The 144,179-nt window shown below is 42.2% G+C and overlaps 1 protein-coding gene across 6 annotated transcripts; it reads left to right on the top strand.

Moving 5' to 3' along the window:
• The first annotated feature begins 31,026 nt into the window (after positions 1–31,026).
• Positions 31,027–139,268, top strand: rbbp8 (RB binding protein 8, endonuclease). Of its 6 annotated transcripts, XM_033020041.1 has the most exons (23): positions 31,027–31,147; positions 37,860–37,993; positions 50,078–50,193; positions 93,040–93,233; positions 108,397–108,439; positions 111,644–111,739; positions 112,760–112,872; positions 112,969–113,044; positions 113,127–113,302; positions 113,710–113,817; positions 116,606–116,647; positions 117,737–117,837; positions 118,559–118,671; positions 121,486–121,573; positions 121,676–122,230; positions 125,191–125,287; positions 125,408–125,496; positions 128,909–129,014; positions 132,458–132,565; positions 133,211–133,280; positions 133,815–133,911; positions 137,074–137,215; positions 138,738–139,268. In XM_033020041.1, the coding sequence occupies exons 4-23, from the start codon at positions 93,113–93,115 to the stop codon at positions 138,836–138,838; spliced, it is 2,442 nt and encodes an 813-aa protein (XP_032875932.1). In that variant the 5' UTR covers positions 31,027–31,147; positions 37,860–37,993; positions 50,078–50,193; positions 93,040–93,112; the 3' UTR covers positions 138,839–139,268. The 6 variants fall into 6 exon arrangements, with proteins under 6 accessions (XP_032875932.1, XP_032875931.1, XP_032875935.1 ...); XM_033020040.1 differs by lacking the exon at positions 50,078–50,193; XM_033020042.1 differs by lacking the exons at positions 31,027–31,147; positions 37,860–37,993; positions 50,078–50,193 and adding an exon at positions 89,822–90,021 and having other exon boundaries at positions 132,461–132,565.
• The last annotated feature ends 4,911 nt before the right edge of the window (positions 139,269–144,179 follow it).

Here is a 144,179-nt window from a genome sequence, read left to right as displayed (position 1 = left end):
GTATTTAAAAGTGATATAGCTCTGTACGAGCCCGGATCTTCTAAATCTTTATCTTTTTTTGGAATAAGCGTAATAGTTGATTCTGTTAGTGTTTCAGGTAGTTTGTTTTCTTTAAAAGCATGGGAGTATAAATTAAATAAATAAGGGGTTGTTATCTCCTGAAATTTTTTATAAAATTCATTATTAAAACCATCTGGTCCCGGTGTCTTACCATTTTTCAGCGATTTTATTGTTTCACCTATTTCTTTGATTGTAATTTGAGCTCCCAATTCCTCTTGTTCCAAAAGGTCCAGTATTGGAAGATTACAATTATCTAGAATTTTTTTTATTTTACTATCTTCTATTTTAATTTTAGATGTATATAAGTTTTGGTAAAATTGGGCAAATCTATTATTAATATCTTTAGGTAGTATTAGTAATTCACCTTTCTCTGATTTAATTTTGGTTATAGTATTTTCCTTTTCTTGTTTTTTCAATTGGCGAGCTAAAAGCTTATGTGGTTTGTCACCAAACTCAAAATGTTCCTGTTTTGTAATTTGGAATAGTCTTATTACTTTTGCCGATAAAATTCGATTAAGTTTAAATTTCAGTAATATTATCTTATTGTGTTTATCTGTCGTGGAATCTTTGGCATTATCCAACTCTAACTGTCTGATTTCTTGTTCTAACAACAATTGTTCTGTCTTATTCTTTTTATTTTGAAAACTTTGATATGAAATTATAATTCCTCTCATAAATGCCTTAAAAGTTTCCCATAATAAAGAAGGCAAAGTAACATTTTTTAAACACTAATAACACTTTTATTTTTCATTGATGGGAAGAATCCTCTGCACCTGATGAGCGGAGGGGGACTGAGTAAGGTGGCCAAAAATCACAGCCGTAAGTGGTAGTGTTTTATCTAAAATCAATGCAGTGCAAACAGGAAGTTGTCAAGTTTAGCCAAACAACCATTTACACTGCCTTTTTAATTCAACCCAACACCTCCCCCCCAAACAACCATTTGCACTGCCTTTTTACTTCAACCCAGAAAACCCCCAAACAACCATTTGCACAGCCTTTTTACTTCAACCCAACCCACCCCCCCCCCCCAAAACAACCATTTGCACTGCCTTTTTACTTCAACCCAACCCACCCCCCCCCCCCCCCCCCAACAACCATTTGCACTGCCTTTTTACTTCAACCCAAACCCCCCAAACAACCATTTGCACTGCCTTTTTACTTCAACACATACCCCCCCCAAACAACCATTTGCACTGCCTTTTTACTTCAACCCAAAAAAAACCCAAACAACCATTTGCAGTTCCTTTTTACTTCAAACCAACCATATTTTCATTTTCAATCCACATTAAGGGCACTCACAGTTGAGTAGACATGTGTTCAGTGTTATTCAGAGCTCAGAGAGACGTGAACCTCTCGCTTCCTCCATCTTGCAGAGACTGAGTGAGGCACACCACTTCCGGGTTTTATAGTCCCTCCCCCCTCCCACCAGCAGGGGCAGCAGAGAGAATGGCAACATTTTTTAAAACTTAATATATCACTGATTTCTCATCGATGGGAAAAATCCTCCAGTCCAGGCAGGCGGAGGGGGGCTCTGAGCAAGATGGCCAAAAATGACGGCCGTAGGTGGCGGCGTTCTCTCGGAAATCACAGCACAGCGAGCCAAAAGCGGTCAAGATCTTACTTTTAGTAATATAGATTCATCTAGTGTGTCTGGCAACAAAGATTGATAGTCTTGTGTATATGATTTCAGATAGTCTCCTATTTAAAGGTATCTAAAATATTGACTACCTTGCAGATGATATTTCGACTGTGATTCTTGAAATAAGAGAAGAGTTCCCATCTCATAAAGATCTCCGAGTTTTTAAATTCCTAATCTTTCCCAATGTGTGAACGTTTTGTCTAAAATAGATGGCTTGAACAAAGGTTTGTTGGCAATTGGTGAGAGAAGAGATACATTTCTCAGTTTAAGGGTTGACTTCATTTGTTTCCAGATTCGTAGTGTACTGTGGATAATACTGTGGAAATTTTTTTCATATAGTGTTTTCTTCAAATTTATTGGAGAGAGAAGAATCGCGCCTATATTAAAAGGCAAGCAATCCTCTCTCTCCATTATTAACCATTTAACCTGTTGGCATGTGTTGTCCAACCAATAGATGATGTTTTTAATATTCGTTGCCCAATAATAGTAAACAAAATTGGGGAGAGCCAGTCCACCAATTTCTTTGGGTTTATATAATGTCATTTATGGATTCTATGTGTTTTATAATCCCAAATAAAGTTTGTGATCAGAGAGTCTAGTATTTTTTTTTAATTTTTAGGAAGATAAATCGGTGTTGATTGAAATAAGTACAGGATTTGTGGGAGAAAGATCATCTTTATTGCCTTTCTTCTGCGTATGAGTGACATCGGAAGCATTTTCCAAAATTGAGTGAGGGCATTTAGTTTGGTAATTAAAGGAGGAAAGTTTGCTTGAAATAGAGAAGTGTATTTTCTAGTTATGTGAACTCCAAGATATTTAAATTTTTCCGTAGCAATTCTGGAAGGGAATTTTAGAAGGTGTGTCAGTTCTTGAGGTTTTATTGACATCATTTCACTTTTGTTCCAATTTATTCTATGTCCTGAAAAGGAACCAAATTCCTCTATAGATTTAGTATATTTGGAATGCTAACTTGGTATTTGGTGATATAGAGTAATACATAATCTGCATATAATGATATTTTATTATTGGAATATTTAGTGTTGTAGCCGTGAATATTCAGATGTACTCTTATACTTTCAGCCACAGGTTCAATTGCGAGGGCAAATAACAGGGGTGATAATGCACATCCCTGTCTATTGCCACTGGATAACTGAAATTTAGGTGAGAGTACACGATTAGTCAGTATTCTGGCAGTTGGCTTGTCATATAGCAACTTTATCCATGAAATAAAATTTTCTTCGAACTGGAATTTTAGCAATACTGTAAAAAGATATTTCCATTCTACTTGGTCAAATGCTTTTTCTGCGTCTAATGAAATAATTGATACGTATTCTTTTATCATTCTATGTGAGTACATTATATTAAACAGGCGTCTCAAATTGTTAATCAAGTGTCTCTTGGGTATAAACCCAGTTTGATCAGAATGTATTAATTTATTAACGTATTTACTTAATCTTCTTGCCAGGGTATTAGCTAATATTTTCTGATCTGTATTTAACGAGGGCAATTGCTCTGTATGATCCCGGGTCTTCCAGATCTTTATCTTTTTTGGGTACAAGTGCGATAGTTGATTCGGTTAAGGTTTGTGGTAGCGTCTGTTCTTTAAATGCGTGTATATAAAGGTTATGTAAACGCGAGGAGATTACCTCGTAAAATCTTTTATAAAATTCATTACTAAACCCGTCTGGGCCTGGTGTTTTGCCATTCTTCAATGAATTGATAGTCTCTTCTATTTCTTTAATTGTAATCTGTGCTCCTAATTCCTCTCGTTCCGCTGAATTAAGTGTCAGAAGATTACAGTTATCAAGAAAGTTTGTAATTTTTCTAATTTCTGTTGATGATTTGGATGTATATCAATTTTGATAGAATTGGGAAAATCTTTCGTTAATATCTTTTGGAAGTGTGAACAGTTCACCTTTATCTGATCTGATTTTTTGAATAGTATGATCCTTTTCCGCTTTTCTCAACTGACGTGCTAGAAGTTTATGCGGTTTGTCGCCGAATTCAAAGTTTTCCTGTTTCGCAATTTGAAATAGCCTAATAACTCTTGCCGAGATAATTTGATTTAGCTTGAATTTTAATATTGCTATCTTATTATGTTTATCCATAGACGGATCTGTCGCATTTTCTGAGTCCAGCTGTCTGATCTGTTCTTCTAGTTGCAATTGTTCCATCCTATTCTTTTTGTTTTGATATGTTTGATAGAAGCTCTAATAAAAGCCTTAAAAGATTCCCATAATAGCGAGGGCGAAATACCTGGAGTATCATTGGTCTCAAAAAAGAATTCCACCTGTTGTTTTAAATATATACAGCAATCTGGGTTAGTTAGTATTTTGGGATTAAACCTCCAGAACGATTTTTTATTGTACATTCCTTCTAGTTTTACGGAGAAGGTTAGCAGGGAATGGTCGGAAATAATACTATTATGGTATTTGGGATTAGTTGTAAAAGGTATTAATTTTGTGTCCACCCGAAAATAGTCAATACGTGTATAAGTTTTATGTACAGATGAATAAAATAAGTATTCTCTTCGGGATGGATTTGCAATCCTCCATACGTCTGTTATATTTGTATTTTCTATATACGTATTTAGAAGTTCGCTGGATTTTGATTTTGTGTTATATCACTTTTGTTGTGAGGATTTATCCAAGTATTGATCCAAAACATAGTTGAAGTCTCCCCCGATTATCAGGTTTTGCTGGGTGGAATCTGAGATTATATTAAAAAATGTATTAAAAAATTGTGGGTTATCAAAGTTGGGAGCGTGGATGTTCACCATAGTAAGTGGGGTGGAATATATCTCCCCAGATACTATGACGTACCTACCATCTTTATCTGATATGGTGGTTTTATGTTTAAATGGTATACCCTTACGGATTATAATTGCAGTACCTCTGGTTTTGGAGAGAAAAGAGGAGTGATATATTTGATCAATTCACTTAGCCTTCAGCCTGATATGAGCTCGATCTTTGAGGTGCGTCTCCTGTAAAAATATTATATCAGCATTAATCGATTTTAATTGGGCAAGAACCTTACCCCTTTTAATTGGCTCATTAATGCCCCTAATATTCCAGCTACAAAATGTAATTCCTCCAGTTTTCTTCAGAGGGTTGTCTTGCATTATAGCATACATGGATTCCATTGTTTCAGATGGGGCAACACAATAAATCAACCTTCTGGATGTTGGGTGGGTGATTCCAATTTCAAAACCCTGCTGGTATATCACAAGAAAAAGTGCCATATAAAGAAAAAGCGAAAAAAGTGCTAAATAATGTAAATAATACAAAAAAACAGCATTTAAAGATACTGTACGTGCAGCTGGTGGGAAATTTTGAGTGAGCTTCCGTGGATGTTAATTGCAATTAGCTCCGCCCCTTACAAAGTAATATTGCAAAAAAAAAACGGACTAAACAGGACATTATGTAAACAGAAAAAACAGAACACAGACTGTAAATAATTTCCTCTAAGAGGGTTACATTTCTTCTTATAGCTTACCTCTAAATGGGTATTTATTATTTAAATACCCAATTTAAATTAAAAAGTCTTGCTTATTGATATTCGTATGTTAAATACATAACCGGTTAAAAACCGTCAGGCTTGAAGGGGTTAATTGGAATCACCAGCAGTCTCACCGGTAGAACGAGAACTCTCTCTCTCTCTCTCTCTCTCTCTCTCTCTCTCCCCTCTCAAACCGCCATCACATATTCCCTCACACTCTGACCTGGTAATTGCTGGAAATTCCAACCCCCCCATCGGATAAATATTAAACATATTTTAAATATAAACCAATACATTGACCGTTGCCTAGAATTCGTAAATCTCATAACTATTAGGTATTAGGTTAAAATAAATGGTTTAGTACGTTTGTTAGTATTTTATGTGATAATAATAGCTTTAGATATATAATTTGTTAGTGTATTATATTGTTACCATAGGTTTAAATTGTTTTCAATGCTGAGAAGTTCAAAGATCTTGAACATTCTCCTCGTAAACACTGGGACCTTACACAATCTACCCGCTTACATTCCAACAATCTCTGATGAGTATGTCTAGACTTAAACGCCTGTGATGCTGTTGGCCATCTTATTTGTAGGTTTTTATATATATTTTTATATTAAAAAACAGATTATATCGGTCTACCCCTTATAAATAAATATAAAAGGTGTACGTTAAACACATGATTTAACAAACAGGTTCAGTGAAAGTTCAGTAGGGCATAGCCCTGCTAATCAAACAGAGCTATGTCAATTATTTCTTATCTACTTATCTCTTAGGTCCTTTTTAAAATCTTGCGCATATTTAAATGCATCTTCTGGGTCGATAAAGAAATGCTCTGATCCTCCGTATGTGACCCTTAATTCGGCAGGATACGTTATTCCATATCTCAGGCTTGGGATGTCTCTGAGAATAACACGTGTCTTGGTGAAAAGAGCTCGCTTCTTGACAACCTCTGCTGGATAGTCTTTAAAGATTCTTATATTTTCTCCTTCAAACATCAGGGTTCCTGCGCTTGTCACTTTCTTCGTGATATCTTCAAGAACTGATAGGTCGTGTAGTTTAAGAATGATTTGTCTTGGTGGGGCTCCAGCACCTGATCGGGCTCTCTGGACTCAATGTGCCTGATAAATTTTAGGTTTCTCAGGCAGATTAAATACCTGTTGAAGTAAGTTGGCAGTGAAGACCCAAGAGTCTTTTCCACTTTCCTTCCCTTCCTTCACTCCAACAATTCTTAAGTTTTGGCATCTGGACCGGGCTTCAAGATCTAGGCATTTGTCGGTCATTCTGGCCAGTTGCCCAGAAACACGGTCTAGATCTTCCTTCAGTCTTTGCATTGTGTCAGAGATGTCCGTAATAGTAGCTTTGAGTTCTCTGATAGCGTTGTTTTGTTTTTTTGAAGTGAGAAGAATGGTCTCCAACTTTTTGCTAAGAACTTCTTCGACGTTTAATCTCTCCATTCAAAACGGTGTTTACCTCTTCGATGCGAACTTGTAGAATGTCAATTTTTCCGCAAATTTCTTTATTCCCGACATCGTCTTGTTTCTAGCTTTCCAAGCTTTTCAGTCAGAATATCTCCAAAGTCTTTTGCCATAGCCCGTCTTAAAGTTTGTTCTTGGGTTCTTGTATTTGTTCTTCCATGGTAGAAATAAGTCCTTCATCCTCAGATTCTCCCTCAGATTCTTCGGAAGTTACCTTCTCTTGCTCTCGAAGAACCTGCAGTCGGGTTCTTTGTCTAGTCTGAGGTGGAGTCGGCAGAAGCCGTTTACTCATTTAAAAATACCGGTATCCAGTCGGTATACAACGATTTCTGATGACGTCACTTACGCTACGTCGGGCATCTGCCGGTAAGTATTTTTCATTCGGTCCGTTTTTCTTTCCAGGTATTTTAATGCGTTTTAACGCATTTTTCGGAGCGGAGCTAAAAGGAGCGCCTCTTACTGCTCCTTTATTTACTGCTTGGCCTTTATTGAGCTCTTATAAAAATTGCTTCATCAACCAAGAGAGAATACTGGAGAATTCTTCTCAAATGTTGCTCTCATCAGAAATTCGTTGCTATTCTATGTTGCTATTCTATTAACTGCTCCATGGCGCCACCGAAAGTCACCGAAATTCTTTATTAAATAAAAGTAAATATTATTAAATTAACAAAGAAGAACTTCAGGCACAAATTCATGATCTGATTTCCCTCATCAGGAAATAAAAGATAATGCCCATGGACTGCAAATGTATTTAATTGTAAACATCTTCTTGAAAAGGTCACATCATATTTATGGAGTGATGTCCCAGTTGTATGCCTGGGTAAAGGTCATCATCAGGTTTTTTCTCAACACATCTTCCAGTGATTGTAGCCTTCTCCCAAAGTTGTAACTCTGTCCTTCAAGGACTACCATGGACATAATCCTCACCATGTGGCAAATCCAAAATGTTGTGAGCAGCAACAACCTCTGTGCTTGGCCTTTATTGAGCTCTTATAAAAATTGCTTCATCAACCAAGAGAGAATACTGGAGAATTCTTCTCAAATGTTGCTCTCATCAGAAATTCGTTGCTATTCTATGTCTGCTGAACAATAACATCTCATGATTCATAACCATAGCATGTCATGATTCGAACTACCCTTAACCTAGGCTGCGGTCCAACAAGGTTCCGTCATCACTCCAAACCTCTTCTCAATCTTCATCACTGCAATGTGCCGCCCAGTCTCCAATAAGATGCCAGCTGGTCAATCAAGAAACTGTTCAACCTTCACAGCCTGCAGTCCTGAGCAAAGTATCCCAGCTTCAGGTCGAGAGTATACAATTGACATGCACACGTGTAGTCACTGATCTTTAAATCATCAAAGTGTCCTTTACTGAAGCACATGAGAGGATGGGCCTCATACTAAACTGCTGGAGGACTAAGATCCTTCGCCAATCTGTTGCTGCAAGGAAATACTGCTCCTTGACAATCAAGATCCATGACAAGACTCTGGATCACGTGGATCACTTTCTGCACCTCTGCATGAGGTAAGATATCAATGGTGAAACTCCACCAGTACACCAAGTCCGTGTTTGGCCATGAGGAAAGGAACTCTCCCACGTAGGAAAAGAAAAATGAAGTTTGAAGGTCGAGACTTCAGATTTGCGCTAACATCATGGTTCATAAATGGCCGTGACCCATCCCCGTCCTGTATATTGTGAAGAAATGGATAATCACCCCACAACACTGGGGAAATACCAACAAAGTTTCCATAAATTCTCACAATTAGATTGTCAGAGTAGGTGAACTGAACCCAAGCCAACAACTCCAGCAACAAAACTCTGCTTGTGCTCAATAGGCCTAGTGATGGGCCACATCATCTCCACACCCAGCACCGGTGAAAGCATTTTGCTTTGAGCTCTGATTAAGGAAGAGAGTTCCAGGTACACCTCTACAAGTTGATCCCGAAAGATTCCTTGAAAAGAATATGATATAATCTACAGCGCCAGAAACCCGGGTTCGATCCTGACTACGGGTGCTGTCTGTACGGAGTTTGTGCGTTCTCCCTGTGCCATCATGGGTTTTCTCCGAGATCTTTGCAGTTTGTAGGTTAATTGGCTTGGTATAAATGTAAATGTCCCTAGTGTGTGTAGGATAGTGTTGATGTGTGGGGATCGCTGGTCGGTGCTAACTCGGTGGGCCGCAGGGCCTGTTTCCACGCTGTATCTCGAAATTAAACTAAAATAATCGTTGACTCATGTGAATCAAGATAGTGAAGAACCATCTGGAAAGGCATTAAACTCCTCATCCACTGGTAATAAACAACATATGCAAACAGCAGGACTATAACGGGATCACACCATGTCTCAAACTGCCCTCCTTGCCACCAATCACACACTACCTGTAACAGAGCCTCACACAATACACAATACAATTTATTTGTCACTTGAACCTCATAGAGGCTCAAATGAAATGTTGTTTCTGCAGTCATACACACATGGAAAAAAAAGACCCAAGACACAACACAATTTACACAGACATCCATCACAGCGCATCTCCTCCTCACTGTGATGGAAGGCAAAAAAACATCTCCTGGTTCCACATAGGATTCAATTCAGATTCAGATTCAGATTTGTTTATTGTCATATACACCAGGGCGCAATGACATTCTTCATTCTCATGAAGCTCACAAACAGTGATGATTATTAATTAGCAATAAATACAACAACAAATGCAAAACAGCAAAATGGTGCCAATGGTGACTCTTCAACCATCCCCGAGCTCACGGAGCTGCAAGTTATTCTCAGCCGCTGACCCTGAAAAATACAGCCTGTTGAATGCTTGGCATCGTTTCTGTGCACAGGGGACATGAAATGGACAACCAGAGCAATAGGACATTTAACCTACGGGGGAAAGCATGACGGCTGTTGCGGAATAAGTGACAAATGTGGGAACCACCTGGATTCAAATGACTCACTTTCTTTTGCAAGAACAAACCTGCAAAATATTTCTAAACTTCTTTTGAATATCACTCCACAGTCCACAAAAATACCTTTCAACTTTTTTCAGTTTATAATCTGCTGGACAATTGAAATTGAAAGTTGCATTCACAATTTACTTGTCTAATTACTGTCTATCAGTTATCTAATTACTGTTTTACATCCCAGTTTAACATTACTTTGCTTCAAAGTATAAGAACTAAAGCTAATTGTTTCTTCAAGAGCATGTGGAAGGTTGTTTGTTTTTGGCTTTCATTATTTGTTTATTCACATCTGTGAAGTAAATAGTAATGCTCACTTCCTGTTGATCACTTTTTAAACATTAACATTTCTATCTTTAAGGCAACAATTGTGGATTTAAGTCTCACAAGGGAAATATGAACAAAATATCCCGGCTAATATGTAGATTCGAATTAGCTCACTTGACCCCCAAACTATTAGGTCATACGTTTATAAGTGATAGGAGCAGAGTTAGGCCATTCAGCCCATCAAGTCTACTCTGCTATTCAATCATGGCTGATCTATCTCTCCCTCCTAACCCCATTCTCCTGCCTTCTCCCCATAACCCCTGACACCCGTACTAATCAATAATTTATCTATCTCTGCCTTAAAAATATCCATTGACTTGGCCTCCACAGCCTTCTGTGGCAAAGAATTCCACAGATTCACCACCCTCGCCCTAAATAAATCCCTCTTCATCTCCTTCCTAAAGGAATGTACTTTAATGCTGAGGCTATGACCTCTGGTCCTAGACTCTCCCACTAATGGAAACATCCTCTCCACATCCACTCAATCTAAGCATTTCACTATTCGGTAAGTTTCAATGAGGTCACCCCCTCATCCTTCCAAACTCCAGCGAGTACACTCCCAGTGCCGCTCATCATATGTTAACCCACTCATTGTTAGGGTAATTCTTGAAAACCTCCACTTAACCTTCTCCAGAACCAGCACATTCTTCCTCAGATATGTTGCCCAAAATTGCTTATAATACTCCAAATGATTCCACCATTCAAGAACATTCAAGTAACTTCCATTCCACATTTCTACCTATCTCCAATAATCCTCCACCTCCTTGCTTGTTCATGACTTTCCAAAAGAAAAAAAAAACTCGATCTCTGTCTAAAGTGGGCAACCTCTTATTTACAAACAATTACCCCAATTCTAGACGCTCCCACAAGAGGAAACACCTTCCCCACATCCACCCTGTGAAGATTCCTCAGTTGTGAGAGTTCACTTTAAGCAAATTGGTTCCTCATGATAACAAGGTGTTTTTAATAGGCTACAATGTGCTTTGGACTGACATGGGATTTTGAAGTACTCCATATAAATGTGATTATTTATTAATATTTATTTTCCTTCTATTTGATTTTTCTTAAATTGGAATGGAGAATATGATTGTCTCTCTGCCAGCCACCTTTTGTTCTGTGATTTTACTTTGTGAAGGACAATTCTCACATATGGTTATTAATCAGAGTACATATTTGAATTGAAAGAGAAAAGCAAATACATTTGTTGACGTGAATGAAAAGGCCAGGATCGGAGTTTTTACTATTTCTGCCAGGAGGTGGTGCTAAATGCATTTAACTAATGGTGTAGAACAGCAAACCTCACTTGAAAGCTCTGCTCTAAGATCTTTGCTTGAAAGGGCCCTGGCATTTAAATGTACCTTTGTTAGAAGTTAATCACTGAACTTGACTCAAATAAGATTGTGTGTACAGTCTTTTTTAAATATAGGCAAATCCTATACAATATTATCCTAATCTGTTAGAATATTGCAAACATACAATCTGACTATTTTCAATACTGTTCCTCAGTTAACCTTGATATGCCATATTAAATCTGTTGTCAACTGGCCTCATATTTTTACAACCTCTTTTAATCATAATAATCATAATAGTAATCGTAATTTATTAGCCAAGTATGTTTTACAGCTTACGAGGAATTTGGTTTATCATAGTCATACCAAAAAAGCATAACTACAAAAAATTTGACATAAACATCCACCACAGCGGCTCCTCCACATTCCCCACCGTGACGGAAGTCTTATCTTCTTTCCTCCTTTCCTCCCGCGGTCGGGGGAGTCGAACCACTCACAGCCGGCAATCGAGCACCCATGTCGGGCGGTCTAAGCTCCCACATCGGGGCGGTCTAAGCTCCCGCATTGGGACGGTTGCAACTCCTGTGGCTTGGAGTTCCCGAAATCGGTCCCTAACCAGGTACTGGGAGCTTCACGATGTCAAAGTCCGCAGCTCCCGGAGGTTGGAGCACCAGAGGACGACCCCTGGCAAAGGGATCACCCGCTCCGAGATGTTAAAGTCCGCAGGCTCCACGGTTTTGGAGCTCTAGAAGTCCCAAACAAGAGGCCGCCAACTCCACAATGTTAAGCCGCACAGCGGATGGAGATACAACACGGAAAAAGTCGCATCTCCGTCGAGGAAAGAGATAAAAAAAAGTTTCCCCCACCCCCCCCCTCCCCCCCAACAAATACAAAAACTAAAGATAAGCAAAAACATACATTTTACAACAAACTGAAAACACAAAGAATGAAAAAGATTGAAGACACATTGGTGAGGCAGCCATCGTGCGGCGCCCCCTGGTGGTCTCTATTTGACCCCATAACGTCAGAGGAAGGTTGACAATTTGCTGACAAGATCAAAGAATCTCTCAACAATTTCTGTTGAAACATTAAACTAGTTTTGCCATTGCTTAACAATGTGTTATTTACAGGGCCACGACAATTCACGGAAATTAGTCACTGATTTATGAAAATACAATAGTTGTTGACCAAAAAAAAATGGCAAGCTGTTTTTAAAAACAGCTTACATTTAACCATATAACCATATAACCATATAACAATTACAGCACGGAAACAGGCCATCTCGACCCTTCTAGTCCGTGCCGAACACGTATTCTCCCCTAGTCCCATATACCTGCGCTCAGACCATAACCCTCCATTCCTTTCCCGTCCATATAACTATCCAATTTATTTTTAAATGATAAAAATGAACCTGCCTCCACCACCTTCACTGGAAGCTCATTCCACACAGCCACCACTCTCTGAGTAAAGAAGTGCCCCCTCATGTTACCCCTAAACTTCAGTCCCTTAATTCTCAAGTCATGTCCCCTTGTTTGAATCTTCCCTACTCTCAGTGGGAAAAGCTTATCCACGTCAACTCTGTCTATCCCTCTCATCATTTTAAAGACCTCTATCAAGTCCCCCCTTAACCTTCTGCGCTCCAAAGAATAAAGCCCTAACTTGTTCAACCTTTCTCTGTAACTTAGTTGCTGAAACCCAGGCAACATTCTAGTAAATCTCCTCTGTACTCTCTCTATTTTGTTGACATCCTTCCTATAATTAGGCGACCAAAATTGTACACCATACTCCAGAATTGGCCTCACCAATGCCTTGTACAATTTTAACATTACATCCCAACTTCTATACTCAATGCTCTGATTTATAAAGGCCAGCACACCAAAAGCTTTCTTTACCACCCTATCTACATGAGATTCCACTTTCAGGGAACTGTGCACAGTTATTCCCAGATCCCTCTGTTAGATTAGATTAGATTAGATTAAACTTTATTAAAACCCTTATTCAGGGGAAATTCTGATGTCCTTGCAGCACACTAATAAAAATACAACATAGATTCAAAAAGAATGTTCACCTGCATTCTTCAATTCCCTACCATTTACCATGTACGTACTATTTTGATTTGTCCTGCCAAGATGTAGCACCTCACACTTATCAGCATTAAACTCCATCTGCCATCTTTCAGCCCACTCTTCCAACTGGCATAAATCTCTCTGTAGACTTTGAAAATCTACTTCATTATCCACAACCCCACCTATCTTAGTATCATCTGCATACTTACTAATCCAATTTACCACACCATCATCCAAATCATTGATGTACATGACAAACAACAGTGGACCCAACACAGATCCCTGTGGCACCCCACTAGTCACTGGCCTCCAACCTGACAAACAACCATCCACCATTACTCTCTGGCATCTCCCATTCAGCCACTGTTGAATCCATCTTGCTACTCCACCATTAATACCCAACCATTGAACCTTCTTAACCAACCTTCCATGAGGAACCTTGTCAAAGGCCTTACTGAAGTCCATATATACAACATCCACTGCTTTACCCTCATCAATTTCCCGAGTAACCTCTTCAAAAAATTCAAGAAGATTAGTCAAACATGACCTTCCAGGCACAAATCCATGTTGACTGTTCCTAATCAGGCCCTGTTTATCCAGATGCTTATATATATTATCTCTAAGTATCCTTTCCATTAATTTGCCCACCACTGACGTCAAACTAACAGGTCTATAAATGCTAGGTTTACTCTTAGACCCCTTTTTAAACAATGGAACAACATGCGCAGTACGCCAATCCTCCGGCACTATTCCCGTTTCTAATGACATTTGAAATATTTCTGTCATAGCCCCTGCTATTTCTACACTAACTTCCCTCAATGTCCTAGGGAATATCCTGTCCGGACCTGGAGACTTATCCACTTTTATATTTCTCAAAAGTGTCAGTACTTCCTCTTCTTTGAATCTCATAGTTTCCATAGCTACTCTACTTGTTTCCCTTACCTCACATAATTCAATATCGTTCTCCTTGGTGAATACCGAAGAAAAGAAATTGTTCAATATCTCCCCCATCTCTTTTGGCTCTGCAGATAGCTGTCCACTCTGACTCTCGAATGGACCAATTTTATCCCTCGTTATCCTTTTGCTATTAATATAGCTGTAGAAACCCTTTGGATTTACTTTCACCTTACTAAAAGCAACCTCATATCTTCTTTTAGCTTTTCTAATTTCTTTCTTAAGATTCTTTTTACATTCTTTATACTCCTCAAGCACCTCATTTACTCCATGCTGCCTATAATTATTGTAGATCTCCCTCTTTTTCCGAACCAAGTGTCCAATTTCCCTTGAAAACCATGGCTCTTTCCAATTTTTACTATTTCCTTTCAACCGAACAGGGACATAAAGATTCTGTACTCTTAAAATTTCACCTTTAAATGTACTCCATTTCTCTTCCACATCTTTCCCATAAAACAAAATGTCCCAATTTACTCCTTTTAAATCCTTTCGCATCTCCTCAAAGTTAGCCTTTCTCCAATCAAAAATCTCAACCCTAGGTCCAGTTCTGACCCTCTCCATAATTATATTGAAACTAATGGTATTGTGATCACTGGTCCCGAACTGTTCCCCAACGCATACCTCTGCCACCTGTCCCGTCTCATTTCCTAACAGGAGGTCCAGCACCGCCCCTTCTCTAGTAGGTACTTCTATGTATTGCTGCAAAAAACTATCCTGCACACATTTTACAAACTCCAACCCATCCAGCCCATTTACAGAATGTGTTTCCCAGTCTATGTGTGGAAAATTGAAATCTCCCACAATCACTACCTTGTGCTTACTACTAATATCTGCAATCTCCTTACATATTTGCTCTTCCAATTCTCGCTCCCCATTTGGCGGTCTATAATACACCCCTATAAGTGTTGCTACCCCTTTCCCATTTCTCAGTTCCACCCAAATAGCCTCCCTAGACGAGCCCTCTAATCTATCCTGCCAAAGCACTGCTGTAATATCTTCCCTGATAAGCAATGCAACACCTCCACCTCTTGCCCCTCCAATTCTATTACACCTGAAGCAACAAAATCCTGGAATATTTCGTTTCCAATCACAGCCCTCCTGCAACCATGTTTCACTGATCGCCACAACATCATACTTCCAGGTGTCAATCCAGGCTCTAAGTTCATCCACCTTTCTTACAATGCTCCTAGCATTAAAATATACACATTTAAGAAACCCACCCTCTCTTATTCTCTGTTTATTGTCTTTTTCTTCTCTCTCCCCTACATTTTGGGTCAGAGTGCTACCATTCTCTGCCTCCTGCCTCGCACACTGACTGCTAGCTTTCCCAATTTGAGTCCCTCCCCCCAACCATACTAGTTTAAAGTCTCCCCAGTAGCCTTTTCGTACACTTTTAACATTAAAAACAAAACATCCGAAAGCAATGGCAGGCTTTGAGAGACTGAAAGTGGGTTCTGGAGCTGATACCCCAGGACCTGCTCGTTAAAATTAAATTAAATTTATTTATTTATATAGCACATTTTTAGTCAACTTGCATTGACCCCAAAGTGCTTCACATAATTACATCCACACACACAAAGGTGGGTGAAGTGTCTTGCCCAAGGACACACACAGGCAAAGGTGGGTGAAGTGTCTTGCCCAAGGACACAACGACAGTATGCACTCCAAGCGGGATTCGAACCAGCTACCTTCCGGTTGCCAGCCGAACACTTAGCCCATTGTGCCATCTGTCGTCCCTCGTTACTCGCGGAACACCTTCGCTCAGTCCGCCTGAACCTACCTGATCACCCGGTTGCTAAACACTTTAATTCTCCTTCCCATTCCCACACAGACCTTTCTGTCCTAGGTCCCCTCCATTGTCAGAGTGAGGCTAAATGCAAATTGGAGGAACAGCATCTCATATTACGCTTGGGCAACTTGGTATGAATATTGATTTCTCTCACTTCAGGTAGCCCCGGGTTTCCTCTCTCTCTATCCCTCCCCCACCCAAGTCGCACTAACTTCTCGTTTTCACCCAACAGCTAACAATGGCCTGTTTCCTGTATCATCGTTACTTTTTTGTATTTATTCAATGTTCTTTATCTCTCTAAATCAGCGTCTATATCTCTCGTTTTCCTTATCCCTAACCAGTCTAAAGAAGGCTTTCGACTCGAAATGTTACCCATTCTCAAAATCAAATTAGATAAAGGTGAATTGTTAATGCTTCCCAAAGACATTAACGAAAGATTTGCCCAATTTTATCAAAATTTATACGCATCCAAAACATCAACAGAAAGCAGAAAAATTACAAACTTTCTGGACAACTGTAATCTTCCAACACTTAATCCGCTGGAACAAGAGGAATTAGGAGCACAGATTTCAATCAAAGAAATAGAAGAGACTATCAATTCACTGAAGAACAGTAAAATACCAGGACCAGACGGGTTCAGTAACAAATTTTAGAAAAGATTTCACAAGGTAATTTCACCACGTTTAGACAAGCTTTATACATATGCATTTAAAGAACAGACATTACCACAAACACTAGCTGAATCAACTATCACACTTATACCCAAAAAAGATAAAGATCTAGAAGACCCCAGTTCATACAGAGCAATCGCCCTGCTAAATACAGATCAGAAAATATTAGCGAAAACTTTGGCAAGAACATTACGTGAATACATTAATAAATTAATACATTCGGATCAAACGGGGTTCATACCCAAGAGACATTCATTAAATAATTTGAGACGTCTTTTTAACATAATGTACTCACACAGAATTAAAGAAGAAGACTTATCAATTATTTCATTAGATGCAGAAAAAGCATTTGATCAAGTAGAATGGAAATACCTTTTCACAGTACTGCAAAGATTTCAGATGGGAGAGAATTTTATTTAATGGATAAAATTACTATATGATAGGCCGAGTGCCAGAATACTGACCAACCACATACTTTCTCCAAAATTTCAACTATCCAGGGGCAATAGACAGGGTTGTGCATTATCACCCCTGTTATTTGCCCTTGCGATTGAACCCTTAGCGGAAAGTATAAGAGTACATCCGAACATTTATGGATATAATACTAAACATTCCAATAACAAAATATCATTATATGCAGATGATCTATATTACTAAATCTCTGATCTTGACCGCTTTTGGCCGACTGTGCTGCGATTTCCGAGAGAACGCCGCCACCTACGGCCCGTCATTTTTGGCCACCTCGCTCAGAGCCCCCCTCCGCCTTATGAGTGCGGAGGATTTTTTCCGTCGATGAAATATGAGAGAGATATTAATGTTTTTACAAAATTCCCCATTCTCTCTGCTGCCCCCGCTGGCGGCAGGGCGAGGGACTATAAAACCAGGAAGTGTCGTGCCTCATTCAGTCTCTGCCAGACCAGGAAGCGAGAAGGTCACGGCTCTCTGAGCTGCAAATAACACTGAACGCACGTCTACTCCATGGTGAGTCCCCTCGATGCGGCTGTGAAGTGGCTGCAGCCCTTTTTTTAACAAGTTTGTGTTCACAAAATGAATTTTGGTTGTCGGGTGTCTGCAGCCCAATTGTTTGCCTCGCCTTTTTTAACAAGTTTGTGTTCACAAAATGAATTTTGGTTGTCGGGTGTCTGCAGTCCAATTGTTTGCCTCGCCTTTTTTTTTAACAAGTTTGTGTTCACAAAATGTATTTTGGTTGTCGGGTGTCTGCAGCCCAATTGTTTGCCTCACCTTTTTTTAACAAGTTTGTGTTCACAAAATGAATTTTGGTTGTCGGCTGTCCTGTCTGCAGCCCAATTGTTTGCCTCACCTTTTTTTAACAAACTTGTGTTCACAAAATGAATTTTGGATGTCGGATGTCTGCAGCCCAATTGTTTGCCTCGCCTTTTTTTAACAAATTTGTGTTCTCAAAATGTATTTTGGTTGTCGGGTGTCTGCAGCCCAATTGTTTGCCTCACCTTTTTTTTAACACGTTTGTGTTCACAAAATGTATTTTGGTTGTCGGGTGCCTGCAGCCCAATTGTTTGCCTTGGCCTGGCTTTTAAAATCGTTGCAACAGTTGGATGCCTGCCCAAGCATCCATACGGCCCACAATGTCTATACTATCCCTCTGGAAACCAGTACCTTCAGCCCGAAACACCCATACTAGCACAGCAGAACCCCCCCCCCCCCCACTGGCGAGCAGTATTGGAATTGGTGGATAGGTGGAATATTGCGTTGGTGACCAGCCCTCCCGTGTGATGCTGGGACCCAACGGGTCCCACTTAGTCTAGTGTATTATTATATATCACCAATTCTCAAGTTAGTATTCCAAATATATTAAATCTTATAGAGGAATCCGGTTCCTTCTCAGGATATAGAATAAACTGGAACAAAAGTAAAATTATGGCAATAAAACCTCAAGAGCCGACACACCTTTTAAAATTCCCTTTCAGAATTGCTACAGAAAAATTTAAATATCTGGGTGTCCAAGTAACCAGAAAATATAATTCTTTATTCAATGTAAACTTCCCGCCTTTAGTTACTAAATTAAACACTCTTATTCAATTCTGGAAAACACTTCCGATGTCTCTAATAGGCAGAATAAATGCCATAAAAATGATTTTCCTCCCACAAATTCTCTATTTATTTCAATCAATACCGATATACCTACCTAAAATGTTTTTTTTAAATCTTGATTCCCGGATTACAAACTTTATCTGGGATTATAAATCACATAGAATTCATAAACGATATCTATGTAAACCCAAAGAAATGGGCGGCTTGGCGCTCCCCAACTTCTTATACTATTATTGGGCAACGAATATTAAAAATGCAATTTATTGGCTGGATAACGCATGCCAACAGGTAGACTGGTTAGTAATGGAGAGAGAGGATTGCTCGCCTTTTAATATAGGCGCGATTCTTCTCTCCCCAATAAAGTTGAAGAACACAATATATGAGAAAAATCCGATTATTCAGAGCACTTTACGAATCTGGAGACAAGTAAAATCAACTTTTAAACGAAGACATTTATCTCTTCTTTCACCAATAGCTAATAACCTGTCGTTTAAGCCATCTGTTATAGATAAAACGTTTATTTATTGGGAAAGACTAGGAATTAAAAAGCTTGGAGATCTGTACGAGATGGAAATCTGTCATTTCAGAAATTACAGTCGAAAGGTAATCAATCTTTTAGATATCTTCAAATTCGAGATATTTGAAAACATATACCCACGATTATCAAACTCTGCTGCCAGATATATTAGACGAAGGTATGAATAGAAACTCAGTCAAAAAATCTAACATCATACCTGTATAATATCTTTCTAACTATAGAAATTCCATCGTCAGATGCAATCAGAAGAGAATGGGAAGAGGAATTAGGCCTAAAAATTTCCAAAGACAGATGGGGAAAAATATCTTTTATATATACATAATTGTTCGATTAATGTTAGACACATTTTAATCTAATTCAAAATACTGCACAGACTCTACTACTCAAAGACTAAACTGAATAAGATTTTTTCAAATGTATCTTCTATTTGTGACAAATGTCTCCTTCAAGAAGCAACTATAACACACTCCTTTGCCTCTTGCATAAAACTACATAACTTTTGGAAAGGAATCTTTGAAATTTTCTCAAAATCATTAAAAACAAAACTGGACCTCCATACAGAACTGATTATGTTCGGAACAGCAGAAGCCTGCCCTGAGCTATCAATCTTTCAAAGACGTTTCCTTAACTATGGCCTAATAACGGCGAAAAAATTATACGTACATTTTGGAAAAATACATCTCCCCCAACTCTTAAGGGCCTGTCCCACGAGCATGCGACTCCATGCGGCAAGTGCGACCTAAGCGACTCCATGTGGCAAGCGCTACCTAACGTGGTCGCTTGAGCCGTACGGCCTCGCGGGGCTGGTCCCACTTCGATCGCCGGAGCCATATGGAGTTGTGTCCATAACTGGTCCCGACATCGCGCGGGGCTCTGAAAAACTGACCGTTTAAAAATTACGCGCGGCAACGGCCTGCCGGTCCGCAGCCGCCTCGATGCCGTACGTCACGCCCGAACTTCCCGCGGACTTCGCTCGCAGTTCATGTCACTCACTCGACCTCCGCGTGGCCCCCACTTCTGGTTAGGTCGCGCTTGCCGCATGGAGTCGCATGCTCGTGGAACAGGCCCTTTAAAATATGGATTACAAACATGTCTGAGATGCTACATCTCGAAGACATGAGACTTGTCTTAGCAGGAAAATCAGAGCAATTTTCAAAGATATGGATTCGGAGCATCGGAATTAAACCGATTTACAGACTGGGTGATGGGTGGGGAGAGAAACGAAGCAGATATATCAACACTTTTTTTCTTTTTTTTTCTTCCGTTTTTGTCTTTTTTTAAAAAGTTTTTATTTACTCACTCTTTGACTACACTCACTTGGTAGTTTAGGGGTTCTATTCTTACACATTCACTTTATCATTCACTTTCTTTCTTACTTGCTCTTTCTCTCTTTTTCTATTTCATCTTTGCTAAAATTAAAATGGAAGCTGTACAATAAATGTATTATGTCATATGCCAGGTTGTGGCGTTGTGGGTGGCGTGTTGTGGGGGGAAGAAGGGTGTGGGGGGAAGGGGTGTGTGTGGGAGAAGGGTTGTGTTGGCAGGGAGGGGTTGTGGGGGGGAGGGGTGTGTGGGGGTGGTTGTGGGGGAGCGGGGTGTGTTGGCGGGGGGGTTGTGGGGGGGGAGGGGTGTGTGTGTGCAGGGGAGGGTTGTGAGGGGTGTGTGGAAAGGAGGGGTGTGTGGGAGGGAGGGGTGTGGGGGCGGGGGGGTGGTGTGTGAGGGCAGGGGGGCGGGGGGGGGGAGAGAGCTCAGAGAAAAGATGGAGGAAGAGCCATGGGAGAGAGTGCAGTATCACGGGGGAGTGGGGAAGGAGCCTGCGAGGGGGACCAGAGGGGAAGGGGTTGGGGGTGCGATGGGGACTCACAGCGGGTGCTGGACACTGGTCGCTTCACTGTCGTTCTCCTCCGCCGGGATCAGAGTCTCTGCTTTCCGTTTTGCGACATCGGCGCCATCTCCGACTCCGCGCTGGCTGGGCTGGGTTGGGTCGGGCTGTTTCCGGTCCCTCCCTCTGAAAATTGTGTCCAGTTGGAGACCTCCGCCAGCCATCCAGAGCCTCCTGCAGCAGCAGTAAAGACGCGATGGTGCAGGAAGGGGCGGACCGTCCCGCGGACTAATCTGCGCGGCGCTGAATGGCAGGAGAGGCAATCAATCTGTGCACGCGCGGTTTTTAAGATATTTAAACCTTGATAACTCTTACCAGCTTCCACCGATCGGAACGAAACTTGGTGCAATCGCAGCATAGGAGAACGGCGAGTATGCTGGAGAAAATTCATAGCGCTATTGTAGCGTTGCGCTATTGCGCAAATAGAATGACCGCCAAACCAGAAGATAACAAGATCAGAGTTTTAGTTATGTATAGATAGATAGATTAGAGGAAATCAGGGTTGGAGAAAAGAAAAATGTCATTACAATGAAGATTTGCAGAGAGTGTAGGGTTGGATGCATTAGACAAGGATGAGAAGCCCAAATCTGAAGGGATTATGAAATAGTGGAGGTTCCTGAAGAGAGGAATAATGGATGCATGTTTTAAGAACTGAAATAGGAAATGTTATTTTTCTAAATTTATTTTTGTGACGCAAACATTGCTATTAAGAACAACATTTATTGCCATTGTTCATTTCCTAAAGAAGTGAGTGGTGAGCTATTTTTTAAAAATCTGGTGAAGGCAATCTCACAATGTTGTTAGATAAAAGAGTTCCATGATTTGAATCCTGGTGATGTAACGATGATTTGATTCCAAGCCAAGACACATGAGACATGGAGGGAACTTGTAGGTGGCAGATTATGTCAACTTCCATCCCTTGTGTATCGGGGGTAGAGATTGGAGATTCAGGAGTAGCCTTTGGGAGTAACTGCGGTACCTCTTTTAGTTAGTATGGACGACAGCCACGGTTGCCTTTTGTTAAGAAAATAATAATTAAAGTAGTGAATGGAATGTTCGTCAAGTTGACTGTCTTGTCCTGGATGGTGTGAAGGTTTTTTGAGATTTGGAGGTGCATTCATCCAGGCAGGCTGAGAGAATGATATCAAAGGTTCAAAGGTTCAAAGGGTTCAAAGGTCTGTTTAATGTCACGTGTACCAATTAAGGTACAGTGAAACTCAAATTACCATACAGCCATGCTAAAAAAAAGCAACGTCACACTACTTAAAAGTTAACATAAACATCCACCACAGCGGATTCCCCACATTCCCCACTGTGATAGAAGGCAATAAAGTCTGATCGTCTTCCCTCTTTATTCACCCGCGGTCAGGGCTGTCGAGCCATCCGCAGTCTGGGCGATCGAAGCTCCCGCAGTCTGGGCTATCGAAGCTCCCGCAGTCTAGGCGATCAAAGTTCCCTCGTCGGGGTGGTCGAAGCTCCTGCGGCTTGGACCTCCCGAAGTCGGTCCTTAACCGGAGACTGCGAGCTCCACGATGTTAAAGTCCGCTGGCGCGAAGGTCGATCCCCAACAGAGTGGCTCATGGCCTGTGGGTGGCTCATGGAGAGCATAAATATAAGCAATGACCAATGGTGCAAAGCGCCCTGTTTCTGTGATGTATGTAATAAACAAGCAATTTGTTTAGTTTAGAAAGACAGCGCAGAAACAGGCCCTTCGGCCACCGAGTCCACGCCAACCAGCGATCCCCGCTTATTCACACTATCCTGCACACACTAGGGACAATTTTTACATTTACCAAGCCAATTAACCTACAAACCTGTACGTCTTTGGAGTGTGGGAGGAAACCGAAGATCCTGGAGAAAAACCCACGTGATCACGGGGAGAACGTACAAACTCCATACAGACAGCACCCATAATCGGGATCAAAACCGGGTTTCCGGTGCTGCAAAAGCTGCAAGGCAGCAGCACTTTAAATTTTGAAATTATATCATAAATGAACTGTTGGCAAACACAGCCACATATAAACAATATTGAGCCAAATGGGCAGAAAGTGGAATTTAGTGATGTTGGCTGAGGGATACATTTACTCTGAGGTCCAGTGAAAACTCTCCAGCTTTTCAGCATGTACTCTCAAAATTTGTAATATCTAGCTGAAAGGGTCAACAAGTCCTGGGCTTCACACTTCCTTTAATGGACATTGTGAATGAAGCAGTACTAACCCTGGTCTAGGGTTGTACTTCAACCTTTAATTTTCAAGCAGTGAGCCTATCTCAAAACCAAGACAAATATGAGGTTTTGGACACGTATCCATGTAAATTCCATTAAATTTGGGCACGTATCCATGTAAATTCTAGCAAGTTTCAGAATTTGGTTGATGGTTATTCAAATGTGTATGTTCTATGCTTGCGGACATATTTGTGTCTGTGAACAAGAAACTTTACTCTCCTATTGTATTCTGCATGGAGACTACTGGAATTACAAGAAATACCAGCATTTCATTTGAAGGATCTGCACACAAAATCGAGTTCCAGCAGATGTCAATGAGAGTTGACAGTGATGAGAAAAGAAACGATAAGATCATGGCATGCTTGATGTTCTTAATTATTTGCATTTGCTGTGGTGTTTTAATTATTTAGGTGTACTTAAGCATTTTAGGTTATTTTAAAATTTTTATATAATTTTTATGTTTTAACTTTACCACTGTAGTGAGTTAAGAGTGTTTAATTGTCAAACAGTACGTCTGACAACAGAACAATGGAGTTCTTGTAGCAGCATTACAGGCCTGTAAACACAATACACCAAGATAATATATAATAAACTAAAATCCAGTACAATAATAACCCCAATTTCAGAGCAAAAAAAACGGAAGTCCTTAGTGCAACCAAAGACAGTCCATAGTACAATATTATTGAATTATGTTATTGAACTACACCAGGTGGCGCCGAACGATGGCTGCTTCGCCAACGGACTGTCTCGTCTTTCTCCTTCTTTGTTGTTTTTAGTCTGTAGTTAAATGTTGTTTTTGTGTACCTTTAGTTTTGTATTATGTGGGGGGTGGGGGAAACTTTTTTAATCTCCTTCCCCGACGGAGATGCAACTTTTTCCAGTATTGTATCTCAGTCCGTACTGTGGACTAACCAAGGAGCTGGTGGCCTCTTGCTGGGGATCGACCTCGGGAGCTCCAACTGCAGGAGCCTGCGAACTTAACATCGCGGAGCTGGAGGTCCCTTTGCCAGGGATCGACGTTAAGAGCTCCAACCATGGGAGCCTGCGGACTTAACATCGTGGAGCTCGTGGTCCCTGGTTAGGGACCGGCTTCGGGAGCTCCAAGCCACAGGAGCTTTGATCGCCCCGAGGCGGGAGCTTCGATCACCCCGACTGGGGATGGTTCAATTGCCCCGACCGCAGGAGCAAAGGTGGAAAGAAGATAAGACTTTATTGCCTTCCATCACAGGGGGGAAAGTGGTGGAGCCGCTGTGGTGGATGTTTATGTTAAATTTTATGTAGTTGTGTAACGTTGCCATTTTTGGTATGATTGTATGACTAATCAAATTCTTTGTATGTTGCAAAACATACTTGGCTAATAAAAGAGACATAATGTCATACTCCCAGGCCTACCAACGTGCCCCATCTACACTCGTCCCACCTGCCCGCATATGGCCCATATTACTCTATGGGTAGTTGAGGCATAAACTATAACAACATTTAAAAGACATTTGGACAGGCACATGGATAGGAAAGGTTCAGGGGGATATGGGCCATCATGAGTTATCATGGGTGACTTTAATCTAAATATAGATTGGATTAACCAAATTGGTAGCAGTGTTGAGGAGGAGGATTTCCTGGAATGTATACGGGATGGTATTTTAAGCCAATATGTAGAATAACCAACTAGAGGGCGGACCATTCCTAGACTGGGTATTGTGAAATGAGGAAGGATTAGTTAGCGATCTTGTTGTGCAAGGCCCATTGGGCAACAGAGACCATAATATGGTGGAATTCTGCATTAGGATGGAGAGTAACACGGAGACTAGGGTCCTGAACTGAAAGAAAGGAGACTTCAAAGTTATGAGATGGGAAATGGCTAGGATAGACTGGAAAATTATACTTAAAGGGTTAACTATGGCGATGCAATGGCAAAGATTTAAAGACTGCAGGGATGAACTCCAAAAATTGTTCATCCCTGTCTGGCGAAAAAATAAAACGGGAAAGGCGGCTCAACAGTGTCTAACGTGGGAAATCAAGGATAGTGTTAAATCCAAGGAAAAGGCACATCAATTGGCAAGAGGAAGCAACAAACCGGAGGCCTGGGAGGGGAGGGGGGGGGGGGGGGTGCTAAAAGAGCATGAAAGAAAGCTTGTGGGGAATATAAAAACTGACTCTAGTGGGAGGGGGGGAACTGAAGGGAATCCACATTAATCAGGAAAAGGTTTAAGAAAGAACTGCAGATGCTGGTAAAATCGAAGGTAGACACAAAATGCTGGAAAAACTCAGCAGGTGAGGCAGCATCTATGGAGAGAAGGAAAAGGTGTTAGGTAAACTGTTGGGACTGAAGGAAGATAAATCACCAGGGCCTGATTGTCTGCATCCCAGAGTACTCAAGGAAGTGGCCCTAGAAATCGTGGATGCATTGGTGATAATTTTCCAATGTTCTCTCGACTCTGAATCAGTTCCTGTGGACTGGAGGGTAGCCAATGAAACTCCACTTTTTAAGAAAGCAGGGAGAGAGAAATCAGAGAATTATAGACCAGTTAGCCTTACATCGGTAGTGGGGAAGATGGTTGAGTCGATTATTAAAGATGTTGTAGCAGCGCATTTGGAAAGCAGTGACAAAATTGGTCAAAGTCAGCATGGATTGGTGAAGGGGAAATCATGCTGGACTAATCTTCTGGAATTTTTTGAGGATATAACAGGTAGAATGGAGAGGGGAGAACCAGTGGATGTGGTGTATCTGGATTTTCAAGAAGCCTTTGACAAGGTCCCACACAAGAGATTAGTGTGCAAAATTAGAGAACATGGTATTTGCAATAGGGCATTGACATGGATAGAGAACTGGTTGGCAGATATGAAACAAAGAGTAGGCATTAACAGGTCCTTTTCAGAATGGCAGGCAGTGACGTTGGGTGCCGCAAGGCTCGGTGCTGGGACCCGTTATTTACAATATATATTAACAATTTAGATGAGGAAATTAAATGTGACATCTCCAAGTTTGTGGATGACACAAAGCTGGGTGGCAGTGTGAGCTGCGATGAGGATGCTATGAGGCTGCAGGGTGACTTGGATAGGTTGGGTGAATGGGCAGAAGCATGGCAGATACAATATAATGTGGATAAATGTGAGGTTATCCACTTTGGTGGCAAGAACAGGAAGGCAGATTATTATCTGAATGGTGTCAGATTAGGAAAAGGGGAGGTGCAACGAGACCTGGATGTGCTTGTACATCAATCACAGAAAGTAAGCATGCAGGAACAGCAGGCATGTTGGCCTTCATTGCGAGAGGATTTGAATTTAAGAGCAAGTAGGTCCTACTGCAGTTGTACAGGGCCCTGGTGAGACCGCACCTGGAGTATTGTGTGCCATTTTGGTCTCCTAATTTGAGGAAGGACATTATTGCCATTGATGGAGTGCAGCATAGGTTCACCAGGTTAATTCCCAGGATGGCGGGGCTGATGTATGATGAAAGAATGGGTCGACTAGGATTGTATTCACTGGAATTTAGAAGGATGAGAGGATGTCTTATAGAAACATATACAATTCTTAAAGGATTGGACAAACATGATGAAGGAAAAATGTTTCTGATTTTGGGGGAGTCCAGAACCAAAGGTCACAGTTTAATAATAAGGGTAGGCCATTTAGGACTAAGATGAGGAAAAACGTCTTCACCCAGAGTTGTGAATCTGTGGAATTCTCTGCCACAGAAGGCAGTGGAGGCCAATTCACTGGATGTTTTCAAGAGAGAGTTAGATTTAGCTCTTTAGGCTAAAGGAATCAAGGGATATGGGTGGAAAGCAGGAACGGGGTACTGATGTTAGATGATCTGCCATGATCATATTGAATGGCAGTGCTGGCTCGAAGGGCCAAATGGCCTACTCCTGCACCTATTTTTTCTATTTTTCTAAACACGGGCAGGTTGGACGGTAGTGTAGATGGGGTACCTTAGTTGGCATGGGCAAGCTGGGCCAAAGGACCTGTTTCCATGCTGTAATACTTTGTGACCTCTATAGGATCACTTCTCATTCTCCTACGCTCCAAGGAATACAGTTGTAGCCTGTCTAACCTCTCCCTATAGATCAGGCCCTCAAGTCCTGGCAAAACCTTATATATTTTCTATACACTCTTTCCAGCTTATTCTGGCACCATTTATTCAGATTGTCAATCTCCTTCCTACTCTGACTTATCATTACCTGTTATTCATTTTGCAATATCAGCTCCCCGGGGTGCAATCCCATTAATTCAAATTTGTTCTATTTTCCTACATTGCTGAAACTTATTCTCTCTCACACATGCCATCATCTCTCTTTTGATTTAATATATATATATTTTAAGTGACACAAGGGGGGTCTTGTCCTGAAGCCTACCAGCACATCTTTAGGATTTGGGAGAAAACTCAAACCTATACAGTAGTGCAAGTAATAGATCTACAGCCTCACAACTCCAGTGAAACAGATTTATTCCTTCTCTCTGATGCTGTTGTTGCAGTTTGTATGTTCTCCAAGTGATTGCATGGGTTTCCGCAAAGTGCTCCAGTTTCCAACCATGGTGCAATAATGGTGGTTTGGGAGGTTATTTACCACGGAAACGACGGTTGCCTCGTCAACGGTCTGTCTTCGTCTTTTCCTTCTTTGTGTTTTTAGTTTGTTGTAAAATGTATGTTTATCTTTAGTTTTATATTTGTTGGGGCGATGGGGGAAATTTTTCTTGTCTCTTTACTCACCGGAGATGCGACTTTTTCCATGTCGTATCTCCGTCTGCGCGGCGGCATAACATCGTGGAGCTGGCGGCATCTTGTTTGGGATTTCTCGAGCTCCAAAACCGTGGAGCCTGCGGACTTTAACATCTCAGAGCGGGCGATCCCTTTGCAGGGGTCATCCTTTGGAGCTCCATCCTGCGGGAGCTACGGACTTTAACATCATGAAGCTCGCAGTCCTTGGCTAGGGACCGATTTTGGGTTCTCCAAGCCGCAGCAGTTTCGACCATCCCAAGGCAGGAGGTTAGACTGCCCCAATGCGGGAGTTCGATCGCCGGCTGCGGATGGTTCGACTTGCCCGACCGCGGGAGGAAAGGAGGAAAGAAGATAAGATTTTATTGCCTTCCATCAAAGTGGGGAATGTGGAGGAGCCGGTGTGGTGGATGTTTATGTCAAATGTTTAAGTGGTTATGTGTCTTGTTGCTTTTTTGTTATGACTGTATGGCAAACCAAATTCTTCGTATGTTGCAAATTACATTTATGATTATTATGATTATGATTATTTGCCCACTATAAATTTGCCCCTCGTGTTCAGGAGAGTGGTAGTTGATGGGCACATGGGGAAGGGTAACATGTGTTTAATATAAGATTAGAGCAAATGGGTACTTGGCAGTTGATGTGGATTTGCTGAGCCAAAGTACCATGTTCTGAGCTGTATAACCCAGTGAGTCAATGATACCCACTTGCCCATGAAGGAAAAGTGCAAACTCTGGATAAACAGCAGCCAAGGTCAGAAGTCTAACCCGGTCCCAGGAGCTCTGCGGCAGCAGAACTAGTTAGCTGCACTACAAGGCCACCCTTAGTCACTTCATTTTAAACACTTTTTTGATTGTCAGGTCTATTGAAGAAACGACAACTTTGATTCATGGCAAAGCTGGGGTTGTGGCTTGGATGCCTGTCGAAGATTTCTTAGTAGTTTCTTGTCCTGGTAATGAACACCTCTTCTTGGGCACAGGTGCAGTGAAGACGGAGGAATTGGTTGGGGATAGAGTCTTTGCGGGAGGCAGGGTGGGAAGAAGTTTAGTCTAGATAGCTGTGGGAGTCAGTAGGTTCATAATAGATGTCAGTCGATAGTCTATCTCCTGTGATGGAGACAGTGAGATCAAGAAATGGAAGGAAGATGTCGGAGATGGTCCAAGTGCATCTGAGTGTAGGATGGAAATTGGTAGTGATTTGAGTGCAGGATGGATAAACTCTGGTAAACCTCTTCTTTACCTCTTGACATTTTCTACATCCTTCCTGTAATGGGGTGACAAGAGCTTCATGCAATACTCCAAATGTGGCCTGACCAAAGTCCTATAAAGCTGCATCATGACTTCCTAACTCTTGTACTCAATTACCCTAACCAATGAAGGCATATGCAAAATGATAGCAGGCAGTCTTGGAAGCCTTACCCCACTACTCAAACCTCATGTCAAAAACCTCGGCGTGATATTTGACTCAGCACTGAAATTTGACAAACAAGTCAATGCCGTGGTAAAAGCTAGCTTCTTTCAGCTTCGGACGATAGCTAAAATAAAACAATTCCTCCACTTTGATGACCTCGAAAAGATCATCCACACATTTATCTCCTCCCACCTAGATTACTGCAACTCTCTTTACACTGGCATCAGCCAATCTTCCCTGTCCCGCCTGCAACTGGTCCAAAACGCCGCAGCGAGACTCCTGACGGGCACCCGAAAAAGGGACCACATCACCCCGATCCTGGCCTCTCTCCACAGGCTCCCTGTGCAGTTCCGTATACATTTCAAGACCCTCCTCTATGTCTACAAAGCCCTCAATGGGCTTGCCCCCTCCTACATTAAAAGTCTTCTCACCCACCACTCCACCTCCAGGTCCCTCAGATCGGCCGACTTGGGGTTGCTGAATATCCCGCGGTCTAGGCATAAGCTTAGGGGCGACCGCGCCTTTGCGGTTGCAGCTCCTAGACTGTGGAACAGCATCCCCCTTCCCATCAGAACTGCACCCTCCATCGACTCCTTTAAGTCAAGACTAAAATCTTATCTATACTCCCAAGCCTTGCCTGACGTCCACTGAGCGAGGGCTATATGTATATATGTATGTAGTTTGTTTGTTTATTCTATTCTTATAACAAACGTAAAGCACTTTGGCCAACGAGTGTTGTTTTTTAAATGTGCTATATAAATAAATGTGACTTGACCTGACTTTACCACTGCCCAACTAAACAAAACGTGTTCATTTATTTTACAGCTGAAAGTTCCAATCTTCCTCTGTATCTATGTACCAGAGAAGTGGAAAATAATATTGAGATCAGCTTTTTTGTGAAGTCTGCAACATTAACTCTCCTGTCACTATGTTGTCCAATTTCCTGAATATCCACTGCAGCATATATCCAGAATCTACAGTATATTAGGGTGTCAGAGGTTATGGGGAGAAGGCAGGATAATGGGGTTAGGAGGGAGAGGTAGATCAGCTATGGTGGAGTAGACTTGATGGGCCGAATGGCCTAATTCTACTCCTTTCACTTACATTATAATTTCCCAGGTAGACAAAAATGCTGGAGGAACTCAGCGGGTGAGGCAGCAGCTGTGGAGAGAAGGAATAGGCGACGTTTCGGGTCGAGACCCCTCTTCAGTTATTTTTCTGTCTGTTTATTCTCTGCAATGGGGGGTTTGCGACAGTAGGCGCTGGTTAGCAAAGATCTTTGCTGGTCAGGAAGGATGAAGCCCAAAGGCAAAGATCTTATAGCAGAGCTTGCCCAAAGGTGCCAATGCTTCCCGGTACCCAGTCTTGCAGGACTTTTGCTGCTGGGGGAGGGTGTTGGCAGAATGTTGGTTGCTATTAGTCAAAGCTAGAGTCAATCATAGAACCGCGCCGCCCCTCTTCACTACGCGCCTTCCGGCAACCTTCCTTGCCGCTTCATTTCGAACTTGTTCCTGGACCTGGTCTGTTTTGCAACTTGGGAGCTTGTCAGAGGATTGATCGGCTGTTTGCCGGCAGAGGTAAGAGAGATCAGGAGAAGGGGGCAAGAGGCGCACCGGGAAAAGGGGAAGGAGCAAGTGGGTGAATGGAGGGCCGGGCCGGGCCGGGCCTGGAGCCACAGCGGCCGCCGCTGGAGCTCACTGGGTCGGGCAGCTCCTGTGGAGGAAGGTGGGCCACCCTGCATCGTCCCTCTGCCTCCATCGATGCTGCCAGCCAGGCCCGCTGAGCTACTTGAGCAGTTTGTTTTTTACTTTTTGTTTCAGGTACTGAGTGAAGCAGGGGATGAGGTGGGGGCAAGGAGACGGGTGGACAACGGGGGGGAATGGAAGACCAAACAAAGAGGGAATGGGGTCAGTGGGCCTGAACCCTGCACCTTGACAGTGGTCCAGGAGCAAATGTGGTCACGTAATTAGTAACTTGGCTGTGTGACATCTCTCACAGAACACTTAGAACAAAGTACCTTGGGCAGTACAGAACAGGAACTGGAGTCTATGATGTCTTTAAGAATAAGGACTAAGCCATTTAGAACGGAGACGAGAAAACACTTTTTCTCACAGAGAGTGGTGAGTCTGTGGAATTCTCTGCCTCAGAGGGCGGTGGAGGCAGGTTCTCTGAATGCTTTCAAGAGAGAGCTACAATACAATATACAATGCCATTTATTTGTCATTTGAACCTCACATGAGGTTCAAACGAAATTTGGTTTCTGCAGTCATACAAGAAAAGAACCAAGACACACACCAACACAATTTACACAAACATCCATCACAGTGAATCTCCTCCTCACTGTGATGGAAGGCAAAGTCTTGTCTCTCCCCTGCTCTCCATTCTTCTCCCGATGTCAAAGTCAAAGCCCCCGGCGGGCGCTAGCAAGTCCGCGGCCATTTAAAGCCGCGCCGGGCGATGTAAGGCCCTGCTCCGGGTCTTGATGTTGGAGCCCCCGGCGGGCGCTAGCAAGTCCCGCGGCTGTTTAAGCCGCGCCGGGCGATGTAAGGCCTTGCTCCAGGTCACTTTCAACCCCGCAATTCGGGCGGGTGAAGTCGCCGTTGCCAGTGCCCCACAAAGTAGTCTCCCACCGGGGACCCGCGAGCTCCCGGTGTCACCATCCACCGGAGTCGGGTCGCAGCAGCTCTCCACGCTCTGAAGCCGGCCAGCTCCACGATGGTAGGTCCGCAGCTCCGCCGGCTCCGTGACTTGAGCCCCCAGGTCGTTCCGGTTGGAGGCCGCCCCACGATGCTAGGCCTCAACGACAACGGAGACCCGGCAGTGAAAAGGTCGGGTCCCCGTGCAGGGAAGAGATTTAGAAGTTTCCCCCGCCCCCCACACATACACAATTAAAATCCCACTACAAACTATACCCTCAACGGGACAAAAAAAAAAAAAAAGACAGACAGAGGCTCTTAAAAATAGCGGAATCAGGGGATGTGGGGAGAAGGCAGGAACGCAGTACTTATTGTGGATGATCAGCCATGATCACATTGAATGGCGGTGCTGGCTCGAAGGGCCAAATGGCCTACTCCTGCACCTATTGTCTATTGTCTGTGCCAGTCATGATGGCAAGTGGAACTAATCATATCTGCCCTGACGGGCCTAGATCTCGCCATCCCTGGCCTGTTTGTGAGTCTGTCTAAATGCCTCTTAAAAGTTACTACTGTATCTGCTTCCACCACCTCCCCTGGCAGTATATTACAGGTATTTATCGCTGTTTAAAAAGAATGCCTCTCAAATCTCCTTTAAACTGCCCCCCTCCCTCCCCTCCTTAGTCATGGTTTCTAGTATTTGATATTTCCACCCTCGGAAAAGACATCAATAATCCAGGCAACATCCTAATGAATCTCTACCCTCTCCAAATTTTCTATATCCTTCCTGTAATGTGACCAGAACTTCGGACAGTACTCCCAAGTGTGGACTGACCAAATTTTATACAGCTGCAACATGACATGACATGTTTTATACTCATTGGCCTGACCGAAAATAGCCGTAGAACTTCTTTACCACTTTATCCACGTGTTGCAGCTCTTAAAGGACTCTGGCCTTACACCCACAATCTCTTCGTTAATCAATGCTCATCAGGGTCCTGCTATTTACTGCATGCTTTATTTTTGTGTTTGATCTCCCAAAGAGCAAGCTCATACCTGTCTGGATGAAGTGCCATCTGCCATTTTCTTGCCTACATTGCCAACTGATTTATGTTTTGTTTTATTCTGGATAATTATCATATTGTTACAATTGAAACTGGGTTGTAACATGCAAATTAAGTGCATGTCGTAGTTAAGTCTTGTGATGTGGATAGCGTGAACCGTTGCAAAATGAGATGGCTGTAGAAGCCCGTAGATGCCTTTAGAAGTGATTTTAATAGATGGAACTATTAAAAGAGCACTGTGACACAAAGTGCTGTCTCTGTTCTTTATCTTGAAGATAGACCTCGAGGCATCAGAAAATATAACACTCTTGGCAAAGGTGTATGGGGTAATGATTCTGAAGATGACCCGCAAGTGCTAAATATGCTTTAATCGGCTACCGAGACTCAAATCACTTTCTTTTGTTGCTAGATGAATAATCACACTGCAGATTTAAATATTTATAATTGATTGAATTGGTTATTAACGAGTCACGTACAAGTGGAATGGCAACGCTGTACATATCGCAATAGATATGGATGCAATAAATATGCCTGTTCCGGCGCAACTAATGGACTGGAAACCACCTGATATAATGAATGCCTTTGCCAGATTTAGACAAAAATGTAGCCTATTCAACATCGTGTTGAAGAATACTAGTGAGTGAAAAAGCTACCTGCTCTCTGGGCAGGAGAGGACAAGCTGAGTTGTACAACAGCTGGACATTTGAGCAAGAGGAATACAGAGGGAAGACAAAAGTTATTTTAGATAAGGCTGAAATACACCTCGAACCAACGGCCAACCATCGCATACATCATTACGCATAGGGCCCACGCAAGCTAGTGATGAATCTGGATTACTACCTCACAAAGCTGAAGAGCGTTGCATCGAAATCTAAGTTCAAAGATAAGCAAGAGATAAATGACTGGGCTTGACAAATTCATATAGGGAACATTCCACAAAGAGGTCCAGAAGTCTCTCATTGGAAGGGATGTGCAATTGACTCTCCAAGTTGCCGTTGACATAGCACGAGGAAATGAAGCTACAAACAGGCAAATGTCTAATGTCTCTTACAGATAGGAAGTGGATGCAGTAAAGGCCTTTACACAGTATAAACCTAAACATCCAAGATCTGAGATGTCTCAACCACCAAGCAATATTAAACTGCAAATATGTAGGGATGTTGGCAGATTGCATGTGTTCAGTGATAAAATCAACTGCCCAGCCTTTGGAACCACTTGTAGGAAGTGTGGAAAGCAGAACCACTGGTAGTCAGTCTGCAGAGCTGGAAACAAACCACAGCAAATGAAGAAGAACGGAAAAGATGTGCACTCACAAGAACAATATGATGAGCTAAACATAGGGGTCATTCAAATTCATAACTTGGAGGATAAGTATCATCATAAAGAGATTTTCACAAAAGTCTATATTCAGAGGAACAACATGATGACCAACCTGAGATGCAAGGTTGACACTGGTTCACAGAGCAACATCTTGTCTCTACATGTTCAGACAGATGTATCCTGATAAAAGTGAATAAGAGAGGGATGCTGGACCAGATACTATACAGCAGAACAAAACAATCCTTATTGAGGCAACAAAATAAGGCAGCTTACAGAAGATGAACACAAAAAGCTGGAGTAACTCAGCAGGGCAGGCAGTAACTCTGGAGCAGGCACGCGCCGTCAGGGTAGGCAGTGCCTACCCTAACTAAAATTATAAAATGGTAATTATTAAATATAAATAACAAAGGCACGGGAGAATTATTCCTACCTAAGAGATCGATCTCTGCTTCAACTCTGCTCTGCCGTCGATGCTGCCTCAAGCCTACCGGAGAGGAGAACAATCTGCGCATGTGCGGTTTTAAAGATTTTTAAAAGCCGACTGACTGCCTACCCTGAGTAATTACTCACGACACGTGCCTGCTCTGGAGAGAAGGAATGGTTGACGTTTCGGGTCAGGACCCTTCTTCAGACTGAAGAAGACCTGAAAACATCACCAATTCCTTCTCTTATGTGATGCTGCCTGTCCTGCTGAGTTACTCCAGCTTTTTGTGTCTATCTATGATCACTTATGTGTGATAAGAAGCAAGCGAACTGTACCTTCTTTGCGACTGATGCTGACGGACCAGCAATCCTGAGACTGCAAACCTGCCAGGACCTAATCTTCATATTCCTACCCTGTGAGATCACTCATACTTCATCTACACACCGAATTGAAGAGAGAACACACCTCTTAGTGAGCGATCTACAATCAGAAACAAGTATGATCTCATGGCAATGTATCCTGATTGCTTTTATGACACTATCGGCTGCTTTGAGAACTATGAGTACCACATTACTCTAGATCCAGCAGTGAAACCAGTTATCCATCCTGCATGCAGAATTCCACTAGAACTGAAGGATAAATGCAAAACTGAGTTGAAGACAATGGAAAAGAAAGGAATAATTGTCAAAGTTAACAAACCAACAGATTGGGTTAATTCCATCGTCGTGAGGGAAAAGGCTAATGGCAAACTGAAGATATGCCTTGATCCTCATGACCCTAACAGAGCCTTAAAGAGAAATCACTACCCTGCATCTACTCTTGAAAAAATAACTCCTTCATTAGCTGGAGCCAAGGTGTTCACCAAGTTGAATGCAAGGAACAGATATTGGAACCGCCTATTTCCTTCTTTCCTTCGCTCCATAGATGCTGCCGCACCTGCTGAGTTTCTCCAGCACTTTGTCTACCTTCGATTTTCCAGCATCTGCAGTTCCTTCTTAAACACTTCAAACTTAATTTTGTTAAAACGTCCTGTTAGGTATCTTTCCTTATTTTGTAAATTTAATCTTGTGGCGGCTCCCAAGGGTCGCGCCATCATAGCTGTCGAACCCCTCGGCACGGGAGTGGTTCAGTCCGGAGGCGGCCCTTAACCAGAGGGTTTAAAGGCAGCGGTTTGGGTGCCATCTTTCTCTTGTTTGGACCTCCCTACAACCGGGAGGAACATAATTAAAGGTGCCTCTCAAAATACTTGACTCCTCTCTTCCTTTTTGAGACCCACGCACCACAATCTATTTATATCTGAAATGACACATTCTCAAAATTCGCTAACTTTACTCATAATGGCTTCCTATATAATTTGTCTAAATAAAAACAATAATATTTCTTATATGTGATTAGATTAATTGGATTGTCCAATATTAATCATATATGTCTTTATCCAGAGAATACTGTGGCAGGCAGCAATTGAGGAAACATTTCTCTGATTTATATTGGGGACACAACAGTGGTGGGACTCATCAGCGGAGATGATGATCTCTGGAACTCTCGGCCACAGAAGGTAGTTGAGGCCAGTTCATTGGCTATATTTAAGAAGGAGTTAGATGTGGCCCTTGTGGCTAAAGGGATCAGGGGGTATGGAGAGAAGGCAGGTACAGGATACTGAGTTGGATGAACAGCCATGATCATATTGAATGGCGGTGCAGGGTCGAAGGGCCGAATGGCCTACTCCTGCACTTATTTTCTATGTTTCTATGTTGTGAAAACAATTGGTGGTACAGATAAAATGTTATAAATGGATGGAGGAACCTTGAAGGAACAGATCGTTGAAGGAACTGGGTCATCGAAATAAGGTGGCTTAGAAGGCGATACAAGAAACTAGAGGTGCTGGTTTTCAAAAAAGACACTAGTGTAGCAACTCAGCAGGTCAGGCAGCATCTCTGGAGAACATGGATAGGTGACGTTTCGGGTCAGGACCCTTCAGACTGTGTTGCGGGAGAGGGGGAGAAAGTAGGAAGAAAGGAGGGGCTGGTCAAGGCCTGGTGAGTGATCGGTGCATACAGATGGGGGAGGGGGGGGAGGGGTCATAGACAGATAGTTGGGCAAAGGCCAGAGATAAAAGGACAAATAGGTGTAAGATAAGGATAGAATAAGTGCAAATTATGAAGCCCGAGGAAGTAATAAAGGAGGTGGGGGAGGTGGAAAGGAAGAAATGGGTGTGCATCCAGGTGGCGTACAGGGAAGGGAGGAGGGTGTTTGTAGATAAAGTAGTTCATGTTAGAACTATAAAACACAATTAAGGCCTTAGCTATTGTATAATTCTGAATATAGTACTGCGTGAATTTTGATTGTGTGAGGAAGAGTACAGATGAAACTAATGAGAATATTTTCAGCAAAAAATTCTGGAGAATCATGGAAAAATTGGATAGACTGGGGTTTGCTTTGGAGCTGAATAAAGAGGGAAGAATTAACAAAGATTTATGCGAAGATAGACGCAAAATGCTGCGGGACAGGCATCATCTCTGGTGAGAAGGAATGGGTGACGTTTCGGGTCGAGGCTGAGGGTCTGAAGAAGAGTCTCGACCCGAAACATCGCCATTCCTTCTCGTCAGAGATTATGCCTGTCCCGCTGAGTTACTCCACCATTCTGTGTCTATCTTTGGTGTAAACCAGCATCTGCAGTTCCTTCCTTCAAGATGTTTTAAGTGGTTTGGGTTTAGGCATTAACGAGGTTGAGGTGGTGGACGCAAAACCCCTTTAAAAAAATAAATTTAAAAAATGCTCTTGCATATTCCTAGAAAGCTGTGAAACCATTATATTTAAGGCCATTTGATACATTGGATATATTTTCCAGGATCAATTGGATAAAGTGGATCCTTCTTGGCAGTTAATCTGGAAGACTCTGACACTCAATTTCTCGGAACCTAACTGGACCACCAGGTCATTTTCCCTGAGTTTATCCTGTACTGTTGAATCTAGATTGCACAGGTAAGTGCTTTTCAGGTATTGGCAAAATATTGATAGATTTGTTCCTGACCATGTGTGCTGTTTGCATGGAATTTGTATGTTTTGCATATTGGTATTAGTTTATTAATGTCACGTGTACCAACATACAATGAAAACATTTTGCATGCTGCTCGGGCAAATCTTACCATGCATGAGTACAATCAAATCCGTGACAAAGTAAGTAATGCAAGTAATGCATAGAAAGCTCATCAACGCTTCTATTTCCTCAGAAGAATGCTTTCTGTGGTGCATCTTTAGATGTTGTTAAGAGTCATGCCTAATTTGCCTAGTTTTCTGAGGAAGTAGAGACATGTAGTATGTTCGTGGTCTTCGTGTCAATGTGTTTTGACCATGATAATTGTTGATGATATTTAGTAACTTGAAGCCTTCGATCATTTCCACCAGTGATGCAAACTGGGGCATGTTCTTCACCCTGCTTCCTGAAGCTGACGACTAGCTTCTTCATCTTGCTGATGGATTTGATCGCGTTTTAAACCATATAACTCGTGCTTTTGAGTATTTTGCAAGGGTGTAGTGTTTCAAGTAGTTTGTGTGAAATCTGTGGCCATACTAAGATTGGAAATTATTTTGCTCTTTATCTAAGAAAAAGGGTCCTGACCCGAAACGTCGCCGAGTCTGAAGAAGGGTCTCGACCCGAAACGTCGTCTATTCCTTCTCTCCATAGATGCTGCCTAACCCACCGGGTTTCTCCAGCATTTTTTGTCTACCTTTGGTTGCCCTTTATCTAGATGTGTTCTGCAGATGTCAACACTTGAGGAATTAAGTGAAAGAAGTTGAGGAGAGGGCAATTCATATGTTTTCAGTTATTTATTTGAAATTACAATTTAAAAAGAAAACGTTTTCATGTTTTCAGTGCTTGTGCATCTTAGATAATTAAAATCCTAGCATTTTACCTAGTTCAAAATCGAAAGAAAAATGTTGAGTTGTATAAAATATGGGTGACCCCTAACATTACAGAGAACTTGCATTCCTGGTAAACTATCCATATTATGATTTTCCATAATAGATATTTCCCGTTTAATCTTATTATAAGTGGATATGCAATCTTATAAGATATTTTTTTCCTCTCTAATGTAATGATAGTATCGCAGATGCTAGTTCAAGGTGGGGGATGGGAGCACTTGAGGAAACAGACAAGGCAATTTCTTATTGTTTAAGAAGGAACTGCAGATGCTGGAAAATCGAAGGTAGACAAAAATGCTGGAGAAACTCAGTGGGTGCAGCAGCATCTATGGAGCGAAGGAAATAGGCAACGTTTCGGGCCAAAACAGAAGGGTTTCGGCCCGAAATGTTGCCCATTTCCTTCGCTCCATAGATGCTGCTGTACCCGCTGAGTTTCTCCAGCACTTTTATCTACCTAAGGCAATTTCTTAAGTGGACAGCCACTGCAGTTACAGGCACACGTGACTGTAGATGCTGCAATAAAACTCAGCTTTAATTATTACATAAGATTTTCTCAAACACTAAAGCTTTTGTAAAATTTCAAGTTTGACTCCCAATGAAATTCCTTTATGTGGGCAATTAGGTTTACAGGAGGTAGACACAAAATGCTGGAGTAACTCAGCGGGACAGGCAGCATCTCTGGAGAGAAGGAATGGGTGACCTTTTCGGGTCGAGACCCTTGTTCAGGCTGATGTCGGGAGTGGGCGGTACAGAGATAAAATGGAGTTAGAGACAGTAGGCGGAGGAAGGGGAGGGGATGGAGAGAGAGTGAAAGCAAGGGCTACTTGAGGTTGCTTGCTGGGCCTGCTTCAGGCATCTTGAGGGTAAATATTATGGGAAACGTAGGGAGTAGGAAAAACTGATACAGCAAAATGAACCTACTTAAAGCTGTGCATTTATATATGAATACAGAAATGTGAATTGAAAAAAATAGATGCAAATTGTTTTTTGTTGTTGTTTTTTTTAATAATATTTTTATTAGAAATAGACATATTATAAAGTATAGTTACATATTATAGTAAAAAAACTTCATATACATCAGTCATACATTATTAAAATTTTCAATTGTCGATTACTTCTGCTTCTAGTGTTTTTTTTATATAGAAAAAGAGAGAAAGAGAGAATAAAGAGTTACAAATATCAAAAAAACAAAAAAGGTGGAATGGATTACTTATAATACGTCATTGGAGATAGGTTCGTAGATTATAAAGTATGACTTTTCATCTAATCCTGAGTTCAAGTTTCAGTTGGGTTTTCGTGCTTGGCCAATCTATCCCGTCAGATAATTAATGAATGGAGCCCATGTTTTATCAAAAAGTTCTTGTTTGTCCATTAAGACAAGTCTAATTCTTTCTAGATATAGGGTCTCCGACATTTCCACAATCCACATTTTAATTGTGGGGGTTGTAGGGCCTTTCCAAAATGTTAATATTAATTTTTTCCTGGTTATTATACTGTAGTCGAGGAAATTTCTTTGGCTTGTTGTGAGTGTTAAACTTTGCTCTGATATTCCAAGTATTATTAATTTTGAGTTTGGATCCAGTTTTGTATTAATAACTTCTGAAATTATTTCAAAAATATCAGTCCAGAAATGTTTAATTTTAATATACAATTTGCAAACGTACGTGTTAAATTAGCATCTAGATGTAGACATTTATCACAAATAGAAGAGATTTGTGGGAAGATTCTATTTAGTTTTATTTTTGAGTAGTGTAATCTATGTAAGACTTTAAATTGTATTAAAGCATGTCTGGCATTTAACGAACATTGATGTATATGTTGTAAACTTTATAGGATGACCTAATTCATTTTCCCATGTGTGTCGTCTATATGGTACCGTCGGTGGTACCTCGTTGTTTAGGAGGGTGTTATAAATATAAGCTATTAATTTTTCAGTGTTAGGATCCTTGTTCAAACATTCATCAAGGATTTCTGGTTCCCTAGTCCTGTAGTATTTGAGTGTTAAATCTAGTGTGTTAGATTTAACATAATCTATTAACAAAAGCAAATTGTTTTCTTAATGAATGGGTTTCTGAAGAAGTCTGAATGGGTCTGAAGAAGGGTTTCGGCCCGAAACGTCACCTATTTCCTTCGCTCCATAGATGCTGCTGCACCCGCTGAGTTTCTCCAGCATTTTTGTGTACCTTTGTTTTCTTTAGCATTTGTTTTAGTTTTTGAACTTTTATTAATTTCCCCCACAAATTCCATAAGAGTGAACAGGGCTCTCACTTAACTTTTTTTCCCTGTTGCCAGCTGGGCAACCTAGGCAGCTTTTTAGGTTGCCAAATGCCAGTTTAGGTGGTCATTTAAGACGGTTTGTATGCGGGGCGCTAGTGTACAGCGGATGGAGTAAGGCGTGCTTTCAAGAGCTCCCCTCCGTTCGGTTTAAAATTGTTTAAAATTGCGGTCTTTCAGTCAAGTTTGCTCTCAGAACTTTTCACAGCCTGTTTATCCACCTCTGTGTGGTCCAGACCTGCATAAGGGAAGAGCTAGGCAAAAACTACTAGCAACCATGGCTAACAAAGGTGAAGACAGTGACTTTAATGGTGAAGCAAGTGATCATTCCGCACCAACAGGTGCAATGCTGAGAGAGATGTCAGATGCGATTTTAAAGGCCATCAACGACTGCTTTGACCAATTTGAAACTAAGTTTGCATCTCTTCAGTCCTCACAAAATGCCTTGACGGTCCGAATGGATTCCATGGATGAGATAGCTGGAGAGCATGACACCCGCCTGACGCTAATGGAGACAAACATAAAACAAAAACAAAGGGAAAACACCCTCCTGCGAGCAAAAATCAACGACCTAGAGGGCTGCTCGTGTCGAAATAACATTAAAATCGTGGGTATTCCAGAAGGAGAAGAGAAGGGGAAACCAACAGAGTTTATCAGCGCCTTCATCCCATCCTGTAGTGATCCCAAATGGGGGATCACTACTGGATGGATGGGGGATCACTACAGGATGAATGGTGTATCGTTGCAGGATGGATGGGGGATCAGTACAGTGTGGATCGGAGGGTCTGTGCAGGATGAATGGGGGGATCGCTACAGGATGAATGGGGCGATCAGTAAAAGATGAATGGGGGTTCGGTACAGGATGGATGGGAGGGATCAGTACAGGATGAATGAGGGGATCAGTAAAGGATGAATGAGGGAATCAGTACAGGATGGATCGGGGTGATTAGTACCGGATGGATCGGGGTGATTAGTACCGGATCAATGAGGGGATCAGCACAGGATGAATGAGGGGATCAGCCCAGGATGAATGAGGGGAGCAGTGCAGGATGAATGGTAGGATCAGTACAGGATGGATGAGGGGAGGCAGTGCAGGATGGATGGGAAAGGGTGTGAGTACAGGATGAATTGGGGGACCAGTGCAGGATGAATGGTAGGATCAGTACAGGATGGATGAGGGGAGGCAGTGCAGGATGGATGGGAAAGGGTGTGAGTACAGGATGAATTGGGGGACCAGTGCAGGATGGGGGGGGGGGGGGGGGGGGCGTGTCAGTACAGTGTGGATCGGAGGGTCTGTGCAGGATGAATGGGTGGCTCACTACAGGCTGGATGGGGGGGGATCACTACAGGATGAATGGGATGATCAGTAAAGGATGGATGGGAGGATCACTACAGGATGAATGAGGGGATCAGTACAGGATGAATGGGGTGTATCAGTAAAAGATGAATGGGAAGATCAGTACAGGATAGATGGGGGGGGATCGGTGCAGGATAAATGGAGGGGGGGGGATCAGTACAGGATGAATGGGGGCTCAGTACAGGGTGGATGGGGGGAGCAGTGCAGGATGATTGAGGGGTGCAATGCAGGATGGATGGGGGAGCAGTGCAGGATGGATGGGAAGGGGGTCAGTACAGGATGAATTGGGGGACCATTGTAGGATTGATGGGGAGTGGCAGGAGAATCAATGCGAGGTGGATAGGGAGGTCAGTGCCGGATGAATAGATGGGGGGGAGGGGGGTAGATAAAGAGAGGAGCACACGGGATGTCAGTGAGGACTGAATAGAGGCAGGAATGGGGATCAGTGCGGGATGGAGTGGAGGGGTCTCAAGATAAGGGATGGTGGAGGGGGGTGTACAAGAGAGGGGGAGAGAGAGAGAGAGAGGAAGGGGCAGAGGAGGTGGGAAGGAAGGTCAGCGCTCCTCGAACAACACAGGCATCATCGCTGCCTTGCCCGTCCCTGTCCGACGAGCGCTGACCTTCCTTCCTCCCCACCTCCCCCCCCCTCTCTCTCTTGTACGCCCCCCCCTTATCCTGTACCCCTTCTCTCCACTGATCCCCATTCCCTCCTCTATTCAGTCCTCACTGACATCCCTTGTGCTCCCCTCCCCATCTACCCCTCCCCCCCCAGCTATTCACCCTGCACTGATCTCTCTATCCACCTCGCATTGATTCAGGATGAATTGGGGGACCAGTGCAGGATGGATGGGGGGGGGGGAGGATGGGGGGGTGGCAGGAGAATCAATGCGAGGTGGATAGAGAGATCAGTGCAGGGTGAATAGATGGGGGGGGGGGGATGGGAGGGGAGCACAAGGGATGTCAGTGAGGACTGAATAGAGGAGGGAATGGGGATCAGGGGGGAGAAGGGGTACAGGATAAGGGGGCGTACAAGAGAGAGAGGGGATGTGGGGAGGAAGGAAGGTCAGCGCTCGTCGGACAGGGACGGGCAAGGCAGCGATGATGCCTGTGTTGTTTGAGGAGCGCTGACCTTCCTTCCCTTTCCCTCTCCCTCTCCCTCTCCCTCTCCCTCTCCCTCTCCCTCTCCCTCTCCCTCTCCCTCTCCCTCTCCCTCTCCCTCTCCCTCTCCCTCTCCCTCTCCCTCTCCCTCTCCCTCTCCCTCTCCCTCTCCCTCTCCCTCTCCCTCTCCCTCTCCCTCTCCCTCTCCCTCTCCCTCTCCCTCTCCCTCTCCCTCTCCCTCTCCCTCTCCCTCTCCCTCTCCCTCTCCCTCTCCCTCTCCCTCTCCCTCTCCCTCTCCCTCTCCCTCTCCCTCTCCCTCTCCCTCTCCCTCTCCCTCTCCCTCTCCCTCTCCCTCTCCCTCTCCCTCTCCCTCTCCCTCTCCCTCTCCCTCTCCCTCTCCCTCTCCCTCTCCCTCTCCCTCTCCCTCTCCCTCTCCCTCTCCCTCTCCCTCTCCCTCTCCCTCTCCCTCTCCCTCTCCCTCCCCCTCCCCCTCTCCCTCTCCCTGCCCCCCTCCCCCAACAACGTTCACAACACGTACATCTAATCTGAATGCCCGGTAATGTGGCGTCTTGACACCTTTAAATATATTACCAAAAGAACATTTGCTGCATTTATGTCCTTTGGCCATCTCTTGTTAGTTAGTGTAATGTTTAACCTGTCAGATGGGTATAGTCAGTTTTAACAGCTATTGTCATAAAATGCCTTTAGAAAATTCCTTGCAACCTGTATATTTTGTTGTGGATAAATTATGTGGGAAGCGAGATTTTTTCTGTACCAATAGCAATAATGACCCATGCTATGGCCATGTCATGATAATTTTCGGTCCTTCACAGAAAACATGCTTGCATCAATCTGTATTGTGCATGGTTAAGCATATATGTCATCATGGTCCAGGATTTATTGACACAAGTTGATCATACGCTGAATAATCCAACCACATTTTTGTTTGGAAGTGGAAAGAAATAATAGAAATTGCATTAATTGCAATGTGTAAAAAGAGTTGAGATACTGTATTATAATTTTGCTGCATGTCATTGTGGTATATATCATGTCTTGATTGGTGAATATGTTTAGTTTGTGACTTTATTTGAAGCAGAAATAATATGTGAATGCTTCATGTGATCATAATTATGTGAGCATAATTCCGACGTAACTACGCACTTCGTCTGAGCACATTATCGCACGTGTCATGCAAGCCATCTTAAATGACCATCTAAACTGTCATTTGGCAACCTAAAAAGCTGCCTCGGTTGCCCGGCTGGCAACAGGGAAAAAAAGTTAAGTGAGAGCCCTGCATTTAGAATCAGTTTTGGGCACCATGTTATAGGACAGATTTTGTCAAGCTTGAAAGGGTTCAGAAAAGATTTATGAGGATGTTGCTAGGACTAGAGGGTGTGAGCTATAGGGAGAGGTTGAGTCAGCTGGGTCTTTATTCCATGGAGTGCAGGAGGATAAGGGGTGATCTTATAGAGGTGTATAAGATCATGAGAGCAATAGATCGGGTAGATGCACAGTCTTTTGCCCAGAGTAGGGGAATCGAGGCCCAGAGGACATAGGTTAAAGGTGAAGGGGAAAAGATTTAATAAGAATCCGAGGGCTTTTTTCACGCAAAGGGTGGTGGGTGAATGGAACAAGCTGGCAGAGGAGGTAGTTGAGGCTGGGACTATCCCATTGTTTAAGAAACAGTGAGACAGGTATATGGATAGGACAGGTTTGGAGGGATATGAACCAAGCGCAGGCAAGTGGGACTAGTGTAGCTGGGACATTGTTGGCCGGTGTGGGCGAGTTGGGCCGAAGGGCCTGTTTCCACACTCATCACTCTCTGACAAGATCATTTTTCTGGTTTTAGAAATTGCTGGTAAAACGTACATTTCTCGAGAAAAATATTGGGTTTTAACAGCATTGTGTTAGATATTTGGTGATGTGTAATGACTGCAGATGCAAATAAGCTGCGTTGGGTAATTACATCCTGCCTTTCACAGTGAACTCCTGAGGCTGTATTGAGAGAAAAATCATCTTGCTTTTATGCAGACAGTTTATTGGGTTGCTGTGAAGATATTGAGTGTGTTCTTATTACAAAGGTTTTGTTTTTGTGTGTTGTAAAAAGCTGCGAGGACTAGCAAATAATCTCTTTTCATTAAACAAGCAGAAGCATTAATTCATAATTTTTGAAAATAAATTTAGAATCAACAATAAAAATTATGGTAGTGAATCTGACCTTTAAAGGAGGTATCTTCCATGGTGTAATTTGAAAGGAGCCTGTGGGGGGGGGAAGCATAATATCTGTAATTGGCTTTATGTACAAATTAAGAGATTGAGAGTGGACTATTAAATTCAAGGATAGGGTATTCGTTAATTTTGCCATAGGGTTGTATTTTGGTTCATTAAGCTTTCTTGTGTCATAAATGCCTTTTTGCAACATACATTAAGAAGTGCCAATGATAATGTAGAGAGTCCAAACGTCGTGTAGAAACGTTTTTATTAAGATATTACATGTTTGGCATACATGTGAGTTTGGTACACTCTAACGTAAAGTCATTGTTGCTGCTGTTGAGCGAGGTTGTTGACTCGCAATCTCGAGCTAGGTTTCTGCTGTTGTTGTAGGGCACACAGAGGATGCCATCTCTCTGGCCCTTCACACTGTCCTGACTCACCTGGACAGACAGGGCACGTATGTGAGGATGCTCTTCATTGACTATAGCTCTGCATTCAATATGGTCATCCCCACCAAGCTCACCACCAAACTCCACCAGCTAGGCCTCAGCTCACCGATATGCGCTTGGATCCTGAACTTTCTCACGGAGCGACCGCAGGCAGTGAGACTGGGCCCGCACCTGTCCTCCACCATCACCCTGAGCACCGGCACACCACAGGGTTGTGTACTAAGCCCCATGCTCTACTCCCTCTTCACTCACGACTGTGTCCCTGCATTCGACACCAACACCATCGTGAAGTTTGCAGACGACACAACAGTGATTGGGCTGATCACCAACGGTGATGAAACAAAATACAGAGCGGAGGTGCAGAACCTGGCGGACTGGTGCGCCAATAACAACTTGGCACTAAACACCTCCAAGACCAAGGAGCTGATCATTGACTTCAGGAGGTCCCATTCTGGAGAATACGACCCAATCTCCATTTATGGGGAAAGTGTGGAGAGAGTGTCCAGCTTCAAGTTTCTGGGCACTCACATTTCAGAAGACCTCACATGGTCCACAAACACCGCCGCGCTGGTCAAGAAGGCACAGCAACGACTGTTCTTCCTGAGGACATTAAAAAAGACTGGTCTGCCCCAACAGCTGCTGACAACGTTCTACCGCTGCACCACAGAGAGCATACTAACGTATGGCATCTCTGTGTGGTATCTCAGCTGCACGGAGGCGGAGAGGAGAGCTCTTCAGCGCGTCGTCAACAGAGCGCAGAGGATCATCGGGACAGAGCTACCAGCCTTGGAGGGCATCTACCACACGCGGTGCCTCAGGAAGGCCCTCAGCATCCATAAGGACTCATCACACCCCTGCCACGGTCTGTTTCAACTACTTCCCTCTGGCAGACGTTACAAGGCCTTCTACGCCCGAACCTCCAGACTCAGGAACAGTTTCATCCCAAGAGCTATAGCGGCTCTGAACCGGCCCTAATGAGTGCCCCCCCACCCACCCCCTTTGGACAGTCTCCCTCAGATGGTCACGTCAATTAATTCAGCTTGTTTATTTATGTATTGTATTTATTTACCTTTCCTGGACATCAGTGGAGCTGCACACTAAATCTCGTTGCACTGACGTGCAATGACAATAAAAGATATATTATTATTAACTGATGACGTTCTCCTCCCATCAAACGCAGTCACGTGACCGTGCCAGTTCTGGTGACGAGGGTTCGATCAGTAAGTGACTTGACCACTAGGTGGCGCCACAATAACATGATTACAACACAAAACTTGCCAAAGTTCTTTAGGGGGAAATTTGGGTGGCAGAAACTCTTATTAGAACATAAACCCATGATCAAAGACTTATTTCAGAATACATCTTTAATCAATGGAATCAAATCTTCAATGTGCATAGTATTGTTGCAATGTGTCTGAAACTTCACCAAATTGGGATCGTTAGAAAGGAAGAAATGTTTCAATGGAAAATCAAATAGAATGGAAAATTAAGTAGAGTTGCTGAGAAATATTAAGCGTCTTTAAGGTTGGATATGGCTGGGATTTTTTTAAATTTGGGTTTGGAGCAATTTAATTTTTTGAGGGCCAACAGGGGGTGCTGTGTCACCATTGTCAGAAAGCATGAAGGGAATAGAAATGGAGCAAAATCAATTTGTAAACAGCAAACCTCTACAAATACTATCATAAGTAGATGTTTTAGTAATGTAGGTTGAGGGATAGATGTCGGCAAAATCCCTGTGAATAATTCCCTGGTTTTCATATCAGCAGTGCTGTGGGAATCTGCTTAAAGTCTCAAGGGAGAACCATGACCTCTGAAAGAGCAGCATTTGTTTGGTACACCATTGGTCTTTAGCCTAGTTTTTTGTTTCAATGTTCTTAATGCAACTTTCTGTGTCCCCTTCTGAGCCACAACTGAAAATGGAAAATATATATTTTCAGAAAATCAAAAAATGAAATGATGTACTGGCATACCAAATTTTTTTATTTTATCTAAATTAATGTCACAATAAAGTTGTGATTTGTATTTAAACCCATCCAAAAATCCAGATATACCTGATTAAAATGAATAACTATTGTGACATTTTGTAAATAGTTGGAAATAAAATGTCTTGTGGTTTAATTTCGGAACCGTAGAAGGAATACTGTCGAATTACATCGCAGCTTGGTTTGAAAATGGCTCTGCTCAAAACTGCAAGAAATTGCAGAGGGGTTTGGATGTTGCCCATTCCATCACAAAGACCAGACTCGACTCCATTCACACTTCACGTTGTCATGGGAAAGCAGCCCAAAATAATCGAGGACCTTTTACCACTCCGAACATTCCTCTTTATCCTGGTTCTCTTTGGGTAGATGGTACAAAAGCTTCAAAGAGCATACCACCTGACTTGGGAACAGCTTCTTCCCCTCTGTTATCTGAATCTTCATTCCATCAGTTAGGGTACAGTCCCGATTTTCCAACCTAAACTCATTGTGGGCTTTCAACTTTTTTCTCTGGTACTGTTGTGCTATAATGTTGAGAAACTGTTCTGGTATATTTTCCTTTGTTCTACCTGCTGTACATGTGGTTTGGCTTGATTGTATTCATGTGTAGTATTATCTGATTTGATTGGATAGCTTTTTCACTGTACATTATATATGTGACAATAAATAAACCTAAACCTAAGTGTTTTTGTAAATTATTGCATTGAAAATACAATACAGAAATAGGTAATTCAACCTAAAGTGGTGTCACAATATTTATGTATGAAGAGACTGCAGATGCTGGTTTAAACCGAAGATATTTTTCTGGGTTGCTGCAGAGTGAGCGAAGGGCTGTACGTTCTGGGGGGAGAGGTTAGAGTAGGTAAGGGGAGTGGAAAAATTGAGACAGTTGTCACGCTGGCAGTTAGAAACAAAAAGGTCTAAAGCGGATAGAGGGCTGTCCGGGGGAGTCCAAGAAGAGGGGAACTGGTGTAGACGGGTCTGAAGAAGGGTCTCTACCCGAAACGTCACCCATTCCTTCTCTCCAGAGGTGCTGTCTGTCCCACTGAGTTACTCCAGCGTTTTGTGTGTCACAGTATTTATTGGCCCCGGGAGTCTTTTCCCAGCTTGCTTCAGGCCCTATCTTTGCATCTTATACTTGTCTAGTTATTGTTGCAAATAGTAATGTCCTAAAATCAACTGACGTAAGTGACAAGATTTTTGATTAAGACAAAAGTGATCCTTGTATTTTCAGATAAGGTAGTGGAAGCCTGATGTCAATATTTCACGATTCTTTCTTGACTACAATGGTGTAACAGAGATATCTGGGAGATTAAACCCGAGAATTAATCATGGTTCAATCATAGCACAGGCTGTATAAGTACCATTAATTTTCTCAGCCAATGCAAGCTCCATACACATATGAGAGATCTATTAGCAGCTGGTAAGATGTACGCTCTCTAATCTGCCACAGGTTTGATGAGCGAATCGCACGGGCTGGAAATTATTGCAACTTCACAATCTGTGATCTGACTATAAATAGTCGAGTATAAAGTCAAGTTTAAGACTTCTGAGCACATATGAATGGGAATTCTAAATGGTTCATATGGGGATATGCTACTGATTTATTATCATAGTCTGTATTGCCCTTATTTTGGGCGTTTCAAACTGAAATGTATTTAGCACTGCCCTATTTAATTTGCATGGTTTCTGGCCTGTTTTAAAACCTGTCTTTCAACATTGTTTTATTTTCCTCCGTAATAATGTTTATTTTTAAATGGTTCCTTTGTAGAATACACGAGAACACTGGCAATGTGTACCAAAGGTGATTTTTTTTCGCATATAAGCAGGGCAGAATTTAGTCTGTCTTGATCCAACGTTGATGCAGGCCGGTTCTCTGCAGTAGAGGTGAGTTCTTTCTGCAAAATTAAGCTGATAGCGTAGCTAATGTTTTCATGGATCTTTAAGACTGAAAGATTATTTCATATCAGATGATTTTACCTTTGAATCACATACTTCCAACGGGTTTATTCTCAATTAGATTACTTTGATAATGGGGGAAAATAAAACTATGCCTAAAACAGTCTTACTACAAGCCAGTATAACTGAAAATCGATAAACCATCAGATGTCCCACAGCTTGACAGCAACTCCCACCAAAGTGTATTTCTAACCACTTTTGTTTTGTGTTTTTCCATGACCCTATCCACTTGCCTTTGTATGTCTTTTCTTGTCGAGGCTCTTGTTATCTCATCTGCAATAATGTGAAAGCCAGAGGCTAGAAGTGAGTCGGGATGGAGAGACCGATGATTGGTTTGGAGATGAAGAGCCAGTGCTGTGGCATATATAGTTTTAGTGTCTTCAAAATACACCAGCACATTATGATTTTGTCTCACTATTTTACCGATAAATGTATGGAAGACAGAGTAAGTGTGCTGCTTTTCAAGTGAGATGGCCAACAGTGTGTGAAAATTCAGTATATTTATAAATGTTTTCACGTTGGTAATCGTCTGTGAAGGAGCGTTTTCCGGAATGAATGAATGAATGAAATCAACCATAAAATACCTTGAATGTTTCCGAGTTGACGTTAAAGTAATATGCTGAGTTGCCTGTTTTAGTTTTCCTCCAGATCATTAAACTAATCTAATATCTCCAATGCTACCCTCCAACCTGAAAGCTGAATTTATCTGAAAGATAAACTATCTGGCTCACATTCTAACTTGATTCTTTGAACTAGTCTCATGGTTATGCTCTCTTTTGGCTCCAGCATTGAGGCATATATAAGAAGGTACACAAAATTGCTGGGGAAACTCAGCGGGTGCAGCAGCATCTATGGAGCGAAGGAAATAGGCGACGTTTCGGGCCAAAACCCTTGAGGCATATATAGTTTTGTTTCCTACCAACTGGAACAGGGTGGAGTTTTCAGGATGTTATCAGAACATAGCACTATATATGATTGGATGTAACCATTTCAAAAGCTCAACAATTTTGATGTAAAGTGTAGCAAAATTAATTCCAATTACTGCACTCATCACCTTAAGTGCCAAATCTTTGAAAAGGGTGTTATTCTGCCTACAGCTTTACTGCCATTATGCATAAAAGTAAATAAACTATAAATGCCCTTTTACACATGCATAACAGTCCAAAGAAAATTAATGGAGCTTGTTTTTCTGAAAATAAGGTCAATCTTGTATAGATTCTGCATAGATTTGTATGCACAGCCTCACCTGGGTTAGGCCTTCATTCAAATGAGAATCACTTTTCTAAATGACAATAGGTTAGTGCAATTTATTCAGTATTCTGGGTACTCTTGTAGAATTTCATCAGAACTTTTGTGTTAAAGTTGAAGGCTGAGGAGATTAATATTCTTACTATTCTTGCCAGTGTTCCAGAGATGGGTTTAGAGCCAGGAAGTTGTCATCAGTGGTGGACCTGTTGTGATGGTAAGCAAATAGTAGTGGATCAAGGCTGGCTGGGAGATGATGTGAACTCTAGTCTCTAGAACCACTTCATGGTGGTGGATGTCAGAGCCACTGGACGATAGTCATTAAGGCTACCTAACCTTTCTTTGGTAACAGGATGATAGTGGTCTTGAAGCAAGTGTGCATCTTAGAATGGAGTAGTGATAGGTTAAAGATGTCTGAAAATACCTTTGCCAGCTGTTCGGCGCAGGTCATAAGAATGCGACCAGTGACTCCATCTGGGTCAGTTGCTTTGTATGGATGCACTCTCGGGAAGTTCCTTATGTTGAATGTTATTTAAATGACCGAAAAAAAGTGCTTTAATAAAGCCCTGTGCACTAAACGTCTTATGCTATCATGTATGTGTAAAGTTACCAACACAAGTTTGTCTACCAACACAATGATGCTCTTATTTCATTTCCCCTTGGATTTTATTCCAACGAGAGTAACAAAACTTGACAGTGTCACATGAGGGATGATGGCAGTTAGCCAAGCAGGGGTGAAAGCTTTAAATGAGGAAAAGGAGAGTCGTTTGGGGAGGAATTTCCAGAGTTTGGATGGAGGCATCTGTCGACCCAGTTTGCAAATTGATTGATTAAATGTAGGGTCTTGGAAAAGTGAAAATTGGAGGATTGCCAATTCAGGAGGATGGTGGGGCTCTGAGAATTTACAGAGTTGGGAGCGGTGAGGCTGAGGATGAACGAGAGTCCTGAAAACCAGTATGTGAATTTTTGGAAATGTATGTAGAAACTCTGACAGGGAATAGTCAGGAACTAAATCCCGGGTAGGAGGTCCTCATAGATTCATATGATGATCGATTCAGTCTGAGGAAGGGTCTTGACCCGAAACGTTACCCATTCCTTCTCTCCAGAGATACCACCTGTCCCGCTGATTTACTCCAGCATTTTGTGTCTGTGATATGATGATTGCCAGCTTTGTTTAAAGAAACACTAGGATAATATTCACTGAAGTGAAATAATTATAAATGTGACAGGAGAAGTGGAATATCTTTTCATAAAGGAAAGTCGGGAAAGGTGCGGCATGTTAATTTTATATCATTACAGGCGAGCAAGTTGTGGTAATTCATCTAAATGAGTCTGTTCGCAGCTGCTGCCTATCCTACTGTGAAATCAACGTATTTATTCGCACCAAGCTATACTATGCATCGGGTTAACGAACTATTGTAGAATAAATAAATGTGCATAAATACAAGTATCTTTTCTGCGATGCGTAGATACTACAGTCACCTCATTGTGCCAATATATACAGGGCAGTATGATTTGTATAAGTAAGAACAAGGGCAGCAGCATGGTGGTGCAGCGGTAGCGTTGCTGCATTACAGCGCCAAAGACCCGGGTTCAATCCTGACTACGGGTGTTGTCTGTACGGAGTTTGTACGTTCTCCCCGTGACCTGTGTGGGTTTTCTCCAAGATCTTCAGTTTTCTCCCACACTCCAAAGACGTACAGGTTTGAGGTTAATCGGCTTGGTATAATTGTAAATTGTCCCTAGTGTGTGTAGGATTGGGTTAATGTGTGGGGATCGCTGGTCGGTGCGGACTCGTTGTATCTCTAAACTAAACTTAAAAACTAAACTGGGGTAATGCATGCTATTCTGGTCACTATTCTTCACCTCACATCTGTGAAATCCTTAAGTTGCCGAGATGAGGGCTTTTAACCACAAGGTTAGGTTGGAGACAGTGGGCTGCTTCTTGGAGCAAACAAAGTTGAAGGGAGGTTTAATAGTAAAATAATGAAGGTTTTGGAAAAGTAAACAAAAAATACTGTTCCTAGCTGATGAGTATCTAGGTGACATGGTTAAGATTCTGCGCAACTGTGTCGGGGGGGATGTGGGGAATATTTTTATGCAGGGAGTGATATCATCTTGAAATGTGCTGCCTATATGGGTGGTGGAAGTTTAGAGGATCAGTGATTGAAAAATAAACTTGCAGGGCCCTGAGATAGGATATGGGTGACCTTTGATGTTTCATAGGGAGGTGCCATTCACTTGAATGGCAGCCTCCTGTACTGTTTTACCTCTCATTCCAGAACTGCAGAACTACAGATTGGTTGGTTAGTTAACTCTGGGAGGTCACTGAACTGAAAAATTTCTATGTAGATTGCAAAGTTTTGAATGTTCAAAAAATGCAGGAGTCCAGGGGGTTTCAAGTTGCAAGGTGACAAAAGCTTGTTCTAAATGTGACAGGACTCGGCTGAGATGGTGTGCAGGCATTTAATGTTATAGAATTAGAAATTGATGGCCTTGGTGTTAATGTGATTGGAACCTTTTCTCAAGGTCAAATGTAACACTAATGCTCAAAGGTATCTGATTCTGCCTTGGAATTTGTCAGTTTTGTGAATAGTGGCCATGAAAATGACAATGATGAGAACTAATGTCGATAACTTTTGTCTTCCCAAATATTTAAGTGGAGGGTATTTCTGCTTATCTATTTTTGCTTGTCAAACTAATGGTGACATGTTGGAGACTTGATGGAGTTGCATGGTTCTTGACTTGATGGAGTTTCACAACAAACAGAGAAATTGATACGCTTTCCATGATGTTGCTGGGAAGTAGCATGTCGATAAGAAATAAGAGGGGACTAAGGATACATCCTTGTGTGCTGAATCACAGGAACAATAACCAGCAAATCATCTCTAATGTTTTAGGATTAGGTGGAGAAAGGATCCAAGTGTGGCTGGTGATAATTAGTGAAAGCAAAGCCTCACTTGCCTATTACTGCAACATGAGATGTTGTTGTTTGGACCAGTCTTGTATGTCTTAACTCTTGGCATGGCTTGGACGCGAGTTCTAAGAAACTACCGTTTATATTTCCTGAATGACGACCAATGAATGCAACATTTCGCTGAACCAAGCACAATCGTCAAGTTACTCTTTTGTAAAATACGTCCCTAAAGGTTTGTTTACAATGATTTTTATCCCTGATTGAAAATAAATGCCTTTGGAAATGTAGATAAACTTTAGAACAAAGCAATGCCTGTCTCTTTTTGCAAAAGGAGCTAGTGATGTGTAAATACTGAATAAGACTATTCATGCTTGTGTTTGTACACATTTACAATGCATTTTTTTTTCTTGGAGGGGTTTCTGTGTTTATTTCAGGAGTTTGAGACATCTGTATTCAAGTGCATTACTAAAGGTAATTTTATAGATATGTACGAATCAACAAAACACTTTCCACGTTAGGTCTGTGCAATAAATCTAGATTAATATGACTATAGATACAATTAAAATACATTAAACTACACAGATTTCATGCAATAAATTGAATTAGCAGCTCCCTGTTATATGTATAGATATAATTATGACTAGTGTGGTAACAAATAGAAAATAGGGTTGTTCCACGAGCAAGTCCATGCATGGCTATTCTCTGGTGAATGTTTCACCCATACCACAAAGCCATTCTAGCATCTACAAGACCCCAGTATGTGATGGATTATTCTCCACTTGCTAGTCTCCAGATGATCATTCACCTTCTCAAGCATAACTGTCCAAGACAAAGAAATAGCTTGATCAACACACTATCAAGCTCTTAACATTTTCTATCTACCAATAGGGTACTGTGGTTACAATATATGTTATCCACAAAACACACTTTCAGTTACTTGCCTAGTATACGCTGCAGTATCTCACAATCTGTGACGTGCCAATGGGTAAAACATAATCAATTATTTTACAATCCATAGAAGTTCATATTTGCTGTGGTTAGTGTTATCAAATATTCAAGAGCCTGAGGTTGCAGGGAAGAAGCTATTCTTCAATCCGGTGGTCACTGTTTTCGGGCTTCTGTACCTTCTGCGCAGACATCTTCCGGCAGACCGCAGAATAGCAAAGACCGGAGCCTCACAGGTTGGAGCCCGTGGCCGACAGGGAGCCTGTGGGCCGGAGCCCGTGGCTGGGGTCTTGGGTCGGCGCCACGGAGGAGTCCGGAGAGGACCCAGCGGCTGTTATATTCCGGACGGCAGAATGAATAACAACTTACACGCAGGTTGCCTGGATCACGAGAGAGAGAGAGAGAGAGAGAGAGAATGATTACCCAATATTCCCTGCTTATACTCAACACCAGCTCATTAACATATACATGAATATGCATGAATACATTACACTGCTCTCCTTTTTTTAAGTATTAAATCTAAGTACTCAGTTACAATTTTGTTGTTGTGTTACTTGATTTAAACCAGTATTTAATCTTAAATCGTAATGAAATCTTAAACGATAAACATAATATATTTATTTTACACATCTACACATTTTCGTTTTACTTATACAGTGAGTTACTTAACTTACAACCTAATTTGCCTACTGGTTTACGGATCTTGCCTGATCGTCTAACAGTTGCAGGTGTAACAGGTTTAGGTGTTGACTCAACTGAGGCTTGTTTGGCTCTGTTTTAGTACCCTGACTTTGACCAGAGGAATCTGTATCTTTGTCTGTACTAACTGAACTTTGTGTTTCAATCGCAGTGGTCTCTTCCAACTCACTTTCCGATTTAAAAAACTCAGGGATTAGGACTTCATGCTCAGTTTTTGGTTCATCTTTGGCTGGAATCATTTGATCAACATGAACGCTTTTGATCCTATCTCCAATTTCAACTAAGTATCTTTTTGTTCTACACACTTCCACTATTTTCCCAACATCCCATTTGTCTCGACTGGACTTGTTGGGAGGACTGAGAACACAAACATGCTCATCTGGCTTGTAGTACCTCTCCTTTTTGTGGGAGTCAAACTGGCGTTTTTGACTTAACTGTTTTTGCTCAACTCTCAAGGCCGAAATGGGTTGAACTAAACTTAGGCGTATTCTTAGCCTTCTCTTCATCAACAGTTCTGCAGGTGAGTAACCCGTTGTTGTGTGTTGTGTGGTTCTGTACTTCAGCAAGAAACTAGCCAAACGATGTTTCATGCTGAGCTGCAAAACCTGTTTCTTGAGAGCATCTTTGACAATTCTAACAAACCTTTCCAACGCCTCATTGGAGGCTGGATGGTATGGGGGAACAAGTGTGTGTTTCCGCTGCAGCAACTCTTTGAACCGTTCTGAACGAAACTGAGGCCCGTTATCAGAAACGTGTTCTTCCGGTAAACCATGGCATGCAAAAATGGATCTCAACTAATCTATGGTACACTCAGTAGTAGTGCTTGACCCCATATTCATAACCTCAATCCATTTGGAATAACTATCTACAAGTACCAGAAAATGATCATTACCTTTTTCACAAAAATCTACATGAACTCTCTGAAAAGGTCTGCTTGGCCATGACCAGGGTTGCAGTGGTGTTTTTGGTGGTTTACTCCTGCAATTTTGGCAGGCACTACATTTACTCACCAGTGACTCGATGTCACTGTCAATACCAGGCCAGTACACAAAACTTCTGACAATTTACTTCATGCTTACTATGCCACGATGTTCGGCATGAAGTTCATTCATAATTTTGTTTCTTAAAGGGCTTTCTCACTGTGCGACCTGAAGCAAGACTTAACAAGATTTAACATCGTGGGAACCTTCTGCGATAGCAGTACGGCATTCGTGGACCACCGAGGACCTCCGTGGCGCTAACGGCAGGTAGTCGTGTGACTTGGTACGGTCGGGAGAAAATTCAAACATTCAAACATTTTTGAATTTCTCCAAGAGTGCCTAGAGCACTTTTTGGTGAGCGTTGCAACATTGTATGAACGCAGTGGCCCGTGCGATATCCGTAATAACTCTTGCGGGTACCGTGGGAACTCCTGCGAACGGTGAGTAACTGAGCAGTTTGATTGTCAGTGCTTGTTTTACCTCATTGTTAAATAAATATATTTTTTACTATCAGATTGATGTCTGCAATTCTTCATTAACACATCACTACAAGATGAATGTCTCTAATGTTATAATCCCTCTCATGCTGAAACACAAAATAGTTGAAGGGAGGTGAAATAATCACATTTTCATTCTTTTTCATTTTTGAGTGTTCAGGTACCTCACTTGCTGAGCTACTTTACTCCAGCAGTTTGTGTCTCTTTTTGTCTAAAGCAGTTTCTAAGACTGGAGGAACTCCGCGGGCCAGGCAGCATCTACGGAGGGAAATGGACATGCAACCCTTTCTTCAGGCTGCCTTATCTCTCCCCACCCCCCCTCCCCCCAACTCCCACCCCCACACACAAATGCTGGAGAAACTCAGCGGGTGCAGCAGCATCTATGGAACGAAAGAAATAGGCAACGTTTCGGCCCGAAAAGTTGCCTATTTCTTGTGCATGTGTCGGAAGGAACAGCAGATGCCGGTTTAAAGAGAATGCTGGAGTAACTCGACGGCAGGCAGCATCTCTGGGGAGAAGGAATGGGTGACATTTCGGGTCGAGACCCTTCTGATATGCTGCTTGTCCCGCTGAGTTTCTCCAGCATTATTGTGTACCTTCGATTTTCCAGCATCTGCAGTTCCTTCTTAAACACAAATGTACCGAGTTCCTCCAGCACTTCGTGTTTTGCTCAGTATTCCAGCACCCGCTGTCTCCCGCGTCTCCAATAAAACAAAACTACTGTCAAAAGGGTGAAGAATAGGGGCAGAGATAGATACATTCCTGATTAGTGCGGCTGTCAGGAGATTATGGGGAGAAGGCAAGAGAATGTGGTTGAGAGGGAGTGCCCATCTGTTACTATTAATTGGACAATTCGGTCTGAAACGCAACACGCCAGCCCCGACATCCAGTCCTTTGAAGATAGACACCAGTTGCTTGGAGCAACTCAGTGGGACAGGCAGCATCTCTGGAGAGAAGGAACGGGTGGCGTTTCGGGTCGAGAGCCTTCTTCAGACTGAAAGTGTCACCTCTCAGTAGATAATAAAATAAGACAATCATCACGGTCAATGTGAGACACAGTCTTTATTCCTATTTGACAAAATAAAAAGACGACTTCTTGCACATATTGAGAGAAGGTGCATCACACCAAACAACATTTGTCTAAAAAAAACAGATTATTCTTCAGCTCATTAAAGAGCTCGGGTGAAAAAAACCAATATAGTGTGTGAAAAAAAGTAACATCATTTGTGCCACGTGATTAACAACACTACAGTCCACGATGTTCATTCAAGATTAACGGGAAAGATCGGGAGACGGACAAGTCACTCGCACAAATAACAGAAATGCCGAGTACCGTGGGAACTCTTTATCGTGAGAACTCTTTATCGTGCGGAACTCGTGCTGGACCACGACCACTTCACTCGGGTGACATCTTGCTTCAGGTCGCACCGTGAGAACTGGCCATTAAAGACTCTGGTATCACCACGCTGTAACCCAACTTAATGCATCCCTGCTCACATGATAAATCATGACGTCAATTATGGAAAGGCTTCAGCTCTGCGTTCAATCCACTATCGATTTCAGTCCAACCGTTCAATGTCTGTTCACAAACCCACTTCAGCACAGTGTCTTTCTCTGTTTCTGCTGCAATTTCAGTTTACATAAGTAATGCAGAACTTGTAGCTGAGGCAGCTGAAGACTCTCCTTCAAATAGTTCCACAGAGCTCTTCCTGGGAAAGCAGATGGAGCGTCAGTTTAATTCTCTTTTGAAAGATGATGCTCCTAAAACAGGAGTGCGCCACTGCACCGAAGTATTGGTCCAAGTTTTGTGATCAGGTTTCTGAAATTGAACATGATGCTGTTAATCCTGGCCAGATTAGAGGGGCTAGGACTCTAAAATGGGGTAAAAGCTTCAGGGCTGCTGGGAGATTTGGTCAATTTGAAAGTGCTCTCTGTGGAACTGGGACAAGCTGCGGAGTGGTGCCAGTTTGTCTAGAGCCTAGATCCAAGCTGCACGAAACAAATAAGAACATTTGCAGACCCTGTCAATTAGGTGCAAAATGGATAGAATGGATTGGCTGACTGCAAACCAGACATACACCTTGTAAATAATTGTAAATAATGTTGCTGAGTTACACTTTTCCCGAATGTTGATTGGATGGGGTATTGAGCCTTGTCTGGTTTTCTTGCAGATCAGGGTAAATGTTGCTATTTTTGCTTCCTTGAGAAGCCCTGTTTGAATACAATGTATTAGCTGCTGTATTATTGGGTTAGGGTAATGTCTGTTATGTATGGGGTTAATCGATATCTGTAATTGGATTATTAAGAGACCACCCCCATGTGTTTCGACCCCTCGAGGTCCCGTGACATATAAACGTCCGCTACCACAAGGTCCCGCGTCGATCTTCTGGGAGAGCGTTTGGGACTGCGTGACCTTCTGGAGTGTCTCTGTTTGAGCGAGGCCTAGAGGGCTTGATCAGGCAGATATGAGGATTGAACACGCGGTGGGATAGGTATAGTAGTGAACTGTAATTGTGTTTTGTCAAAATAAAGATTAGCTGATCAAGTGCTTGATTCAGTGGAATTTGACTGAAACTAGACCCGTGGGAAGCTTAGAACGTGCACTTTACATTGGGGGCTTATCCGGATCATAAAAGACCCCCAAACACAAGTTTGCGATCAAGGTGTTGAGCTGTTTCGATCGCGAGTGCAGAAATCGGGCCCACGGTGCGGTCCTGCTGGGTCCTAGAGGCCCTGCTGGGGTTGGGTTAAAGGCCATTTCCAGGGTTAGGGGGTCAAAACTTTGTCGTAGTTGGCAGACTGCAGCTGCTTTAACGAGATCCTGACGCGTTTCATTGGGCAAGGAGTGGCCCAAGGTTAGATTTGGTATCCAATTGGTGGGGTATTGAAATACAGGTCTGACCTACGTATCGATCGGATCTTTGCCGGGAGCGTGGATTGGAAAGGTGCGCTCTGAAATTCGGCATCGATAACTACCACCGCGAAGCGGCTATGCGCTGAACCCCCAGTGCCCAACAGAGAGGAGTATCTGTGTGAAGGTATCCGAGTCCCATGTGATGGACGAGGAACCTCGTAAAGGTATTGGGCTCGGTGGACAGAGTATAAATTGGCCGGAATACTCTAGTCCATTCAAGAATCTAATTGGGCAATTTTAGTTTGATTCGAGTGCCCATGTATGAGGAGGGATACGCATTAAAACTAGGAGTTTGAGAACGAGTCTATATTGGCAGAGCCAAATTTTCAAATACAGAATTTCACATTGAAGTTCTGCCCATAAGGTGGAATTCGAATTCCTGTATATAGAACTTCGGAGTTGGTGCATGTCTGTGATCGATTCCGAATAGCGGCTGATCAACAGTGAATAGTAACCCTCTGATCGATTGTTGACTAGTACCTGATAGCGAAGAGTACCTGAGAGACGGGAACCTTGTTTACATGGTGAAAAGTAATCCGAATGCGAAGGGGGCCCCAAATTCTGTCAAACTTAGAGAGGAGGGAAAGCGGTCCCCCTATAGAAGTCCAGTCTCGGTAGGAAAGTAACATTCGGGAGGAAAAGTAGTCATTTAAGGAGTAGTACCCCTCAGCAAACAGTAACCTAGGAAGGGGGACATCTTCGGTATCAGAGGGAGAGGTTCACTGAGTGATAACAGCGTGACGCGGTGTTGAGATCGAGTGTTTGTGAACTGTGCTCTAGTGATTTAACTCATTTTGTAAATTGTAAAAATCTAGCTTTCTGTATTGTTATCGGATCCGAACTGTGTAAATACTCGTGTGTGTAAATAAATTTAGAAAGTTAAGATTTAGATTGTGTTAAGTTTGCGGACCATCGGTTGTATTGCTGCTGGTGTGAGTGTTTACGGATTTAGATACCTGTACTTGAAGTAAGAGTATGTTTGAGTTAAATATTTGTATTTGTTTAGATCGTATTGTGAGAATTTGAGTCGTGGTTCGATCAGGGGTTGTACTCTTTCAATCGCTGTGCCAGGGGAGGAGTCATCCCGCTGACCGATTGTGCCACGAGGAAACTTTATTAGAGTGGGATTTATTGGATGCTTATAGTTTATATCGGGGTGTGTCTTGGGTTATTGGTAATCTGGGGAATATTTTTGATTCTAATTATAGTTTTGTTAGCGTGGTTCAGATTTGTCTGTCTGTGAACTTAAAGTGGATTGAGTGAGAGAGAGATTGCTGCGTAGAAGAGTCTGTGAATGAGAGTTAGATTTGGACTGAGCCTTTGTTTGAAAGTTTAAAGTTGAATGAAGTGATTGCGATTTAACTGAGAGTTGGAAGAGATTGAATACGAGCGAGTGGTTTGAATAATTGAATAGGAGCGATTGAGGGAGTGATTGAGTAACAGTTGAAAGAGAGCGATTGTGAGAATAAGTGAATCGTAGAGACGGTTGACCATTGTGTGGGAGAGACTCCATTGACCTTGGAGACTGAGAGGAAGGAATGATTTGAATAGGTGTTAGTGTCTCGAGATTTTATTTTGTGTTGTTACCATTGTTCAGAGAATGGGGAATGTCTCGGAGAAGGACCGATCGAACAGACCAGGAAGCCCGATAAGGATAATTTGCGAGAAGCTTCCACATGAAGCGGACAGACTAAGAGGATTGTTCAAAAGGGAACTGCAGATGCTGGAATATCGAAGGTACACAAAATTGCTGGGGAAACTCAGCGGGTGCAGCAGCATCTATGGAGCGAAGGAAATAGGCGACGTTTTGGGCCGAAACCCTTCTTCAGACTAGGAGGATTATCTGGGGAATTAAATGAAGTATTAAGAGGCGAGCTTTGGCCGCTGGGTGGACTAAAATCTGTAATAGGAATAAACTATATAGAAATGATTGTTAAAAAATATGGGAATAGTGAAGAAGGAAATGAGTTAATCGGAATATGGAGAATGTTCTTCACAAGAAGGAATATAAATAAAGAGTGCGTTTTGCTGTCCACCCTAAGAATGGTAGCATGTAAATTGGGGATTAGAGGGGGACACGATAGAACTGATCCTTCTCGGGACATTCCAGAACAGGGACAGGAAGAACTAGTAAGCCAACAGCAGGAGCAGGAGAGAATACCATCTTCTAGAAGGGAGACTACTGAGGTTGGGTATTGAGCCTTGTCTGGTTTTCTTGCAGATCAGGGTAAATGTTTGCTTCCTTGAGAAGCTGTGTTTGAATACAATGTATTAGCTGCTGTATTATTAAGTTACAAAAATGTCTGTTATGTATGGGGTTAATCGATATCTGTAATTGGATTATTAAGAGACCACCCCCATGTGGTTTGGCCCCTCGAGGTCCCGGGACCTATAAAAGTCAGCTTCCACGAGGTCCGCCGTCGATCTTCTGGGAGAGCGCTTGGGGCTGCGTGACCTTCTGGAGTGTCTCTGTTTGAGCAAGGCACAGAAGGCTTGATTAGGCAGATACGAGGATCGAACCCGCGGTGGGATAGGTATAGTAGTTGAACTATAATTGTGTTTTATTGAAATAAAGATTAGTTGATCAAGTGCTTGATTCAGTGTTTTTTGACTGAAACTAGATTGGGGAGAAGCTTAGAACGAGCAATTTACAATTCCACATACTCTGACATTGGTAAGCGTGCCAGTTTTTGAGCCACAACTAAACAGTGAAAGATTATGAGACTTGTTTTCTCATACTCTCTTGAGCATGGCTTTCAACTTCATGTTGGCGAAGGTGCAAGTATAAGCAAATAAATTAATTAATCTTCCCACTGAATGTTATTTTGAAAAAAAGATTGAAAAACCTGTGTATTTTAAACTGAATTAAATTTTGCAGTAGAAAAACTAGTGTTCTCAAAGGTTCTTTAAGATCTTAAAGTTAAAAATCCTCCTCTTTTTTCCCCTGAAAACTTATTCTATTCAGTACATTTGAATTTTCTCTCCTGCATTCTAAGTTGTTTGCTGTATTTACCTAATTGATTTATACGTTGTCTATCCACTTTTTATTGACTTTTATTTTTATTTAAATTTAATAGTTTTCCATTCCTTGTTTCAGTTATGCCAAATGGCTGCTTCCGACTCTGATGTAGCATGTCTACTTCCTGGCATGGCAGCACACTTATTTTTCTGTACATATGCTGTCTGCATTATTTTGCATTTCTAAAAAATTGTGTATTCTGGATAATTTCACTTCCACCTTTTTGGGGGGGGGGGGAAGGGAGAATATTTGTGAATGAAATGCGTGAGTTTTATTGTGCCTGTGTCCTTTCATAGCTCTCTTGGAGAGGTTACGAACATTTCACAATTTTCATTGTTGCTGTGATCAGTAGGCAGGATTTGCAAGTACCCCTAGCATTAGCTTATGCTCCTGGCATTCCAACACAAGCATCTACATGCCTTCAACTAACATGTCAAGTCTTCTTTAGAGATCTAATGTAAAGCATTGTTTTAGAATGTCATCAGTAAGAATGGGGTATGCTTTACACTTGAAAAGATGCATCTAGAGAATTTGCTTTGCATGTTGAAATATGTTCTTTACTGGTCCAGACATGTTGTGGATGATGGCTAATATGCAAGTTGTTACAGCTGTTGTCACTAACCCCATGGAAATTTTAGTTTAGTACGTTAAGATTAATGTTTGGGGAAAAATAGGAAGGGAGCTTGTAACTGTTCAGAATTATGTAATAAAATTGAATACTTGTATAATCATTTAAATTAGATATCTTAATCAGCATATTGATTGGCATGCCTTTTAGTTTTACATATGGACAATGCATGGGACTATGCTGAACTAATTGAATATTTGGTAATAGTGCTTTGAAATTGAGTTCCACCAAGCAATGATAATTATGCTCAGGAATGCATTGTTTTTGCTGGTCAACAAAAAATCTAAATAAATGATTCATAATATTTATAAAAATACATGACAGTTGATTTTCAAAATCTGTTGCCGTTCAATTATTTACATGCAGCATGTAGAACTCCATATGAAGTTCAAATTGCATTTGCATAAATATTTGACATTCTCCAGAAGGAACAACATGAGGGATTTTGCACTGATTATTTCTTGCAGTGCAATCATAGAAGGATTTCTTTCCTCCATTTGCAAAGGCTGCACCAAGATTCAAATTTCACCTCCTCCTACTTTGGAACTTTCAATATACCTCCAACACATCCACCTGGACCTTGGAATATGTAATGCTAAAGACAATCTCTTGATGTTGATAACCCTGATGAATGGTCTCCAATCTGATTTTTAAGAAATTGGGTCTTTTTCACTATGTGAACGAGTCTGCTTAATTGTTGTGATGATATACGAACGGATGTTTTTTGTGGTTCTGTCCTAATTGCTCTGGGCTACATTGAAAGATCACTCCAAAAGCATTTTTGTCCCAGTTTATATTTTTATTTGCACTCTGCTTTTTTAGGAATATTTAGGATACGCACAAGCGGGCTTTGATAGCTTGGCTTGTGTCATTGTACAAGTCACACAGCACCAAATGCAGAAATAAGTTTGTACACAACTTGTTCCTACCTGTTCTATTAAGCCTAACAGCAGCCAAAAAGATCCCAGGGGAAAAAAAGGTTTTCTTTCAGACTGGAGTGAAAAGTTTAAGTAAAGACTGTTCCCAAGATCCTATCAGTTAGTCTTGGGCAATTTTGTGAGAAAGAACAGAGCAGAGGGCATGCACTGCCAAAGAATATTGAGATCATTAGGTTACTTTGAAGCAGAACCGTTCAGTAAATGATGTTGAGTTGATTGTCTTGACCAGTCAGAGCATAAAGCAAGCTATTGTTCTTTGTATGAAGAATTTGGGAATGCAAATTGTCCAAAGCCTCCAAATTGAGGGTGGGGTATGGAATTTGGCTGCTTTAACGTTTGATGTGCATCACACACTTTGACTCTAACAGATCCAATGTTCTTTTTGAACGGTAAAAGTAGGGAAATAGTAAGATTAGATTTGAATTAGATGCAGAAACATCTTGCAATTCTTGCAAACTTCACAATGTGATGTACAGTGCTGTGTTTTCTTCTGAATGTTTTTAGTTGTAGCTGGCTGCTATGTGAAACCAGGGAAATCCATGGTTTTAGAATTTAATGAATATACGTGAATTATTATTTGGGTAGTCACTTGAGATTGAAGACGAGTTACTTCTGAAGAAGGGTCTCGACCCGAAACGGCACCCATTCTTTCTCTCCAGAGATGCTGCCTGTCCCGCTGAGTTACTCTAGCTTTTTGTGTCTATCTTTAGTTTAAACCAGCATCTGCAGTTCCTTCCTACACCTTACTTCTACTCTGGTTTTATGCGTTCTGAAATGACCCCAGGGAAAAAAATGTTTTCTTTAAGACTGGAGTCCAGTGAGGGAACCTCTGTAATGCCCCCAGATGGGGGCAGGGTGTGCTGGTTGGTACTTTGGGTAGTGAAACTTTAAGTGAAATGTCATTCATGTTGGTCTTTAGATTAGCCCATACAATGTCTGTTGCTATGAATGGCCTTCTGAATTAATATTATAGCTTGTCCTTGTTCCTGTGGCACACTTATTTGGTTATGATATGACTGGCTCCAAGCATTTTGTCAGGAGGTAAACCACATTGGTGTAGCTGTTGCACATGCTCTGTAATGTTGACTTGCCACTTGAAGTTTTAATCTTTGATCTTGGCAAGGGGAACAAAGATAATGAGTCTGGGCTCTGCTGCATGAGTAATTATACTGACATGTTTAACCTTGGAACTGTTGGCTACAGCAAGGGAGAAGGAGGAGGACACAGGCAGTGGAATTGGGAGCGGACAAAGCGACGGTCGACAGGAAGAAGCAGTTCGTGGTGAATGTCGAGGGAACCCCATGGTGATCGAGTGCGTCTTGTCATGGCCCTAGCTGATGACTAGTGGCTACAACACGAGCCACAACGACAGCTGTGTCAACTGGACCATGGGGTAGTTGGTGAAGAAAGGCTTGCAAGTGCAGACCTTCCTCCTAGCTTTCTCCCCCATCATTTACAGTTAATCTGAAGAAGGATCCTGACTCAAAAACATCACCTATCCATGTTTGCCAGAGATGCTGCCTAACCTGCTGAGTACTCCAGCACTTTGTGTCATTTTTGGTAAACCCGCATCTGAAGTTCCTTGTTTTTTAAACAATAGAATTTAGGACATTGTACAAAAAAACTAATCGTTGCAATTTAATGATTAATTTAAAATAAATTAAATGAATTTGTATGTTTTATCCTTGTGTCAGTTGGACAGTTGAAAACACGTGTTCCAGATAAGTACAACGCCAATAATAACCCAGCCAAAATTTTTTGTTGAGAAAATGCTTGAATCTGGTGCAACAACTTGCTAAAAACATAGTAGAGTGAAAAATTAGACCAGCCTTTCTGCCTAGAATACTTCAAGCCACAATTGACTAAAGGTGCTTAACCACTGTAAAATAAATCTAAGGACCCTAGGCAAAAGTTGAAGTTTGATTCACGTTGATAAGAGTTCTTTGAAGTGAACTCGAGTGCAGAAAATGAACTGTAACAATGGAACAATGCATCATCTCGTGTTCTTAAAATAAAAATTGCTTTACACGGATAGGTTTTATATCCTTGGGCAATGATTGGAAAAATAGCGAGTAAACAGAAGCTGTTTGTGGTGCAGAATCATGCAGTCAGCAATAAGGAGAGTGTTTGGATATTTACTAAACTGCTAAATCCATGAGCCAAGGGACTAACAGTAAATGTTTTAAAAGCCTTTTTTGAGGAAATATTGGTGGATTTTAAACCGTAAAGTTAAAATGTTTTTACTTTAGTTGTGTACTGTTTCCACTGTGTATATATCTCAGGAGAGAGCTGAGAATAACTCTATCTTCATATTCATAATGAGTGAACAGTTCAACTTAACAGCTTGTATGAAATATATTTGAGCAATATTATTAGGTCTGTACTTTAATACCAGGTATGAACCAGTAAATGTTAAGGCTAACTTAGTTTACAAGAGAGCTTTAATGATTAAAATCATGAGGTGGAAGATGTGTTAATTTTTCAGGATTTGTGTTATTGTGGTTGAATGCCCGTAAGCAAACGAATATTCTTCTGAATTTGTATTCTGCGTGACCAATTGATTTGTTAAAAAATAACCTTGCAAAAATGGATGTATGAATTCTAATCTGGAACCTTTGTATCTATCGTGGTAATTTACCTCAATCATCCTCAGCAGTCTACACTCCACCCCAAGTGACAGACAAGGTAACACTGGATGGATTATACTTGGCCATCAAGTCTCCCAAGACAACAAACACTGGTGTCTTACTCATCATCACCGGTGACGTCACTCAAGAAAACTTCAGGAGTGTGCTCCCCAGATACGATCAACCTGTCTCTCCTGCTCCACATGGGGTGTTAACACTCTAGACCAGTCCATCATCAGGTGTACCTTTCGCTTTGTCCTCATTTCAGCCAATCTGATCATTTGTCTGCAGCAAGCTTACAGATGGAGATCGAAGCATGAGGCACCAATGAAGAGATATTGCAGCAGTGGTCTGAGAAGGTTGAGGATCTATTTCAGACGGGAATATGCTCAAGACTTCTCTTTAGCCTGAGTGAATATATCTCAGTTATCACTGGTTTCATCAAGAAATGCATCAATGACTATGTGTTGACAAAGACCATTTGGATCTATCCTGACCAAAAAATGTTCGTGAACAGGGAGATTCACTGCTAAAGTCTAAATTAAAGGCTTTTCAAGAAGGATGAACCTGTACTGTACAAGCAGACCAAGGATGTTTTCCGTAAGGCTATCCGGGATGCCAAGAGAGATTCCCAGAATGTTAAAGGCTCAAATCAATTAAGCAGTTACCTGGCAACTATGACAGGATTTAAACACTATCATGACCAAGAAATTGAAATTAGACGTAATCTCAATGATGCATTTTTACTGGAAATCTTTCCTATCCATGTAGCTGTCCAAATGTTGTTATACCTGCCTCAACTACCTTCTCTGGCAGCTTGTTCTATATACCCACCACCATATTTGTGGAAAAGGTTGTCCCTCAGGTTCCTATTAAATATTTCTTCTCACACCTTCAACCTACATCCTCTGTTTCTTGATTTCCCAACTCAGTGTGAACGACTCGGTGCATGCACTCTGTCCCCCTAATGATTGTATACAACTCTGTAAGATCGTTGTCGTCCTGTGCTCCAAGGAAACAAGTCTAAGCCTGCCCAACCTCTCCCTGTAGCTCAGGCCCTCAGCATCCCCTTATATCTTCTGTGGACACGTTCTAGTTTACTATGGGAGCATATTTTGGCTGGCAAGAAACAATTTTCAATACACCTTTGCTGGGACAAAGTAATTCGTATGGATGATCTAAATGCTTCTAAGGACAGAAAATCAAGATGGCATAAATTAGTTATGTGAGGACTGGCACTTAAGTACACAAATACCCCAATTATTAATAGACAGCCAAATGTGTCTACAGCCATGCTTTATGTAGTAAATGGCAAAATAAATCTGGTCTGGAAATTAATTTTTTCTCTATCACAAAGGTGTGAAATAACTTAAACTGAAATTTTCTGATTTGATAATACATTCAATTAACATATTCAATTTATCTTAGTCGACAGTCTTTTTTTTGCAAAGCTGTCTTTTTAATTTTGAACTGATTATTGCATTCAATGTAAATGAGAATAGACATTCTGAAGACTGGTTCTTGTTTTGAATTCATGGCTGCTGCTACCACATAATTTGATAATCTCTGAGTAATCCCCAACAGGGCCAATAGCTCAAACATCGACCATATTGAAGTGCTTTGAAAGATTGGTAATGTCCATATCAGCTCCAGTTGTCTTGACACTAGACCCTTTGCAACGTGTGTGTGTGGGAAAAATAAGTCACCAGAGGACACCATCTCCCTGCTCTACATTCAACTCTGGATCACCTAAACAATAAGAACACTCATGGTGTTCAAAAGGGAACTGCAGATGCTGGAATATCGAAGGTACACAAAATTGCTGGGGAAACTCAGCGGGCGCAGCAGCATCTATGGAGCGAAGGAAATAGGCGACGTTTCGGGCCGAAACCCTTCTTCAGACTGATGGGGGGTGGGGAAAGAAAGAAGGAAAAAGGGAGGAGGAGGAGGAGCCCGAGGGCGGGCGGATGGGAGGGTGGGAGGAGACAGCTAGAGGGAGGAGGGAGACAGCACAGGCTAGCCAAATTGGGGGAATTCAATGTTGATGCCATAAGGACGCAAGGACCCCAGACGGAATATGAGGTGCTGTTCCTCCAATTTCCGCTGTTGCTCACTCTGGCAATGGAGGAGACCCAGGACAGAGAGGTCGGATTGGGAATGGGAGGGGGAGTTGAAGTGCTGAGCCACCGGGAGGTCAGGTAGGTTATTGCGGACTGAGCGGAGGTGTTCGGCGAAACGGTCGCCCAACCTACGCTTGGTCTCACCGATGTAAATCAGCTGACATCTAGAGCAGCGGATGCAGTAGATGAGGTTGGAGGAGATACAGGTGAACCTTTGTCGCACCTGGAACGACTGCTTGGGACCTTGAATGGAGTCGAGGGGGGAGGTGAAGGGACAGGTGTTGCATTTCTTGCGGTTGCAACGGAAAGTGCCCGGGGAGGGGGTGGTGCGGGAGGGAAGGGAAGAATTGACGAGGGAGTTGCGGAGGGAGCGGTTTTTGCGGAAGGCAGACATGGGGGGAGATGGGAAGATGTGGCGAGTGGTGGGGTCACGTTGGAGGTGGCGGAAATGGCGGAGGATTATGTGTTGTATTTGCCGGCTGGTGGGGTGAAAGGTGAGGACCAGAGGGACTCTGCCCTTGTTGCGTGTGCGGGGATGGGGAGAGAGAGCAGTGTTACGGGGTATGGATGAGACCCTGGTGTGAGCCTCATCTATGGTGGCGGAGGGGAATCCCCGTTCCCTGAAGAACAAGGACATTTACGATGCCCTGGTATGAAATGTCTCATCCTGGGAACAGATGCGGCGTAGGCGGAGGAATTGGGAGTAGGGGATGGAGTCTTTAAAGGGGGCAGGGTGGGAAAACGTGTAGTCCAGATAGCCATGTGAGTCAGTGGGTTTGTAATGTACAAAGGTTCACCTGTATCTCCTCCAACCTCATCTACTGCATCGCTGCTCTAGATGTCAGCTGATTTACATCGGTGAGACCAAGCGTAGGTTGGGCGACCGTTTCGCCGAACACCTCCGCTCAGTCCGCAATAACCTACCTGACCTCCCGGTGGCTCAGCACTTCAACTCCCCCTCCCATTCCCAATCCGACCTCTCTGTCCTGGGTCTCCTCCATTGCCAGAGTGAGCAACAGCGGAAATTGGAGGAACAGCACCTCATATTCCGTCTGGGGTCCTTGCGTCCTTATGGCATCAACATTGAATTCCCCCAATTTGGCTAGCCTGTGCTGTCTCCTCCCCTTCCTTCACCCTCTAGCTGTCTCCTCCCACCCTCCCATCCGCCCGCCCTCGGGCTCCTCCTCCTCCTCCCTTTTTCCTTCTTTCTTTCCCCACCCCCCATCAGTCTGAAGAAGGGTTTCGGCCCGAAACGTCGCCTATTTCCTTCGCTCCATAGATGCTGCTGCACCCGCTGAGTTTCCCCAGCAATTTTGTGTACCTAATAAGAACACTCATGTCAGGATGCTATTCCTTGACTCAAGTTCAGCCTTCTACACCATAATACCGAATCAACTCATCTTGAAACTCCTGGACTTTGGCCTTGGGACCACCATCTACAACTGACCTCTAAATTAACAGACTGCAGTTGGTTAGAATTGGTTATAATATTTCCTCCATTCTGATCCTCAACACTGGGTGCTCCTCTGGATCACATGCTTAGTCCAATTTGATAATCTAGCATGCAAGTTTCAATGTCCTTTCACTGCATTGCGGTATCCCGTAAGGGTTTGCAGTATGATTGATGAAAAGATGCTTTCAAGTTGAATGTCCGAGTATTACTCAGACCGTTTTTCTCCGCCAATTGATGGAGCCGTTTGGGGTGGCTTTCTTGGGGTCATGGGGGCATGTTGCCTGGAAGATGCTTGCTGACTTTTTGAGGGCTAATCATCAAATGTGCTGAATCTGCACCACATGCGATCTGTCAGGGCTGGGTTGACCACTGTGCTATGATCTGTGGCTCTCAAAGTTCATCGTTGTTTCAACCTGCAGATGTAGAGAAGGTCTGGTTGACAGACTATGATCCATGTATATCTGGTCTTGCATCTCTCGGTTTCTTTGTACAGTGATCTCTGAGCAGGACTTTGTTCATAGTGAAGGGGTGTGAAGGATGCATGTCGCTGAACCTACAAGTTCACCTGCACCATATCTGTTCATGCAAGAGTGCAGTATATCCACATGGAGAGCAGCCGGCAGCTTACATGAGACACCACTTGCCCCTGGGGACAACAAGCTGCTCTTTTTTAGCAATTTAGTTTGAGGTGTAGTTTGCTCATGAATGGCATCTCACTTCTGATTGAGGACAGTGATCTGATTAAGAGGGCATCTCTCTCCTCAATGAGGGCATGTGACAAGAGTTCAAATTTCTAGCAAGATCTGGTTGAGACTACACAGAAGAAATGAAGCATTGCGTGCCTTTGTGACTCCAGGTATTGTCAGCTTGGTCTTTGTAAAATAGTATGCATTAATAATAATAATGTTTTGTTTATAGGGACAGTGCATATTAATGAACATTTGCATGTAAATATGCGAGATTGTAGCCAATCAGTAGCTAATTTCCGTCTCTAGTCCCAGGCAAAGGTAGGTGAAGTGTCTTGCCCAAGGACACAACGACAGTACACACTCCAAGCAGGATTCGAACCGGCCACCTTCAGGTTGCCAGCCGAACACATTGCCTCTAAAGTGTGGTCTGCTGCCTTCACACAACTCTTGTGAGTTTGTGGAGCGGGCCTCTTTCATATTCTTTTCAAGCTACAATTCATCCAATTGTAGATCTCATCAATCTTTCAGGTGGCGACAATTTATGCTGAGCATATTTTTCACAAATGTCTTAAAATGCCTTATTCAAAATATTTCATTATTTTCCCTAACGGATCCAGAAAAGCCTGTCCTGTTTCACGTGTCAGATGGCAGATTTTTTTCATAGAACTAGTTTCTTCTATGAAAATAATTGAAATGGGGATCTGAGTATCTGCTGCCACTGAGAGAGGCTTGGAACTGATATCAGTTTTAAGGGGGAAATGTGGTTTTGGGAGCTTTGGACGATGGGGATACAAATAATGGAGCGAGGCTTTCTGATCTGGGGAAGTTGAAGTGTAAAATTCCTGGTTCTAGTGTTGGGTGGGTGGAAGTTGCAAGAGTATGACAGTACTGGAATCAGTCTGGAATTATTGGGAAGGATGTGGTAGGTTTTGGGAACAATGAATTGGGCTTTTGGGACTCAACATTAGGTACATGTCTGTTTGGTAAAGGTTGTTGGGCGGGAACCCTTCTGGTGCAAGGTGTTATTGTTGAGCCATCAAAATACTGGTAAGAGTAATGCCCCTGTCCCACTTAGGAAACCTGAACGGAAACCTCTGGAGACTTTGCGCCCCACCCAAGGTTTCCGTGCAATTCCCGGAGGTTGCAGGTGGTTGCCGGAGGTTGCAGGTAGGGAGACTGACAAAAACCTCCGGGAGCCGCACGGAAACCTTGGGTGGGGCGCAAAGTCTCCAGAGGTTTCCGTTCAGGTTTCCTAAGTGGGACAGGGGCATAAGTGAACTCCTGGGAGAGTTAAGGTACAAATTTTGTTTTGTTGTTTGAAGCACTTATTGTGTTTAAAATCTTGGAGCACTAACATCAATCGATTGAGGTTTCGATGAAGAGATGGTTTAGGTTAGAGCCCCCAAATCGTGTCAGATCAGAGCCACTGAAACTGGTTAGAGCGCATATCCAGAATTGTTCATAATGAATTGTAGCAAGGGGTCAGAGGTCAATACTGCCACATGGTATTCAAGAGGTGGGTTATGGTGGCTGCTGCAAGATATGTGCAGGTCACAGTCTGGCTAGGTAATGTAACATGGAAAATAGAATGAAAATGTTGGAAGTAAACCAACAGAGGTAAGCATGGAGTACGATCCAGTTGTGGAGACAATGTCTTTGTATTTCCAGCTACTCCCATCCTTGCCTTCACTTGAAGAGCCTGCTAAATCAGAAATGAAAATCTTGGTTCATTTTGTAGTTTCTCATTGGGTTAGATTCCCTGCAACAATCGCCCCTCCTGGCCTCAAGGCTGTTATTGTGTCCCCACTGCTGCCTTGCCCATGATCGGTTAACTCAGCAGCTTGGGAATTGCAAACGTGAGGTTATCTTCCATGTGGTGTAATATTTCACATTATTGAGAGAGCTAAGTTTTTGCCCCTGTGGGACACATGGTAATAATTATCCTGTTAGTTTTCTGTTTGTATCATCCTGTAAATATATACTCATTTGCCTTTCAGCTCTATATGGATTCATTTGTCTGATAGGAAAGGGGATTATATTATCAAAATACAGATCATCCATTCTCTTTTTCTTAATGATCTACCATGTAGACACCGTCAGCTATAGACTGAACGTGATAAGTTTAAAAGCCCGTTTCCATGAAATGGTCACTGATGTCATTCTCATTGTATAACAGACTTTGGACCACAAAAGATGTATGTCCCTAGTGATCAGATTTCCACCTTGTGCAATGAGTTGAACAGCTGCAGTAGACTGAATAGAACAGAGTAACATTATCCTTCCCATTTGCTGATTAGTGACAGCTACAGTACCTTGGTGGGCAGGTTTGATTTATTGAAATCTAGGCACCATCGTGTAATATAGTGCTGGAACTTGCTGCATTAAAAACAAATATTCCATTGCTACTTTTTAGAATATAAGCCTTGTTAAAATATGTTTGAGTTTTATTTCATGATAACACTGACTACAACCAGTTTTTTTTTAAAGATACTCTGAAAGGGATACAATTGCAATAATTCCTTGATTTAAGTTGCCATTTAAATTGCCGATATTTTTGTAACTATCCGTACCTTGGATTATGTAGGAAGGAACCACAGTTGCTGGTTTAAATCGTGGATAGATACAAAAAGATGTTCCCTATTCCTGTCACCTATTCCTTTTCTCCAGAGATACTGTCTGACCCGCTGAGTTACTCCCGCTTTGTGTGTACCTTGGATTTCTTTCCTTTTCCCTGTTAAGCAACTAGTTTCCAGTAATTATTTGCCAGAAAAATTCTGACTGCAAATTTACCTTTTTTTTAAGTAAGTGTGAATTTTTAGAACACCTTTTTGGAAGTGTTATGCAGCAATGAATGCTGCAATCTTTATTTTAAGTTGTAGAAATTTTATAGATCATTAATCGTGTTTTTTAGGAATCATTAACCATTGATATAAGATATCCTTATATATTCACTTCAAGATCAAGGTGCCATTATTAATCTGAAAACAGGTGTTTGATGCAAACCACTAATTTCTTTTTTTCGGGGTGAAATAAAGATGCATGAAATGGTAAATAATTGTCCTTGAAAGCATCCGCCAGAAGCATTTGCGTGAAAATTTGCATATTTATGCTATTTATTTTCTCATCTGATTAATTGAAGAAAATTGCAACATCATACAACATTAAACAGAGAATTAGCAAAACTAGCGTTTCTTTTTCTGTACATTCAAGCAATTTTTAGCACGTGCTTTGAACATGCATATTTGATCAAAGTAACCGGCATTCTACCACTGGCTACCCCAACAACGCGATACACTTCCTGCCTAGGCCAGGCCATTGTGCCAAGGATTAATGCCAGGTTTAGAAGTCATATGGGCTCTTATCAGTTAGTCTTTCCTAGTCAGAAAATGGTAAATAGTTTAATCCTTAAAACATCAAATATAATTCATTATTTTTGCTCAGAATGGAACGTGATAATTATTTTTGGGTTGATTAACATCACTGAAAATTTGACTGGTGACCAAAAAGGTTGATGGGGGCAGAGCTGTAGATGTGTATATATAGATTTCAGCAAGGCATTGACAAGGTTGGCTTCTATGGAAGCTTAGATCGCCTGGGATCCAGGGAGATCCCACTGTCAGAAGGCAGGCGCGGGTTATTGATAGGGGACGATCAGCCATGATCACAATGAATGGCGGTGCTGGCTCGAAGGGCCAAATGGCCTCCTCCTGCACCTATTTTCTATGTTCAGTGACCCAAACACTCATCGCAAATGATGCAGAAAAGTACTTGTGCTTGTCATTTAGCACATCACATTTAGTGCTGACAGTATGATTTCCCTAATTTTGGAAAAACTAAATGTTTTTAGCTTAGTTTAGAGATAGTACGGAAACAGGCCCTTTGGCCCACGAAGTCAGTGCTGACCAGCGAATACCCATGCACTAGTTTGAATCCCACAAACTAGGGACAATTAGCAGAAGCCAATTAACCTATAAACCTGCACGTCTTTGGAATGTGGCCAGACACCCACGTGGGTACTGAGAATGTACAAGCTCTGCACAGATAGCACCCGTAGTCAGGATCAAACCTGCTCTCTGGCGCTGTGCTGCACTATTTGAGTACTTTGCAGTTCACCTCTGAGTTTGGAAGGCTGGGCCTTATGGGCCTATCCCACAGGCAATCTTTCAGGCAACGGTCACGTAAGTCCTTTAAAAGAGGGGGGAGAAGGAGTGGAGACAACTTTTAAGAAGCTAGAGATACACGGCTGTGAAGCTCGGCGAACATTAACATTTACTGGTCGGTTATCCTTGGTTCTGAAAACTACTTACGTTTTTCTTTCCCCAATGAGCCAATGAAATTCACTGGTCAGCACCGGCTACAACCTTCGACCTCCTGGCAACCCACTACCACTGCACCATGTTGAAAAAATTGCTGCGACCATAATGAGGCCGCCTAGTTCCCAGAATGCGGGAACTCCTCACGACCATGAAGGCGACTCCCCGGTAACCACCCACGATCGTGGCGACCACATAAGGCTCCTGCAGTTGCCTAAGTGGGACAGGCCCATTACTTTCCAATTGCTTGTCACTTTAATTCCTGGTACCACTTCATTGCTGACCCCTGACTTTGACTTCTTTCGTTGTTCCAACAAAGACCAGTATAAGTCTGAGGAACAATATGTGAGCCTTTGACAAGGTGTGTTACGGGACTTCAGAACTCAATGTTGAATTGATTGATTTTTGGAACAGAACTAGCAAACCTTCCCTCTCTAAAACTAAAAATGTTTGCTTACCAACTTGACTTTGGTGAAAGGTCACTAACCTGAAACTTTTGAATCTTTCTCTCCTCTCGGCAGAGGCTGGTTGACCTACAAAATATTTATTTGTTCTCCATTATAATTATAATTTTACTCATCTACTTTTGCTAAGGGAGCCACCTTTAACTTTATTTTCTTTCCTTTTTAGACACTTTCAATTGCTCCTATGATCTTTTTATACTCTATTTTTATTCCCTTCAGATTTTTTTTAAGCGTACCTGACTGATGCTTTTGAAGAAATAATTAGTTATATGTCACTCGTTACATGTGACAATTTAAAAACCACAACAACATTTGTTATTTGGAACTCCTTGCGAAGGCTTCTTTACATAACATCATATTTTCCTTAGTAATTTCCTTAGCTGCTGTTCTGAAAAATAGGGGAGTGTGGATACGGATTGCTTTCACACAGAAAATTAATCAAAATCTTCAACCAGCCACTTTGAGAGTAAGTGCAATGGGAAGATAAGGGGAAAATGAGAGCATTATATTTCACAGTTAGAGTAAGAGAGTTTAATTTGTCCATGCCAACCAAGTTGCCAAACTGAGCTAATCCCACTCATCATCCTGACTCGTGTCCCTTCCAAACCTTATCCCTTGCACCCACATATAAGAGTGTTAAGGGTTTGGACACGCTAGAGGCAGGAAACATGTTCCTGATGTTGGGGGAGTCCAGAACCAGGGGCCACAGTTTAAGAATAAGGAGTAAGCCATTTAGAACGGAGACAAGGAAACACCTTTTCTCACAAAGGGTGGTGAGTCTGTGGAATTCTCTGCCTCAGAGGGCGGTGGAGGCAGGTTCTCTGGATGCTTTCAAGAGAGAGCTGGATCGGGCCCTTAAAAATAGCAGTCAGGGGATATGGGGAGGAGGCAGGAACGGGGTACTGATTGGGGATGATCAGTCATGATCACCTTGAATAGCGGTGCTGGCTCGAAGGGCCGAATGGCCTACTCCTGCACCTATTGTCTATTGTCACATCTACTACTTACTCTTTCCATGTGCCCACAATCCCCTGCTGGAAAAATGTTGCCCCTTTTAAATTTTTCTCTCATTTTAACCTGTCTATTTTTTGAAGCAAAACATAATCAAACATAAGCCTTTTCGCCGGTTGAATAATAGATTCCGCCTATTCACAATTTTTTAATATAACCCGAAATTTTTGAATTGAGGTATTAAACTCCATGAAAGGCAATAAAGAATGTTGACAAATTTATGCGTGAAGGAGATGTACACATTTTTTTCCTTTTGAGAGTTTTTGGAACTGTACAATATGTATTTCTCTAAAAATAATTTGAATTGTGGCAAGCATTGTACTGGAGCAGTGTTTCCTAGAAATTTCATCTAAGAAATAACTGCTTTTGTGGACAAATACTTTCTGTTTTGAAATGCACCAATCCAGTTTTAACAAAATTATTTTGTATTAAGACAGAAACTACAATTCAAAGGTCACTTTAGCAGAAATGTGCAAAAAATTACACAGGTTGTCATCTGTGCTGGAGGGTATGGCCGTGATCAAGTCTGTGGTAGCGCCTTCAATTAAAGAAGCCCTGTTTCACTATCAATATATTGTGCTATTTCTTATCCTTTTTCCATTTTATTCTTAAATGCATAAGGATGTACTTTTCAACTATGAATGAATGATACTTTATTGTTACATGTACCAAGGATACCAAGTTACAGTGAAAAGCTTTATTGTATCCAACCTAGGCAGTACACAAGTGTTGCCAACTTTTGAGTTGTATTCGAGCTACCACTCACTCATTTTTTCGCCTCCTGCTGGCCAGCCACCATAATGGCTGCTGCCGCCCGGCTCTCCTCCAAAAAAGCCGACACTTTTCACATTCAGCTACCACTCACACATTTTTCACATTTCGCTAGCGATTTTCGCTGCTGCCGCCCGGCTCTCCTCCACTTCCCCCCCCTGGCCCGGCTCTGTCACGCTGGCGGAAGGCATAGTTCGGCTGGTCCCCTGCTGCTTTTCGCCGTCCCCGTGGGCTTGCACTCTCCGAAAATCCTGAGCGTTGGCCCGCAGGCGCATTGAGGGAGTACGCAACGTCTCGACGGGCGTACGCAGCGTCTCGACGGGCGTACGCAGCGTCTCGACATTGTACGCAGAGTGTTGACGCCGTACGCAGCATCTTGATGTCGTACGCAGCGTCTTGACGGCGTACGACTAGCGCGTGGCGTTGCGCGATGACGTCAGGCCGCCCCCCTCCCTTGCAACCGCGCGTTGCGGGAACAGACCCAACGGGTCTGCACTTGGTCTAGTAATGTCTTTAAAATTGTAGACAGAAACGTCATATGAACCTTTCTTTTCAAACATGGACAGTAATTTTTCTTTCGCCTGTATTGTTACATCCAACAGTCAAATTCAGATCGTGGAAGAAAACAAATTTTGGCAGTTCAAGTGGATTTGCTATCGGCCACAGGAGATCATTTGAAATGGGAAATATGATACTGCTGTTGGATATTTGACCTGGCCCTTTTCCTGTACATGATTTTCTAATTGTTTTTAAGGGATAGGCTTGGCTTGAAGTAATTAACTGATAGAGAAAGCCTGCTACTATTTTGTCAATGTCCTGATAGTTTAGCTGCTTTTAGTTGATAAATTGTGTCAATTTGGTTTATAGTAGTATGATTTAAGACTTTAATTTAGTTTAGGTTAGATGCAGCGCGGAAATAGGCTCTTTGGCCAACCAAGTCCACACCGACCAGCGATCCCTGCACATTAACACTGTCCAAGACACACTCGGGACAATACACACTTGTGCCTAGCCAATTTACCTACATACCTGTACGTCTTTGGAGTGTGGGAGTTCCGAAGTTCTTGGCGAAAACCCACACTGGTCACGGGGAGAACGTGCAAACTCCTTGCAAGCCGAGCACCCGTAGCCAGGATCAAACCCTGGTCTCTGGTGCTGTATGCGCTGTATGGCAGCAACTCTACCGCTGCGTCACCGTGCCGCCCATTGTGCAGATTATTTGTCAAACACCAAAGACAGCTGTAGCAACGACCTTTACTATCATTGTTATTTATCTTTGATTGTACCATGTGTTGTTTTACCCTTTTAACTATTAGTCAGATAGTTATTTGAATAATTTGTTCAACCTAAATATTCAGTATTTTTATCACTATTTTTGTAATTAATAAAAATTTTATTTCTCTGAAGAGTATGATTAACAGGTTTTCAAATTTCTAAAACATTCCGTGACTAATCCTAATCCCTATTTGTCCCATAATTTTACGGTGTTTTTAACAAGTCTATTTTGTAGCTGTAAAGATGTCTTTAGTGAAAACAGTATTATTAAGTTCCTGTATTTCAGGTTCTCTGTTTATGAACATCCTCTTCCCTTAGAATATGTGACTTCCGTTTTTAAAAAAATGTGTTCAAGGAAAGTTGAATCTTCCAGTAGACAACTATTAACTCGTCTGTACGTTAGTATGTTCTGAATTACTTTTGTCATGATTTGTGACGGATCCATTTGCAACCTCCGTCCCAAGGAAGGCAATTCCCTTGTTTCTTATGAGACAGGAATGTGTGATCTGATTTAAATACAGGTGGTTTAGGTCTTTGCCATACTTCAGTAGGATTTTTTTTTTAATTGCCTTTTGAACTCCCCACTATGTCCCCCAAAATCACCTGTATTTAAATTAATATTCAGTCTTTAATTTGGAGTAATGTAGCCGCGCCGGAAGAAGATGATGAATTTTAAATAAACCTACAAAGGAAATGCTATAAATTGCATAAATGTCAGTGTTGTTTTGGAAGTCAATTTAGACACGCTGACCACAAATGTTATTGGCTATTCTTGATATGGTTAAGCATACTGAGAATTGTATGACCTCTGTAAAGATATTGGGCTCTATGTTGGTTATTGGGACGACAGATGGCACAATGGGCTAAGTGTTCGGCTGGCATCCGGAAGGTAGCCGGTTCGAATCCCACTTGGAGTGCATACTGTCGTTGTGTCCTTGGGCAAGACACTTCACCCACCTTTGCCTGTGTGTGAATGTGTGTGAGTGATTGGTGGTGGTCGGAGGGGCCGTAGGCGCAGATTGGCAGCCACGCTTCCGTCAGTCTGCCCCAGGGCAGCTGTGGCTACAGAAGTAGCTTACCACCACCAAGTGTGACTGAGGAGTGAATGAATAATGCGATGTAAAGCGCCTTGAGTATTAGAAAGGCGCTATATAAATCCCATTCATTATTATTATTATTATTATTATTATTATTATTATTATGTCTGTAAAAAGGACATACTTCTCTACCTGGAAGTTGATTATGTGGCATGAGCAAGAAAAAGTTCAGTAAGGTGAAATTTGAGCAGAGGTCTTCCAAAGGTTCAGGAAGAGCAGAAACTTGAGGAACTGACACTGAAATCTGGTGCCTTTGGATTTTGAGTTGAGTTTTTCAGCCATTCAGTTGTAGATTTGAAAATAAGCATTTTGAATGTGAGATATTTTTGCATCAGCAATAGATTACATTATTTTCAAATTGGTAGTTTCATCAAGATATAAAGTAGCGAATAGTAAGTCAGGCAAGTTGGTACAGTGTGTTTGCAGCTGGATGTGGGAAGTCAGGGACACTGCTGGTGCTTCTGGGAACTACACCTGCAGAAATTGTGTCCAGGTACAGCTCCTGAATAAATATGTGCAGCAGCATCTATGGAGCGAAGGAAATAGGTAACGTTTCGGGCTGAAACCCTTCTTCAGACGTTTCGGCCTGAAACGTTACCTATTTCCTTCGCTCCATAGATGCTGCTGCACCCGCTGAGTTTCTCCAGCATTTTTGTGTACCTTCGATTTTCCAGCACCTGCAGTTCCTTCTTAAACATCCTGAATAAACATGTTGGGGAACTGGAGCAGCAGTTGGATGACCTCCGGGCCATCCGGGAAAATGAGAGTTTCCTGGACAAGACCTACAGTGAGGTTGTCACACCAAGGATACAGGAAGAGCGAAGGTGGGTGACTGTGAGAAAGAGTCCCAGTGGATTCAGTTAATGTGGATTCAGGAGACCCCCGTGGCTGTGCCTACTGAAAACAGGTACACCCTCTTGGGAGTGGATGACACGACAAGATTGAGTGGTAGTACACAGGAGGGTTTGAACTAGATTGGCATGGGGGTGGGATATCGTACAGGACAGAGGCCCATGAGAGGCTAGAAGTTGGTATGGAGGGTGGTGAGGGAAAGGTTATGGATAGAATAAGCAGGTGAAAGGCGGAGAGCGAGGAAGGAAGGTTGGTTTAAACTGCACGTATTTTAATGCAAGGGGCCTGACGGGTAAGGCAGATGAGCTTAGGGTGTGGATAGGTACGAGCAACTGGGACGTGGTAGCCATGACTGAAACCTGGTTAAGGGAGGGGCAGGACTGGCAGCTCAATGGTCTGGGATACAGGAGAGACAGGGGTGAGGGAAAGAGGAGGGGAGTTTGCATTGTTGGTGAAGGAGGATGTCACGGCTGTGTTCAGAGGCGACATTATGAACGGTTCGTTATGAGGCTATGTGGGTGGAGCTGAGGAACAAGAAAGGGATGATCACCTTGTTGGGGGTGTACTACTGACCCCCAAATTGTCAACAGGAATTAGAAGAACAAATATGCCGGGAGATTGTAGACAGCTGCAGGTAAAATAAGTTTGTTGTTGTAGGGGATTTTAACTTTCCCAATATTGACAGTGAAAATCACAGTGTGAAGGGTTCAGATTGGGTGCAATTCCTCAAGTGTTCAGAAGAGTTTTCTTAAACTGTGTGTGGAGGCAACCACACATGAGAGGGCAACACTGGATCTAGTATTGGGAAATTGGGAAGGGCAAGTTAATGAAGTGTGTGTGGAGGAGCTATTGGGACAGATTTGGAGGGATATGGACCAAGCGCAGGCAAGTGGGACTTGTGCAGCTGGGACATTGTTTGCCGGTGTGGGCGAGTTGGGCCAAACGGCCTGTTTCAACACTGTTTCACTCTGTGACTCTATGAAGCATTTATTATTATCACCAGGCTTTGAAATGAAGAGTTGATCTTAATGATCTTTGAGTTGCTGGTGTGTTGCATACAGAAATGAGCTTGAGCAAACTAACACATTTGGAAAGTATTATTCATAGACAATGAACAACTAATGGGCATGTTTAAACAAACCCCATGCCGCATTAACATTTTTGCATGATGCCAGTGAGGAATGGGTTATGTTGCAAATTTCTGTTATGAATTCTTGTTCAAAAAATATTTAGACTTGTATGTAACAGCTGCAGGGACAAGTTTGTACTTGTATCTTGAAGATTGCTTTTGGGGGAAAAAGCACATTGTTAAAATTTCTTTTAGTGTTCAACAAATGGCTCTTCTGTTGAATATACATACAGTGGAAGTTTGTTTTTAACAAAAGAAATAGAAAAAACTCTCTTAAATGTTTAAAGGAGTTTGTATATCTTAAGACGTAAGGCAGATACTAGAAATATCTGCTGTTAGAATCTTGAACAAAAAACACAGCGCTGGAGGAGCCCAGCAAGTTGGGTAGCATTTGTGGAGGGAATGGACATTTCAGGTTGAGACCATTTTTCAGATGAGTCCTGACATGCTGAGTTTCTCCAGCACTATGTAGTTTTGCTTAAGTCATAAGACATCTGGCTTTTGAAGGAAGTATTCATGTATTATAGGTTGGAAATCCTTGTTTGAAATTTTTTTTTTTTTTTTTGCATTGACCACCATGCCACAATTATATAACAGAAGTTGTGTATATAGATCTGAAAACACAAAATGCTGAAAGTAAGCAGCACAGTGGTGCAGCTGTAGAGTTGCTGCCTTACAGCGCCGCCAGAGTCCCGAGTTGCTGTCTGTAGAGAGTTTGTAAGTGTTCCCTGGGACCACGTCAGTTTTCTCTGGGTGCTCCAGTTTCCTCCCACACTTCAAAGACATACAGGTTTGTAGGTAAGTTGGCTTCCGGGTTTGGGGGGGGGGGGGGGGGTGGGGTGTGAGCAGGGTGATCGCTGGTCGGTGCAGACGTGCGGACTCGGTGAGCCAAATGGCCTGTTTCCATGCTGTATGTCTGAAGTACTCAGCAGGTGGAGTAGGAATGGGGGAGAGTGAAACAATGAATAATGTTTTGAGTCATTGACCTTTCGAGCTCTTTCAATCTATTGTTCCCTCAGCGGCTTTTCAAAAGACCTATCTAATTCCTCCTCCTGCTGTTTCATGATGGCCTTAAATTTTTCATTTTCATGTTTGAATCCATTTTTTCCTTAAGTTTGTGGGTGTTTGTGCTTTCACCAGTGTGTTCCTTGCAGCCAGTGTGTTCCATATTAACAACTGCTGTGTAACAACACATGTTCATGTTCGTCAAGGGCCTGTCCCACTTAAGCGATTTTTTTCCCCCGCGACATGTCGCCTGTATGGTCGCGAATCGTCGCCCAAAGAGTTGTACCTTTTTCTGGTCACCGCTGGATTTTCAACATGTTGAAAATTTTCGGCGACCTGCTGCGACTATGACGGGTGCCAGCAAGTCACCGAAGAAATTCCATAAGTGAGGACAGGCCCTTTAAGGTCTTTGCCATTCACTTCGTCTTGTCGGCCCAACTGTGCTTTTTAATGTACTTCCCTGTGTCAGTAATTCTTGGTCATTCGGCTATTTCCATCAATGAATTTGTTCAACTGGCAATAAAAATTAAAAAAAATATGGCAAGGAGCTGTTCTTACGTCTGGTAGAGCAACATTTATAACATGAGTTTAAGATTTTGTGTGACTTTTTTCAAGAGGGAATTTATTTCAAACCTGACTTTAGATTTGTACAGCAGTAGTAAGGGAGTGACATAGTTCATTGTTTGATCTGGATAGTCGCGTTAACAAGCAGAGAAGAACTTGATTTGCCACTTGTATATGCAGTTCATGAACTGTAGGATCCTGTTTTGAACTGCCCATATCCGCTGAGACCGATGATACCCAGGGATAGGCATGGAACTCGCTATCAAAATATGGGGGGGACAGGGGGGACACAATTTTTTGGCGGCCGCGCGCGCACACTCACACACCCATGCGCGAGGCTTCGGAGGCTCAATCCAGCGCTAAATGCAGCTCAACTCTGCCTGTCTCGCCTGGTTAACCTACAAGCCCTGACTCGACTGACAGGACACCAGCGCTGCTTCTCCGCGCTGGCCATATTTCCCACAAGCCCAGGCAGGTTAACCTGGCAGGACAGGCAGAGTTGAGCTGGGTTTAGCACTGCTTCTCTGCGCTGGCTGTGGGCCTGGGGGTACAGCTCCCGTCTGACCCGACCTCTCTGGCCACCCGTGGAGGGGGCACTCGGATGGGGACGGGACAGCGCCGGAGAGCCGGCCGGGATCAATCCTGGCTGCGGATGAGGCGCAGGTCTGTGCCACGTCTCCCTCCTCCAATCATCGCACTCTATCCTTAGTCCCACCCACCCCCCACTCCTCCCTCCTCCAATCATCGCGCTGAATCATCATGTCCCGCCCCCATTGCCTACTGACCGACGTCTCACTCGTCCAATCGGCGCCCTCGATCAGCAGTCCCACCTCCACTGTCTCGCGGAAAGCAGAGATTCTAAAATCCGGATGACAAAACTTGTGGGGGATGTCCCCCACCTCTCAAAACATGGGGGGACGTGTCCCCTCTGGCCCCCCGGGTTTTCCGTCCCTGCCCAGGGAGAATTGTTGAGTTGTGAGCGAGTTCCCTTTCTCTTGAAGGGGGAACAAGCACCATCTTTCACACATTCCCCCCTGGTGATGGAGGAAACATGCAGAAATTGGATAGCATAAATCTAGAAAAGCTATCGGCCTAGGGTCGGGTGGTCTGTTATCCAAATAATGAGATGTTATTTTATTCAGATTTGATCAAACACAGCAAGAACCATAGTGCACGTAAGCCATTGCAGTAATTTGAAAACATCTTCTAAATTGGCACCAATTTTATGGGGAGGGCCAGCTTTAAACTCCCAATCCACTGCTGTACAGCACTAATGAGAAGGATGTTTTTTTAATTGTACATGACTAAATACAGTACTGATATTTTTAGTGATACTTGAAAATTCAAATGTTGTACTATTTACCAGTTTGGGCAGATCTTTCCAATTTACCATTGAACTGGATATCTCCCATGGAAACAGAAACCACTAGTTAGAGTAAGAAAGAAAAAAAAGAGTGCTGGAGGAACGCGGTGTGTCAGGCAGCATCTATGGAGGGAAATGGACAGACAGACTATGAAGAAGGGTCCTGACCGGAAACATCCTCTGTCCATTTCTTTCCACAGATGCTGCCTGATCGACTGAGTTTTTCAGCAGTTTGTGTTTTGCTCAAGATTCCAGCATTGCAGTTTCTTGTGTCTTCAAATACTGGAAATGCCATGCAGACCAGGCGGAATCTGAGGAATCGTGAAACAAATGATGAAAGATCAACCGTGGCTGACAAGGGAAGTCAAGGATAGTGTTAAAGCCAAGGAAGAAGCATATAAATTATCCAGAAGAAGTGGCAAACCAGAGGACTGGGAGAAATTTAAAACTCAACAGAGGAGGACAAAAGGGTTAATAAGTGACTTTGGTATTCCGAAAAACGCAAGGAATCATGGGATTTGTCCAAGGTCATGCACTATAAAGAAAAAGCGAGTGAAGTACTGGCTGAAGAAACTATAAATTCTTATCTTTATTCATAATTTATGTGTAAAATATATTTAATCTGAGGAACAGGGGTAACATTATAGGAAGATTAATGAATTCCAGACTGGAACACACCGATGATAGTTTCTGAATCGAATTTCACTATTCTGCTCATTTCAAGGCAATGGAATTCTTCAGCCTCATCTATGAATACGATGAGCAATGAAATTCTCGATTCCAGAGAGACTCACATAAATGGTCAACTCATCCTCACCCCCCAAAGGAAGTGGGAAAGCGGTGTAACAGCGGGAGAGAGAGGGCGGCAGATGCGAGTGGGAGACGGGAGAGTGCTCACACAGACCCGCTCCTCATCCGCAGCCAGGATTGAACCCAGGTCCCCGGCGCCGTAAGCGCTGCCGAACCACCACTGGAGATAAGGAAAAACGTTTTCACCCAGAGAGTAGTAAATCTGTGGAATTCTCTGCCATGGAAGGCCGTGGAGGCCAATTCACTGGATGTTTTCAAGAGAGAGTTAGATTTAACTCTTGGGGCTAAAGGAATTGAGGGATATGTGGAAAAAGCCGGAACAGGGTGCTGATGTTAGATGATCAGCCATGATCATATTATATGGCGGTGCTGGCTTGAAGGATCAAATGGCCTACTCCTGCACCTATTTTCTATGTTTCTATCATTGTTGGTTTTAATTTCTATGCCTACTGCCTAAACCTTTACAGTATTTTCTGTCTGGCTTCAGATTTTTAATATCTCCAGTACTTTGCTTTTGAAAAGAACTCTAGTCGCTCTCAGAAGAGAAGATTTTTTTTTGGAAGATCCAAACGAACGTGAACGTGCTTTGGGACATGGTAACCCCTGAGGCAAAAGCAAATTACATTCAGATCAGACCTCTTGAGACAAGGCTCCGTGCTATTCAGAAAAATAAACCAGCTAAATAGTTTTATTTTCTTCCATTTGTTCTTGGAGAAATCTATAGTGGCCCATTGTCATGCTATGACAGATCTATGCCCACTACTAATGAAAAAGGTTGTACCTGCCATTTGTTAAGGTGGACTTTAGCTCACCTATGCTGCAGAGGACAGTTTAGAATTTGATTTCTGGGATCCGGAAATTCAGATCAGAAATGTTCTCTGCGTCATCTCATTCCTGGATTTCTGATGCTCAGCCCAGCATGGTCCTCACTTCTTGATACTAAGTCTGCAAATGAGAAGCTCTTCAGCCTGGGTTATAGATTGATCCAGTGTGGAAATTGGGCACTAACATGGGCTACACTAGTCCCACCTTCCTGTGTTTGGTCCATATCCCTCCAAACCTGTCCTATCCATGTACCTGTCTAACTGTTTCTTAAATGTTGGGATAGTCCCAGCCTCAACTACCTCCTCTGGCAGCTTGTTCCATACACCCACGACCCTTTGTGTGAATATGTTACCCCTCAGATCTATACATAACTAAAACTCTGATCTTGTGCTCTTCCGGTTTGTGAGACTTTTCTATTTGCGCAAAAACGGTATGCGATAATGCTACGATTTTCACCAGCTCACTCATCGTTCTCCTGTGCTGCGAGTGCAACAAGTTTCGTTCTGATCAATGGTATATTGTAAAAGTTATTAACGTTTAAAAATGGTAAAAAAAACGCGCATGGGTAGATTGCTGTCAGTCGCCGCCACGGAGATTGGTCTCTCCTGTTAGACAGAAATGGGCGTCGCCAGGATGGCCCTAACGCATCGCACCGTTACACGGAGAGAGAGAGTGCTGCAGTCCGGCCCACAGCACGGGGGGGGGGGGGGGGAGAGGGAGAGGGAGGGGGAGAATAGAGGGAGGGATTGGGGTCAAGGGGTGGTGGAGGGAGGTTGAAGGGAGGGGATCATGGGCCAGGTGGGATAGAGGGGGGAAGGAGAGGGGGACAGGGAGGGGTGGATTTGATGGGAGATGGTTGGTCGTGAATGGTGGAATATTGCGTTGGGGGAACGGGTTGCGTTGGGGGACCAGGCCTCCGTGTGACAGGGACCCAACGGGTCCCACTTAGTCTAGTTTCTATTAAATCTTTTCCCCTTCACCTTAAACCTATGTCCTCCGGTCCTCGATTCACCTGCTCTGGGCAAAAGACTCTGTGCATCCTCTGTGCCAGAGGACCAGTCGTGATATTTGGTGGATTGGGGGGCAGTGAGGGAGCCGTACCCTACCTCCGATCAGGAGTGAGAGCCACATCATTAAGCTTGGTAAACAGCCGGACAAAAGGGAAGGAAATGCTGTTTGGTATCATTAATGTTTTCTGGCTCTTTACGCACAGCAATGGTTCAAAGGATATTTATTGTCACGTACGCAATTAAACATACCACAGTGAAATTCATTTTATTGCCAGCGCTGCCATGTGTGGTGCCATTTAATGGAGTTCACAGTCCGGATTCCCGCATGTTCACTCTACCGGAGCCCCTCCAGCACTAATAAAAAGGATAACCACAGTTCTGTTTAGGCAGGAGATAAATACTGATATAAGTCTGGAAAGACACAAAATGCTGGAGTAACTCAGCAGGTCAGGCAGTATCCCTGGAAAACATGGATAACTGACATTTCAGGTCGGGACCCATTTTCAGAACACCATCTTGATAAAATTCTGTGATTATGAGAATTGAGAAGAGTTGTTCTTTTGCCTGCTTAAGACTCTGCAGGGCTGCATTGTTACATTTTGCATGGCTGCTACTTGCCTAGTGGTCCCTTGACAGAATCTGGGTCTCAATGCACAGCATCTGACAAGTGGTGGAGGTGAATGGCTGAAATTATGGCAGTTTCTTTCTTGCAGTATGTGCATGCCTATCTTACTTGTGAATGCAGATTTTTCAACCCTCAACAGGCCTACAGAATGCAATGGGATCACAACTCTGCATGTTCCAATGTTGCCTTCTACTTTTCTCCATCTAGCTAGATCTAAGATTTATTTTAGATTTCTTATCCATTAGCGGTATTGTTGGGGATTTTCCCTCCCTGTTGTAGTTCATTTTCACTAAATTTGGTGGTTGATGTCATTCATTTCTTCAGCATAACTGGTTAAGCATGCAAGATCACTTTATTCTCTATTTTGAGCGTGTAAGCACCACAACCGGAACTGCCATCAACTTAGCGATTTTAAATCCTACCTTCCCATCCAAAACCTGCACTTTTATTCTGTGACTTTTTCATAAATGTCTCTGGTTTTTCCATATTCAATGCAACATGTTTTATTGTACACAAGTTCTGTTGTACAGTTGATTTGAAAAACGGGAACCATAATCATACCAATGTGCTGGGATTGACTACAGTGTGGCCTGTTTTTGCAGACGCTTTTATTCCTCTATCGCCTCTTCAGGTTGAACTCTCCTTTGATGGAGACTGGTTGAACCAGTTTCCAGTTGACTGTAAAACCCGTTTGACTAGCTTGTTGTGCCAACAAATTCTGGTATGATTCCCAGTCCCAGAGAATGTTCAGACCTGCTCAACCAGTTGTGTAAAGCATATTAGGTTATCCATTTCATTTGCACATATGCCTCTGCGGAATCGGACAGGCAGAGCTGAGAAGCAGCATTCACAGTGACCAAGTGTGGTCCATGTGTTGCCTCCTGCAATTCACATGTAAGGATCGTAACTTCAGAGGGTACCAACATTAAATGTTCACGAATAAAACGTCACCTCAGAATTTACACTTAAAGGTATGTAGTATATACTATTCAATGTATTTCCAGTTCAGTTTCAAATTTAAATGTATTTGTTTGTAGTCTGATATTTAAATAGTCTTCATAATGTAGGAGGAAGGGTTGATTGTAAGCTTTCAAAGGGACGTTGCTTAATTGTGTAAAGATTTTTGTTTCTGTAAAGAAAAGGTGATCTGTTCATTTTCTACTTTACCATCATAATTTAATTTGTCAAATTTGCTGTATATGATTTTTTGTTGAAAGTGTGTACGTATGACATATTTTTAAAATTGAGCAAACGAGTGCTTCTGGCTTTCTTTTGGTAATTGATTTAACCAGTTGTCCAATAGTATGTGAGGAGCTGAACAGAAAGGAATGGGGGCATGTTTTGTCATGTCTAACAATACTGGAAACCTCAGTATTTTAAGCAGAGATAGTCTTTTATACCTCACTGAGCTTCAATTCTATTCCATGCAGTAACCATAATCTCTTGGGTTGTAATTCACTTAAAGACACCATTGCAATCCACAGTTAAGGAGATGGCAATGACTGCATTCATTAGACCAGGTCTTCAGGAAATTTGGTTGGTTCAATAGAATTGAGCATAATATGGTGAGAATGGCTGAGAAAAGGACTTAAGATCCAACCTGTTCACATTTTACTACATTGCACGATAAGTTTTTTGACTAATTATAACCTGAAATTACTATTAACTAGTTTTCAATAGAAGAATATGTTGAGGAAACCAAGGATAAGTGTAGGAAATTGTTGCTCCAAGCCCACCTGGTTGATGCAAACACACTGCACCTACCGACGTCGTCTCTCCAGTTATATATAAAATTAGGTCTTGAAAGAGATTTATTTAATTTGCATTATTTGAACTGGTCTATGGCACTCCATATTGATTGAAATTTATTGGCAAGTGCATTCACCACAACATTTCTCCCCTTCGGGATACACTGTCAGGGGCAGCATGGTGGAGCGGTAGAGCTGCTGCCTTACAGCGCCAGAGACCCGAGTTCAATCCTGACTACCGGTGCTGTCTGTACAGTGTTTGTATGTTCTCCCCGTGACTTGCGTGGATTTTCTCTGGGTGCTCCTGTTTCCTCCCACACTCCAAAGACGTACAGATATGTAGGTTAATTGGATTCAGTAAAATTGTAAATTGTCCCTCGTGTAGGATTGTGCTAGTGTGCGGGGATCGCTGACCAGCACGGACTCGGTGGACTGAAGGGCCTGTTTCCGCGCTGTATCACTAAACTAAACAACTCCTCCCCTTCTCAGCTCTTCCTCGGGCACCTCCTCTTCCTTTCTCCTTTCTTCTCCCCGCCTCCCCCCCCCCCCCACCCTACGTCAATCTGAAGAAGGGTTTCGGCCCAAAACATTGCCTATTTCCTTCGCTCCATAGATGCTGCCAGGCACGGAAATCGCTATCAAAATATGGAGGGGACCGGGAGACGGGGGGACACAATTTCTTGGCGGCCGCGTGCGAATGCACACACACACACACACACACACACACACACACACACACACACACACACACACGGCTTCGGAGGCTCAATCCAGCGCTAAATGCAGCTCAACTCTGCCTGTCTCGCCGGGTTAACCTACAGCCCTGCCTGGACTGACGGGACACCAGCGCTGCTTCTCCGCGCTGGCTGTAAACCTGGGCCATATTTCCTGCAAGCCCAGGCAGGGCTGTAGGTTAACCCGGCGGGAGAGGCAGAGTTGAGCTGGGTTTAGTGCTGCTTCTCTGCGCTGGCTGTGGGCCTGGGGGTACAGCTCCCGTCTGACTCCCAAGTTCTCTGGCAACCCGTGGGGGGGCACTCGGGTGGAGACGGGACAGCCCCGGAGAGCCGGGATCGAACCTGGCTGCGGATGAGGCGCAGGTCTGTGCTACGTCTCCCTCCTCCAATCACCGCGCTCTATCCTCAGTCCCACCCCCCCCTACTTCCGCCTCTGACCGACACCTCCCTCCTCCAATGATCGCGCTGAATCATCTTGTGTCCCCCCCCTGGCTCCCCCGGGATTTCCGCTCCTGGATGCTGCTGCACCCGCTGAGTTTCTCCAGCACTTTTGTCTACCTAAACAACTAATATTTGTCTGAACCTAAAAAGATCTTTAGGTTAAAAAAGATGACACTGGTTGATCACCGAACCTGCCTATGCAACATTTTTTTTACCCCTGCCTCATTCCTACATTTAGCAGAATCATCTCTCAGGACATTATCACCACTAACATTCTCTTTACTGGAATGACAGTAGATTGCAGTACACTTCGGATGATAGCGCTTTCATAATGTCATAAGTGATAGGAGCAGAGTTAGACCATTCGGCCCATCAAGTCTAATCCGCCATTCAATCATGGCTGATCTATCTCTCCCTCCTAACCCCATTCTCCTGCCTTCTCCCCATAACCCCTGACACCCGTACTAATCAAGAATCTATCTATCTTTGCCTTAATCCTCAACCCTGGGGACTCGTCTTGTTCCTGAAACCTTTTGTCTCATCTCACTTATAACATAGAACAGTACAGCACGGGAACTAGCCCTTCGGCCCACAATGTCCATGCAGAGCATAATGCCAATATAAACTAATCTCATCAGCCGACACAAAGTGCATACCTCTCCATTCCCAGCATATCCATGTGTGTGTCTAAACATCTCTTTAGATTAGATTAGATTTCCTTTATTGGCCTTAAACACCACTTTTGTATCTGACCACCACCATTCCCTTTAAAAGATAATAAAAATTAATCCAGTATCTGCCCCAGAAGTATTTGTTTACAAAAACAATCAATAAGGTGACTGTGTGGCTTGTGGAGAAGGTTTGCTGCCTGAGAATGACAGTAACTACCAACTAACAACTACCAAAAAAAAAATTTTTTTAATTGTTTACGGTTTATTTCATGGAATGTTTGAAATCGTCGATTGTTTCTTTATTTGGCTCCATCTGTTTACCTGCTGGAGAAGGGGGAGTTGCGAAATGTCCTCTTTTAATCTGTAAACCAATTTTTACCTAATCTGTTTTGCAGGTGAAGATTGACTGAGGAGGATTTTGTTTTAACTGCAACATGTAGCTTTGAAAACCCACGTACAAGCTGTACCATGAGTGGCTCCAGTGTGGGCTGTGGGAGTCCAGGTGCTGGAAGCACAGCTGAAGCTGCTGCAGATCCATTTAAGGATATTTGGACCAAACTGAGAGAGTGCCATGACAACGAAGTGCAAGGTGACTACGTCAATTGGCTAGCATCATTTATCACTTTAAAACTGCATGCATAAGATAGTCGCTGTAAGTGTTTTGGTCAATGTGTTCAATTCATGAGAAGGTATGAAAATAGCAGGAGAAAACGAGCTGGTGTTTCTCCTTTTTTCTGTTTTTTTCCCTCTCCCTCTCTTTTGCTTTCCCACTCTCGCATTCCCATTTCCTCGCTCCCCATTTTCCTCTCGCTCCCCCCTTCTCTCTCGCTCCCCCCTTTCCTTCTCGCTCCCCCCTTTTCCCTCTCGCTCCCCCCCCTTTCCCTCTCGCTCCCCCCTTTTCTCTCTCGCTCCCCCCCTTTCTCTCTCTCGCTCCCCCTTTCTCTCTCGCTCCCCCTTTCCCTCTCGCTCCCCCCTTTCCCTCTCGCTCCCCCCTTTCCCTCTCGCTCCCCCCTTTCCCTCTCGCTCCCCCCTTTCCCTCTCGCTCCCCCCTTTCCCTCTCGCTCCCCCCCTTCTCTCTCTCGCTTCCCCCCCTTCTCTCTCTCGCTCCCCCTCTACTCTCTCGCTCACCCCCCTTCTCTGCCGCTCCCCCCTTCTCTCTCTCTCGCTCCCCCCTTCTCTCTCTCGCTCCCCCTCTACTCTCTCGCTCACCCCCCTTCGCCCTCTCTCGCTCCCCCCCTTCTCTCTCTCGCTCCCCCCCTTCTCTCTCTCGCTTCCCCCTTCTCTCTCTCGCTTCCCCCTTCTCTCTCTCGCTTCCCCCCTTCTCTCTCGCTTCCCCCTTCTCTCTCTCGCTTCCCCCTTCTCTCTCTCGCTTCCCCCCTTCTCTCTCGCTCCCCCCTTCTCTCTCGCTCCCCCTCTACTCTCTCGCTTCCCCCCTACTCGCTCGCTTCCCCCCCCTTCTCTGCCGCTCCCCCCCTTCTCTCTCTCGCTCCCCCCTTTCTCTCTCTCGCTCCCCCCTTTCTCTGCCGTTCCCCCCCTTCTCTCTCTCGCTTCCCCCCTTCTCCCTCTCGCTCCCCCCCTTCTCTCTCTCGCTTCCCCCCCTTCTCTGCCGCTCCCCCCCTTCTCCGCCGCTCCCCCCCTTCTCCCTCTCGCTTCCCCCTTCTCTCTCTCGCTTCCCCCCTTCTCTCTCGCGCTTCCCCCCCTTCTCTCTCTGTCTCCCCCTTATCTCTCTCTGTCTCCCCCCTCCTCTCTCTCGCTGCCCCCCACCTGCCACAATAGAGAAGCAACCCCAGTTAATGTTAGTAATTCATCTGTTCTGAATCATCGTTAAATTAAAAAACAACTCTTTATGAAATGATATTTTGTTATCACAAATATCGCACCCTCTGTGCATGTGGGGACATGCTCTAGTGCAGCATGCATGATACATTTTATCCTGCTTTCAATTTTTGAAATTTTGATTGTGAAATGTTTTTAAGGATTGCACCTTTTTAATAAAATCGAGTATTTCTCTGACTAGGTCTGTTTTTAACACTTAAAAAAAATGTCCCAAGAATACAGTTAAACCTTTGCTACAATTTTTAAAAGACTAGCTAGTATTTCATGTTACACAAATTGATCACTAATTTTCAATGTCCTTTTCATATCCCTAGATGCTGGTAGATGTAATGCATGAAACTATCTGCTCCTTCCTTTACAGTCTGAGTAGGAATGGGGGTGTTGATAATGGGGGTGAATTTTTTAATAATTTTGCTCCGTGTTATAACCATGTAGGAATGTTGTAAAAATAGTGCCATGTACATATTCTAGTATTTCGGCCAGTTTTCTGATGCAGTTCCTCAAATGAATGGGAGAACGCAAACGTAAATCAAAAAATATATAGTTTGTCTATGGTAATCATTCACGTCAAACATTGCCTCTAAATAAATAAGGTGGTTTGCAGTGATAGAGATTCTGTTATCTTGGATTAATTGTAATCAAATCCAATATCTTGCAGCAGCTTTATTTGTCATTGTGGCATGAGCCAGTGTATTTCTACCTCAGCTTGCTTTGTACATGGCTGGTTAGGCCAATGGCACAATTATGGTGAAACCATGCATCACCGAGATATGAAATCGTGTATGATATGGAACTCTGTGCTTTCCTTCTGCTGTTGCTTTTAACTGTTCACACCAACTTACTGATGTACCTATCTCAACCTCACTGATTTGATCGAAACCCAATGAGGCAAACTCTGTAGCGTACCCATTACGCCAACAAAGAGGCTCAATATATGGGACGCAGAGAGCATTCACTGTGTCTGTAACACATTCTTGCCATCTATTATCCAAGCATGACTCGGCCAGGTGCTGAGGATGGAATTTACTGCTGATTTCAAAAGAGATCTAGACATCTCTTGAACATTTTCTGCTCCGATATTTAAGGGAAAATAACCTGGGTCTACCAGAATCCTGTAAGTCGAAGTTGTTTCAATTCCGAGATTGGTAATGATGGAATAAGTGTGACTGCTCCTTTGCAGCTGCATCTATGCAGTCAAAGTTTTTAGAGATTTGACCCTTCAAGCGTTTTTTTTTTTTTAAGTGCTTTGTTATCTTCAATAGGACAGACCCTGGCTGTGTCATCATGGAGTCTGTGCAAATTGTCTTTAAATGAAATGAGGATTCTTCTGAAACAGAAATCTGATCCGTTTCAAAAGGGAGAACCTTCCATTAATTATTCTCTTGGTTAATTTGCAATTTGATTGTCTGCATTCCAGAACCTTTCCACTCGAGTCGGAGTCCTTAAGTTTTACAAAAATCCCTTTCCACACCATATTTATTTTAACCACCATAGGATTCTGTGTAAACCACTTTCAATTTACATGTATGTTTCATGAAATTACTGCACTTTCATATTAATTGTTAAGTAAATCAGCTATAAAAAATAAAAATGCCACATGTTGTGCAGGATTTATTTTGAACAAGGTGATTCATGTGTTCCGACATTGCCAATCGGGAGAGAACATTTAAGCTATGAAACTTGATTTCTTCAATTAATTCAGTTTTTAAACTTTAAAGGAAAATATGTGCTTTCTCCTTTTTTTCCATTTCTTCTGAAGTTTGTTTCCACCTCCATCATTACTCATTTCCCTCTCCGAAGGAGTGGTTCAATACAAAGTTATATGGGAATGTAATTGCATTAAATATTTTGCCTATTCAATGTCTGGTGACAGAACAAGACATGAAATGGCTGAATTCCATGCATCTTAATGTTACTGCAGAAGGTAAAAAACAGTTCGTCGTCTGCTGCATTTGTTTAATGAGGTGGAGTGAAAAAAATTAAATGCTAGGCATTTGTAAAAACAATCCATTCTCATTCATCCAGTATATATTTTAAGGGTGTGGTGGCAGGGCAGATACTTATTCAGCCGACGGGCAGGGATTTTTAAAATCTTAAACAGTGCTTAAACTCTGTGCCAAAGCTTAGAATTTTCCCATTGTTAAATCAGATTTGGGTGTAGCTAAACAACATAATATGCTGCCTGTCCTGCTGAGTTACTCCAGCTTTTGGTATCTATCGTAATATAACATCAAGTTGTATATTGAAAGCCAAAAAACTGTAGACATTTTAAATATAAAAATAGAAAATGTTGAAAGCACTTAGCAAGTCAGATGTTAGTTCTGTTTCTTTGAGTATTGATGTTAGTTCTGTTTCTTTTGAATATCTCTATCGTAAGTCGGTGCATAAAAATGTAGTTGTGCAGGTGTAAGGTATAAATAATGGGGTGTTTAAATGTGCTACAAGCTCTTTGGCTGTACTGGCAATGATCTAACCTGTATTCCATGTAGACTGTTGTGAAATTATGATTAACTGCATTTCCTTTGAGATCTGGATATGGTGATGTAATCTCTTATTTATGTAATATTTGCAGCAGATAAACCTGCTTGGATCAATGCTGCGACATTGTAAATGTCAGTTTCCTCAATGTGACCCACACCAGTCACACCTTCCCATCCCCACCCCTATCCACTTTCTGCAAAGGCCACTACCTCCGCAACTCTCTGGTTCACTTTCACCTTTCCAAACTGCCCTCCCCGCCCCCCCCCCCCCCCCCCCCCCCCCCCCACCTCCTCCCTCTACTCTATCCAGGAACCCCAGCAGCCCTTCCAGGTGAGACAAGTTCACTTGCACTTCAAATCTCACCAACTGCATTGGGTTTTCCACTCCCGCCCTCCTTTACATCAGCGAGAGTAAGCTTAGACTAGGCGATCGTTTTGTCAAACACCTGCCTTCGGTCAGCCAAGGCCTGCTGGATCTCCCTCCCGGTTGCTAACTGTTTTAACACCCCTTCCCATTCCCATACTGATCTTTAAGGCCTGGGCCTCCTGCATTGCCAGAGTGAAGTCACGCACCCAACCTCAGATTCTGCTTGGGTGGCTTACTATTAAATTCTACAATTTTATGTGACATTCTTCCTTTCCCCTCTCTCTTTCCTGTGCTCTCCCACCTCAGGCACACCTATTTCTCCCACTCCCGCCCTCTTTCCCCCGCCCCCTCCATCCCTCTCCATTCCCTCATTCATATGTATTCACTCTTCTTTTTATCTGACACTCTTGTCTCCTTTGCATCCCTCAACTTTGTCACTTACTCCACCCATCTTCCAATCAAACACCCCTCCCCTGTATCCACTATCACTAGTCAAGTTTTGTCCCATCCTATTTAATATTTTATGATTTTGTATTTAATTTCTGCTTATTGATAACTGCAGCAGAGGTAATTTTCATGTTTGCCCCATGGCTTCGAATATTAGTTATTGTATCTCTGACGATGACACCTTCTCTGACATTGGATTGACGTCTGTAATTTCTGAGTTTTCCCCCTCCACATTCATTAGTAGCAAACCTTTAGTCTCTGCCTTTCCTTGAAAAGAATGTGGGTAGCTGGTTCCTGAATTCTCTTTCATAGTTGTCTAACTTTGTTACAATGGAATTGTCTTTTCTAGTCTATCATCTTAAAATCAAATTAGCTTTTCAGTTGAGCTTTTCCATCTTTTGGTCTCCTATTTTATTCCAAATCAAATTATCTTGTGAAATCAATGATTGACACCCTGCATTTATCCTATTAGATTTCCCAGAACTAAATCTGTGTTGGACTGCAGACTGGAGTCCATGATGTGCACATATCAAAATGGTTTCCCTTTCCCTCACCATGCATTGTAAATCTCCAGTTTATATATTGAGGAAATGAGAATCTCCTGGTATTGCTACTCTGTCTTACACTTTCAAGTTAAGCAACAAATGCACAATGTATTCCTGCGGCTTGGAGTTCCGTAAAGAAATTCCTAGCACATAACACGTGCCTTCAGTTCCAAAAGAAATAGATTAGTAATGGATGAACTACAATATTTCTTGTCTTTGGAGCTAAATCATCATCTTCCTCGTCCACTTTGATCTCTCCACCTCTTTCAAAGCTGAAATATTGGTAACCCTGGAATTTTAAGAATTTATTCCTGTCCCGAATAGAGCAGTATGTGTTGTTTACAAATATATCGCTATGTGGCATTTAGTGCCTGTGATTCCTAAACTTTGTTAATTATTATACTGCTATTAATGCATATGCAATTTAATACTTCCCTTGTAACCTTTGCTATTTTCCTCAATTTAGACTGCAGATTTTGTAGTTTTTGGTAAGCTTACTGCTGATATTTATCTTCTACTTTTCTGTTCCCACTATAGCTTTTTTCTGCTACCTTCTGATACACATTTTCTAACTAATTATTTAAAATCATCATTGACTGGGCCGTCATGGTGGCGCAGCGGTAGAGTTGCTGCCTTACAGCAAACATGCAGCGCCAGAGACCCGGGTTCGATCCCGACTACGGGTGCTGCCTGTATGGAGTTTGTACGTTCTCCCCGTGATCTGCGTGAGTTTTCTCTGAGATCTTCGGTTTCCTCCTGCACTCTAAAGACGTACAGGTTTGTGGGTTAATTGGCTTGGTTAATTGGCTTGATAAAATGTAAAAAAATGTCCAGTATAAAATTGTCCAACTTCCAGTGCTGAGTGATGAGCTTTTCGGCGTACTACATCCAGATTCAGACAATTATTAAACTTGTTTTGATTAACTAATTTCAGATGCTGATATACGAGATCTAGTTACCAATAGTGGTCTGTCTTTAGGTGTATTTTGTATAAATGGAACTAAGTGTAATTTTTTTTTTTTTAACTTACCAACATTAATGATTTTAATCATTTGTAAATGAATCTATTAATTTTGGTTACTGAGAATGGGCAACTTTTAGTGTATTCCATCACAGACCGTGTGCATTCAGTAAGGTGGTATTTTCTACTTTCACACTGAAGTACATTGTTTAACTTTGCTGGCTCTGTTAAAATATGTAAATAAGGAAGGAGTGTTGCATAAATTACCTTTGCTGAGGTGACCTTGTTCTTGTTAAACCTGTTGCTGCAATATGAGATTGAGCCAAACATGCAGCATAAATGTGCGGGGCAAAAGATGCCTCCTTTAACAGTTTTTCCTGTTTTGGAATGGGAGGGGCTGTTTGATGCAGTGTGTGCTCCAAATAACAGCTGAAAAATTGAAATATGATGGTGACTAATTCTCAATATTATTTGCATCCCCAATTACTTGCAACCTCTTGTTTTCATGTAAGGAACACTGATGTAACTTGTGTTAATATATCTTTCTGGAGTTTGCTGACTTCTGTTACTTTCTTCTGTTCTCTTTCCCCCAAGAGTAACATTTTTTTATGCAACAGTACAAGAATATCTCCCCTCCATGACCTTACTGGCTCCCATTGCTTTACCATTGGTCTTCTAGCCAAATATATCTTTCTTATGCTACCACCACTAGTACTAATCAGTACTACCTTAAACTGCAAGCTTACTACGATACTCAATTGGCCGAATGGCCTAATTCTGTTATGATCTTATGATCTTGCGATTCGCCCCATTAAGGAAGATGGGTAGTCTACCTTGAAATTGCTATGGAAGGATTTTTAATGGAAGACTGCCCTTGTGATATAGAATGCACTCAGACATGTCTATTTATGCCACTACTGACTGCCTTTGTTTCAGCTTGGACACTCCAATTTTGGTTAGCGATTACACCTCTTGTATACACTTATCGCTCGTGCTATGCTCGATGAGAAACATTAGCTCCCTGTGTAGGAAAGAACTGCAGATGCTGGTTTAAATCGAAGAGAGACACAAAATGCTGGAATAACTCAGCGGGACAGGCAGCATCTCTGGAGAGAAGGAATGGGTGATGTTTAGGGTCGAACCCCTATTTCAGACTGATAAGCTCCCTGGTAGGGAACATTAGCTCCTGAGTAGCTTCTGATGAGAAACAAATATTGCTGCTTTTTTGCTAGAAAGTTGGTTTCATTTACCATGAATTAAAGGTTTTGTGGGGAAACATTTTTGTCCCCAGAATTGCTTGGACTTTGAAGTTTATAAAGCTACTGCACTTTACAGACAATATTTAGAATGGTCGCTATTTTTAAGCTGGGGAAATTGTTTTCATTTTAATTATTTAATTTGTTTGCATTCAGCAGGATTTTTGGATTTGAATTACATGTAGTGCAGTACTTGACTGCTTGAGTTACTCCTCTTGTTGGAGGCTCAGGTTGCAGTTGTTTCAATTTGGAATGTTTTGTTAAGCTGAATGCCTGTTCATACAGGAGCTGTATTGTTGGGCAGTCTCATACCTTTAGGTGGGTGTGGATCAGGATTAAAGTTCATATCAAAGGGTTTTAATTGCAGTCACCTATTTGACAGAGCAATACAAGGGACTTTTTCCCTTCTATTTTATTATTAATCCACAAGATGGAACAGACACACAGACACACACTCATTTTTTAAGAGAGAATAAACTTGGGATTACTTAATAAAATTTACTTATTTTTTAAATTGAACAACTAGTCTTTGCTAGTAGAAGTTTTTTTTCCCACACTGAAGTATTGATTCAACCCTAGATTTTACTTTGAGAGAACATACACAATACTGCGAACTTGTGCCTGTCACTGGGCTATATCAAAGGTGTGTATTCCAATTCAGGTTTTCCCAACTCGGCTGACAACGTACATTTTTACCAAGTAGAAACACATCTGTTTTGATTGAAAACTTGTATAATTTGCAATTTAGGGCGGCAAAGTGGTGCAGCGGAAGAGTTGCTGCCGTACAGCGCCAGAAACCCAGGTTTGATCCTGAATATGGGTGCTGTCTGTACGGAGATTGTACGCTCTCCCTGTGACAGTGTCTGTTCTCTGGGTGCTCTGGTTTCCCCCCACACTCGTGCAGGTTTGAAGGTAAATTGACTTCCGTCAATTGTCCACAGAGTGTAGGATAGAAATAGTGTTGGTGGGTGGCGATTAGGTGGACTGAAGGGCTTGTTTCCCCGCTGTATAAGAGTTTTCAGGACCAAAGAAAACCGACCGGTAAGTAAAATGCCCGCTAAATTTTATTATATTCCGCGCTCTCTAAGGTTTTTCAGGCGAGTGCCCTCGAGCTTGAAGGTCGAAGACAGTCCCTGAAAGGTCGTGTCAGTGGAACAGGCCCTTTAAGAAGTTGTGCAGAAAAAGTGCATCTCAGGATTAACTATGCTTCTTTACATGGATTAATTAACATCTTCGATACTGTTACTGCTTTTCATACAAGAATCTGTCGTTGCAGCTTAAATCATTTTATTTGCATGATTTACCCTAAAGCAAAATGGATGCAGCTGAGTAAATACCATTACACAAACTTCATAAATAATTTTCAAGATCACATGTTTGAAATTTTAATATTTTCCAGAAGCTTTGAACAGACAAATAGGTCCTGCCAGAGGCTACAAAAGGCACTGCCAAGAAAGATCTGTGTTTGCACTTGTGCAGAGAGATGCTGCAGGGGAGCTATTCATTTGAGAGTGTGTGCAGGGCCCACTGATATAAACCACCACCATGACATTATATCTTAAAAATAAATCCCAACACTCATGATATAAACAAACCACCCACTTGTGCAACTGTTAAAGTGCATTGTTTCATTCATGAGATGTGGATGTCTCTGGCAAGGCTTACACAAAGTAACAGGGTTATTTAGGTCTTGCTTCACACAGTCATAAGCTGCTTCATTATCTGAGGAATCTTGAAAGTACATTTAGCACAGCGGTCAACAAATGTCCCCACTTTTACACATAGGCATGATCCTTCTGAAGGAGATTGATACTACAGCTGATAAATTCCTGTGGAGTTATACTGGGGCTTAATTGGTTATCTTCTAATAACCACAGTTAGTGCCTTCTCTTAGGCCTAACTTCAGCCAGTAGAGTATTTTCTTATTAATCTCCATTAACTTCAATCTGCCAAGGCTTCTTGTCAATCTAGGTCAAGGGTTGTTTTGGTGTCAAAAATGGTCACTTTCACCTCCTGTGCAATTAAGTTATTTCATTTGTTATTGAAATCGGGCTGGAAAGAGAGGGTGGGCTTGTTGGAATTTAAATTGAGCATTGATGAGCAGGTTGTTAGAAAGTACTGCTTGATGGGTATTATTAAAGATGTCTTCTAGATGCGTACCAAAGCTCTTGGTAATTGGCCAGGTAATATTTATCTTGATTTTGTTGGTCAGGTGATTTGTGTGTATTTTTTTCCTGCCTGTTGATTGGAATGTCAGAATTATCATTGCATAGGCCAACCTAGCAAGAGGATTTCTTCAATTAGTCGGGGTTGCTGCAGAGTGAGCAGAGGGCTGTACGTTCCGTTTGAAGAAGGGTCTCGACCTGAAACATCACCCATTCCTTCTCTCCAGAGATGCTGCCTGTCCCGCTGAGTTACTCCAGCATTTTGTGTCTACTTTGGCAAGAGAATTGTCTGGTTGTGGAGCAGAAGTCTGCAGTGCTGTAATGGCGATGTTGTCAGAAACTAGAACCTTTATATCCAGTGTGCTTGACCACTGGCAGTAAATTTGAATTGGTTGCGAACTGGTTTCTATAATAATGGAATAGAATACTTTATTGTCACATGTGACAAGGCACAGTGAGATTCTTTGCTTGCGTTCCACAATGTATACAAATAGCGGCCAACTGCAGCGCTGACAAAGTTATGCCCCTGTCCCACTTAGGAAACCTGAACGGAAACCTCTGGAGACCTTGCCCGCGACCCAACGTTTCCATGAGGTAGCCGGAGGTTTTGGTCACTCTCCCTAATGGTCGAAAGTGGTTTCCGCGTGGTCGAGGCTTCTTCTAGGTTGCTTCGATTGTTTCAACATAATCAAAACCGGCCTCGACTAAAAATAGGTTGCTGTTTGGTCGAAGCCAGTGGAGTGGGGTCGCTATTTACTTATAGGCAGTCGAAGGCAATCTCCTTCGCTGACTGGACATTTTAATTGGCTCATTGGAGTTTCACGACCTAGAAGACCTAGAAGGTAAAATGCCCGCTGAACTTTATTAAACTTCTTAAAACTGTCTCCACTCCTTCTTCCCCCCCCTCTCTCTCCCCTTCTCTCTCTCCTTCTCTCTCCCCTACTCTCTCCCCAACTCTCTCCCCTACTCTCTTCCCCCCCCCCCCCCCCGCGCTCTCTAAAGGACTTACCGTGCTGTGTGGCAGACGTTTACCTTCCTCTTCATCGTGCAGACAGCGCTCCTCCGCTCTCCATGGCCCCCACCTTCTCTCTGTGTGTGTGTGTGGTCGGTAGCAATGATCCTATAGGATCTTTGGTCGGAAGATACTTCGGTCGATCCAGCTCGAGGCTTTCCGGGCGAGTGACCAAAACCTCCGGTGACCTCATGGAAACCTTGGGTTGTGGGCAGGGTCACCAGAGGTTTCCGTTCAGGTTTCCTAAGTGGGACAGGGGCATTAAAAAGCACCCCACACCCCCCTCAACGCAGTCCCCCCACACCGGGCCCTCCATTGTTCTTCCCCCTCCCTCATGGCGGTCCTCCATGCTCTCATTGACCGCCGATCACAGTAACCTAGGAAGCCGCTGAGATAAGACCAGCTGAAGGCGGTTGCAAGGAATTGTGTTTGGACTTTTTCTTGACTCCTTGTTACCATTGATGACGATGGGAATATTCAAAGCCTCAAATTTGCAGTTTAATTGTTTGCCACTGTTCACTAGTGAATAAATCAGTTTTGCAGAGGTTGAACTGATGTATTAGTGTCTGGACTCATTAGCAAAACTAATTTTGGTGCATAATTATGAATGTTATATGAAGTCCAGGCTTCAGTTTGGCAACTGCCCTGGACTCAGCTCTGTTCTGTTCCTTAAAGTATAATGAATCAGAATTTTTTTTTGGTTTTAGAGATGCAGCATGGAAACGGGCCCTTTGGTCCGCTGAGTCCACGCCGACCATCAATCTCCCATTCATACTAGTTCAACCCTTATCCTACTATCACATCATACACACCAGAGGCATTTTATGGAGGCCAATTAACCTACAAACCCGCCCATTTATTTGGATCGGTTCATGGTTTGAAGATTATGATAGTCTGTCTTATTTCAGATTGCATAAAAGAGCCCAACTGATTGAGAATCAAGTAATGGAGCCTTTCGGATGCTCCATTAGACTGATGGATTTTGTTGACTCCATCTCTTTATAGCACAGTACTAGTGCTGCAAAAGATGGACCAATGTCCACTAACACTGCATTGGCTCTCCTGTAGTGGATAATCGGTTTGTATGACAATAATGAAAATGCGATCAAGGAGATTTTTTCACTGGTTCTTTTACCATGCCACAGATCCTATCTGATAGCTTTATCTTTCACGAATTGGTTAGTTGCGATGCTACCAAACTGGTCTTAATGAACATTTCAGCTCCCAAACCATGTAAATTCTTTTAATTTAGTTTATTATTGTCACATATGCAGAGGGACAGTAAAAAGCATTTATTGTTGTATACTATTCAGTCATCGAAAAGACTACATAATTACAATCGAGCCGCCCACTGGAAATAGATACAGGTTAAAGGGAATAACGTTTAGAGCAAGATAAAGTCCGATAAAAGATAGTCCGAGGGTCTCCAATGATGTAGATGGTAGATCAGCTCTAGTTGGTGATAGGGTGGTTCAGTTTCCGGAATTGCTCTGCCCAGGACAAGAAGGCTCTGCAGAGAGTAGTGCGTTCGGCCGAACGCACTATGGGAACTTCACTCGCCCCTCTGCAGGAACTATACATCAGGAGGTGCAACTCCAGAGCCAATATGATCATGGGAGACCCCTTCCACCCCTGCAACGGACTGTTCCAGCTGCTACAGTCAGGCAAACGCCTCCGTTGCCATGCTGTGAGAACGGAGAGGTTGAGAAGGAGTTTCTTCCCAGAGGCCATTAGGACTGTAAACTCCTATCTCACCAGGGACTAACTTTACTGTACCACTCTACTGCTTTTTTTTTTTTTTTGCTATTTTTTTCCCTTTTTCCTTCCGCCCACAATATTTAATATGTAAAAGAATATGTGATTCTGTTCTATTCTGTTTGTAGTTTGTTTGTTTGTCTTTTTGCACAAAGTCCGCGAGCATTGCCACTTTTCATTTCACTTTCATCTCGTATGTGTATGTGACGAATAAAAACTTGACTTGACTTGACTTGATGCAGCTGGGAAGAAACTGTCCCTGAATCTAGGAGTTATGTTTTCACATCTTAGTACTTCTTGCCTGTTGGGAGAAGGGAGAATAGTGGGTGAACGGGGTGAGACTTGTCCTTGTTTATGCTGGTGGCCTTGCCAAAGCAACGTGAAGTATAGATTGTGTCAATGGTAGGGAGGTAGGTTTGCATGATGGTCCGGACTACATCCACAACTCTCTGTAATTTCTTGTGGTCTAGGATGGAGCTGTTCCCAAACCATGATGTGATATATCCCAATAAAATGCTTTCTATGGCGCCACTGTTGTAATTAGCGAGAGTAGTTGGAACATGCTGAATCTCCTAAGCCTTCTAAGGAAGTGTAGGCGTTGGTGTGCTTTATTGGCCATTGCTTTGATATGGCTGGGCCAGGACAAGTTGCTGGTGATATTTACTCCTAAGATCTTAAAGGTGATCGCCAGACGAGGTTATTTTTGGTACAGGAGACCCTGTTTGATTTTCTTTCTCTTGTAAAAGGTAAAAATTTGTGTTCCTGCAGAGAACTGGGTGAGTTAAATTACTGATTTGACTGACCATTGCTTATCAACAGCAGTCCCATTTCAAACCAGGATCATAACAATGACAGCTCTTTGTGCATATATCTCTCTGTAACTAGTTTTTCAGGTTATTTATATGAGACTATAAAATGTCTCGTATAAGCCTGGGTCGAAGCCTGTTTCGACCCAGGCTTACATCATTCTAAATGCATTGATAAGTGATTAAGGTGGGTGTAGGAGAACAAAGTATTAAAGTTGATTTACGAAAAATTAAACATGATTGACCAATCAAATAATGTTAAATCACCTTGGGCGGCATGGTGGCGCAGCGATGGAGTTGCTGCCTTACAGCACTTGAATTGCCGGAGACCCTGTTTCGAGCCTGACCACAGGTGCTGTCTGTACGGAGTTTGTATGTTCTCCCCGTGACCGTGTGGGTTTTCTCCGAGACCTTCGGTTACCTCCCACACTCTACAGACGTCCAGGTTTGTAGGTTAATTGGCTTAATATAAATGTAAATTGTCCCTAGTGCGTGTCGGGTAGTGTTAATTTGCAGGGATCGCCGGTCGGTGCGGACCCGATGGGCCGAAGGGCCTGTCTCTGCGCTGTATCTCTAAACTAAACTAATGATTCAGTGACTACTGATAAACAGGCCAGCCAGTATAATTGGAGATAACAGACAAAGTTAATGCTTTGGGACTTTACTTTTCAGAACTGCCCTTGTACGAGACAAAGCATTAACTTGTCTGTTCTTGCCATGAATACTGACTGACCTACTTCATTCCACCAACGCCTTTTGATTTTGTTCCAGATTTCCAGCATCAGCTGTGTTATGAATTTGATTTCACACAACAAATTATTTCTCCTCTTCCTCTAACCGATTGAAGGAGAGAGAGAGAGTTTATTATTATCACGTGTACTGAGGTACAGTGTAAACATTTTGTTTGCATGCTATCTAGTCAAAGAAAAGGTTATACATGAGTACAATCAAGCTGTCCACAATGCACGGATAAAGGATACAACATTTAGTGCAAGATGGTCTGATGAAAGATGGTTCAAAGGTCTCCGATGAGGTAGATGGCAGGTCAGGACCACACTAGTTGATGAGAAGACCATTCAGTTGCCTGATAACAGCTGGAATGGTCCATCCATCAGCAAAATCTGGAGGTATGCACTGTTGTACCATTTGCCTGACGGGAGAGGGAAGAAGAGGAAGTGACCGGGGATAAGATTAGTTCTTGTGTAGACGGAGTCAATGGAAGGTAGGTTGACTTGTGTGATGGTCTGGGCTACGCCAACAACTTTGCAGTTTCTTGTGGTCTTGGATGGAACTGTTCCCAAACCAGGCTGCGATGCATCCCGACAAAATGCTTACAGAGGTTGGTGAGGGATGTTGGGGCATGCCGAACTTCCTAAGTCTTCTACGAAGGTAAAGGCATTGGTGTACTTTCTTGGTCATAACTTCGTTATGGCTGGACCAGGACAAATTACTGGTGATATTTATTCCAAGGAACATGAAGCTTTTGACCACCTCTACTTCGACGCCATTAATGCATGTGCTCTGCAGCTTCACTTCCTGAAGTCATTCACAATTTTCTTTGTCTTGTTGACATTGAGGGAGAGGTTGTTGTCTTTATACCAGGTTGTGTGGTTCTCAATCTCCTTTCTGTACTCCGTCTCGTCATTAATTGATATCCGACCTACTACAGTGGTGTCTTCTGTACACTTGTAAATGGATATTCACCTAATAAACTGGAATGGATTTCTGCATCTTATCTGCCTTCTGAACTGAATAATTGCAATGTTGTAATAATTCTTGTTGCCCAAGTGGGCGGCATGGTGGCACAGCAGTGGAGTTGCTGCCTTAAAGCACCGGAGACCCAGGTTCGATGCCGACTGTACGGACTTTGTACGTTCTCCCCGTGACTGCGTGGGTTTTCTCTGAGAACTTTGGTTTCCTTCCACACTCCAAAGATGTACAGATTTTGTAGGTTAATTGGCTTGGTATAAGTGTACATTGTCCCTAGTGCGTGTAGGATATTGGTAATGAGCAGGAATCGCTGGTCGGCGCGGACCTGGTGGGCCGAAGGGCCTGTTTCTGCGCTGTATCTCTAAACAAAACTAAAGTGTTTTCTGACAGGTAATTTTATTTTTAATTACAGTGCTGCAAGTAAAAGTTACCAAGCTAAAGAAGGAGAGATGCTTGTAAGTATCTTTGTTTTACTCTGAAGCGTTGCCTAATAATGCACTAGGTTTAGTTCTCATTTTTGGGCAGTGTATTGCTCAAGGTATTATCTTTCAGAGTGAAACAGTGATGTGTGAAACAGAAATTCAGTATTACTATACCTGCTCTTTCCATGAAAAGCAAGGATTTCCTTCTGCCAACATTTGTCTTTTAATTGCTACCTCCAAAAGGAAGTGTATTTGGTTGCTTATATCATTCACGTTTCTGGGGGCTTGCAATATGCAATGTAGCTACTACATTTGCCTGGAAAACAATACTGGTTATGTCTAAAAATTAACATTATGGTACAGACCAGTAAACACATCCTGCCCTCTACCGCCATGTACAGGGTGACACAGAATTACGTGTTACACCAAATCCACCTAACATAATACTGTATTTTCTGATCAAATGTAATCTATACTAGCTTGTTAACTATCACAAATGCAAGATGCTGGAAATACTCTGCTGGTCAGGTTGGCGAAAGAGCAGTATTTTTAAATGTTGTCCTTTTCTAAATTCGAAGTCAATATTGTCATTCTCCTTTTCTAAATGAAATGATATCTTGTAATGGTGTCTATCTCCAATTTGCCTTTTCTTTCTGCAAATGTGTAGAAATCGGAAGGTAATGCTTTCTATAAATGTATTGGTGCCTTGGTTTTTTAGACAAAGATTTTTTTTGAACAGGGAAAGCAACACAATTCAAAGAGTGAGATTTTAAAATCTATTCAGCAAAAATATAGTCTTTCGTCATTTTTTCTGGTTTTGTGTAAAGTTTGAATTACAGCTGTATTTGGATGCAAATGCAACTCACTGGCCTTTAAGGTTGCTAAAGTTTGGGGTCACTCTTAAAATTGTTTGAGCATAACGTGCTGGAGGAACTCGGTGGTCAGGCAACATCTGTGGAGGGAAATGGACAGGTGACATTTTGAGTCGGTATCCTTCAGTCTGATTCCAGCATAATGTCCAGAGAGATATGGGCCAAACATGGTCAGGTGGGTCGAGCATCAATGGGGCATCTTGGTCAGCATGGGCAAGTTGGGCTGAAGAGCCTCCTTCTACGCTGTATGACTCTGACTCTGTCTGTGTCTCTCGTGTCTTTTAAAATTGCTTGTCAGCATCAGAAAATTAATAGTCGCTCACTTTCACTGCTGCTCAATGATGAGAAGTGGCTCATAGATTTCATAATCTGCATTTACTCATTGGAGGGGTTTCTCAATCCTGATGTTTGCTCAACTAAATTCAAAATATTATGCATATCTGTAATGTTATTTCCATTACTGAGTAGCAGGGTTGAAGCTGAGCAATGAGAGCCATCTCCTAGATTTTATGTTCTGCTGGTAGCCTCCCTGTGGTGTCAAAGGATAACTAGGAAAGTTGTTTTAAGTTCACTTACCTTGCTGTTTGGTTTTATTCTTTGAATGTAGGCAAGCATTTCAATTATATATTATCAATTACCAAACATCTTTCTGGACATCATATAGTTCTACTTTTGGATTAATTGGAAATGTTATTGAGAAGTTAGTTTAACCCAATTTCACAGTTCCTGCAGAAAGTGAGAAGGATGTCATGTGTAACACCAGCGTAATGTGGCAACAAAAATAATTTGAACAATTTATTTGAATCAAAAAACCTAACCGGATCTGCTTATATTTGATAAACATGTTGATATAGCACAATTTCAATATTGTCCTGAATCTCTATTTTTATGTCAGAATTTCAAAGTAGCCGTATAATTTTGTTCCTACTAGAAGCATATTTCAGATTTTCTTTATGGTTCACAAATGCAGGTATCCCAACAGATGAGTGAACAGTCTGTGTGATTCATTGCATACCTTGCAACATGGCTAGTCTTCATACAAATATCTCATTATGGTTGGTCTCAATGGTCCTTAAGAGTTCCTGTTACTGACTCCCCCAAATTCCTGAAGTTTAATGTTTCAGCACAGATAACCACAACAATGGAGCTGTTATGTGGAACTTCGCAGAACACTACAACTAATGATTCTGTAGACTCTGGGGCAAAGGCCATAACAATGTCTCGACTTCATAGTTAACATGTCAATCGCACTTATCAAATGGGCCTTACCTCTCTTTGCTCCTGTTGTTTTATTGTTAACCTACTTTTGATACTTGTCTCTTTTTAAAAAATTCAACTTTGGAATTTTTGATAATTTTTTATGTACAATTTGAGACGATGAATGAAACATTGAGAGATCCATTTAAACCTGACCAGGTTTTACTGGGTGCAGAGATTAAACGTGTAGCTTGAAACCTTTCTAAAGTATCAAGTGCAGCTAAAAACTGATTTACAAATCATTAACAGAACATTTTTTGAACATTTGGACTGTAATGCTGAAAGTTTAGTCAAACCACAAAGCGTTGGAGTAACTCAGTGGGTCAGGCAGCATTTGTGGAGGGAATGAATAGTTGATGTTCAGGTTCAGACTCTTCTTCAGACTGATTGTAGTAGGGGGGAGAAAGATGGAAAATAGGTGGGGGTGGGATAAAGCCTGGCAAATGATAGGTGGGTGCAGGTGAGGGGGTTTTGATTGGTGGAGTAAGTGGCAAAGGTCATAGATGAAAGGGAGACAAAAGGATGATAAAGAGAGAAGAGGAGTGAAATGTAAACCAAATGGATGGAAATTTAAAGTGATATTCCCCACCCTCTCCTTTCCTGTGCACCCTCGTGACCCCTTCCACCGATAACCCACCCTCTGGCAGATGGAAACGTTTATTTTCCAGTGAACAATTGTTCTTGGAATAAAATGTGTTTCTTACTGGATAGTTGATTACATTATACCAAGTATGGCTGCCGTACAAGAAAAAGGGGATGAAGGGTGTATCATCGCAGTTAATTAGTTCATCTCAGTTATTCATTTAAAAGAAATAGGATACATCTTATATAGCTTTGAATAATTTCTGTGTATTTTGATTAACATTTTTAACATGCTTTCTTGTACTTTCACTCTGGTTTCAGCACGGAAATTTACGTTTACATTTGTTATGACATGCCAAGCATCTACACAGTCAAATATTTTTTGATGCTACCTTACCACTTGTAAACCAATAGGAACCCAGTGATAAATTTACATAATTTGATGTTCATACATGAGACTTTTACAAGAATCATTCAGAAACTGTAATGTGATATTTTGGGTGTCTGATATGTCATCTTTCTCCAGAGATGCTCAAAGGCTTGAAGAATACTACAATAAAAACCAACAGTTGAGGGAGCAACAAAAAGCTTTGCATGACAATATTAAAGTTTTAGAGGACAGGTGAGATATGATTCAATTGTTTGTAAATAAAATCAGATTAGAAGAGGTATATATATATATATATATATATTTTTTTTTTAATAGTTTTATTGGAGGTCAGTTTTGATTATCCTTGGAAGTCTTGATTTTAAGCTAAGATTCGGCTATATGTTAAAATCAGACCTGAAATTGCATTTTGTACATGGCATCTTCAACAGCATTGAATTTTGCTAAAGGCACCACTGAAGACTAATGAGGACTAAATATAAACATAACAGCTCAATGCTGTCATTAACAATGCAGTGGACTTTTTCTCCACTGTCCTGGGTGCTTCCCTGGAATTAAACACTGGCCAGAAGGAATCAGGCTGGGTTGAAAATTGCTTCTTTATGATATCCTTACTGGCAAGGCCATCAGAAGAGTTCCCTGCTGTGGCTTGTAACCCATTTACTTTATTTCTAGCCCACCAACCCTGACATAATTCTTGCTGGTTTACACAGAAACATTGTCCTGGATCATTTAAATGAGAGCCACTTGGCCCATTGCCTTCAATGCCATGGTGATCTCATCTTGATGTCTCTTAAATGGTGTTGCGAGTCTGTCTCCACTCCTCCAGCAGTGTATTCCAGGAGTTAGCCACTCTGGGTGGGGGAAACAGACCCCCTCAAATCTCTTGCCCCTTACCCTAAATCTGTCCTAGTTTTATTTTCTACTCTGCCTATATACTTCTCATTTTATATATCTGAATTGATATGTGAACAGCTTCCTAACATGTATGAGAATAGTAATTGTCTTAGGGTTAAGTCTCAACTCTTTCATAACAGCTAACATGAGCAATAAATTGTTAATGGAAATTCATTCTCAACAAATACAGTTTACATGGGAGATTGCTCATGACAAAGTATAAATCTCATACTTTATCTTTTTACAACTTTTTACACAGTTTTCTGAAAACACTTGAATGACAGAGGAAATGAACAACTTATTGTATCCTACAGTTTTGACTAAAAGTTTCTGATCTGCAATTCCTTTTGCGAGCAGGTTGCGAGCAGGCTTGTGTGACAGATGTGCAGTCACTGAAGAACACATGAAGAAGAAACAGCTGGAATTTGAGAATATTCGACAGCAGAATCTAAAGCTTATTACTGAACTTAGTAAGTGATGATGAGGATTTATATTGTGGGCACAGTTTTGGTTTCAGTAACATTTTCTTACCTTTATTATCACTCTCTATTTTCTTTAATTAACAGTGAATGAAAAGCACAGTCTTCAAGATGAAAATAAGAATCTCGGTGATCAGCTTGAATCACTTGAGCATCTGGTTAAGTAAGTCCTGCCTCTTATCCCGTTGTGACCTTGTGTTTATTTTTGTACATGGCAGCCTGTCTGACTTTTATTTCAAATTCAGAGAGCAACAGCAAGAAGTGGTCGGAGCAGCAGATCACGATGATGGAATAATTCCAGGTTCTCCGATTTTATCCCTTTCCACCTCTGTGCTGAGCAGAATGCGAAGGAGAAAGGAGAATCGCCACATTCACTACGCAGCACATGCAAGTTCAGAGCATTCACGGACGCAGATTGATGGTATGAGTATGATTCAAGAACGGTTGATGTAACATATTTTAATTATTCAATGATTCTATTTAAATTGTGTTAATGATTTATCTTTAGAAATGGAAACTTATTTGATACATTTTCCTAATTGCCTTTTGATAATTGCATGTAAGATCTTATTCATATGAACGTTCCATAACGTGGACAATATACAGTGGCAGAAATAAATTCATTGGATGCTGTAACTAAAACAACTAGATAAAAATTGTAATCAGAAACTATCCTCTGGTTAAAATTTCATTCATTTTGACTTTATCCGAAAGGTATCGAGTATATTCAAAGATAATTGCCACAGTCATAATCATATTCTCCATATAGCTTATAAACCGTGTTCGGTAATGTTAAATTATATTGTGGCAATTTTGTTTATATTGTAGAGAAATGTAAAACGCTGTTAGCGGGCTTCCCTGGCATGGCCCGATGCAATCGGAATGAGGAAGTGCTAGCTGCAGACACCTGTGAACTTGGAACATTGTCAATAGAATGCAAGTACCAAACACTCTCTGTGCACAATTTGACAGATGTGAATTGTATTGGTACCTCTGGTAACTCTCTTAGGCTGGATTCCCCATCAAAATATGTTGATATTTTGTATTGTAATCGTACTGAGTATTTGGCAAATTCGCATCCTATACATATGAAAACTATTCAAATACATGTGTGGTAATTTTCCACACCTTATACCCCCTCCGCTTCCCAAATTTTGAGGAATAATTGTGTTCCAACACATGTCCATTTTCCATCCTTTGCTGTACTGAACTGCTGTATTCAACCCTTTCTCTTTGAAACCTTGACCTTGGCTGAAAGTTGCCTCATTTAAATAGATGGAGATGTGACACGATTTAAGTTTGGACAGACCACAGTGCCCTCCAAAATATTTGGGACAAAGACCCATCATTTATTTATTTGTCTCTGTACTCAACAATTTGAGATTTGTTATAGGAAAAATCACATGTGGTTAAAGTGCACATTGTCAGATTTAATAAAGGCCATTTTTATACATTTTGGTTTCACCATGTAGAAATTACAGCTGTGTTTATAGATAGTTCCCCCCATTTCAGGGCACCATAATGTTTGGGACACATGGCTTCACAGGTGTTTGTAATTGCTCAGGTGTGTTTAATTGCCTCCTTAATGCAGGTATAAGAGAGCTCTCAGCACCTGGTCTTTCCTCCAGTCTTTCCATCGCCTTTGGAAACTTTTATTGCCGTTTATCAACATGAGGATCAACGTTGTGCCAATGAAAGTCAAAGAAGCCATTATGAGACTGAGAAACAAGAATAAAACTGTTAGAGACATCAGCCAAACCTTAGGTTTACCAAAATCAATTGTTTGGAACATCATTAAGAAGAAAGAGAGCACTGGTGACCTTACTAATCACAAAGGGACTGGCATGCCAAGGAAGACCTCCACAGCTGATGACAGAAGAATTCTCTCTATAATAAAGAGAAATCCCCAGAACACCTGTCCGACAGATCAGAAACTCTTCAGGAGTCAGGAGTTGATTTGTCAATGACCACTGTCCACAGAAGACTTCATGAACAGAAATACAGAGGCTACACTGCAGTTGTAAACCACTGGTTAGCCGCAAAAATAGGATGGCCAGGTAACAGTTTGCCTAGAAATACTTAAAAGAGCAACCATAGTTCTGGAAAAAGGTCGTGTGGACAGATGAGACAAAGATTAACTTATATCAGAGTGATGGCAAGAGCAAAGTATGGAGGAGAGAAGGAACTGCCCAAGATCCAAAGCATACCACCTCATCTGTGGAACACAGTGGTGGGGTTATTATGGCCTGGGCATGTATGGCTGCTGAAGGTACTGGCTCACTTATCTTCATTGATGTAGCAAAATGAATTCTGAAGTGTATAGACACATCCTATCTGCTCAAGTTCAAACTAATGCCTCAAAACTCATTGGCCGGTGGTTCATTCTGCAACAAGACAATGATCCCAAGCATACTGTTAAAGCAACAAAGGAGTTTTTCAAATCTAAAAAATGGTCAATTCTTGAGTGGCCAAGTCAATCACCTGATCTGAACCCAATTGAGCATGACTTTTATATGCTGAGGAGAAAACTGATAGGGACTAGCATAAACAAGCATAAGCTAAAGATGGCTGCAATACAGGTCTGGCAGAGCATCACCAGAGAAGACACCCAGCAACTGGTGATGTCCATGAATCACGGACTTCAAACAGTCATTGCATGCAAAGGATATGCAACAATAAACTAAACATGACTACTTTCATTTACATGACATTGCTGTGTCCCAAACATTATGGTGCCCTGAAATGGGGGGACTATGTATAAACGCTGCTGTAATTTCTACATGGTGAAACCAAAATGTATAAAAATGGCCTTTATTAAAATCTGACAATGTGCACTTTAACCACATGAGATTTTTTCTATTACAAATCTGAAATTGTGGAGTACAGAGGCAAATAAATAAATGATGGGTCTTTGTCCCAAACATTACGGAGGGCACTGTATATGCCCTGTATTCAAGGTTCCAACACCTGCAGTCTCCTCTCTCTCCATATACATTGTACACTTGACAGAGAAATGTATGCTGTGCTCCAGGTGTTCTGTACCGATGCATGGAGTAGACTCAACGTCACAAGATGGGATTTGTTTCTCATCTCCCTGCCTGTATATCCCAATGTTGGTTAACCTTCAGTGCTACCTCATGTCTCAAGATGGATGGATTTGTGTGTTCAGAGGCAAGTCCTGTAGCCTAGAACCATTCAGTTTCCTCTCTTTAGTGGCACCAATCTGCATTTGTCCACAGCAAATGGTGTTCACTGTGATCATCATTCCACCAATAAAGTATTTTTTGTATTTGCCTAGCTTCTTCCCTATAATTTGAATCTCTGGTCCTCTGGAGCTTTCTCTGAATTTAGCTTTATTTTTGACCCCAGATTCAAATTAGTTAGAAATAGCAGTGACGCCAGCATTGTATACTAATACTCATTCAAGTGATCCCATACCCCTTGGTACACTTTTGTACTTGGCCATTCGTTGATATTTTCTTCCTGTGGATAATTCTGAGTTTATCAGAGATTGACCTATTTCCATAATTTCATGCCTTGTGACCAAATAATTTCTGTGCTCTGGTATTGAAGTCTTGAGGAAATGGGAATAGATCATATTCACTGGTTTTCTCTGTCACCATGCCTGTTCCTAAATAACGTGAATAAATGCTTATTATAAATGTATGCTCTAACCTCTTGTGCCAATTAATACATGGGTTGTAATCTCCTTCTTTCAAAACAGCTTCTACTAATGCACCCAGACGAGATGTTAGTTCAGTTCTAAGTAAGTGACTCCGTTATATTATTTTGTGTACCCTAAAGTGAACCTGTGGCTTTATGGAGTTTTGTATTTGGCCATCCTTTGATTTTCTATTGTCACCAATTGGTAGTCCATTGCATAGATTTGCTTCTATGATTGTGGACCTCCTGTTTGATAATTAGTGTGCATACATTTAATATAATTGCTGCAAAACTACTCAGGAAGTGAAACTGATTTATTGTATGTTTAGAATTGTTGAGGTAAAGAACGGCCTGCTGTAAATGGCAGTGGTAGCTGAATCCTAATATTTTAAAAGGAAAGTAAATGATAACATCAAAAAGATTAGAAAGCCTAATTAACAAGTTAGAGCGTCATAGAGTGATACAGTGTGGAAACGGGTCCTTCGGTCCAACTTGCCCACACCGGCCAACATGTCCCATATACACCAGTCCAACTAATAGTTGAATTAAATAAATCTGGCAATTTGCTGTTAACAGGAAAGGAACTTGGCTAGATTGTAATAAAATTGATTCGCTGCCATGCTTTGGAGAAGGTGAAGCTAGGTCCACCTGGTCAACCCATTGAATTTAGTTATTTATAGCTGGACAATACCTCCAGAGGTTTCTACTGCACATGGTATTTATTTGTTGCTTAACACATGAATGAAATGTGCAGAGAAACCATACCATCTGCAACAGCAATATACTGCAACAAAATATGATTCTAGAAAAACCTAGTTTTCACTTCACAAAATGAAATAACCATTGATTTGGTCTTTTCTTTGTGAATGTAAGTAGAATAATATGAAGCTGGAAGTGGTGTGGCTATTTTCAAATTGATATTGTAACAAAACGCAGGCCTGTTACTTCCTTATCTGGTAAGATATATGTAATGATACTGTAAAAAAAATCACTTGTAAGCATTTTAGAAATATCCAGCTGCTTTATTGGATTTCAATTACTTTTCACAAGCTAAAAAGATCATCAGTGTGAAAACGTGACTTTCTCTCTTCATTCACCTGACCTGCTCAAATTTTGTTTTTATTTTCAGCATCTCAAGTATTTTGTGTTTGCTTTATCATATGCCTCACTTATTTTTATCTTCAACTTCCAGCCACACTACAAGCTAAAGAACAGCCAACCATGGAAAAGAATAGTATTAATCTGGCTGCGGTTGTAGCAGAAACATTAGGCCTTGGAATTCAGGAGGAGCCCGTGAGTACTTCAACATTGCATTTAGGCACGAAATGCCGGAGCAACTCAGCGGGCCAGGCAGCATCTCTGGCGAGAAAGAATGAGTGACGTCACCCAATCCTTCTCTCCAGTGGTGCTGCCTGTCCCGCTGAGTTACTCCAGCTTTTTGTATCGATCTTCAGTTTAAACCAGCATCTGCAGTTCCTATACTCAGCATTGCATTTACTGTTTTAACAAATACATTAAAGGCAGTGCTGATTGATTTTTATAAAATCAGTTATTGTGTAATAACATTTATTCCTCAAAACAAAATGGCATAAAACACAAGATTTACTGACTTTTCCCCCCAAAAAATCCAATTTGCTCACCAGCCTGCCTGTATCTCCTGCCTCTTCTACAAAAGAATTTGCAATTCCCATCTTTGCCTCTTTAATCATCTCAGCACTCATAAAACAAAACCAGAATGGAAGCAGCTCATCCTTGAACCACTACCTATGAAGAATGGTGTAATGCTATTCAGAAAAAGAGCAGTTTGTCCATGGTTTTGTGGAAATTAATAATATTTTAACTACTTTTTGAATGATCTATCTTAGTTAAACCAGGGTTTGAATTTACTTTATGTTGTGCCAATACAAAATCATGTCAGGGGTTTTTTTTTTTTTTTCAGTTGCTTGGGAAGTTTATCTGAAGAAAATATTTAATTTGCTTTTTTTTAAATAATCGTTTTTGTTTTCTACTAAAGCACTCGCAAAGTCTTCTGAATTCGTATAGGAACCTTCCCAAGACCACACACTTTCCACTGAAAAAAGATGCCATTTCAGCAGATTTGGGCCATATAAATGGCAGTGGCTCCAGGTATGTTGCATGTCAATTTTAATGGAGTATTATTTTCCTCATACTTTTGAGTGGTAATGCTCTAAAATTTTGTATTATTGCAAAAGGTTGTATCCGCCAAATCCAGTAGAATTTTATAATCAATTTTATAATGCTGGAAATACTCAACCGGTCGGGCAGCATCTACGGGCAGAGAAGTTTTATTCAATGTTTCGATTGATGACCTTTCAACAGTACACTCAATTTTGGAATGTTCACCTGAATGTTTGTCGTGTAACTAAGACTTTGTGACTGCCTGTATTAAGATTTCAGATCGGAATGTCCACTAAATTGTGCGACTAGATATTCAAGGCAATACTGTGGCGGGGTTTAAAGGCAGGGGTTTGGGTGCCATCTTTCTCTTGTTTGGTCTTCCCTACAACCGGGAGGAACATAATTAAAGGTGCCTCTCAAAACACTGGACTTCGTGCTTCCTTTTGAGACCCACGCACCACAATACTTCATTTAAAAAAAAAATAACAAACAGAGATGTCTGCTAATATATATAAAGTTTACATCAATAAAATCAGATGTTTTTTACATTATATCTTTATCAAAGCAATATTATCTTTGTCCAATTTCTGAATTTTGAATATTTTGCTTTGATGTTTCTAACAATATGATACATTGCTCTAAAAATGGAGAAGAGAAAGTGCTGCTGTAATATGAAAGTTAAACATTTACAGAATTAATTGCAAAAGATAAATTAAAACAAAGTGCTTTTTGTTTTGCTTGATCGTACACTATCCAATCGCACAGAAAAACTTTCCACATAACTTGCTCACAACAAAGGGCTATTGTTGAATATTAGTATAATTAAGCAGGCATTGATAATAATAATGCAATGGTACAGGGCCAATGAATGAATCAGTTGAATAGGGCAGCAAGCATTAGCAAATTTATGCTGGTACAGATGTCTAGATCATAAATTTAACAAATCATTAAATTATTGTAGAATTGCTTGCCACTGGACTACTTGAAAAAAGGAATCAGTAATTTGATTTGTTACTGGACAATAGACAATAAGTAGGAGTAGGCCATTCGGCCCTTTGAGCTAGCACCGCCATTCACTGTGATCGTGGCTGATCATTCACAATCAGTACCCCGTTCCTGCCTTCTCCCCATATCCCTTGACTCCGCTATCTTTAAGAACTCTATGTAACTTTCTCTTGAAAGCATCCTGAGAATTGGCCTCCACTGCCTTCTGAGGCAGAGAATTCCACAGATTCACAGCTCTCTGGGTGAAAACTTTTTACTTCGCTGGAATAATGGGTATATCAGTCTACCAATAAATATAACAATACATTAATGTATTGTGCAGGAAACAAATGAATGGACTAAAGGGCCTGTCCCACTTGTCGATCATTTTCGGCGACTGCCACGTCATTGACTGACGTATCAGGGTCGCCGAAAGATTTTGAACATTTCAAAATCCAGCGGCTACTAAAAAAAATGTTGCGACACTTGAGGAAACACCGCGTGTCAATACGTCATCACGCCGCAACTTTTTCGGTGATCTTGTACTTCAGTCAATGATGCCGAGAGTCGCCGAAAAAAATCACCAAGTGGGACAGGCTCTTAAGTGAACTTAATAAAACAGTGAACATGGGGCACACCAGTGAGTTAGTAAACGGGCACAGAAAGTCAAAGGTACACGTGCTAAAGAAGCGTCTCAACGCAAAACGTCACCCGTTCCTTCTCTCCAGAAATGCTGCCTGTCCCACTGAGTTACTCCAGCATTTTGTGTGTATCTCCAGGAGAGCAATGTCTGAGTATCAGGTCTGGCAGCTGGAGCAAGTAAGATTTTTTTTCTCTTTGGAGTAGCTATAGAGCTCTGTTTGTATAGTTCCAGGTAGGAGGAGAAAAGCACTTTTTTTCCCATCAATTTTTGCAGTGGGAACAGGAGGGAAGGCAAATGTCACAATTTAGTAAGAGACAGGCCAGCAGGCCTAGTAGCTGGCATAACCGTGAGTTTTTAAAGGAGCTGATTTGGAGAAGTTAATTTTGTCTGGAGCTGTGAGCAAATAAAGAGGAATTTTGTTGTGAACTGAAGCTTGACAGAAGGGGAGGTGAGGTAAAATGTATCAGGCTCGGCCAGTAAATATTAGGCTTTGGCCTCCAAATACAACACCTGGATTGTCAACAGGCAAGAAGGAAAATTGGTGCAATTATATCACATTGTTGCATAAAGAACACAATATTTTGACATTAAAGTGATTAGGGGTACAAAAGAAACTGATAATAGTGACTGTAATGGGAGATCTCCGAACTCATGGGCAGCACGGTGGCGCAGCGGTAGAGTTGCTGCCTTAGAGCGCCTGAGACCTGGGTTCGATCCTAACTACGGGTGCTTGTCTGTACAGAATTTGTACGTTCTCCCCGTGACCTGAGTGGGTTATCTCCGGTTTCCTCCCACACTCCAAAGACGTACAGGTTTGTAGGGGCTAATTGGTTTGGTAAAATTGTCCCTAGTGTGTGTAGGATAGTGTTACTATACGGGGATCGCTGGTCAGCGTGGACTTGGTGGGCCAGAGGGCCTGTTTCCGCGCTGTATTTCTAAACTAAATTAAACCATAGTGCTGACTGATAAGAACCTCTAAGTGCATTGACAGCTAACTAACTATAAAATGTTAGTTTGCAGAAAATGAGAATTAGATGTTATGCCAAGATTTATTTACTGCAATGCATGTTCAAAAACACAGTTGCATAAAACCAAATACAATGGCCTTCAAATGTTTAAAATATTTTTAATATTGAATCTTCTGTTGAGGATAAATAACTTAATTTTTTTTGTAGAGTTTCTTGTGCATCAGATGCAGAAGAAAAAAATCGAAGTTGGATCGCTTCTCCTGTATTTGGAGCTTCTGCTTCCTCTGATTTTGAAGTAAGTAGATTAATTTTGCTTAATCAAAGCATTTTCAATCACAAGACACAAATGCATGTACAAAATCTAATGACGGCTCTTATTTTGCACTTGGATCCTCAGGCTAAAATGAATCAATTCCTTGAGCAATCTAAACTGGGGGAACCAAAAATAAAGCACATTGAATTGAAGACTGATGCAACCCTGTCCAACAAGATGGCAAAAAGGAAAAAAATGGAAGATGAGAATGATTCTGCCACAGATGGTGAAAAACCTTCATTTAATAAGGAAAATTTCCCTTCAACATTAGAGAAAAGTGGTTCTCTGGACGATAATCTTGACAAACCCTTGGACTTATCTGACCACATCTCTGGTAGTCGATTGGAAGAAAGAAGTCTTGGAAAAGATGCAGTGGGAAATAATTCAATTAAAGTTTCTCAGCCAGAATCCATAAGACCAAGTTTAAAGACCACCAATTTCAGAAGAGCTTGCAATGGATTAACCAAGGATTCTCAAGGTGGTGCTTATCTACAAGAAAACTTTGGGGGATCACGTTCTGCAAAATTGCACGATGTTCAAGCGGGAAGTGCAAAAAACAGAGTCGACAGAGATTCATCTGATAACCAAGATCCTTCTAGAATTTTCACTCAGAATGAACATTGCTTTAGTGACTTGAAGGTATGGTGTTCGTGATTTATGTAATATTCCCTCTAGCAATTTGGCAGTCTTTGGCGTCCCTGCAATGCAGAATGACAGATTAATATAACATTAGTGTGGTTGTTAACACGGTGATGTTACGCACTTAATTATTCATTCTAGACCCTTCTCCGCCAAAGGTTTCAAAGGTCTTTTATTGACACATGTACCAATTAAGGTACAGTGATATTCGAATTACCATACAGCTATACTGAAAAAAGCAACAAGACACACAACTACTTAAAAGTTAACATAACCATCCACCACATTCCTCACTGTGACGGAAGTCAATAAAGTCTAATCTTCTCCTTCATTATTCTTCCGCGGTCGGGGCAGTCGAACCATCGTCGGGGCGATCGAAGCTCCCCCGTCGGGGCGGTCAAAACTCCTGCGGCTTGGAGCTCCCGAAGTCGGTCTCTAACCAGGGACCGCAAGCTCCACGATGTTAAAGTCCGCAGGTTCCCGCGGTTGGAGCTCAGAGGTCAATCACTGACAAAGGGATCGCGAGCTCCCACGGTTGGAGCTCCCGAAGTCGGTCTCAAGCAAAGGCCGCCAACTCCACGATGTCAGGCCGCAGTGCGGACGGAGATACGATACGGGAAAAAATCGCATCTCCGTCTAGGTAAGGTTTTTTTTAAAGTTTCCCCACCCCCCCCCTGCCATAACACCACCTAAAGAGCACTAAAACATACATTTAACACATACTATAAAACAACAGAGAAAGAAGGGACAGACAGACTGTTGGCGAGGCAGCCATTGCTGGTGCCACCAAGGAGAGAGGCACAGGAATCATCTGCCTTTATTCCGTCTCTTAATCCCTTAATCTAAACAAAATGTATCTAAACAAAGTCTCTTAATCCTGTAATCTAAACAAAGTCTCTAAATCTTCTAATCCAAACAAAGCATACCTGGAGTGAAAAAATACAGCCAATTTAGATACAGGATGACTCTGTTGGGCTCCTACTCTAGATACAAGGAGACAGGGAACTTGTGATTTCCCATTAGAGGACACAAATTAGATCAGGGATAATTGAACCAGGTTAGTCTAGATGGTGACAGTATAAATACTTTATTCTCCCCAGTCCCAGATAGAGGATGTTCCAGGAAAACATATTTGAAAGGAGCGGTGAAAACTGCTTCCATTCGAGGGTTCCATCAACAGCACAAAACATGAACGTGGGACACGTAGTAGGAGCTGTAATTCAGCATCAAATTTGACCAAATATCATTATTGTGAATAGAAATACGTGAATCATGATATCTAGTCCATTTTTGGACCATAAATCACACAATGGTGATTTTTTTTAAAATATTTTGGTTTGCTTCAGTAAATTTGTATTTTGCTGCTTCTAAAAAAGTTGTATTTCAAAAGCCGAGTGTATAATTGTCATATGTACTAACAGTGGAACAGTGAAATACTTACTTACTGGAGGAATAGCACATATAATAATCAATAAATTAATAACCATAATGCTAGGGAATGGTGCAAAACAGAAGTCTGTAGTGCTATGAAAACGCATTCTATAGAAGATCACAGTTGCTGAGGTTAGCGTATAGTCTTCAAGAGCCTGATTATTGGGAAGAACCTGCTCTTGTACCTGATGCATAAGGTTTTCAGGCTCCTGGATGGCAAGAGTGAAATGTGAGAGTGGCCAGGGTGTTGTGAGTCTTTAATGATATTTGCTGCTTTTTTTGAGACATCATTTCCGTTCGATCCCTTTGGTGGGGAGGTCAGTACCTGTGATGGTTAGGCAGTGTCCACCACTCTGTAATCTCCGTTCCTAGGCATTCAATTTGCCAAACCAGGCTGTGATGGGTCAGTATGTTCCCTACCCAGCACCTGTGGAAATGTAATAAGAGTATTTTTCAACATACCAAATTTCCTCAATCGTCTGAAGGAAGTAAAGGTCTTGATGATCTTTCATTGTGGTTGCATCGAAGTGCTGGGCCCAAGACAGATCTAGAGAAATATATGCCCAGGAGCTTGAATCTTTTAGAAACATAGAAACATAGAAATTAGGTGCAGGAGTAGGCCATTCGGCCCTTCGAGCCTGCACCGCCATTCAATATGATCATGGCTGATCATCCAACTCAGTATCCCGTACCTGCCTTCTCTCCATACCCTCTGATCCCCTTAGCCACAAGGGCCACATCTAACTCCCTCTTAAATATAGCCAATGAACTGGCCTCGACTACCCTCTGTGGCAGGGAGTTCCAGAGATTCATCACTCTCTATGTTGTCCTATCAATGAAGACAGGTTCCAAAGTGCTTTAAATTCAATGAACTATGATTCAGTTGTGTACCATTATAAAAGGAACCATGGTGGCAATTTATGTTCAATGCAATAAAAACTTCCTTGCAAGATACAATATTCTCCTTCCCCAGATTATGAATGACCTGACCTACGTATGATCAAGTTCCCAGAACATTATTACATTCAAAAGTTAAACTTGTGAACGCACGTTCATTTCCATAGACGTCAGTACTAGTTTCCCCCCCTCTCTACACTTTTTGTAAGTGTTCTTTCTTACCAGTCATATGTCCATTTGATGCCATTCATTACACTAATGTGGAGGCATAGTTCCCACATTGAATGACTTTAGTGCATTTTCCAACATGGATAAAATTGATTGTTGAACAGTTTTACAAATGGAATCTATTCATTGCCCAGATGAAGTGCCTGCTTTGAGCGCCATTAAGGTACAGCAAGCATTTAACCAGTTTTTCTATCCACAGATGGTATCTGTACTGCTGATATTTCTGCATTTTGTTGATTTTACATCTCGTATTATGATGACGCTTTCATTGAACAGTACAGTACAGGAGCAGACTCTTCCGTTAATATTTGGCTTTATTGCAATTTTATTGTGAAATGAGTTGATTTGTGTATTTTACAACTTTTTTTTCTCTTTCTTAAAACAACGCCATATTCTTGTCTCAGGATTTTGAATTCGAAACTCCAAAAATGAAAAATTCCATAACTGCATCCAAGGAGCCTACCTCAGTACTTCAGCGGAATCCCTGTGCATCTGCCATAGGTTAGTTTTCCTTGGATTGGATTCAGCAGCATTCGTGTAATTCTCACATCATCCTATTCTCGCTTGCAATAGATATGCTTATTAGGTGCTTGAAATGATGTGCCTCTTGATAATTTTCAGGGAGAAATACTGAAAACATTCAGTGGAGCATAGACCCAGAAGCAGACCTCTCTGATTGTCAGATGGACAGTTTAGAACTGGACTTGAAGGTACCTTATATAATTTTAAATTATTTATTATTTTAGGATTGCTGGCTCATTCTTATTTAGTAGAATAGAATTTTAAAGCAGGAAGGAGATGGCTAGCTCTTTATTGGGGGCAACCCAAGACTAAACCCATAGCCTTGTTCTCTCCTCGCACTGTTGCAATCTATTTCATTTCAAATATTGTTATTTACTTTTCTAAGTGGAGGAGGGTTTGATAGCTTTTCCTCGTGCTTACTCTTGATCACCTGAATAACACAATTCATAGCCAAGAAAGCATGGGATTCGTCTACTTCCACACTATCGCCTAGATAAGTGGCTCTACGCCTGGGTATACGGGGCCCCTCAATGGCTTGTGATTGAGAGGGAGTACAAAGTAAAGGAACCTAGAGTGCAGGAGTTTCTGCCTCTCAATTGCTCAAGTGGGGGATATACTTATTTGGATGAGAGTTGGTGCTGCTAGCTAGATGAACTGTGTGTGTATCATTCACAAAGTTGACCTACGAGTGTTCTAGTTTCCTCCCATGTCACAAAGATGTGTGGGTTGGAGGGAATTTGGCCCCATTGGGGTGGAGTGGAGTTGATGGGAATTTGAAGAGGAGAAAATATAAGTATTTAAGGATTAATTGGGTGCTTGATGGTTGGTGCATTCTCAATAAGCCAAAGGGTCAGTTTAAAAGCTTAAAAACTGCAGGCTACTTACTTTCGCATCTGTTGTGAGGAAAATGTTAGATGCCATTATTAAAAATATTCTTGTCGGGCACTTGAGAGAGAAAGTCAAGATAATCAGGAAAAGACAACTTGGTCTAATGAAAGAGTAATAATGTTTGACCAAATGTTTGGATTTCTTTGAAAAAAGAACATAATAGAGTGGAGCCAGTGAATATAGTTGCCATAGATTTCCAGAAGCAATTGTGAAAGTCACATCGAAGCTAAATGCAGAAAATGAAAGCACATGCTGTCGAGGAGTAGCAATGAGGCCTAATCGAAAATGGGGAGCAAGCACATATGGATTGCCTTCTGGTTGTACGGGTGAAACAAGTGACATGCACAATGAATCAATGCTGGGGTTTCACTACTTTGCAATTTATGTAAATAAACAAGATGAAGGCTACCATGGGACCTGAACCAAAACAACACCTGTCTGTCCTCCAGAGATGCTGCCTGACCTGCTGAGTTACTCCAGTACTTTAAAAAAAAATGAAACTAGCATCTGCAGTTCCTTATGACCACCAAATATAAGTTTGCAAACTTTGCTGGTGCAAAGATAGGTGCTGAGGAGGAGAAGATAATAGATGAAGTGAGAAGGCAAAGATCTGGTAATTTGAGTAAAATATGGGTAAATCTGAAATGATCAATTTTGGCAGGGAAAATATGAAGTATTTTATCTGAGGGGTGAGTGATTACATAGCTCTGAAACACCGAAGGATTTGTGTGACCTTGTGCATTATTTGCAAATTTCTAAAAGTGCCATTGAAGACTAACACACTGCTGTTGTTTACTGCAAGGGGAAAATGAATACAAATGTAGGCAGTTTGTGTTGTAGCTATATAGGACATTGGTGAAACCACAACTGATGTACTGTGAAGAACATTTAGGCTCCTTATTCGGGAAGAAATGAAAATATATTGGAACAGTTTATTGATGTTATACTTGAATAATATCTCGAATGGGTGGATTATCTTTTGAGAAAACAATGGACAGACAAGGCTTGTATATCCTAGAATTTAGATATGTGAGGAAGGGTTTGATTGAACATATGAGATCCTGAAGTGTCTTAACAGAGAGGAGAGGACATTAGTCTTCTTGTGGTAGAATCATGAGCCGGAATCACCCATTTTTAAGACAAATTGCAGCTTTTCCCATTGGGTAATGTTTATTTGAAACACTTCCTCAAAGGATAGTCGAAGCAGTGTTCAGTCTTTAAATATTTTTAAAGAAGACGTAGATACATTTTTGATAAAGGAGAGGGTATAAGCTTAATGAGACTATGTGGGAATGCAGAGTAGAGGTTACAATCAGGTTAACCATGATCTTCCCAAATGGTAGATCAGACTTGAGCCCGCCACCATGCTCCTGCTCCTGCTTCTGGTTTGGATGGAAAGATTACTGGAGATCCCTAATTTTTAATAATAATGAGGTCAATTAGTTGCAAAGTTTTCTCGAATCTTAAAGACAAGCAGTGCCAAATCTCAAGTGATGAGGCCTTTGGCAGCATCAGCAATTTGTTACAGTGGGTGAGACAGTATGGGAAGAGTTTAATTGACAAAGTTTGAAGAAATGGTACTTTCGTTCAAAATGGTGGAAACCATTGAATTGGATGGACTGAGAATGACTTGTCTCAGTGATTAATTGACTTTCAGTGAAGATCTTCATATCAATTTAAGTGGGTGTACAACTTTTTGTTCCCCTTTTTATTAGGTAAATAAAGCCAGTAGGTATATGTGCAAAGGAACTGCAGATGATGGTTTAAACCAAAGATACACACAAAATGCTGGAGTGACTCAGCAGATCAGACAGCATCTCTGAAGAAAAGGAATAGGTGACGTTTCGGGGCGATACCCTTCTTCAGTCTGAAGACCTGAAGCATCACCTATTCCTTTTCTCCAGAGATGCTGTCTGACCCGCTGAGTTACTCCAGCTTTTTGTGTATAAAGCCAGTAAGTACATGCCCTTTGCTAACCATATGATATTTGCAAATAATTCTGACCGAAAATAAAATCAGATGATGCTTTTCTGAAAGTTATGATTCCCATGCATGAAAATCTCATTTGGGTAAGTTAACACATTATCCACAAATTGTTCCTGCCACTTGTGTCACTGAACAGTGCTGGGATAGATAGGACTGAAAGCGGTCCGCTGTGTTAAGGCAGGAAAGTTGGTGATCAATTTTTTTTTTAATGTGATCATAAAATTCTGTTGATTTTATTTTTTGTGGTACATTTAAGTAATCTCAAATTCAGAATTGTATTTAGCTCACCCCCCTGCCCGCAAATAATAGGAATGTGAAATACAAACAAACGCTGGTTATTTGAGAAATGGTATCAATATTTCGGATGGTTGATGGTCTGAGGGAACATTATCAGCTTGAAACATTAACTGTATCTCTCTCCACAAATGTACCACTGACCTGCCACCAGCTCCTATACTTCCAAGCATCGGCAGTAACATAATTGTCCAGGAGAATTTGTAGAAGGCTTATTAACTGGTCTAAATGAGATTTTCATCTGTGGCAGCCATTTGTTTTCCAGAAAACACAAGTGTAGTTAAAGCACCAGTCTGTACTTCTTGTGATCATCCGATGATCAATGAATGGGAGTAAGATCTTCTTTGACAATGGAATAATAGTGTGTTTTGCATTCATTTTCATTCATCATAATCATATAAGGCTTTGATTGAATATTAATTATTATAACAGCCCATCAAACAACTGGGTTCAAATACACCAGACATGGATTGCACCTTCGTGAGTGAAAGCATGTTGTTGAAAACTAAAAAGAGAAGAACAGACCAGTCAATGCCTGGTAAGTAATGAAGATTGGTGATTATTTTTGCCTGATCATTTCCAGCCTAACTTTGCTATAAACACACACAATTTGCTATGATTTAGTTTGCAATTAGAAATATAAAATTCACATTTCATTTTCTAACTTTCATTTGTGTCTTTCAAACAACATACAACGTGATTTGATTATTGATATCAACTGTGAAAGGAGCATATATGGTGCGTGCACTGATTGCAACAATAAAGATAAATATTACCCAAGACAGTTGCTAGGTACACCGGAGACATTGTAAAAAGTATCCTATGGCATTTAGGACTGAGATGTGGAAAAAAGTTTTCACCCAGTTGTGAATCTGTGTAATTCTCTGCCACAGAAGGCAGTGGAGGCCAATTCACTGGATGTTTTCAAGAGATGGTTAGATATAGCTCTTGGGGCTAAAGGAATCAAGGGATATGGGAGGAAAAGCAAGAACGGGTACCGATTTTGGATGCTCAGCCATGATCATATTGAATGGTGCTGGCTCGAAGGGCTGAATGGCCCACTCCTGCACATACTTTCTATGTTTCCATGGTAGTAATTCTTAGCAACTGGGATAAACTTCAGCCAAGCGGGCTGAAATATTGAGAGAATCGTAATATGGCTACTTTGACATGGATTGATTTTTAGTTTTGAAATTTGCAGTTAACCTTGTCTCAACAGTTTTTGGGAACAGTGTTCCATTAATATTAACCTTTTGTTGTTGATATACCTGAATGAAGTTGCACAATTTCATTCAGGTATATCACTTATTTGATCAGGTGCACTGAAGCAAGACCTGTGATCAAGTAAACTTGCAGGACTTGGAGATTACAGTTTATCCCTAAATCTATTTTTTTGTAACCTACTGGATGAATATATAAATGGTGTCAAGTTGGGAAAAAGGGAAGTACAACGGGATCTGGGGGTCCTTGTTCATCAGTCGATGAAAGTAAGCATGCAGGTATAGCAGGCAGTGAAGAAAGCAAATGGCATGTTGGCCTTCATAACAAGTATAGGAGCAAAGAGGTCCTTCTGCTGTTGTACAGGGCCCTAGTAAGACCACACCTGGAGTATTGTGTGCTGTTTTGGTCTCCAAATTTGAGGAAGGGAATTGAAAAATGTAGGTGAACAGAGGGATCTGGGAATAACTGTGCACAGTTCCCTGAAAGTGGAATCTCATGTAGATAGGGTGGTAAAGAAAGCTTTTGGTGTGCTGGCCTTTATAAATCAGAGCATTGAGTATAGAAGTTGGGATGTAATGTTAAAATTGTACAAGGCATTGGTGAGGCCAATTCTGGAGTATGGTGTACAATTTTGGTCGCCTAATTATAGGAAGGATGTCAACAAAATAGAGAAAGTACAGAGGAGATTTACTAGAATGTTGCCTGGGTTTCAGCAACTAAGTTACAGAGAAAGGTTGAACAAGTTAGGGCTTTATTCTTTGGAGCGCAGAAGGTTAAGGGGGGACTTGATAGAGGTTTTTAAAATGATGAGAGGAATAGACAGAGTTGACGTGGAAAAGCTTTTCCCACTGAGAGTAGGGAAGATTCAAACAAGGGGACATGACTTGAGAATTAAGGGACTGAAGTTTAGGGGTAACATGAGGGGGAACGTCTTTACTCAGAGGGTGGTAGCTGTGTGGAATGAGCTTCCAGTGAAGGTGGTGGAGGCAGGTTCGTTTTTATCATTTAAAAATAAATTGGATAGCTATATGGATGGGAAAGGAATGGAGGGTTATGGTCTGAGTGCAGGTATATGGGACTAGGGGAGATTATGTGTTCGGCACGGACTAGAAGGGTCGAGATGGCCTGTTTCCGTGCTGTAATTGTTATATGGTTATATGGTTATAAGGACATTCTTGCTATTGAAGGAGTGCAGCGTAGGTTCACAAGGTTAATTCCCAGGATGGCGAGACTGTAATATGCTGAGAGAATGGAGCGGCTGGGCTTGTACACTCTGGAGTTTAGAAGGATGAGATGGGATCTTATTGAAACATATAAGATTATTAAGAGTTTGGACACGCTAGAGACAGGAAACATGTTCCCGATGTTGGGGGAGTCCAGAACCAGGGGCCACAATTTAATAATAAGGGGTAAGCCATTTAGAACAGAGATGAGGAAACACTTTTTCACACAGAGTTGTGAGTCTGTGGAATTCTCTGCCTCAGATGGCGGTGGAGGCAGGTTCTCTGGATACTTTCAAGACAGAGCTAGATAGGGCTCTTAAAGATAGCGGAGTCAGGGGATATGGGCAGAAGGCAGGAATGGGCTACTGATTGTGGATGATCAGCCATGATCACATTGAATGGCGGTGCCGGCTCGAAGGGCCGAATGGCCTACTCCTGCACCTATTGTCTCTAATTTGGATACAAAGAATAGGGTGGCACGGTGGTGCAGCGATAGAGTTGCTGCCTTACAGCACCAGAGGCCCGGGCTTGATCCTGACCGGGTGCTGTCTGAACGGAGCTTGTACGTTCTCCCCATGACCTGCGTGGGTTTTTTTGCAGGATCTCCGGTTTAGGCAGAAACATTATAAACAGACGTGATATTTTAGGTGGGCCGATAAAGTAAATTTTGAAGTAACTTTATAATCACTCTAGGCCTTGAAAGGAACAAATAAAGTGATTTTTTTGTCAACCATCTTAATACTATACAAGATTATAAATAAGGCAGGCTAAATTTATAGTTATGTACAATTGTACTGCATAGTTAAAATGTAACTAAATGGAAATGCATTATAAAAGCCGAAGAGGTTAAATAAATTACAAAGAGGATATAATAAATTTCAAAAGTGGCGAATCTTTTTATACAGACTGATTTTGTTGTAATGGATAGTGGGGGAAGACCAGCTGTAATGCTTGCACTGCTTTGATGGGTGCAAGTGGTATCTTCTGCATCTACAGAATATTTTTGTAACTTAGAGCAAGAATTGCTTGGTGTATTAAAATTGGTCATTGGTTACCTGTGGCAGCTTTGTGGGTTTAGTTTAGAAATGCAGGGTGGAACAGGCCCTTCGGCTCATCGAGTTCGCGCCGACCAATGATCCCCACACACTAACACTATCCTACAAACTAGGGACAATTTTATAATTATACCAAGCCTAGTAACCTACAAACCTGTACGTCTTTGGAGCATGCGAGGAAACTGGAGATCCCGGAGGAAACCCACGCAGGTCACGGGGAGAATGTACAAACTCCGTGCAGACAGCATCCGTAGTCAGGATCGAACCCGGGTCTCTGGCGCTGAAACTGTACCACTGTGCCGCACCACAGGGTGAGGAGGTCTGAGGAGAAAAGGTCTGTCCTCCTTGGTCGTGGTGGAGTGAACATAAAGATTAGCGGATCAGTGTTGCACTTAATGGGTTTTTTTTGGAAAGGGTAAAATACCAGCCAATTTTTCTCCTCATCAGAGTTTTTATTTCCTACTGTTTCCTCATGACTAAAGCAGGTCCTCACACCTTGAACGGCAACCTGTCGGAAATGTTTGACCGTACTACATATGGTGAATATGATTCGTATCCTCAAGAGAGTCCTCAGAAAGAACATGACGATGGTAAATCTAATCGAAGGTGATATTTTTGTCATTGTGATTTAGTAACTGTAGCGTGCATTGGCGCATTCAGCTATGCTGAGCAGGAGGTACCAATTTTATTGCAAATCTTTGCTTTATTCTCAGCTTGCAGTGGTGTTAGAATTGATTTCTTAGCCGGAAAGAAGTAAAAAGTTTCCAGAATTTCCTGCTGCTCGTTGCAGTTCTAAGTTATCTGCTGGAAAGTAAACAGATGCCTGTGATAACTGGACATCCAATGCTCATTGTCCCAGCTCATGAATGAACAATGATGATAGGGATAAATTCAGATTACCAGTACCTGTGGAAGGTAGACAAAAAGCTGGAGAAACTCAGCGGGTGAGGCAGCATCTATGGAGCGAAGGAATAGGTGACATTTCGGGTCGAGACCTTTCTTCAGACCCTTCTGAGGATGCTGCCTCATCCGCTGAGTTTCTCCAGCTTTTTGTCTACCTTAGATTTTTCCAGCATCTGCAATTCTTTCTTAAACAGTACCTGTGGAACATCATCTTAACAGAAAGTTGTGTCTTCAGTTTGTGAAGTTTCCTCAGTCAATCTGCGTAAATGATTTGTGATCACTGCAGATGGGATTGAATTTAAGACGCGATTATTTGTGATTTTTTTTTTTAGTTTTTCAAGAAGAACCAGAGAAAGTAAAAAATGAATCTTTTGTGCAGCCTTATGCAAACACTGGACAAAGGTAATATGTGATTCAACTTGTTAATTTTGCATTGTAATTCATTCACGTAATGCACAGTACACAGATAATCTAATTTACTTATGTATCCGACGTATATTTAATATGCACTGTTGAGAAGATCATATAACTGTTGTTTGGATAGCCCCAGTCAGTTGTTCCAACAGTTTTGCATTGATATTTGTTGTCAGTGCCACTGTGCTGTCAGAGTCTGTGGGTACTTGGCCATCCTTTACCAAATGCCAAATGTCATGCTTCTAAACAGTCATGCTTCTCCTTAGTATTCATATTTATTGTTGGAGACATTGCAGAAGTGCTCATCCAAGCACTTAATAAATCTGCACGCATTTTAGTCCTATGCCTGAAATATCAGTTATGCAATCCTCGTAGTTAATTTTTGAAAGTATTGACCTGTCAGATGATCACTAAACTGTACATAATCTACAGAACCATGTTACGTATTGATATTATATCCGTGTAAATACACAAGTATATTTAGCGTTGAATCTAGCTTGATAAATATTATTTGATTCCTAGGAAAAATACAGTTTTAAACTTTCCTCACGTTGAGGTGGTCCGTAATAAGCAAGAAAGAAGAAAATTGCATGGGCATACGTGCAAGGAATGTGAAGTCGTAAGTTCTGTCCTGGCACAAGATCAGATACCCAGTTCTGACATTTCTGTCTTTCATTACTTTTGACTTGTCCTCTTATGAAAGATAGGAGAGATCTTAAATTTTATTATTTGAATTCTACATTTTTTTAATAATTGATATTATAAATCTGAAAATTCTAATGACAAATAAAATTGTATTACAAATCAGAAATCAGCAGTGTGCTTCAAATAATCGACCACTGTAGCGTAAGAAGGAACTGCAGATGCTGGAAAATCGAAGGTAGATAAAACTAGAGAAACTCAGCGGGTGAGGCAGCATCTATGGAGCGAAGGAAATGTGCGACGTTTCGGGTTGAGACCCTTCTTCAGACTGATGTAGGGGTGGGGGGGGGGCGGGAAGAAAGGAAGAGGCGGAGACAGTGGGCTGTGGGAGAGCTGGGAGGAGAAGGAGGGAGAAAGCAAGGACTACCTGAAATTGGAGTCAATGTTCATACCACTGGGGTGTAAACTACCCAAGCGAAATATGAGGTGCTGCTCCTCCAATTTGCGGTGGGACTCACTCTGGTGGGCCTCCTCCATGGCCAGAGTGAGGCCCAGCATTCCAACATTTTTGTCGACCACTGTAGCTTGCATTGTTTTGTGCATTTTAATATTGTGAATTGTCCATTAGTGCTTTAAGGTTATGTTAATCGGAGTAGAATTAGGCTATTCAGCCCATCAAGTCTACTCTGCCATTCAATCATGGCTGATCTATCTCTCACTCCTGACCACATTCTCCTGTCTTCTCCCCATAACCTCTGACACCTGTACTAATCAAAAATCTATCTCCACCTTACAAATATCCACTGACTTGGCCTCTACATGCTGGGGTGTAAACTACCTGAAGCTTGGGTACTAGCTGAAGGTACAGTTACCATTAGAGGGGTGATCATATTTGAGGTTGATGAAAAGGCTGGGATTAGAAATATGCAGATATCTCACACAAATGTAGGGCTGGAAGAAATTAGAGATATGGAGGGATGCGATCATGGAAAGATTTTTATTTGAGTGTGGGGGCAGTAAGAAGATGAATGAGAACTTTAACGTTGAGCTATGTTTTAAGCAGGGGGCAGTGCAGGTCAATAAACACTAGGTGACAGTGAACAGCAGTGAAATAAGTCCAGCAGCATTTTGATAATCTCAAGTTTACAGAAAATAGATTAGGGGTAACCAATCATTTTCTGGGAGCAATCAAGTCCAGAGATAACAAAGGCATAGACGATTGTTTGGGTTAGGAAAGATATTGCCAAGATTGAAAGGGTTCAGAAACAATTTACAAGGATGTTGCCAGGACTAGAGGGTGTGAGCTATAGGGAGAGGTTGTCGGTTGGGTCTCTATTCCATGGAGAGTAGGAGGATGAGGGGTGATCTTATAGAGGTGTACAAAATCATGAGAGGAATAGATAGGGTAGATGCACAGAGTCTTTTACCCAGAGTTGGGGAATCGAGGACCATAGGTTCAAGATGAAGGGGAAAAGATTTAATAGGAATCCGAGGGATAACCTTTTCACACAGAGGGTGGTGAATGTATGGAACAAGCTGCCAGAAGAGGTTAGTTGAGCCTGATCCCATCGTTTAAGAAACAGTTGGACAGGTACATGGATAGGGTAGGTTTGGAGGGTTATGGACCAAGCGCAGGTAAGAGGGACTAGGGTAGCTGGGACATTGATGACCGGTGTGGGCGAGTTGGGCCGAAGGGCCTGTTTTCACACTGTATCACTCAAGGCAAGCCAGGCTTAAAATAGATGATCATTGTGATGACATGGATATAGGGTTAGATGTTTCAGCAAGATTGAATGTAGTGTGCTCCACCTGACCTCTTTCTACCTTCTGGATGTACCACTCCTTCTGTGACTCCTTGGTCCACTCATCCCTCCCCACCCACCCAGCGCCCCTGATCCTGTCACTTTCCTCTACAACCACAGGGGTGCTTGTTAGTAGTAGAAACCAGGAACTGCAGATGCTGATTAATATGCAAACAAACCTGTGCTGGATTAACTCTGAACTCTGGTCTGAAGAAGGGTCTCGGCCCGAAACATCATCCATTCCTTTTTTCCATAGATGCTGCCTGCCTGTCCCGCTGAGTTACTCTTGCATTATGTATCTACCTGGGTACACAAAAATGCTGGAGAAACTCAGCGGGTTTAGCAGCATCTATGGAGCGAAGGAAATGGGTGACGTTTCGGGCCGAACCCCTTCCTCAGACCTGTATGTATCTACCTGCTGGATTAACTCGGCAGGTCAGGCAGCATCTCTGGAGAACATGAATAGATGACGTCCCAGGTTGTTCCTTTCAGGTTGAGAAGCAGTTCGTGTCTAGGAGAGCTTGTTCTTGCCCTTTCTTTTCATCACCATTGAATCTTCCAATATCGGGTAATCCTCCAGTTTGCTTCTCCCGCCCATCTTTCTGTCTCCTCCCGATTCATCTCTGGTCCTCCAATTTGTCCTCAGTACGTACCCCTTCCCTTCATGGCCTCATCCACCTACTGTCCATGATTACACCCGCCAGATTCGCCCCCTTCCCCCATCTGGTTCTGTTTCCATCTGCTCGTTACCTCTCACCTAATGGTTTCCACCATCCCCTACTTTATCAGATGCCAGCACTGGTAGTCTTTGTGGTTCTGTTAATCACTTTCCAGCAGCATTCTCCACCTTCACTCTCTCCTGGCTCCAATGGTAATTTTCTCCTGGTTTGCTTCCACCTATTACCCACCTGCCTCTTTCTCCCACTTCCATCCTTACCAGGCTCCATCTGCCTGTTATTTTCGGTGTGCCTATCACCCACTGGCCCCGATCTCACTTCTTTCTCTCCCTCTCCTCTTTATACTGGATATCTTGCCGTTCCGCCCTCACTCCTGATGCAGGTCTTAATTCGAAACATCAAAAATCACACCCCACTCCACTCCCCCACCCCTAGATGTAGTTCAGCCAGCTGAGTTCTTCCAGCATAATGTTTGTTGCAGTAACAGTATGGATTGGATTCAGAGTGTAGAAAGAGAGAGGATGGAACGACTAGCTGTGGAATGGAATTCAGAATTGAGCCCGCTTTCTGGAAAACGGAAAAACTTGGACATCTGACATTTGCAGTTCTGAGTACAGATGGTAAACTATAATGTGTTATAATTTATTAACTTTATTTCAGTATTATGCAGATCTTCCAGAAGAAGAGAGACTGAAAAAGTTGGCAAATTGCTCCAGGCACAGATTCCGCTACATTCCCCCAAACACACCAGAGCATTTCTGGGAGGTGGGGTTCCCTTCCACCCAAACCTGTGTTGACAGAGGTGAGGATCTACAGACACGTTTGATGGGTCAAGTTTTAACAGCTTGCTATTTTTGGCATTATCCTATTTGCTTTCAGGACAGTAAGAAAATCCTTAAAGTCAACTAGTAATTTTGGGAGCGTTTTGGCTTTGCTATATTTTAGAACTTCAGACCCTGATGGAATATAAACTGAAGGTATTGTAGTTGCGAAAACTCTAGTCACAAGGAGTCACTTTCATAGCATTGGGAGACTGACGGCTGCAAGCAGCTTCAGCTGCTCGCATCAGCATCTTAAACGCAGAGGGTGGCGCTGCGGTAGAGTTGCTGCCTTACAAAGCTTGCAGCGCCAGAGACCCGAGTTTGATCCCGACTACGGGTGCTGTCTGGACGGAGTTTGTATGTTCTCCCCGTGACAGCGTGAGTTTCTCCAAGATCTTCAGTTTCCTCTCGTGCTCCAAAGACATACAGGTTTGTAAGTTAATTGACTAGGTACAAGTGTAAATTGTCCCTAGCGCGTGTAGGATAGCATTAATGTGTGGGGATCGCTGGTCGGTGCGGACTAGGTTGGCCAAAGGGCCTCTTTTCATGTTGCAGCTGTAAATGCTAAACTAAACAGAGTTTAATGTTCCAGTGGTCATTCACCTTTGTTACTCTACAGCTCTTCATTTAACTTGACAAGAGCTGCAGTAGGGTCAGGCTGTCCAATGTCAAAGGCCAGGAGGCAATTGGCACTCATATCAAGCTATTTATAAGAGAGAGCTGTGGAATGGAGGGGCAGTCAAACAACAGAGAGGTATGAGGGGAACAGAACATAGTAGAGAGAACTTTAGGAATCAATGTTCTGTCGTCCTGATCAATCTACTGAAAGGGAAGGAGTAATGTGTATTCTAGTGTTGATACACAAAGCCAAATTGCATTAAGAGATCAACAAAAAAAATCTGCAATTAGTTTGAGTAAATTTATTGCTGAAGTCATGTTTGGTTCAGTTCATGAGGTTGGCTTTGCCTGTTAATATATTTTGTAAACCATTCTATATGCTAATTTTCCATGTTTCTTTCTAACACTCGCCCTTTACTCTGTTATGGGCCTGTCCCACTTAGGAGATTTTTCAGGCGACACACAACACACATTTTTTTGTAATTTGAATTGGGCTATCGGGACACTCATAAATTTGAGATTTAATAAATCCATTCACTTGTGCCCTGGACCCAGGGGCAACTCACTTCAAAAATGTTATTTCAAGAAGAGTGATTAAGAATCTGAAGTGAGTTAAGGGTGGGGTGGAGCCAAGTATTAGTATTATGAGAGATTTAAAGAGCCAGTCTTGACAACTCGAAGCACTTGCCAGTTATGGTGAAACTCACACACTGGCATAAGTACTGAACATATCTGTTTTGAAAACCTAAACTTTCAACGTCTGCTGTTACAAATGTTGCTTTCCTCTTTCACAGAACTAACTACTGGTATTTTAAAGAAATAGCAGCTGTATCAAGTTCTCGATCATGCCCGTTTTAACTGCCAACAACATGCTTTATGTTTCAGGTTATATAAAAGAAGAGAGCAGCCCCTGCCAGCGACCAAGACGGAGGCGGCCTTACAATCCAACATTTTTGCTGAAGGACAAAGAACAGAATTTAACTTAACCCTCCACGTAAAAGGCAACAGCGAAAACAAAAATCAACACTGACGAATGTGTCTTAAACATCAAACTTTGTAGTCCAAAAGTCAAATTTATTATAGCATTTGATTAGATCTAATTTGTTTTTCTACAATTGTTATTTAAATTATGATTATTTTCACCCATGTATTGACTGGAAACTTTTACATTTGCACACCATGCATAAGGTTTGGTGATATTTGTTGCACTGGATGATAGCACTGGACAATTATGCCCTTTAATTTGTAAACCTTTATATAATTGTAAATATAAGCTGAATTTTTTGGATGTTTGATATTGAATAAGCTGAAACTTTGATTGTAATAACGACATCAGCAAAGACTAAATGAAAAGTCACATGGTCTTGAATCAGTTCATTCAAAAAATAAACTTTATTGCAAAATGCAAGGCATGGCTATAATGGCTCAGTTAGAGAATGAATATGCAACTCATTCATAGAAAAGAGCACTGTCCTTGGATTGTCTTGAACTGACATGGTTAGATTACATGGTTACGACACGCATATATATCTTTCAAAGGAAGTATTCTATTGAGGGTCTCCGAATCTTGGCTCTGCTTTTTTGGTGGACGCTGAGGTCCTTTGTTTCTACTTGGCAGAAAGTGGATTCATTGCCATTCAGTATTTTGCAATGGGTCAGATCTTGCTGTGCAAACTTGGTGAAACATTAACTAACCTCCTGCAGTCTAATGTCTGTGAAGCATTAGAGAGGAATTGAAGGGTTGAACAAAACAATTTATTTTTTCTTCATAAATCTACAAGCTGAGTTTCAGGAGTTGCATTGTGATCAGAGTGCAACATATTTAGAATATTTCCTAATGTGGATGGCTCTGAGGTAAATAATGTAAGCTTTCTAGCTTTCCCTACACTGGGTGGGAATGCCATGCTGTTAGAATACACGTCTCTGCGTAAGCACCACAAATGTTTGTTCATTAAATACATTTGCACAGGAAGAAATAAATACAACACTGCTAAATGCAATTAGCATCAATAAAAATACAAAAGCTTCAGCGTACTAGTGTACGTGGTTAAAAAGATTGAGATAACTTCAATTACAGTAACAAGTTTTATAACTTGAATGTACAAGCTAGTGCAAAGTTAATTCATTTAGAATAGAATAGAATGCTATTTATTGTCATTCAAACCTAGGTTTGAACGAAATTTCATTTCTACAGTTTTTTACATTACAAAACAATCCAAGACCCACACTTAACACAGTTTACATAAACATCCATCACAGTGAGTCTCCAACATCTCCTCACTGTGATGGAAGGCAAAGTCTTTATCTCTTCCCTTTGTTCCTTCTCCCGCGGTCCAGCAGTCCAACTGCAGTGTCGAGGCGAACTGGGGCTCCGATGTTAAAGCCCCCGGTGGGCGATGGTAAGTCCTGAGGCCGTTTAAGCCACGCCGGGCGATGTTAGGCCCCGGCTCCATGTCCTTAAACCCGCGATTCCAGCAGGAGAAGTCGCCGTTGCGGAGCTTGGAAAAGCGGTCTCCCACCAGGGACCTGCGAGCTCCCGATGTTCCCGATCACCGGGTCTGCGGCCGGTGCCTCCGAACTCCAAAAGTCGGGTCGCAGCCGCGCGCCACCACAGCTCTTCCCGCTCCGAAGTTGGCCAGCTCCGCGATGTCAGTTCCGCAGGCTCTGCAACTGGAGCCCTCAGGTTAGCCGGATATTTAACATCATCCTATTTCATCTACTTTTAGAACCAATAAAGGGCCTGTCCCACTTACGTGTCCTTGGCACGCAAATTACGCGACCTCGTGGTCGCGTTGAGACACATGGGCATCATATGGCCGCACGGGGCAAGTCCCGCTGAAAAGCGCGGAGGGGTATGTAGTTGTGCGCGACATCGCGCGGGGCTCCAAAATGTTTGTAGTGAACGGAATTTTCACGCGCCAACGGCCTGTCGCAGATCTGACGGCCAAAGTCAGTCTTGGGACAGGCCCAAGACTGGCGCGACGCAACGTCTCACCTTCAACAGCAGCAGAAGCAGGCAAACGATCGCCGAACTCGGCCTGGGGCTTACGGCCATTGCGTCCGGATCCGCGCCCACTTCTCCCAGAGCAGGGCCAAAAAATTGAAGATAGACACAAAATGCTGAAGTAACTGATCGGGACTGGCAACACCTCTGGAGAGAAGCAATGGGTGACGTTTCGGGTCAAGACCCTTCTTTTCAGACTGAAGAAGAGTCTCGACATGAAATATCACCCATTGCTTCTCTCCAGAGATGCTGCCGGTCCCGCTGAGTTACTCCTGTTTTGTGTCCATCTTCAAATGACGTCATGCGCTCCAGACGGCTGTGCGTAAGCATGGAATCGTGCCCGACCTTCACAGGACCGTCGCGGCTCAACGCGACCACGCGGTTGCGTAATTTGCGTGCCAAGGACACGCAAGTGGGACAGGCCCTTAAGTGTAGACATAACTAACTTCCAATGGCACTGAGCTGTTCTGAACAAGATTTGACTCAAGTAGATCGATGCGATATTTGAGTCATTTATAGTCAGCGCCCATTTTAAACAATGCATTTACATTTGTCTTTTTAACACCCCAATTGCATTTTGTCAGTTGGATTTGAATCATAGAAAAAAAAATTTCATCACAACAGCCAAGATGCACATTGCTGGAATAATTCATCAGGTCAGACAGCATCTCTGAAGAACATGGATAAGTTACTTTTTGGGTCAGGAGATTTGAATCTGAAGGTGGGTTCTGACTTGAAACATTGTCTCTCCATGTTCTCTAGATATACTGCCTGACTGCTGAGTTCCCCCACCACTTTGTGTCTCTTTTTTGTTGAACAACATCTGCATTTGCTCCCTGTGTCTTTACGTCAAAGTTTAAAAGTGATTTGCTGATGTGCCGCCTGGTGGTATATTGTAAAATTACAACCAATATTGAATGGTCCCTCTGGTCCTCACCTTTCACCCCACCAGCCGGCAAATACAACACATAATCCTCCGCCATTTCCGCCACCTCCAACGTGACCCCACCACTCGCCACATCTTCCCATCTCCCCCCATGTCTGCCTTCCGCAAAGACCGCTCCCTCCGCAACTCCCTCGTCAATTCTTCCCTTCCCTCCCGCACCACCCCCTCCCCGGGCACTTTCCGTTGCAACCGCAAGAAATGCAACACCTGTCCCTTCACCTCCCCCCTCGACTCCATTCAAGGACCCAAGCAGTCGTTCCAGGTGCGACAAAGGTTCACCTGTATCTCCTCCAACCTCATCTACTGCATCCGCTGCTCTAGATGTCAGCTGATTTACATCGGGGAGACTAAGCGTAGGTTGGGCGATCGTTTCGCCGAACACCTCCGCTCAGTCCGCAATAACCTACCTGAACTCCCGGTGGCTCAGCACTTCAACTCCCCCTCCCATTCCCAATCCGACCTCTCTGTCCTGGGTCTCCTCCATTGCCAGAGTGAGCAACAGCGGAAATTGGAGGAACAGCACCTCATATTCCGTCTGGGGACCTTGCGTCCGGATGGCATTAACATTGAATTCTCCCAATTTTGCTAGCCCTTGCTGTCTCCTCCCCTTCCTTTACCCTCCTCCCACCCTCCCATCCGCCCGCCCTCGGGCTCCTCCTCCTCCTCCCCTTTTCCTTCCTTCTCCCCACCACCCCCCATCAGTCTGAAGAAGGGTTTCAGCCCGAAACGTCGCCTATTTCCTTCGCTCCATAGATGCTGCTGCACCCACTGAGTTTCCCCAGCAATTTTGTGTACCTTTGAATAGTTCAGTATTGTTTGATGAAAGCAGATTGCTTTTGATCCTGGAAATATAGAGTACAGACAGAAGATTCTGGAGACACTCAGCAGGCTGGATAGCATCTCTAGAGGGGAGAAAAAGCTGAGTTTGATCTTGCATGTTTTCTGTTTTTATTTCAGCCATATTTCTCAAGAATAGAAACAAAGAACTGTAGATGCTGGTTAATACGCTAAAGTGTACAAAGTGCTGGAGTAACTCAGCAGATCCGGCAACATCCCTGGAGAACATGGATAGGTGATGATTTGGTTCTAGACTCTTCTTTAGTGAGACTCAATCGGCCCTACAATTTTCACCTCCTTTGTTGAAAATCTAAGAGCAGGGCAAAGTGCTGCCTTTTGGGATTGACTTTCCTAGTTTCAACCCTGCATTTGATCATTCTGTTGGCCAGAGGTTGTGGAGCAGGCATAGACAATAGACAATTGGTGCAGGAGTAGGCCATTCGGCCCATCGAGTCAGTACCGCCATTCAATGTGATCATGGCTGACCTTCCCCAATCAGTACCCTGTTCCTGCCTTCTCCCCATATCCCCTGACTCCGTTATCTTTAAGAGCCTTATCTAGCTCTCTCTTGAAACCATCCAGAGAACCGGCCTCTACCGCCCTCTGAGGCAGAGAATTCCACAGACTCACAACTCTCTGTGTGAAAAGGTGTTTCCTCATCTCCGTTCTAAATGGCTTACCTTAAACAGTGGCCCCTGGTTCTGGACTCCCCCAACATTGAGAACATGTTTCCTGCCTCGAGCGTGTCCATACCCTTAATAATCTTATATGTTTCAATAAGATTCCCTCTCATCCTTCTAAACTCCAGAGTATACAAGCCCAGCCGCTCCATTCTCTCAGCATATGACAGTCCCGCCATCCTGGGAATTAACCTTGTAAACCTACGCTGCACTCCCTCAATAGCAATAATGTCCTTCCTCAAATTAGGGGACCAAAACTGCACACAATACTCCAGGTGTAGTCTCACTAGAGCTCTATACAACTGCAGAAAGACCTCTTTGCTCCTATACTCAACTCCTCTTGTTATGAAGGACAACATGCCATTCGCTTTCTTCACTGCCTGCTGCACCTGCATGCTTACTTTCATTGACTGATGAACAAGGACTCCCAGATCCTGTTGCACTTCCCCTTTTCCCAACATAACACCATTTAGATAATAATCTGCCTTCCTGTTTTTGTTGCCAAAGTGGATAACCTCACATCTGCATTAAACTGCACCCGCCATGCATCTGCCCACTCACCCAACCTGTCCAAGTCACCCTGCATTCTCATAGCATCCTCCTCACAGTTCACACTGCCACCCAGCTTTGTGTCATCTGCAAATTTGCTAATGTTACTTTGAATCCCTTCATCTAAATCATTGATGTATATTGTAAATAGCTGTGGTTCCAGCACCGAGCCTTGCAGTACCCCACTAGTCACTGCCTGCCATTCTTAAAGTGGCCTGTTAATCCCTACTCTTTGTTTCCTGTCTGCCAACCAATTATCTATCCATGTCAGCACTCTACCCCCAATATCATGTGCCCTAATTTTGCCAACT

Source organism: Amblyraja radiata, chromosome 4 (genome assembly GCF_010909765.2).
Source record: "Amblyraja radiata isolate CabotCenter1 chromosome 4, sAmbRad1.1.pri, whole genome shotgun sequence".
NCBI classification, from domain to species: Eukaryota; Metazoa; Chordata; class Chondrichthyes; order Rajiformes; family Rajidae; genus Amblyraja; species Amblyraja radiata.
This window is presented reverse-complemented; position numbering and strand designations above follow the sequence as displayed.

Bases quoted from the DNA above. Each gene is read 5' to 3' on its own strand.
- rbbp8 (XM_033020040.1), top strand. From the start codon at position 93,113: ATGAGTGGCTCCAGTGTGGGCTGTGGGAGTCCAGGTGCTGGAAGCACA. The intron at 93,234-108,396 runs GTGACTACGTCA...TTTTAATTACAG, and splicing joins CCATGACAACGAAGTGCAAG to TGCTGCAAGTAAAAGTTACC. The intron at 112,873-112,968 runs GTAAGTGATGAT...TTTAATTAACAG, and splicing joins AAAGCTTATTACTGAACTTA to TGAATGAAAAGCACAGTCTT.